The sequence below is a fragment of the Tauraco erythrolophus genome, chromosome 19 (genome assembly GCF_009769465.1).
Source record: "Tauraco erythrolophus isolate bTauEry1 chromosome 19, bTauEry1.pri, whole genome shotgun sequence".
Classification (NCBI taxonomy): domain Eukaryota; kingdom Metazoa; phylum Chordata; class Aves; order Musophagiformes; family Musophagidae; genus Tauraco; species Tauraco erythrolophus.
In genome coordinates this window covers 16349633-16467211 of record NC_141483.1, presented here as the reverse complement: position 1 = coordinate 16467211, position 117579 = coordinate 16349633, and the positions used below count along the sequence as shown (strand labels likewise).

Genomic DNA, 117579 nt, shown 5'->3' with positions numbered 1-117579 from the left:
GTGTAGAAACCTGTAAAATCCAGAATGTCCTGTACACCTGCCAAAAGTAATTGAATCTGCAGGTCGAGGACTTCTTGTGTCCTACTTTCCTGTACCACTGTATTATATCAAGCTACTTTAGTGCCTTTATTCTCAAGGCTGAAGGCAGAGGTAGATACCGATAACTTGTTCAGCTGCCACAGCAACCAGAGCTTATTTGCCTTAATGTAAACATGTCTAAATGGGACTTGCAGTAAAATGGGAGTCAGAGACTTTGAGAAACTATCAGCCTGGTTGCCCAGTGCTCTGCTGTTTCTACATTTTCTGTTTCTACAAGCAGAGATGTACAAATAAAAATCAAATCAAATTCAGGAGGCAAACACTATGGAGTTTCAGCTGCAAATGTGAGTTTCGATGGAGCACTGCTCACCAGGTCAACATCTGCACAAGCAACAAAGACTTTTCAATGACTATGTTGGACCCATCATTCACTGATGATTATGATAATTTTGTTCATATTCACAGTAATCCTTAAAAAACTATTGTACTCCAGTCTGAAGTCCTGCATTCATTCTGGATGTAAGCTTAGGGCTTCTCAAAGGATTGTCCAAAGAAATTGTAAATCCACTGAATTTTTAAACAGTGAGGCTGACTAACACAAATTCTTACTCTGAAGTTAAAGATACTGATGTCAACAGCCTAACCTATTTAGAAAGTTGTAGCCTGCTATCAACAACTCACCTATGCCAGGCTGTGCATCTGAACACATCTACATTAGTTGTCTCAATACTTATCTTTGAGAAGAAAAAAGTGTCTCCTTACTGCAAAATCTAAATTGAATTGCATTTTTAAGATTAATGCCCTTAATTGTCAAAGAACTAAAACATCAGTGAGGATCTGATCTGTGAAGTAATTTCTCTTTGATTGCAACAGACAGCATTAACTATTCTTTCTCTTTGGTAGAATATCTGTCCACCACAATGCTCAGACTTTGCATCCCGCCACTGGGGATCAACAGGGAGACTTTCAGCCTCAGTACGTCCAGACCAGCAGGATATTTAGGAAAAACTGACAATACAGAAGTCAGATAAATTGACTCAAAAAATTTGCTGAGTGAGCAGCTCCTCAGTTAGAGGAAATTTCATGAGAGCCATTAAAGTACAGTAATTCTTGTTAAGACAAAAGGAATAAATATCAGTTTAAACATAAACCAATGGTCTATGTATACCAGACCTGCAGTCAGAGAAACAACTATTAAATCTGCATCTGCAAAAGATGAGTAAGAAAATTGTCACTGAGTTTAAATTCATTATAGTATCTGCCCTTCTGTTTTTAATGTATAACTCTCTCCCCTTCATTAGGTCTATAGATTTCCTTGAAAAAATAGGGTATTCTAGGAATTAAACAATGAAATACTGTGCCTTACTTGCCATTGTAGATCTAGTCTTTCACCGGAACTGAATACATTCCAGCTCCATTATGTATCACAGATGAGTTCCAGAGACAGCCTGAACAATACCACAATAAATGCTTAATAGAAACAAGACTTACTAAGCCAGTATTATGGAATTGTTTATATCAAAAATGGAATATCATGGGAACATCTAGTACTTTCTTGCTTGAGCTGCTGGAAAGAATACAGGAAAAGATAATTACAGTATTGCCTAAAATCAAGACAGGACGAGTTGTAAATAGCTAGTTCTCTCTTACATGTCATCAGGTTGGGCCAAAAAAAAATTATCCATTTTCGAACCAAACAAAAATTTTTAAATTGCCGTTTTAACAATCAGTTTTGCATCATGCTGTGTAGGGAAAGAGTCTACTGCCACGATTTGTAGCAAAACAAATTAGTTTGCATCCTAAGTGTGCTTAATATGGGTCCCTAATAGAAAACCAGGAGGAGAGAGTCAGTGTGTCAGAGCTAGATCCTTAAGAGTGAAGTTATTAGCACATTGTGATGAAGCTTTGTTTGCTTGCCCTCATCAAATGTTCTTTAGCAGTTAACGTATACAGTCAAAGGGACATTTATAAAGCAGTTAGCTAATGCTGATAAACTGAAAAGCATCAGGAGCACCCCATGACTGATTGCTACTGCAGAAGGAAAAAATACGGAACCGCTAAGCTTCTCTTCTTCATTAAGCATTTAATTTCACTTTAAATTAGAGAAGCCCATTACAACAAACAACAAAATAGACTGATGCTACTAATGCAAAATCTAGAGAATTTAGAAACCCGAGATTTTGCATCAATCCCATCCTCAACTATTTTTTAAATAATAAAATCGTATTTCATAGGCCTTTCTTAGGGAATGTTTATCCAATTTCTGTACGAAAGACACATAAAACCAGCAGTTATAGCAGATTAACTGACCATGGCAACAGTGAACATGACTGAGCATAAGGTATTGGACAGTGCACAGGTAAACACACTAAGAAAAGCATAGAGGAAATTGTTATGTTCCCCCCAGACCTTTCAGATTGTCTGATTCTAGACACCTGTAATACTAGGAAACACAGCAGTAGATAGAAATGCATCGTCGGGATCCATTAAATAGCACTTCTCCACTATACAGTCTTAGACCATAAAGAGCAGGTAGATCTCTGCTGTGGATTTTTCCAAATGTAGTATGATCACTCTCACTCCTAGTGCAAACACTTCAGTGGTATGGTGGTATATGGTCAACATATATGGTATCCATTAGCACTTTATGATCTTTGCTATAAGGGTTTGGGGAGAGAAAGAAAGAAAAGTCTGACATGCACAACTGTTGTAATCCCACATGATTCAGCATACAGAAACGCCCGTATGACACTAGCAGCTGAGTGCTGACAGCTGGAGGGCACAGACCACCTCAGGATGTTAGTGTTTACAGCATTTTCTTCACAAATTGAAAATAACTGCAGAAGAATTTGCTTGGAATTGTAGCTCAATGGCCTTCTGACCTTCTACCTAGCAGTTCCCTCAACAGGCGGGACAGGCTGTAAATGTGACAATTCAAAAGCACTGTTTTGACAACAAAAACCATCATGAGGAGCTGCCTCCTCAGTAGTACACGCATTCCACCCCTGCTCTGGCCCCCACCATCGCTCTGTTTGTGTTGGTATGACTGGCTATGTGTGGTGCAATAACTGAACAGGTTAAAAATTACCAATCGCTTTTTCTTCCCGGAGTTACTTTTAAAGCGAGATGAGTTCTCTGATCTTGTTTATTGGGTGGTGCACGGAGAGGTAGCTAACACAGCCAGTGGAACAATAAGCCATAGGAAAAAGACAGTTGTCTGCCCCAGAAGCAGGGGCAGTAAGTACTTATGCTGCCGCTGCCACTGTAGCAATTTCTGAGACTGCCCCTTACTTTATGGACCGTGTTAGCCACAATAGCCTACAGTGTATTGGACCTCAGCAGAAGGGGGCCAGCTGGACAGAGGGGCTCTCATAATTCAAAATCTACATTTAAAACTAGTTTAGTTTGTTGACTAAATGATTTTATATGTACTTTTGTCTTAATATTGTTATGTTGGGGGGAAATAGAGACTGTGTTATTTAAAAATGTGTGATATGTTATCATAGTAATATATATATTTATATATATATAGGAAATGCATTATTTAATAGAGCGTATTATGCTTGTATCTTGCTAACATTTTATAGGAAGAAAAGATGTTAGTTTACACTCTGGGAAAAATAAATTTTCTGTACACTGTAACCGTAGGAAAAAATCAAAGATAATTCATTGGTATATATGATAAAAGAACACCGAGAAGAGGGTAACGCAGACTCAGTTTTGTGGCAGAATAGATGCTGATGAAACAATTGCTTTAAGACACGCTTTCCTCCTTTGAATCTCTTGCAATTGTATTAGGCTGTTCATGAGATTCTACAAATTCATGTGCCTATACTCTAAGGACCATTTTAACATCAAACATGTCATCTGCTTTTTCAATCAAGCATTAACATCATCTTTTTTAGGGCTTGTTTCTCCCAGATTTTCTACAGACAGTACAATGTTGAGGAGGTCTATCACATTGCTCACGCAGACAAGCCAGTGGTACTGCAGAACTATAGCCTCTGTATTCCAGGCTCCCCTGGCAACAGTATAAATGGGAGATGGCCCTGGAAACTGTACTGAATCTGAAGCCTGTATGACTACAGGCCAAACACATCAGCAGACACTTGGCTGCCACTGAATGAGCATGACTAGCTATTCTAGTTTCATCTTCTGCTTAATAAGCCCTTTCAGGCAGCGGGAAGGACTGCCAGCAGATTGTTCTAGTGCACCACATTGCCTAAAGGAAGGGTGAACTACAAAAACAACTTCTGACAAATACTTGTTCAACTGGTTCTTGATACCTTGCAGCAATGGTATTTCACAATCTTCTAATGAAATACAGTCCAGTGATAGTTTCACCTGAATATTATTCTAGACATTTATGAACAACTTTAGCATTCTGCTACCTTGAGATCTTGAGAGTGAAAAATATAATTGTCTTCAGACCAAACCACTTTTTCTGTAACAACTCATCCCCAACACAGATACATTTCGTGCAACTTTCTCAACTGTACTGAGCAGCTGCACTTTGGGATGAAGTTTGGCATTCTGAATTTCAGTCTGAAGACAACTTACTGTAAATCCAAAGGCTATCACATGAACCAATAAGACTGACAAGAAATCAGAATAAATCAAACTTCAAATAACTCACTACTGAAATATGTGCTGTGTTTATATGTGGTCATCCTGCATTCAGCAATAGCTGTAAGTAGTAATTATAAAAAAAACCCCAACAGTAAATTTCTGCAGGAAGAATTCAGTTAGTATCGCTAAAGTGCAGACAAGCATTGAATAAGAGAGGCAGAAACTGCTGCAGTTCACCAGCCAGATTACAGCAGGATTGTCTGCCGTGGAGGTTAGGAGATAATATTTGAGCTGGAAATGCTGAAAATGATTACATACGGAAAAAAATGTTACCGCTACTGAGAAGCCATTTCTGGCGGTAACAGCAAATGAAGTTTTCAGTTTTCATGTTTCAAACTGTTATAAGTAACTATAACAATTCTTTTTGTGTTTTTCCCCACAAATTGCAAGTAACATGTAATGCTGTTTCCACTTTCTTTGTGACATCCATTTTTTTCTTTAATTAATTCCTCCTTCTCACACCAAATAATGCTACACTCTCTCAAAGAAATTTACAGCTGTACTTATATGAATGTCTGAATACCAGTGTCAGATATCAAAATTGTCTCTAGCTTTTCATGTCAGGACTCAAACTCTCCTTTTCTTTAGAAACACTGCTGTCACAGGGGATTTGCCTCCCCTTACACAGGGGAAGTAATTCTGCTCTCCTTTCTTGCCGTTCAGGTTACACTTCTGTTTCTTCTGGGAACTGTTGCCTTTTTTTGGTTGGTGTTTTTTTTTTTTCCTAAGCAACAGTTTCATTCCCCATGAAGGAAACCTATTCTTTATTCTGAAATAGACACTTTTCTATGAAGCCTTTAAGTTACAGGAGCACAGTGCTTCCATTGCAAGATAAAATACCTGGTTTCAGGTATGCTGTTTTCTCCCTGGCCAAAGACTACAGCCGTGATGGCTCCACACAGAATGAATATGGCCATCCTTCTAAGGACATTTTTCTCTCCACACTACACAAGTAACAAACAATGCTAACTAACTAACAGCTGTCATAGGATTTGACAGATGCACCCAATATTGCTACAGTAAAATGAGATAGTGTTACAGAAGCACCAAGTGTTACCATAATGTACAATCTCATTAAGAATAATCTGCTCCTGCTTTTCTTGTTTTACCATATGGACGTTCCACGCAGGGTTACGGTGCCCATGGGAGCCTCATTTTGCCACAAATTTCTTCCTTAAATATTGTACCTCAACAGTGAAAAGAACCTTCCCCTGCCAAATATCAGAATAGTGATTTTTGATAGAAAATGTTTACATTTAGTCATTAAAAAAAATATAAACTGACAACAAAGAAGAGACAGAACACCACGTGTGTGCACACACACACAAAACTAAGTACCACATTCAGTTTCTCACTGATTATTTTGTGGGCCAGCAAGGGTAAAGGCATGGCCTGTTCTCAGAAGCACAATTGCCTCACAGTTTTCTTTAGAACAAGAAATGAGAAAAACCAAACAGTAGTCAGCAATAGTAAACTGGGGGGGTGGAGGGAAGGAAGAGGAAGGAGCCTCAGATGTGACCCATTAGCACAGGCATATCAGCCAAACACATATGGCAAGTTTTATGCTATTTTTTAAGAACAATTGTTTAATGAACTGATTTGCAAATAAAATGCATCTCTTTTATCACTGGCAATTGCCAAAATTCTGTTCACCAAGCAAAAAAAAAAGGCATGTGCTTTGATTGAGAAAGCGCTCGGTGCTGCGTACTCCCCCCTACCTGTTGCTCTTCCGCTATTCTGTCTGTCTTCTCACACAGACCAGACTTTCCCACAGTACCTGAGATGAGGGTTATAACTGATCTTCATGCCAGAAGGAGTTCCATGCAAAATTATACCCTTCAGTTCAACAGTCTGTTATCCCAAACACAGAGTTTCCACATACAAAACAGCGGGCTGGAGATAAGTAAGGCTCATTTCTTGGCTGAATGAGGTGACTGAATTACACTGCACTTGAACATGGATGGGAGAGGAGGGGGAGAAGTCCGGGGGATTACCTTTGGGAGAAAGAAGAAACTGGAGGTGGTAACTGGAAAGGATTTTGTGTGTCTGTCACTGGATGGGAAATAACATATGGAGGCAAACTGTACAACAACATGTAAAATATTACATAAATATGTGTCTATACACACACACACACACAGAGCTTGTTAGCCACATACCTCCAAATTCCTCTTTCGTTGTCTGCACAAACATCTTTGTGCCCTCTGCCGACAACAAGAGAGCTGCACAGCACTGAGTTTCACTTCGGTGGGACCAGCATTTCAGGATCCAGGGTAAGGAATGGGATCTAGCTTGACTACTCAAGCTATGATTTATCCAGTTGCGCCTACCTGCATCATGCTGGCTCAGGTTTTGAAACAGTTTTATTTCAGGACAATAAATTATTTTTACCTTAAAGTAAACCAGAATTAAGTTCCTCTGCTACAGGGAACAGGCAGGTTCGAAACATCAATAAGGATGCCTTCCAGCACATGAGTCACTCCTCACTCACGTGCCTGGAGGATTCAGGGGCTTGTAAGACACCTCCCCTACCCCCTACAATAACCTGCACACTATACAAAGGCCCAAGTGCTGTCCTGTTAGTTATGGATGGTCACTCCGCAGTCTCAGCTTCACTGCATTTCCTCCCATTTCCCCTGGCAGAGCTGTTACCCCATCTCTTCCACAACGTACTCTGGTGCACTACTTTCCTAACCCTTCCTTTCCCTTCTGCGCCCTTCATCTTCTTCACCTTCCTAGGTAATCTTTGTTTTCTTGCAATGAATATATCTAGTTTCCCCTCCTCCTCCACAGTATTGACCACATGTGACCAGGGATGCTGAAGCAACAGGCAGCACTCATACCACACAGATACTGCGTGAGACTAGCTGGGGACAGTATTGGGAAGGCAGCTAAAACTGTCAAGTACTAGACTTACACTGCACACAGTACTAGGTAAAAAAAGCTTATTTCTGGTTGATCTTCAACTGTGGCACTTGTTGAAAGCTGAATGGTCCTGAGACAGATCATTATGGGTCGCCTGCAGAAGAAAACTCTTCTGAAGTTTCTATCATGATCATCTTTGTTAGGATCTGTACGTGTGTGTATGAATATACATGTCCACCTATCTATTATTTTTAGAAAGGAAAAAATATTGTTGTTTATTACAGTTCATCTCAGTATATCTAGGACTATACTTCGAGGAACACAGCTATCCATGTCCTTTCCCCCAAAGCAAGAAGGACAACTTCCACATGTATATGCAATAAAACTGTATTTTGTGTGGTTTTGCCTTTTTTTTTTTTTAATACAGATATTTGTACACTTTCTTACAAAACTGCAGGTAACTACAACTTTTCTTAAATCATTTTTGGTCGGCAAGTACTGTAAAATCTTTGTGTGCAATTATCATGTATTTACAGGGCCTCATGTTAGTGATTTTCAATGATTATTACAATAATGTCACACACTCTCAAATAAGACATGGCTTAAGATAAATATATTAGTAAATAAATATTCTGAGAACATATTTCCATAAATGAAATGTGCTGTTATACATATACAGAATATATACAAGATGTTTTCTAGCTTTTAAAACATTTTAAAAAATGGTAATGAAGGAGAAAGAGCCCTTTGACCATATTACAAATCTTTACAGCAAATTTTATACAAAACAATTTTAAGTGCTATAAGATAAGTTTAATCAAAACATTTTAAATAGTGCCTCATGAGCCAAACACAATGACAACTGTTCTGTAAGTAGTAGAAAGGCATTTTGTTATAAAAACCGTCAATCACGGACAGCTAGCCTGTAAGTCTGTATGGACGTACAGGCAGCAGGGAATTAACTAAATGTTGAATATAAAACCAAATGCAGAAACCAAGCGTAGAGCACCTTTGTGGTAAGGCCTGCAGAGACTGTTGCACTGGCGGCGATTTCCACAACATGTGAATGAGACCAGTACATCCAGGAACACCATGAGCCAGAACATTCAAATTTCTTCTTTATAACGACATTTTACCACAACACGCTGTGTAGTTTTAGAGTACGATACATCTTAGGTGGCCTTAGATAGTGCCTCACAAAATGCCAAGCAGAATAACCATGGTAGTATACCATAGCTTCTACAATGTATTTCTTTTGAGTGGAGGAGGGAGAAAGGTAAGACTTAAAAAAAACAAACAAAAACCCCAACCTTTAGAGTTTCTTCTCCCAACACATACCACTTCCTTCAGTCTTTCACAGAATGAGTAAGTTTTCAGTAAGCTTTAAACACAGGAAATGCGTTTATTGGAATTTTTCTGTTAATCTTATACCCAGATATTGTCTTGTATTAATTCTCTGAACAGCTGGCTTTTGGTGTTGGTTCATTTAAAAAGATGTAATGTGAATCCCTTGAAATAGAAATACTTTTTCCTAACTTACTGAGTATAGAAAGTAAAAGTAAACAGATTAATGTATTCGTTATTTCTTACATGTTTTCTTCTTTTAAAATATTTCATTTGGGACTATAAAGCAAACAAGTTAACTTTGCTGGTTCTCACACTTAGTCCAGTGCTGTCAAGGATATTACTTTGGCAGAAAATGTAACATAAAGTGTACATCTCTTTTTCATGTCTTTTAAGTATCTCCAAAGTGTAGTGAACTTCGGACAAATCTTTTCAGAAGAATGGCACAGTGGGCATTAAATAGTTTCCCTTTAGGAGAATTCCTGCTGTGAATACACCAGACAGGATGACACTGTGTCCTCAGGCACATGCAGCATGACAGGCAATTTAAACCATGCTATGGTAGCCTCTTACTCAGAAGCTGCTGTTTCCACAGGAAACAATTGCTATCAGAAGTGACGACGAATATTATCTCATGATAACAAACATCCCCACTTGTACAAGAACAAGAACAAAAGTATGTGCCCAGGCTAATGGGGTACAGAGAGCACACTCTGCACACAAGACAAAAATGAAGCACAACTGGCTGGGTCCAAGAAACATTTAAAACAGATCGATCTATGGAAGCTTACATCAATCGCAGCAAAGAAGACAACAATGATTAAACCAAGTCCCTCACTTTCCCGCATGCACAAAAGGTGACAAGCACTGCTTCCCTTACGCATGCTTGCAGTCTACAAGGAAACAAGACACCCTCTGACCTGCTTCCAAAATGAGCCAGCCAAGCTGCAAGCACCCTGCAAACTCTGTTTTCCTGCATATGCCAGCAGTCCTCACAGCTGTAATAGGGGCTACAGGTGCCTGAAAATCTTCCTATGGAAGGCAAGGTTCACTACCTACAAAGGTATTACCCTTTCTAAGCACTTTCTTCTATAATCTGTTTGAGGGAGGGGTCCCCAGCATTCTTCACCAGTCAGAAGATCCAATGAGGTTCAAGGTTTGGCAGAAAGTGAGGAGGAGAACATTGTGAGCTACCAGTTTCCCTCCCCCCACTCTGTTAAAACTAATTATAATGGCAGGAGACCCTTCCTAGCCAAATCATCAGAGCAGCACAAAAGGAAGAGGAGGGGAGAGGAGAAAGGAGACACTACAATGCTTCACCTCCCTCAAAATCAATCATATAGCTTCCTGGCTACTACGATTTGCTACTAGGATTAGTCGGTATCTCAGCATCCGTTCAGCAGCTGCATCCCTCTGGACTACTACATTTCAAGGTGCTATCTGGCTTCTAAGGCAGGCGTAGCCCTGAGCTTATTGAAGGCTGGACTCCTTTAAGTAGGAGATAACAGCATCTACACATAGCCTGGCTGATTCAACACACCGTGTTACCTCTCAGCAAGAGCTGACACGGTCACTTCTAAAAAGAAAATATAAATAACACTTTGTCATTAATATAGAAAGGGCACTAGAGCTCAGAAATGCTCCACACCATGTCCCACAGGGGCTTTGCACACAAATGGAGACCTGAAGACTTCAGGCAAGAGGGAGAAAGAGAACAAGCTGATGTGGACACAGAGGAAGAGGAAGTGGGGGAGGGACTTCTCCACATTACCACTTTTGTGTGTTTGTCAAAGCTTAAAAAAAATTAAGTTCATGAGAATTTGGAGTCTCTGATAAGCTCCGCTTCTCCATCCGGGATCATCTGGACAGGTCTAGTCACCAATTTGGCTTCTCTCCAAGGGATGAGATCCAGCACCTGAAGGATAAAGAAAACTAAGGAACATGGCATCTAAAATATTGCATCCAGTTTTGGGGTCCCCAGAACAAGACAATGACTGACTGAAGCGAGTTCAGCAGAGAGCCAAGACGTTCAGACAGCTGGAGCACTCGCCACGTGAGAAGAGGCTGAGGGACTGGGGCTTGTTCAGCCCGTGGAAGAGACGGCTTTGGGGGCACCCCTAAGCAGCTTTCCAACACCTACATGGAGGTTATCACAACGACAGAGCCAGGGTCTTCACAGCGATGCATTCTGGACAAGCGGAAAGGAGCTTAAGTTGAAACAGGAGATGTTCAGACTGGATGTAAGGAAAATCTTTTCACCATGCTGGCAGTCAAGCACGGGAACAAGGGCCCAGAGAAGGAAGTACACTCTGCGTCCCTGGAGGGTGTCATGGCCTGACTGGATAAACTTGTTCTCATCTGACAAACCAAGTAACTTGGTCTGATCTCAGAGCTGGCCCTGCTTTGAGCAGGAGGTTGGACTAGGTGACGGCCCAGGGTCCCTTCCAACCGAGGGTATCCTATGATTCTACAAACACCCTTAAAACAGCCCTGGCAAGGCAGGTAAGGAACTCCATTCTGCGAGTGGTTCTTTTGCCCCCTTGTTTATGTCCACTGTAGAGACTTTCCCAAATATTTTTCTACAGCAGTTCCAAGTTTTTCCCTAATTTTTTTAATCCTTCAGCTTGTCTGTCCCCTCCCAGCACTCTAGCATTGCCTACTTAGGCAGCTCACCACTGCTGCCGTGACTGGCCCAGTGCCTCTGGCTGCAGGAGCTCTAATGGGGGCCTGGTACTAGCGGTCACTTTTTCCCCTGCCCACAAAGGATGAGTATGAAAGCTCTTACAGCGTTAGATAGTAAACATCATCTTCTATTCCTCTAGCTGTGACCAAATGAGCGTAGGTAACAAGAGACTAACACGTTTGGGTGAAGGATTAGTCAATAACCTGCTCTTACGCAAAGGATGGCAGTAACCTTTGTGGCTGCAGGTACCTAGGGAGCTTGCAGCATTTCATATGCTAGGACAGAAAGGTAGTGAGTCATCAAAAAAGCACACGTATTACCTGTGGCCTTTGTGGTCGTCATCAGCTTCTGGGAGTTCAGAGTGGGACTGGGAAAGAGCATTCTGGCTTCCTCCTCCCGAGAGTAGTTCTGCCGCAGGAATGATGTTGCCTCGTAGCACAATTCCCTCTTGTCCTGTACCTCTCCTATACCTTGGCAGTGCAGATAAGTATCTAGCTCAGGTGTTCCATCCCAGGAACTACAGCCTCCCATGTGCATTCCTTGGCACTCTTTAGGTAGGATCAGCTCACAGTCTCTGTCTTCGGGAATTATGGGAATGCGTTGACCCAGGTCACATACACCCTTACAGCAGCTTGGCAAGGTGTCATCAGGAAGCGTGTACTGCACATTCACTGCATAGTCTTCTGTATAGCAGCCACCACCTCCACTGCCACTGTTGCTACTACAGGCTACCTGCTTCTCTTCATAGAAGCAACAGGGCAACCCCTCATATTTTATCCCATCTGTCCTATGCAAGTGGTCTGAGTTAATACTGTATAAGCCCGGGGTGTTCCCTGACTGTGGTTCTATTCCTGGGCCACGCGTCCCCCACAGCGGAGAGCTAAGGAAGAGTGCACTACAGTCAGCTGTCCCACTGGTAGGCTCCAGGGCAGAGTGCTGGAGTTCAAAGCAGCATGCACATGCTTGCTCCATAAGCGGCCCTGCTATCTCTGGATTCTTCCAGTTCCTTTTGACATCCAAGGCAGCACCAGGAGTGGCCTCATGTCCTCCCTCTGAGGTAGTGCCATTTGGATCCCTGTGCTCCAGTGAGGAATTACTGCTATAGTTCATATCCATGCTGCAATTAGACAGTTGGTCCCCTGAGGAAGAAGCTGGCACAGGCCGGCAGTCAGCACCCACCAGACTGTGACCATAAGATGGAAGCTCGTCCTGGTGGGGGCCCTCCAAGAGAACAATTGCACCTCTGTTTGCACCACCAACCTCACCCACTCGGCAAGGGCTCTTACTGCGGTAAACATACGGGTCATAGTCACTGCTCAAAGAGCTGCGGAAGGTGGAGCAGCTCCCATAAACCCCTTGGTTGCTGACCTCTGTGCAGTCAACCATGGAATCACTAGAGGAGCAGTGGCACTGACCAGAACTGCTGCTGCTGCTGTCACTCCCAGGGCAGTCAGCCAAATATCCACTGCACACTGAACGATGACCATGATAGCAGCTAAAGCTGGAGGTACTGCCACTCTCCAAGCGGGATGAGGGCACTACATGTACCACAGGAGGGAAAAGTATGCTGCTACCAGGCTGAAAGGCACGGGAAGGACCCTTTGAGGAAATGCCAGCTGGAGGCTGTCCATCTTGCTCAGGGTAACTAAGGCCTTGGAAGTAGTAGTGCTGATACATGGTCTCATATTGGGAGAAGCACGCTGCTTTGGAAAAGTTGCGTCCACCAAACTTGGGTCTTCGGAAGCTATGAGCAGGAGAGTAAGCCCTATGTTCCAAGCTACAGTGATGTGTGTTTAAAGCATGGTCCAAATGAATAGGCTGATAATTTCGGATATAGGCTGGGGACTGGCCTTGGTAGAGGCTCTGTTCACCATGTCGCTCAACTGTAAGTACTGTGATAGGGTTTCCGTGAGGGTCCATGCTTGTCCGAGTGGGGTATGCTGTTATCTGGTTTGCTCTGTGCACTCGGCCTGGGTAATGGACTGGAAGAATCACCCTCTGCTGCCGGCTGCGTGCTGGGGTGATGGATTCCAGACAGACTGGACCTGCATTTCCCTTCTTCTGTTCTGAATGAGAGAAACAAGAGTAGAGAAGTAGCAGGGAATAAATAGGAATATACTTTATGCAAGAAAGAAGGATATTTTGTTCTGAATTGAGTTACATTACGCACACAATGGAGTTTAAAAAAAAACACCAACTTTTTACACAGAAGGTAAAATAACAAAACAAAGTAAGTCAAGAGCATCTGCCTGAAACGCTCAATTGTATTTGCTTAAAAAGAAAAAGAAGTGAAATTATTTCAGATAATGTTCTCATACATGCAAAACCTTCTGCTTACACAGTACTCCTGGTTTTGCAGGTTAACAGCAAGGTTGGCAGTCATTGCTCTAGTTTTCACTTTATACATTATTTTACATAAATGTCTATTAATAGAAAACTTTTTCAAGACAGAGGAAATGGAAGGGGGCAAGTGAGGGAAACCACATTCCAACTTACGCCACAATGGAAAAATAAAACCAGTACATTGTCTTTTCTAATTACCAAGAGAAAGCATACCCATCTACTATACCTACGTGTCCTCCTTGCATTCAGAGGCTGACCAACGCTGCCCTCTCCAGGGTACTGCACCCAGAACGTGGGTAAGCGAGAAATGTGACCTGTTATTCCAGGGCACGCAGTCATTTTCAAAGAAGTTAGTCCTAGCTGTATTTCTAGGGTTGTGCTACAGTAAAGACTATGCGCTCCATGGACATTTACAAACAGGTACAATTTGTGTTTCACCTTGTAAGTTGTTAAGTCTGAAACAGATGACACAGCAGAGCATCCATACTGCAACGCTTACCTATGATGTTGTGGCGGCAGTGAGGGCAGGTATGATGCTGCAGTAGCCAAGGATCCACACATTTCTTGTGAAATCGGTGAGTGCAGGGAATGACACGCAGTTCCTACAGGACCAGATGAAGGAACATTAAAAAGTACTCCTTCCTAATGAGTGCATTTTTCATAGCTTATTCCTAGTTTTTCAACCTAGCTACTAAACAGATCAATTCCTAGTCTTGATAAGAGGGAAAAACATGCTATCAGTTCCAACACAGTCAAAAGCACAAGAGCTAGGGATCAGCTGTCACTAAAAGAATAGTCTGCAGGAACGTTAGAACCGCATGCAGATATACTACATTTCTTCAGGACACTTTTTGCTGTGTGTCCCTATGACCTAACACCCTGAAGGAGCCTATCATTAATGTTTTCCTTAATATATTAAATGAACTTTAACCAATAGAGTCCATTTAGTGATGCATCTTGCCTAAAACTACTAGCAACAGAAAACACTCTGGGAAAAGCAAAAACAACACAGCGTGTATGGTATTTTTTCCCTTGCCCAGTATCTCATCCTTCAGCTATTATCTGTTTACAGGATTTCCTGAGCCTGCTGGATATCTACCAGTTTAGAAATACGCAATAAATCTTTCTTCCAAGTACTGCTCAAGTCTCCACATGAGCTCAGATTTTGAATTCGTATCATGCTTTGGCAAGAAGCTCCACAGGGCTACTACCTGCTGGTAGAGAAACATCACATTTTGATTCAGACTGGGTTCTAGCAGTTTTGTTTAATTGCACCCAACCTTGTATTGGAAAAAAATGGACGTCCGATTCCTGTTCATGATCTCCATTCATGATTTTGTACTTCCTCTGTGCCCAGGTAACCTAGGACTAAACAGTCCTAGCCCACTCAGTCATTTTTTGTACAGAAACCATTTCAAATCTTTGATCCCTTTTTGACTGTCCTTTTCTGAAGCACCTTCATTTCCAACATCTCTTTTGTGAAATGAGGTCAGAAGTGTGCACAGTATTCAATAAGAGAGCATGACAGAACTTACACAGTGGTTCTGTTCAGTTCTCTAGACTTCCCCTTCTCATTTCTAGTATCTGATTTGCCTTTTTGACTGCCACAAAGCACTGATCTGTTTTCACAAAGCTATCTAAAACAGCTTCAAGATCTTGCTCCTGAACAGCAATGCTCACCTCACAACTCATCACTAACACATGCGAAGCTTTTCCCTATGCATATCACTTTGTGCTGAAGTTCATGCATGAATTTCCTGTCCAATCAGTTTTGTACAGCCCTTCTGAAGTTCTTGTCTGCCTGCATCCTTGCTACTCTGAATAATTTCCCATCACCTAACTTCACTAACTTTCTGTTTGTAGCTTCTAGCACTCAAATACTGCAGCTGGTATTTTCTATTGCCTTAAAAATCATTAATCTTTTATGAATAATTTCAAAATAAAATGTCCTCAAATATTTTTTTTATATGGAAGTTTAAAGCTGTGATTATTAACTGCCTCTATTCTAAGGAGCCTATTTTTTATTTCATCTTTTCATTGCTTCCTCTGCATAGAACTCTGTCACAGAAATTGAGCACTGACATCAATGCAGTGATGGTAACTGAGGAGTCAAAAACTGATTCCTTAACCTTTTGGCATCTCCTCTTTCTCCTCCTCTGGCTTTCCAGCAGTGCTGTGTACCTGACATTTTAAAGACATGGTGCCATCAAAGCTTGAGAAGCAAAACAGGAAATATATCCCTTATGTCCAACAGAGCTTGCATGCATCACTGCTGGAGCATGCAATTTGTAAAAACCACCCAGAGAACTAAATGCTGAGGTAACCTTGACTCCTTTATGAGTTCTTCCTCAGAAAAGCAACTTAATGGAGGTAGCAACTTGCAGAATGAGATTCCTTGCCTCTCACTTTGCAGTATGGGGAAAAGTCCTCGAGATTTCTTGGGGAGATGCAGAATGCAGTCGAGGCTGAGTTGCTTACACAATGCAACCAGTCTGGCAAGCTGCACAACCTCAGTACACAATGTACCCAACAGCCAGCCGTCTACCACAGTACCAACTAAACCAGCTACATTCTCAATCCATGCTGAGGACGCCATTTATCCTTTACCTCCCCATCAATGTACTTCTCCAAGCAGATGGCACAATCAGAGGTGGAGCTGCTACTGAGTGTGTCCAGTGCTCCACAGCTGCCTTCCCGGTGTCCCTTACTTTTAGACTTAAACTTCCTGGTCTCCATTTTTTCCAGTGCTTGCACCGCAAGCCTGTTCATGGAATTCTGGTAGAAGAAAGAAAAGGAAAAAAAAAAAAAAGAAAAAAGAAAAAAAAGGTAATGTTGCTGCATAAAGGACTACAGCATAGTAGCAGAGAAACATCACATCAACCTATATGTATCTTACGAAATCACGTCAGGTCCAGTCTAATGTACAATTTCATAAATTAAGCAGAGAGGCAGCTAATTAGAATTTAGATGAGAAGCCTCATGAAAAGAATGCATGCCACATGTGATGTGCGGAAACAGACTCCACAACTTGGAAAGTTGTAAAGTAGGTATGTTTATTGCAGCGCTGGGTGCACAGGGGATCGCTCCACCACGAACGTGCACACCCGCCGTAGCAGTTTTCTTGTATTTATACAGACACACTCATCACCCCCCCCGCAAAAGGGCAGTCTCTCCCAGGAGATCATTTCCATAGCCCTCGCCCTATCACATGCAGTAGTGACAATGATAAGCTACTTTGAATTTAAACAGGGTGAAGGTGCTGACAATCTGGATACACTGCAACTGCTCAATTAATAGGCAGCAACTCTTCAAGGCAACATACAAGACTTGGTCAGGGACTTTTTTTGAACTGTCAATATTGACTGTAATGCCCCATTATGCTGTTGCAACCTTATTACCAGAAGCAATACTTGAGAGAGGGATTAAAATGAAATGTTACTAAATTATCTGTATCATTTTCCCCTCCCCCCGAATTTAATCTATAGTACAAGTTTAGGAAGGCAGTGGCTTGTTTTCATTTTACTGTAGAATTCATCATCCCCACTTTTAACACTGTTTTTTAACCCAGCCCATAACATTTTTGGATTCGTACTCAGTATGCCCAAAGCTAGAATCCTAAGCATCTACAGTGCTTTGCGTTTCTACTATGTGTATATACTGGACAGTTCACAACTACAAACTTCAGAGTCCATTAGCTTCCATTTGCTTTCCCTTTCAGTTTGAAAGGACAAACTCAAACTATCTCAACTAGAATTTCTCCTAACTAAACTTTTTACCTTGCAAATCTCTCCCACTAAGAATCAAAAGATGCTACTCTATTGAAAAGAGTTGCAATTTATTTTCAATCCTGACATTTTCTCCATAACAGAGCAACAAGAGCTTGGACTTCTTTAGAAGCAAACCAGTGCTACTGATAGTCAATCTCTGAAAAAACAGAAAAGTTCTTCCTTCCAAATGGCTAAATGGACTGCTTCCATACTCTCTTCATTTCAGGATTTAAGTGAATGAACATCACAGGTCAATGTAGATCTCCTTCAATGACACTTCCAAATTTTTGCAAAGGGATATATCCAAGGATTAACCCTTTCCACAAAGACGGCTATTCTAAGTCAGAGTTCCCACCTCCAAAAGCAGCAAGCAATTTCTAGAACGAAGTAAGGGAGGCTAACTTTTAGCATTCAGTGAATATCCCGTTACTGCTCTTACCTGACTACGTCGCTGTTTCAGTTTGATCTTGACAAGAAGAATGAGGCAGACAAGAGACACAACCACAAAGAAGGCCAGGAAAATTCCCATATCAAAGTACTCGGTGGGTTGCTTAAAAATTAAAACAAAAGTATTATTTTTCCTTTCTTTAGATCAAACTCAAATATATTGTTCCTTTCCCTTCTCTGCTTTCTCAGAGGTCATTGTCAAATGTACACAGTCAGAACAGCAAAAGTCAAAGTACACACTGTTCTGCTCACTAACCAGGATTCTATGAGACAAAACCTGGGTTTCATATCTCACTGCAAGAGAATGAAATACACAGATTGGCAGTCACGAGATGTCAGATTTACGGTGTCTCTGAACCGATCCCGCAGAACCTAGGTTTTTTAACTGAGTGAAACACACTAATGCAAATTTTCATGATTTATTGGTTTGCTTGTATACTTAAGTGAGTGAAAATCAACATTTGAATTTTCAATGAATGGTACACTTCTCAAATACATTTCTTAAGAGAAGAATTTAATAAAAAATAAAACAAAACCAAAGTGGTAACTGGGACATGGATGACCTTTAGCTTTGTTCTTCTGTAAACTACGTGTAGAGACTGTTCAAAAAAACCTCTAGAAAAACTATTTTATATTACAAATACAAATATCAGATATTGAATAATTAACCCGTTTAAAATAACACACGCAATTAATAGTGAACACTAGGCAGACTACCTTACAAGTCTGAACTACCAGGAGTGTGCAATAGTTATTTAATTAAGAAAATATAAAATTTTTAGCTATTTACATATTCAAAAGAATCCTTATGAAAGACAGCAGATGCCACATTGTGGATTCTATACTTACATCAAGTGTAGCTGCTTGTCCACAGTGCAGTTGCTCAATTTATTTAGGTCAACAGAATTTCACATGTATTAGTGCTCATGGAGAGCATCAAAACATCTTCACACTCAGTGCAGTTAGTAAGCACGGCATGAAGTAACAGCAGTGTAATACCTAGACAAAGTTTCTTAAAGTCTCACCCGTGGGGGGCGATGCTGAATCCTTGCTCGTGCCACTTTCTGCTTGTTAACTATGTTCATTAGCTTGACAGCATCAGCACCCTTCACATACACCACTGGTCTCTTCAGAGGGTCCTCTGAGCCCTGGTTCAGCTAGAACAACAAAAAAAAATCTACTCGAAAGGCACATTTTAGGAAAAATACCTCTCTTTTGGACAACAGAGAGAAGAGTGAAGGAATATAAATGTGAAAGTGATTCAAGCACCAATTGTTCTCTTCTAGCATAGACCTTCACTTAAGTATTCCACAGAGTTAAACCTGAATCAAACTTTTGACTTAAGCTGCTTTTTTTTTACTAGGATTAAAGATAAGCAAATGTTACTTCTCAACAGCAGCATCAACTTAACCACATTGCGTGCCAGTGCATATATTAATACTGTTATAAGTTAAACCTCATAATGAGGAATAAAAATCTGCACATTCAAAAAAAAAAAATTGCCCTTGCTACATTTTCTGAACCTTTTGTTATCTCAACTTTGTAGTTACATTATTGTCTTCTGAACAATCTCATGTCAGAGTCCTGTATTTCAGGCTCTTTGTACCTAGTCAATTTATTAAAATTTGTAATTTCTGCTGTTTAACTCAGCGAACTCATTCAAACAGTTATTTGGGTTCTAGCAACCACTAGCAATTCTGCTACCAAGTTGGTCAAGGACAATTCTTCTCCTGGTCAGGCCTGCTTCCTACTTCAGTTCATTGACTGGCAGGAAGAATCACCTTTCATGATACTCCAACCCTCACTTTCAAAGCACTCTCCCTTAGTTGTTCTATTGCTTGGTAACAAGCATTCCTGGCAAAGTTTCCTGAACAGCTCCCCTCAGTGTCTTAAGATACTTCCATTTGAATCAAAGATACGCCAGATTAACTCGCATCATTTTTCCTCCATTGTTATCCATGTCATTGTTTTCTGTATTTTCATTGCGAGTGTCAAAATGGTATTTGTTTTAAAGACAAATTAATTAGTATTCCCTGATGTCAAGGGTTCTGAAGACTTTGGCTGAGAATCAAAATACATGAAACAGCATGAGCATGGAGCCAACCAAGTAACTCTTAGGCTTAAGAGTACAAAAACTACGTCTAGTCATTCCTCTTCTGTTCGTGTTTGCACAGGCTGCTGCTCTGTCCTCTAACAGAGCCTACTTTGTCAGCTATTGCACTAAGCCACCAACCTCCTTCCATCTTATTGGTACACCCAAAATATTCAATCATCCACTAGACTAGTTTCCCAGTTATGGGGGCAGTTGCACCCAGTTTATTATTGAGAATCAAGGAAGGACAGCTGTTGCTGGTAGAGGGAAGAGAGCAAGAGGCAGCAACTCAGCTTCACAAGTTCAGAGCAGGGTGGCTGAAAGTAACTGGAAGCTGTAATACAGTGAAAAAAATTGGAAAAGGACAGATTACATCTTTGTGCAGATGATTTTTCTGCATATAAAAGGGGAGAAAATATCCCTGAGAATGTTTGCAAGGTCAAGGCTGTAGCCTTGATGCACATGCATAGCACAGTTTTCAAACCATCCACTGCAGAGTCTGCATTCCTTTGTCCAACAGATGCTCGCTTCGGAATTAAAGCCAGCTTTTTAAATGTAAACATTGATGGTTTACAAAACCAGCAGTTTTGTTTCAAGACAAAATGAAACTAAAACAAATACAGACTATTTTTGTGCTTGTTATGTTTCTTCTCTCTACTCAAGTAACTCAGAATTGGCTGGAAGGATCTTCTCAAAGCATTTCACAGAGCTATTACCTCACTCACTTCAAACAAAAAGATGGAAGTTGTACTGAGGTCCCAAAAAAAGAAAAACCCTGCTTGTCCACGAAATATGTAGGCTTAGAGAAATGTAGGCTGCAAACAAGAAAGAAATGTTTGTAAGTTTTGTAAGAATCTTGTTTAGAACCAGGTTTGAAAGCCATTTTGAAACCTCAAAACCAGCTGCTGCTCAACGATAGTATCAATCACAAGCTGGTCAGGGTCAAACGCCCATGTTTTATACACAGAGCTGGGCAAAAAAAGATTCCTTAGATAACAGGCCACAAAAAATTTGTCTCCATCCTTTCTGAAAACCTTAATCCCAGACATGGATTTTGGATTGTCAAAGCCAAGAAGAAAAATGTAACTCCCGAAACTTTTCCATTTCTACCACGTTCTCAGCACCTCCACTGCTTCTTGCCTGCCGGATGATAAGCAGGAAAACCCCAGCACCATGTTACCCAGGGTCAGTAGCTGCCTCTCTTAAGGTAGGTGTGCTCCGAAAGCTGTATGCTCTAAAGTCTTGCCTCAACAACCCTAAAAGAATCCAGCAAAGGCTGTAATAAAACTAGGCTCCCTTCTTCATACCTGATCAATGGCATCTGGGTTTTCAGAAACATCAAAGATGACCGCTGTGGCTCCTCGCTGTACTGCTCGTTTTGCCTGCAATAAGAAAGACAGCATTCTCAGTCTCACCCCAAAAGATTACTTCTTACCTCAAAAATTACTCCCTCTCTTCACCTCCAGACAGTAAACTTAACATTTTGTGTTTCTGTGTAGTTAAAACAAATGACAGAGTAATTACAAACACAGGAGTTCCTGAACCAACGTGGAATGTAATTACGCTTTGCTATAGCTTCTACAATCTCTGTTCCTTCCTTGTCAAGCTCCTCCTTCATCAAGTTTTTAAAGGAATTCACAGGTGATCTACACTCTCTAAAGACTTTAAATATAAGAATGTTTAAAAATTACATTATGTTCTTTTTCTCTATGTAACTTAGAAGCACCATTAAAAACAATCTTCCCTGCGATTTGAGGTGGAGAGACAAACTCACTAGTGTAGAAAATAAAGGTGGACCAGGTTTGTTACACCTTTTCAGTATCATTCTCACAGCCGTGACAAACTCTAGCATATCACAATCTTTGCAAAAAAATGCCTCAGAGAATACCGCTCTTTCTGACCATTAGAGGTCAGAACTGTTGCATACAACGCTTCTCACACAGATAAGATTAGACCCATTTAAGTGCACCACTTTTCATCAAATACGCAGTCCAAATCTAAGGTTACCAACACCGAGGAGATGTTAGAAGATATCAAAAACCTCTGTGATAGAGAAAACAGTATTTTAACCACTGAGGCTCAGACAGGGTATTTTTGCCAGTTTCTGCCACTGTGCCTCTGTACGTTCTGTTCAAATGTTGCTCAATGGCTCCACAAAGTGAACATTCTCAGTAACTTTTCAAAGCTGTTATTGCCTTTGTTGGATGCAGAATGCAAGAACTATTTCTCCAAGCAATGACAGTACCAAACAAGAGGACACTGGCTTTTCGTAGGGACTAGCAGAACCTGAACTTAAATTGAGACATAAAAGAACATATGAAAATGATAAATTATGAAATATCAGAGTTTTTCAAGAAGGCTGGCCAGTACAGAGGTCTTGAACACCTACAGGTCACTTTTTTTGCTCTATGCTTTTATTTTTATTTTAAATCAGCCGTGCCTATCAGACAGTGCATGAGGGAAATCAACTCCCATATGGGGTCTCTTTCTCAACCCGGCAGGTATTTGTCTTCTTTGAAGTCAGCACACGTAGTTAATCACCAATAACCTTTGGAAGGAAAAGTTAAAAGGAATCTTCTACATGTTCTCCATTTGGTGGCCCTGAGGTGAAAGCTCACCCAGGTTTCCCTGGAAGGCACCTTTTACAGACATGCAGTGCTTGTAGATCTGTTTGGGTCATTTAGATGGTTCATTTCTGGATTCCGAGTCAACAAGAAGGGCACTTTGATCACTGAAGATATTTTTTAAGAGATTTTGCAGGCTGGTTCAGAAAAAAACACTCCTTAATTTTGTGAACACGCTGATTGATCAGTATACCGTGCAATTCATTAAGTTTCCACAACCAAGATGTAATCTGTATTCCTCACTTTGTATTGCAGAATCAGATATTAAGAGTAAAAAAAGCATCGAGTTCAAAAATCGTGCTGGAGAAAATTAGAGCGAGTGAGGCAAACCGCCTGCCGCTTTATGCTGCAGTTTAACCCGGGCCAGCTGCAGCCAGCTGTTTAACCCGGGCCAGCTGCAGCCGGCTGTTTAACCCGGGCCAGCTGCAGCCAGCTGTTTAAGCCGGGCCAGCTGCAGCCGGCAGTTTAACCCGGGCCAGCTGCGGCCGGCAGTTTAACCCGGGCCAGCTGCAGCCGGCAGTTTAACCCGGGCCAGCTGCAGCCGGCAGTTTAACCCGGGCCAGCTGCGGCCGGCAGTTTAACCCGGGCCAGCTGCAGCCGGCAGTTTAACCCGGGCCAGCTGCAGCCGGCTGCTTAACCCGGGTCAGCTGCAGCCGGCTGTTTAACCCGGGCCAGCTGCAGCCGGCAGTTTAACCCGGGCCAGCTGCAGCCGGCTGTTTAACCCGGGCCAGCTGCAGCCGGCAGTTTAACCCGGGCCAGCTGCAGCCGGCAGTTTAACCCGGGCCAGCTGCAGCCGGCTGTTTAACCCGGGCCAGCTGCAGCCGGCTGTTTAACCCGGGCCAGCTGCAGCCGGCTGTTTAACCCGGGCCAGCTGCAGCCGGCTGTTTAACCCGGGCCAGCTGCAGCCGGCTGTTTACCGGCTTTAACCCGGGCCAGCTGCAGCCGGCAGTTTAACCCGGGCCAGCTGCAGCCGGCTGTTTAACCCGGGCCAGCTGCAGCCGGCTGTTTAACCCGGGCCAGCTGCAGCCGGCAGTTTAACCCGGGCCAGCTGCAGCCGGCAGTTTAACCCGGGCCAGCTGCAGCCGGCTGTTTAACCCGGGCCAGCTGCAGCCAGCGCCGCGCCGCGCGCAGAGGCGGCTCGAGCCGCCCTTCCCCACGAGCCGCCGCTCCTCGCTCCGCACCGGGGCCGTCCCGCACCCCCGCCGCTCCCCTCCGCGCCTCCGCCCGCCCCAGCGCGCGCGCTCCACTCCGCGATCCCCGCCAGCGCGCGCCGCGTCGCCGCCGCCCCCAAACCGCCCCCGCGGCGCGCGCAAGCCCCGCCCGAGCACAGCCCCCGCCCCTGCCCCGTCCCCGGAAGTGACGCCCTGCCCAGGGGCGCCAGGGGTGCTCGGCCGCTGTTGGGAACTCCGGGAAACACGGAGTGTTGCTGCCCTGCTCGGGCTCAGGCGCTGATCGCGGGGGCAGCCGTGGCGCGCTCGCTCTTGGAAAACAGAGCTGCGTCGCAGCGGAGTCACAGGCTCCCGGTGCGCACCACAGCGGGTCGCGCAGTGGGACCTCAGCAGCGGAGGCGGTTACGGGGCGGCCCGCAGCTCCCGAGCGCCCTGAGCGGGAACCGCCGGGCAGCGAGGGACGGTGGGGAAGGTGGGTGCCGCGGCGGCGGGCTGCGCGGAGCCCGCTCCAGCGCTGCCGGACTCCGGCTTGGCGGCAGCCCGCCCGACCGCCCCGGTTCCGCTGGCGAGAGATCAAAGAGCCGCCGCCGCCGCCCCCCGAGCTCGTTATAACCCGCTGCCCCGCGCCCAGGCGCAGGCGAGTGGAGCGGCCGCGGCCGGAGCGGCGGTCGGGCCGGCGCTCGCCCCCTCCCGCGGTTCACGATGGCGCCGGTGGCCCCGCGCAGAGCCGGCCGGCTCCGGGGACACCCTGGGCAGCCCGGCTGCCGCTGCGCCCCGCCCCGCCTCCCGCGCCCCCAAAAACCATACGATAATTAAAGCCAAAACGTCTTTGAAAATACGCGGTCCACTGCTCAGCAATCAGGACAGCTCACAATAACACAGCAATGTAAGGCCCCGTGAAATAACGCCGGTCTAGAACAGACGTGTGACTTTCTCAGTTCGGCATTCAAGACTGCCTCTGCATCATTTTTGTAAGCAAAGTGGCCAAAGCCGAGATCAAAAATAAAGACACATGTTGGATGGGGAGGGGGGGAAGATCGTACGTGCTTTACCTTTACAGTATCCATGGCAAACAAACAGGCATTTCCTCACTTCAATTCCCATGCAACTGGGAATTGACAGCAATAGAGGTGCCAGGCATATCCCTTTCTGAGATTATTTGTCTTCTGTGGTTTAAACCAAATGACTATCACTACATAGCAGTATTTTTTCTCTTTGTAAAGAGTAATAAAAAACAAAATAAAACAATTGGTAACTGCGTTTTTGTAATTCAAATGATCACTCTTTGTTCACAGTGACAACAACCTCCCAGTCTTCCTTTGCATTCAGAGCCTGAAAGTCTACACTGCTACCAAGCAATGGACTCTGTTCACTCTACATGGCTGCTATATGCAAGCACCACCATCGTAACTTTTACTTTTTCTGTAAAGTGCTCCCACGTCCCAGTTGGAGCTCCAGGGAAGTTATACGTGTTCTGTGTAAATCATCAGCTAACTAAATGCCTGACATGCAGAAACACAGGGCTCAATTGTGCAAAAACTGATGTAGAGAGTACTAAGCATGTCTTGGTCCTAGAAGCAGGGCTCAAACTGAAAATTTTCAGCAAGCCCTGTATTGGCAGTTCAAAAATTCTTTTGTCCTTAAGTACAAACACAATAAGACACAAAATATAGGTTACATGTAAGTAGATCTTTATAGGATAGAGACAAGTCACCTGGTATGCTATTTGACAAGCACAATCTTAAGTCACCGTCTGAAATTATTGTAATTTTTGTGGTAGGCAGATACTTTTTTTTACAGGGGGCAACTGACTGTTACTGGATTTCCCCCTTGTGTTATATGTAATGATGGTGTAGAAATAACAATGGTTTGCACTTGCAATCTGTGCTACTCTGCCTAAGTGCTGTGGTTGGGAACTGCCTTACTGAAAAAAACAAAACCTCTCAGACTATTTCTGGTAGAACACAACTGGTCAGCAAGGGAGACCTAACAAAAATCTGGGAGTATACAGCTGAAAAAAGAAAGAGAAATCTTCTCAGTTTCTTCTTTCGTTTTTAGGAATGAAGGTCCAAATGTGGAAATACGCTACAAAACCACGGAGTCCTCCTGTATTCATCTCTTGTCATGACCATACGTGGCAACGCCTGCAATATGAAGATGGTTCATGCTGTTCACATGGCAGCTCTCTTCTCCTATATGAGCTCTAACCAGCTCCCTTGACTGTGTGCTCCGCAGATGAGGAAACTAAGACAATCACAGCCTGAATCGCCTATTGGTCATTGCATGAACTCAGAGATAGGGCAGATTAAGTTAAGTTCCTTTTCCATGTATTAGCCCCACCTTTAAGCACTGTCAATACTGATTACAATGGAGTGGAAAGGTGCTCACAAGGCTGGACACTTACAGAAGGAGGGAAATCATCTCTAGTTGTGTTTTTCAGATCTTCTAAGCAGTGGTGGCTTTTGCAAATTCCTTTCACAGGCTGGTTTCAGAGTGCCCCAATAAATGCAGTTACAGTATTGACAGAAGCACAGGGGCCAAAGAAAAGATACAGCAACAACGAGCATTTTCAGTGGAGGCAGCTAACAGACTGGCCATGCAGAAGTAGCCTATACTGCACAAGTAGAGGGGAAGAATAAATCTTTAGAATTGCTGAAAAGACAGAAGAAACAGGAAGAGGTCCTTTTACAGCACGACATCATCATGGAGTGGTGATACAGGTAGAGCAAACCACATGATATGGAATAATATTTGTATTTAAAATTTATCCTAGTAGTCTGGAGTAACAAAAGCAGTAAATGAAGTGCAGATAATTTCAGTCCATAACTGCACTGAACATTTTGCAGCAATATATTGCAACCATCACAGCAGCAAATGCTAGAAGCTGTATTCCAGTATCCATTGTAACCTTTTCTTGTGTACTGATTTTACGTGCATACAGGTTTCTGCTCCATTTGAACAAGCATTTTTGTGTATTGGTTTCAAGTTCTGTGATTTTTTTATCCCCTGAAAGTACATGCAGAATCAGCTTAGCTCAGAACTGCATATAAATCTCTATTCTTGTGGGTATCAGAATTAAGAGTAAGTATGAGATTATTTTTTTTTAATATTAGTGCCATTTAAAATTATTATTTTCAAGTCTTCACAGCAGTTTCTATTGGATTTTTTCTTCTTTGTCTCTGACGCATTATACAACAGCTTAAAAGTGGTTCAAAGACATTTCAGTTAATCATAAGCCAGGCATGGAACAATCAAGCAAGTTAGTAGTGTTTCCCCTTAGAAAGCCAAAAAAGCTTCAAAAATCTACTGTCTTGTGCGTTAATGATACAACAGAACTAAACATAATAGCTAGTGTGAATAGGCTGAAAATAAAAAGGACAAGACAGACAAGTGTCTAGGGGTTCTTTTCAAACCTATTAGACCTCATATTGCAGCATGTCCAGAAGAATAAAAATCATTGCCATGTCAATCTCACAGTTTACAGATTTGATCAAAACAAGTAGACCAGATAAAATGCAAGAAAGCAAGGAATGATTCTGCCCTAAATGCACCAAGTCCAGGGCTGCATAATGGAACTGAATCACTTAGGATGAAACAGTACCATCAAAGGATGGACAAAAGGTATCCCTGGTGTAGAGAGAAAGGAATATATACCCTGAAAAATATCCCCAGCTTCCTAGGTACGTGCAAATTGGGCCTGGGGGGAGTCTAGTAGTGCTTACTGACACTAGTCATGACTAAGGGACTGCAGAGCAAACACAAAAAGGTCTGTTTCTTCTGGATTGTTTATTCTGCTAAGCTTTTACAGTAAACTTTATTATTTAAGATTATCACTTGGATTAAGTCATCTGTTTAGTAGGGGAGAAGATGACAACAGGAGATGAAGGCAAGCAAGCCCATCAAGAATGCTGTTAAAATAACCAGCAAACATTTGTACATGTCTGTATCATAAAATTTAGAGAGCACACACCTTGACTGTAACTATTGCTAAGAGTTTCAGCCACTTTAGGAATCTTTTAAAATGACACCTGAAGTTTTTCTTTGTAAATGAGCATTAAAAAGAGATCTGCCATTTACTAGACTTCATTCAAACACCTGGTAGACATTTGACTATCTTCTCTAGTTGAACGTTGGATGTAGGCACCTCTGAACTAACTAAAATGATCAAGGATACAAAACCCACCTTTGAATTTGCCCTTCCTCAGTTTCTTAAACATCACCAGCCTAGGATTTTATCATAAGCCCGCTGCTGAAGAATACATTTTACTACTTTCTACTCAAAGTAAAATGTAACCAGAAGGATACAGTGTGTTTATTACACATTTCAAAAGGATTTTTATTGCAAATACATAATATGGGCTTCGTCTATGTTTCCATAGTGTTTATATTTGTACAGATATTGTCATAGCTGATGGAGAGGCTAAAAGTTATTTTAGACTGTATTTTAGACACATTATGAACTAACTGTTGATAACCATTACCAATAAGATGCACATTAAATACCATCTCAGATTAAAATGTGGAAGAATTTATTAGACCCTGTAATCTAGAGAGGATGAGAGGAAATGGGTGTGACAGAAGTGTGAGGAAAGTGTCTCTTCATGTCTCCAGGCCTGAGGAAGTTTTAGTTATTACCTCAAGAAACACCAGAAAGATTTCTTGAAGAGCTCTGCACCCCCTTCCTGTGGGCCAACAATAAGGAAGCATCAATTTCCTTGATGAGATAAACTTTCAACCCAAGGGACCAGATGATTATTAAACAGGTGCACTGCTTTCCCTCATTCATTCAAATCAGGTAGGACAGCAACAATCAAAACTGTAAGAAGGTCAGCCACTTGCTGACATCTAGAAGGACTTTCCATGCTTGCAGATATGAACATTGCAACCATCTTTGCCTCTGCTTTCTAATATGGCCTTATTCCAATTAATACATCAGTTATTATGCAACAGTGGAGAAACCAGATAAGCTGCTTAACAAGGTCCCTGTTAAAGAGAAAAATCATACCAACAACATTAGCCTTTATTCATTACATTTACTTCTTTGCCAGAGCTAGAATTCCCTCACAATATACATCTGTATTTACATATGAGGATATGACACTAATCTAATGGGTTGCAGAGAGTGAATAAATAGCAGATGAGAGAAGGACTGAGGCTTGCAACCATAGGTGGGTAAATCAAAGTTCATTAATCACTCTTAGCTCTGCCATTTACATCAACGTAATAATGCACTGCACATTTATTAAGATAGTAACTCAATACCTTCTGTTGAAAATGGCTATTGGTAGAGCCAGATTATTTTTTTAAATTAACATCCTAGATAAAACTGATGGACTAAAGGGACAAAAAGATGCTTTAAAAGTATTGGCTGCCTGCGTAAACCCACAGATACATCCTGCTCTTCTAACACTGTGTTGTCACAAATGCTCTTACGTCAAGAACTATGTATGTCTTCCTGAATTAGTTGCATTGTTCATCCAACTCTAGGAATTCTCTTCTTGGAACTTAGTGCACTGTAAATATCAAATATTAATTATAACTATGGTATGTGGTACATGGAGTTGATTTAAAGGTTAAGAAAATCATAAAGACGGGGAGGGGGAGATTGGGCAATGGGTTAGGTGGTAACTAGTACAGATGCCAGTAAACTGCTTTTAGCCAACTATCCCAACTGTATTCCATCAGATGTCAGCATGTACTATTAGCTGGTCCTCCAAAATGAACAAGACAAGAAGCAGAAGAGTAAGGATATGGTATGCAGAAGATAGTCCTATGGATCCCAAAAGCCAAACATTGCTTTCAGTCAGAACTGAGGGAAACAGCACAGCTCCAACAGGTAAAACTGTGGATTTTTCTTCTCCCTTTCCTTCTCCTTTTCCTGTTTCTTTTTTTCCAATACATCTCATGCTTTTGGGGGAAAATATATCATTTGGTTTCTCTAACTCTGTGCGGAGATTATCGAACAGAGTAGTGAAGAAAATGTGTACGTATCCTATCAAGAAAGGTCTATGTATCCTTTTTAGTTGAGAACTGAGCTAGCCTGACCAAACTTACATTCCCTCTGTCAGTTTCTGAGGTTTTCCCCCTCAATTTCTCTATGAACTAAAAATCATTGAACTTGAGGCATATTTTCTGTTTAACACAGCCCATCAGATCCTATATTACATGTCAGAACTCTCCACATTGTGGAGTTAGTGGTCATTAATCTGCCAAAAGAGTGGGATTATGCAAGTGGTGTGAAGTGGAATCTTTTTTATAGCTAATTCTTTCATCAGCTGTCTTTGATACTCTGAAATAAGCCATCAGCCTCTCACATAGTGTATCGGTAACATGTCAGTAACACTCAGCAGCAAGCAACTTGCACACTCTGTGACTCCAAGGAAGATGATTTTCAGTGAAAACGTCCAGTGTCTTGCTTTATTGCTCTGGAAAGGCAGGTCAAGGATTTCAATAATCTTGACTGCTAGGGAATACAGCTGAAGGGATGAGGCTTCCATCTGCAATATTTAACTAAAATGAATATAGCAATTCAGTGGTCATGGTCTTCTCTTGAGCAGACTCAAAAGTAGCAAAATCTGTTCCAATAATTTTTAGCACTCACAAACCAACTGATTTGCACCCGTTTTCTCCATATCAAGATCAAATGAGACAACAAAGATGTAGAAAATATTACCAGAGCCATGATATAGAAAACGCAGGACCAGGTTCTAGAATACCAGCTTTTCTAGTTGCCTTCTGCAGACTGGTCCTCATTTGATTTTGTTCTATTAGCAGAGGACAACTTTGGTGCTGAAATAAGCATCAGGAGCCTACGTTATCAGGGCTTAACTTCTGCAGAGACTCTTGAGTTTTCACAAGTCTTCAGTTAAGTATTGACAAACCCAGGAAGTTCTATACATGAGAAAGAGATCACCAGTTCTTACATAAAATGCATGATGAATCTGCAGGTCTGGACAAGCATATGTTGCCTGGGCCAGTTTGCCATTTCAGTCAGCTGAATGGCGTTCCGACCCTGATGCTCTGAAAGCCCTTAACTTCTTTGGAAGAGAATCCTATTAAACTAAGTAGGGGGTATAAACTGCACCCTCATTCTATGGATAGCAGCATTAGATTTTCAGTATGACAGAAATGGTATCACAGGAAGCTAGGCAATAAAAGCCAAATCTTCTGATTGAGAGAAAAGTTCTCTCTTCAAGCCAAGTATAATCTCCTATCGGGACCAAGGCACGCATGGATTTCAGAAGGTTCTTTCCACTTTGATTCTGTATCACAGCACAGCAGGCTTTAAAGCACTATACTTACTACTGCAAAAAGGAAAGTAGTCTTCACTGGAATACTTTAGATGCTCCTCCCCATAATTGGGCACAAAAGAGACATTTCATGAAGGGGGGGGAACCCACAACAAAAAACAGCTCAGCAAAATTTGTCAGTATGTTTAAGAACACCACTATATTGGCTGCTAAAACATCAAATACAGTGGATATTACTGTTCAGATGATTTTGAAAATACATCTGGAGCACTATCTGCTAAAGTAAGCAAGGATGTGTATTTCCTATTGACATTTGACTATCTGTAATATATTCAGTTAGCAGCAGCTACTGTTGAAGAAAAGAAAATATGTTACTTCATTAGCAGAATAAAACCCATTTCTAGTGCAGACTCACAGTTGTACTTGCAAAAGCATGTAACTTCAGCCACAGGCAAAGGCATTTCAGCGAAACTGTCCGCTGCACTCTGCCTACCAATGAGAATCTTTCACAAATCCCACAGCATTATGTCAAATGCACTTTTTCATTTCAATTGTCAAACCACAAAACCTTTTTTTCTCTCAGAGATACAGAGAATACAGAGAATACAGACAATGACATCCGAACAATACAGGCATCCCCTGTCTCTCTCCTACACTGCTATCAGGCTCAGTCAATCACCAAAAATGCCTTGCCCCTCCATCACCACTGGAGCTAGAAAGCCAGGCCACAGGCCAATTCTGCAGGGCAGAGGAGGAAGGAGAAAAGGACATTATCTACTTTGCAAACAGCACAAGTTACAAATTAACCAACTAATCCCTCATCCCTGTTAATGTACAATTCCATAGTAATTCCAGAAACTAACTTGAACCAAGCATAAGCAGGATGCCATTTCAAACCTTTTCTGAAATAACGAAAAAGCAACTTTCAGATTTCTGTCCAAAAGTAAAGGCAGAATACCACAAGAAGATAGTCAAATCTCAGAGTATCGCACCAGCATAAAACTCCTGCCTGACTGGAATACTCAACTTCTCTGGCACTTCAGGATATGTTTTGTGCATGTGTCCTATAGATACTGCATTATATGGCATTACGACAGTTGTTTTATCCATTAAGAAGTATAGAAAGTGCAAAGCAACATTTTTAAATTTGAAAAAATAATCACAATTAAAAACCAATGTACTTCTCTGTAACAAATTTAAAAACAACTATGTACTTCTAGTTTAAGAAAAATATCACTTCATGCAGTACGTAATCACATCAACAATATATATCAGTGTGATCTATACCACTCAGTACTGAAAGGCTCTCATTTAAAATGAGGAAGAAAAAACCAAGAGTATGACTCTTTTCTGGGGTTAAGGAGAAACATTGTGATCAGTTCTGAGTCTAGACCAAGTAAAGACAACATGAAAAAGACATTTATTTAATCCTGAACACAGCGAAGCCTGCTGGCTGCAAATCTCTTGTGCCATTTCAGAGCCATGGGACTCCATTCCTAACAATGAGCCCTCTGCTATGACAGACCACTCTGCAGGCAGCAGCCTTGCTGCCACGAGAAGGCACAGTCACACAGAAGGGTGAGCACTGGAAGAAAGCCCAAGAGGGGACGGAGGTCTTGAACCACAGACACTCACAGAGAACCTCGCACACTCAGCAAGAAATGGGTGGATGCATTCAGGACAATTGATGGTGTTACACAGAAATGCTGCTACACTTTATAACCCTTCAAGCTTTTTCAGGGCAACAATTCCTATATACAGTTACTTCCAAAATGTAAAGGTCACAAGATGAGTTTGTTTTGGAAATTATGTACTAAAGAATCACATACTATAAAATACTGCTACAGCCAACTCAGATAATTCTTAATTTTATCTTTGCATTAAAGGTGTACTGAAGGTAGATGAACTAGAAACAGCAAACTAGATGCAAGATAATTATGTAAACATACATACGAGCACACTGTGGTGCTGAAAGAAGCCATTAAAAAATTGAGATATGGGAAGGTGTTGGAGGAGTTGTAAATTAAAGGAACTATTAACCTAGACCACTGTCAAAAGCCATCTCTATAGTACCTAAGCTGTATAAATAGTTAGAATGTACTGAAGTTCCTCCAATCTCAGATACACAAGGCATGTGCTCTAATAGAAACCTACCTTAACATTATGAATTAGTGTATATATATATCATATACATCAAAAGGGGAAACAAAGAATGATGAGAATTAGGTCTTGCATTTACAACAGGAGATGGCAAAACCTTCAAAAATTTTAAGTCCTGCAGGAATTCCATCCAATCTCAGTCAATTCAATGGGGAAGTGCAATCCTCCTAAGAAACAAGCTTCACCTTATTGCAGAAAGTTCCTTTCAACAAAACAACAGCTTTGGGCCATGGTACCCAACCCACAGCTTTAGGTAAATATTTAAATATTTTAGGAAAGAGGAGAAATTTCAAACAGATTCAGCCTGTGTGAAATTATGTAAAAAGTATAGAAAAGGTCTGAAGCATTTACAAGATACACCGATGCATCTAAATTAACCAAAAATCGCTTGAAAGGCTGAAAAGCTTTGTGCTCATTAATATCATACTGCTATCCTCTATCTGGAAGGTAAGATAAGATATGTCTATGACCACAGCCCACCAAAAGTGCTGAGAAGAAATTAAAGCAAGCATAACTAAGCATGAAGAATTAGGAGTGATTTGAGCCAATGTTGGGTATGTAACTATTTTCAAATGTAAGAAATTGATAGGAATGAAAATTCAGTGTCTTCTGCTTAGTATCACGTGTCTTGCTTAGCCTCATCCTCAAGTAGCTGGTCTTCATCCATAGGATGATATCTATTGTAAACAAGGACATTTTAGATATGACACAATCATCATCTGAGGTGATGAAACAGTAGATCCAAGTCTCAGTAGTGACAGAAAATGCAGCACTCTTTGCAGGGTTATTAAGTGCTTGCATGCAGTCTGTGAGTGTGTTCAGACAGAGACCATGTATACCAAGGCAAGTCGTCAAGCAGCAAACCTACTTTCACTTCTACACACATTAGAGGTTAAAATGCTGCAGTGCATTTCCCTGGAGCTTCTGTCCTCTCTGTTGAGGATGAACATCTGCATCTAAGACTACAGAATACCCATGTAACGCCCAGTCAGGGACTTAAGTCTTTCTGAATGGACAAAGGCATGTAAAGTTCCCTTGGTATCCAGCAGAATACTACTGATCCAGTGAGATCCTCCCTCTCCCCCATCCCACTAGAAGAATCAGCTTGGGCAGTAAGTTCAGTAGTACAAAGGTGCACGGTGGGCCAGTATTCCAGTTTATCTAACAATCTTCCATGGTCTGGCTAACATAAGATGACATGGACTTTCTTTCAAACAGTGAAGCTTGGTTTAGGATTAATTAGTTTCAAGGTCCCAAACTGTGGTGGGCCCTTGTTGTTAGTTTGTTGATTCTTTTAAAAAAAAAAAAAAAAAGAGGTGGGGAGAATAATAAAAAAGGTGGAGGATTTTTGTTACAAAGGGAAACTGGAAACTTCTCTGCACACAAGCAGAGACATGGCTGCATTGCAGAGGCCTCAGGGTAAGGATTAAAGAAAAACAAAATAGAAACCCTTCCATCTCTAATTAGGGTCTTCATTTGCCAAAGAGCCATTCCACAGCAGGAGGAATTACATTCAGGCCGTTGCTTGGATAACGTCTCCCAGCAGGTTGGCTCCTTAAAGCAGGCTACTCTGAGCCAACAATTTCTGGTTACTTAGAGGCAAGCACTCTGCATATTGTTTTAACTGGCCTGGCTTTTGCAGCCAGTTTTGCTGAAGAACAATCTTCTATTCAGAATGCAGAGATAAAAGCTTCACTTGGTTTGAATTTGTCCCCAGTTTCTTTCTCCCTTTCTTTTTTTAAACATGGGAATTATAGGTTCTGGAGTTTGCATTATTCCTCTTGTAGACCTCAATGTTTTTTCCCCTCTAGCCACTTGATTCTTTGCCAGTGAAGGCTGCTGTCTGGAGTCCAGCCATTCATCAGCCCCTACCTCATCATTAACACTGTGGTGCTGGCGGTCACAGCTCATTGCTAGCGACAGGAAATCCTAACTTGCAAGAGGTTAACCACAGCCCATAAACAGCCAGGCTGTCTCATTAGTGCCTTACAGCCAGCTGAAGGGACCCTCTGTGAGTTTCAAACTGTTCATGGACTCAAGAGTCTATGCATTCTGTGCTCTTCACAAATGCCTTCTCCCTCCCCCCCCTAAAGCTCACTATTTGGATCCTTGAGGCTAAGGTCCATCTTTTTTCCTATCCAAAGTTGAGCAAGTTCTTTCAGCATTTTGAAAAATCAAATGTCTGATGTATTCTCTTGGCTTACCAATTGAACAAAACATGACTGGGCCAACAACTGAGATATTAATGCACTAGAATACGTACATGCTTTTGATATTTTTATAGGTTTTGGTGAGAGTTTCATATTCATATTGAGCAACTAAGGCAATAGCTATGCAAATGTTGATAATATATACCTAATCTGTCTAGAGAATTCATACCACAAATATGTCCAGCCCTAATCTCAAAGAAATAACCTGCTAGAATTGCACATGGCTTGGTCAGTGCTCCCTACATTGACCAAAAAGCCCATTTCATACTCATTTTGAGTTCACAGTATGATCACTTTACTGGTCTGGAGTTGATTCCTTGAACTTAGTACAAACATTAAATCATCATGTCATCTGAACAGGCAACTCTAGATAATATCCACGTGGCTATTATGAAGACAATATGTTTAGAGCAGAAAAACACCTTCTGGCAAATTACCTCAAAGGAGTAGGATATGAAGTACAGTTTGTGTTACATTTTCCCTTTCCTCCCTTTCAATCCCATGAAAATCAGTAAAACATTCCCACTTTTTGTCTGTAATTTCTTATGATCCGCTATTTTCTACCACTCATTTTATCTGCCCATCTTTTACTCTGAATACTGGAGTCCCTCTGATGCAGCTCTGGTTACATTGCCCAGTTCTCCAAATTATTTCAAAGCCTTCAATCTCTTAGTGCACCAAAATCAGGCGTGTCACTCATCCATGAAGCCCTAAATAATTCTATTCCCTGCGCCTCCATATCTGCTCCTTATTTTCTCCACTTTCTGATCCATTTAGCTGACTTTGCTGGCCAGCCTTCTTTTGTGCTCATTTCTGTACTCCAACATAGCTGCACTTACTTGCCTACTCACTTTTCTGCTTCAAACTCCATTTCTGCAGTTCTTCTAACACATCTGCCATTGTGCATTTCTCCTGTTAGAGAAACAGGTAGATTCTGCACGTAAAATACAAATATTTCTCCATGTTTGAGAGGCTCATAAGGCACATAGAATCATGAGGGTCCAAAAACATAGAGACATAAAACATTTACATACTATTATTATTTGTATGTGGGGCGTATCTTAAAAAAATTGTTCCTTAGTCTTTACTCAGTCTGAACTTCCATTAATTTCAGTGGGAGTTCTGACTGAGCAAAGGCTCCAGTAACACACGTTGTGCAAGAACAGCTGCTTCTTTAGCTTAAGGGAGAAGCAGCTGTGTTCCATAGTTGGTCGGAAAGGAGTGAAGATGGTGGTGGGGACTGCTAAGGACTCAACTCTAAAAGTGGACGTTTATTTAAAGTAATCAGTCTAACAATAATAAATCTAAGGAGTGCCCAGAGGGAGGAACATAAGAGACAGCCTTCCCTCATGAATAGCTGTTGCTTTTCATAACTGCGCAGGAAACACAAAAAGGAAGTTAGTAAAATAACACAATAACAGATTGCTGGCACTACTTGCCAATGGAAAGGGCCCATCAGCACCCATGATTTAAAACCTGATAGATCTACTTCTGAACTGCACAGCCTGATTCAGCCCTTGTCTGTCCATTCTTTTGAGCACTCCCCTCTTTGGCTTTGATCCAGCTCTTTTCTTTCCTTTTACATCTTTCACCGTATGATCCATACATAACACAAACCTCTCCTCTATCTCCAGAATTTAATTGGCTTGCTTGTCCATTCTCTTACTTGTGCCCAACCTTTCCCTTCTCTCTTCAGTTCAGCAGTTCCTCTGAGGGACTAACTGAAGTGGAAAGTAGTCACGGAATGAGAGGATTCAAAGAGACCTGAGAAAGGTACATATGAACTCAAGACTTCAACCATAGCGATAAGACTGCTGCTTCATGCTGCGTCCTCATGTTCTCTGCAGCCAAACACTTACATGCAACATTTCTTCCTTTTTCTTTCCCATTCAAATCCCTTTGAAATATGTTTGTTGTTAAGAGTATGGTCTGTGGGGGACGGAAGAAGAGGCAAGGGGATGGGAAGTGGAAAAACACTGAGCTTTTGACAAAAGCATTTCGCTTTGTGTAATTTGTGGGTTTTTTTGTTCAAACTACATACTTGTCCCTATCAGAAAGATTATGAGGACTATTTCTGTCTGTCATTACAAAAATCCAGCTTCTTCCTGAAAAAGCATATATTATCCCCTCTTCTGAACTCATCTATGCAATTTGGTCAGAACTCCAGAAACCGTTATGTCTATATGCTGTAGAGGTCTGATAACACTGGTAGCACTGGGGAAGTAAGAAACAAAAACGTAAAAAGATAAATGACACCAAAAATATTTGCACAAGTAAGAGTATCCCTTCAAATATAAATTTTTTTAAAGATGTTTTATGGTTGTTTAAAATGGATGTTAACATTGCAGGTGTCCTGGACGTTATAAATGATAATGAAGCGGGGAATAACAAGAAAAAATCAGTACAATATTAGAGCAGTATGTTGTTCTTTGGTGCTTCAGGAAAATGGTAATTCTCTCTGTTTCTCAATATATTCTTTATAACACACATAGTAAGAAAAAGACATGCATGGCAGGGATTGCAATTATATATACTACTTTTCACAGTTAACTCTAATTTTAGGCAATGCTAAGACAAAAGACCATTAAAATGAAAAATTTAAATGCAAAGTTAATGGAGACTCTTAAAGAACATGACTGATTCAGAAGCTCAGTCTTTAACACTAGCCAGGATGCTATTTTTCCCCCCCTCAAAATGCATATGCTTTTTTCATTGCAAAACAATGGGATTAATAAACAATGTAGTTTGTGTTTTGATAGAAGTTTTGGCATGTTCGGCACGTGTACTGTAGATCTATCAACTAGCCCATTGCCAAAGGAGTAGTGTAGTCTCATTCAAGAAACTTCAGCTTCATAACAACTTCCTTCTTAATGCAGAATGTTTGAGAGTTCAAAACAATCGCTATTTAAGTTTCTGCTGCTGAACAACTTTTCTCAGTCTGCAGTTTGACGTGTTTAGACCAGCACTGCCATTAGAAAGTGCAGTCCCTTTACCCTCCTCCTCTTACTGGGTCCTATCTCCACAGGACACTACCCTGCCAACACAAACCTTCATGTAGCCACACAGTGAAACAAACGAACCAGCTTAAAAGATACCCATAGGATTACTTTTCAGCCAGACCAATCAAATTTTGCTGTAAATTTTGACACTACTGCCTCAAAGTGAATTCCAAATGCTTTTTAAATGCTGTTTACAAAGAAGAAACATGGGCTGACAAACAGAAGGCAAGCAAAGGTCCCCAAATTGTAGAACAGATACCACAAGTGGAATGTCAACTATTTCAATGGATTTAAGAACTTCTCCCAAAATGACAGTATCTTTTACTGCATATGGCACAGGACCCATCACAGAATGGGTTACTACAGCTGTCACTACCAGTCAAAGATATCTGAACAAGCAAAGTTTTGGAAACATTGACCAATGGTTTTAGACATGTCTCATTAATTTTAGATCTTAAGTCTACTGCATAGTTCAGTCCTAATTTCTGAAAAAAATTAGCATGAAAGAGCATTTGCCTAAATCCCATACACATTTCTACAATTGAACTGAATCGATTTCTACAGGAAATTATCCAAACTGTATATAGAACTATTAATGTTATACAGAAACAAAAGGTATGCTTTTATAGTCACTGCAGTTCTAATTTGTACATATAACTGTATGCTTAATTTAGGCTATTAATAGAAAGGTCTAAGTTGATTGTGTTTAATTTGCCTTTCTTTTTTTATTACTTTCCATAACTTCAAAAGAAAAGGATTAAGATTGACTCCTCACAGGCCCTCTTGTTCCTCAAGTCTTAGAACAGATCAGTCTTTATTCAGGAACTAAACTACCAACATGGCCCCATGATTTCTCATTTGACTACCTTAAGAGAATGTTTACATTTAAACTATATGGGTAGACAAAAGGTTAGGAATCCCAGTTAGACTCTTTAATGTAGACTAAAGTTAGGGTGATTTTGGCCCCAGCCTAAGTAGTATAATCATATTAAAGATGAGGCAAAGCAAGAGATTCCTCTAGTTATTATCTGCGTAAATGTTTTGTAAATAAACTCTTAAAAGGAGAGAAAAGAAGTGAATGGATATTGGAAGAACTGATAGGATCCTATTTCCTCATATTGCAGATTCCTTTGATCTGAGGAAAACAGGAAGCTGTAGTGGCAGGGACATCCTCTCTTTGTTAGGTTCTACTCAGATGCACATGCATACATCCTGTTAATACAGAAGAGACTCTTAGGCAGTCCCTGGAAGAGAAACAAGAACAAAATCCTTCCCTGTGGACTTTCAAGCCTGCAGAAAGGGAAGAAGTGCTACTTTTAAGGAAATCTTCAGCATTTTCTCACTATCTATCCTGTACTGAAATAAACAAAACCAATGGCATTGCTGGGTTGTATTTCACTGTCTTGACAGACGTCATCTGCTTCAAAACCGGCCGGGCGGGGGAAGAGGAGGAGAGCTGCGCACTGGAAGGTGCAGACACACGCCAGCACGGCCAGCACAGCGCAGCGGACGCAGGCGTTCGGCAGGTACCGTGGGCGACACCACGTCTCCCTTCCTCCGGAGCAAAGTTACGCTGCTGGAGCACGTGCGCGGGCAGGCGGAGGAGAAGGAGTCTCATTGTGCTGTATGCAGAGAAGGCAGGAATTCCAGGAGGGGAAAGGTTCCCTTTGAAGCACATGGCACGAAGGGCTTCCCAGTGACCATGGCAACAGCCCAGTGGGTTCCCAGCCTGAGAAACGAGTTACTACAGCCATGCTTCAAAAACAAAAAAAGTCTGAAAGAAGGAAAGAGAGAGGGGGAGGTGGGGTCGGGGGTGTGGGGTAGAGAAGTTGGAGCAGAATTAGCCTGGCAGAAACTGAGCGGCTCCCTGGTAGGCAAATCCAGCCAATAATGCTGGTCGGGTTCACGGGGTTTCCTTTTCATTTCCAAAGCTTTCTTCTTCCTCTGTCATTCCCCTTCTAGCCCTATTCAGGGGCTCATGAGATCAGTAAAACCCAGGCCTTTGCTTTGCCTGCATGCAGCATTGCCTCAAACAGGGCTGCACTGTGATCAAAGGCAATGTTAAATCACAGCTGCCACACACACCCCTTTCCCAATCAGGATCCAGTTTTCACAGGCACTCTAACAGGAGACACATTTTTTTTAAACTCTTTCATTTCCATTACACCATCTAAATCTGACTAAGAAGGATGCACAATTAAAAAATCTATAAAATAGATACATTAAATTCTGTACAGCTACCAATCCCATTTAGCACATGGATAAACAAGTGAAGCTTCTGAAAACACAGACCAGGGCTTTACTAAAAACAAAACAAAAAACCTCGAAACAAAACAAAAACCCCCAAACCACCCCAAATCAAAAAAGACTACAACAACTAAAACCAAAATAAAACCATATATCTTTATACCAGGTTTGTGTGTCGTGGAATTTAGCTCTGCAAACAGCTTTTAAGTAGTCTCTACGTTCTACTTCACAATATTCCAAGCTTCCCACAATATAATCTGTTTTCTTTCTTTTCCTTTACTATTAAACTAAACAAAACCTCATAACGTATTCCTTCATATATGCATGCATTCCACCAGACAAAGGCAATAATCTTTTTGCTTCTACTACTATATTAGTCAACGCAAATGTCCACCAGTTTTAGTGAAACGAGTTTAAATTGGCTTCCTTAAAACAGGATTTACAGATTATTTTATGGTTTGAGTTAATCTGAGTTTTGAAACACATTCATTTATGATAGGCTTAAGCTGACAAGGTTATCCATTCCTTATGTACGTAAAAAAGACGGACCAAGTAATTGTCAGCTGAGCCAGGATACACTCTCCATGCGTATCCTCTTAGTTCATAGCAAAGATGAGGATATCCAAATTAGCTTTCTCAGTGAAAAGCGTCCAGATGAAACAGAATTGACCACACGTGCCATAAGCTGGAAAGGGAAGTGCATACACAGACAACTGCCCTGGCACCATCTTTTTATTTTGCCCTAAATTGTTGAGGCAGACTTAAATTATGCTCATGACAGTTTTAAAAGAAAGCAAGTCCTTCATTCTCTCACCTTCCTGGCACCAGCTTTATTCCTACTATCAATTCAATAGGTCAAATTGATCAAACCACATCGCATTCCCAACATACGAGATTTGGCTTACATTTCACAAAATGGCTTCTAATGGAATTATGATCGAAGAATAGATCCTAGAAGCTCCCTATGTCAACTCCAGCATTAGGAACCGAAAAGGGGAACTACATCTGCTTCCAGCAGGAGGTATAATTGATCGCACAGTCAGACTTCACGAAACAAAGCAGAACTCCTGTGGTCTAGAAGTTCAAATGCCCTATATACTCAGCTTTATGCACTTTATTACATCTTTTCAGGAGGCAAGAATATTTGCATTCAGTGAAGTCTTACTGTTACCCACTTGAGTCATTCATGCAGATGTGTGTGTAACAAGGGGTTGCTTTGCCATTTATCTCACTTGCATAATATCTGGATATCAGCAACATCAGCAAAGCTGAAATACAATGCTTCATCTATCCAAGAAGCCGGTATGTTTCAGAAATGCTGCATCAGGCCTGCATCTTGTAACATCCACATTATCTCCGCAATAGGTGTTGCAGTTGGGCAGGCCTACTTTACATAATTTTGGAAAAGCAAGAGCTTACCACAACTCCATTGAAAGGCAAACACAGTATTTGTCTGGAAGATCAAATAGTGCAGGACAAACCAAACTAAATGAGAAACAAACAGTTGGCTTGCACTCGTCGATTTCTTCCTCCTTCTCTAAATGGAAGAAGTTCCATTTCCTTCCCCTGTTCAAGGCCGTCCCTCATTTTATCCTTTTATTTTCCTTTCCTTTTCGCTTTCCCCTCTCCTTTCCTTTCCCATTTTCTTACCTTTCTCCTTTCCTTGCCTTTTCTTTTCCTTTTTCATTCCATTTTTCCTCTCCTCACCTCTTCCCTCCTCTCCTTCCTCCTCTCCCCTTCCTTGTCCTCTCTTCTCCCTTTCCCTTTCATGTTTTCTTTTAAGTCAAACAGCTGCCAAATCCTAAAAACAACCAGAAGATGACACATATACACATGCAGCAGGTTTGATAACTTATCCAGGAAGACCAGTTTACAGGCCAAACTGAATACTTATGTAGCCATTTGAACCAAACTGCGTGGAAACTGAACTTTTCAGAGACCCAGACAATGGCAATGCAGCTTGTTCCCACTGATAAGATAACCAGGCTGACTTAACTGACAGACCTGTAAGAAGCTCATAGCTGATGCTCCTGCTTGCTATCTGCACTCAACAATATTTCGAGAATTCCAATGAGTCCTTCTAAATCAGGACATAACTTGAGCATAGGGAGGACTGAGCAGAAGGGCTGCAAAGAAAAGATGGAGAGAAGAAACTTCAGCACCAAGCATGAAATAGGCAACAAGCATTTCAGGAAGAGAAGGATAAATGGTAACATGAAAATACAGAATGAGGAGCGGCATTACAGTTACTGAGAAGCAAGTATTGCCTAGAACCATGGCCAAACTTTTTTCACCTGTTAAAATTACTGCACATAAACTGACACACAAGAGGCATTGTGCCCAAACTCTCTGGACACAATGGATGCAGGAGTCACATCACTGTCATTACACATCAAAGAAGGCGCTTACAGAGCTCCTGAAGCAAATCCAGGGTCTGCTGTTCAGCAGGCTAAGCTTCAGAAAGCCAGGATCAGCAGATACTGAGGGGTACTCATTCTAGAGATTGATGTGGCTTAAGAGACATGGGCAGTATATAGAGGACATGGCACAATTCGGGTACATAGCAATGGGTCAGGCAAGCAATGTCCATTTTGCACACCTACTTCCTCACTTGCTTTTCAAGAGACTGACAGATGGGACTGAACAGATTCTTTCCTTATACAGTTTTCCCCAAGACTCAACTTAGTCCTGGAGCTTACTTATGGATTACTATGCGTCTTTCAGTACCCAGTCTTCTCTAATTCCCATTCTCACGAGACCTCAGAGTTTATCCTCCTAAAAGCAAAGAAGCATCACCTGGAATTTCTGTGAAACAAAAACAGTATCCCGAGTTAGAAAAAAACACTTGTATTATGCTGAAATTCAATAGAAAGGGTGGTCACTTCTTAGAGAGATGCTTCTCACCATGTACCATAAGATAAACTTGTAGCAAATTTTAGACAAGCAGATGGTTTCCCATTTCATTTGAAATGTGGAGGTTTTAGAAGTCTTGTTTATAAATATACAGAGACACGTTTTACCTACAAAACGTCAACCTAGGATTTTATTCTCTCCTTGATATACTACATTTTCACTGCCTCCCTGAAGTCACCAACACCATGCTACCAAAGTCTCAGCAACTTGAGCCAGCTGAATTTTAGGATGAACCCCAGAGATTTCCTGGATTTTCAACTACTCAGTTACTGGTAGAACTTGTGGCCTATGCTTTTTCACACACTTCCAACTACTCTAGACTTCAAATGTCAACATATAATAACCTCAATCCTCAAAAATTCTAAGATGAGAACAAAAGAACAGCAGCTTTCTGCTTTCCTTTTTAACATATCTGGCAGCAGTAATGGTATCTTACGGACTTCACCTCATGAAACAAAAGGAAATGTTTAAAGGAATTTAGATTCCAGAGGCCCTATTCTACAGGGAGATTCCAGCAAGATGAAAGTTTTTATTTCATTGACCAATACAGTAAGATTCACTTGTTATTAGAGATATCTATTCTGCAATTAAAGAAATCTCTTCTAGGGTTGAAGACTGTTCTTCCCAAAAAACAAAATTAATAAATATCTTCTGAAAAAATTGTACCTAATGAAAACCAATAAAATGCTTTCTTTTTGATGGCTTTTGATAAGAAGTTTCCTTTGATTGAGTTAGCATCACACTTGCAGTTCACCCTATTTCTACTCCAATATTGCTTTTGCTAAACAGTTGTTTTTGCAGAAGTCTTTGTTAGGTTCCTACAGAGCTCAAAAAGAGAATGTGAGCACTCAGCTCCCCATCACCATCTCTATCAACTGAGTTAGGACATTATCTTTCCCTGAAGCATCTAGTGTAAAAACAGGCAAAATAGGAATATTTTGTGGAGTAAAGGGAGTTTTCTCTTTTTTTATTTCTTGCTGATTTTTCTCAGAAAGGAACTAACCCTTCCAAGAAACACATGCAGCATTTACCCCAAACTACCACCTTACCTTTCCTAAGACAGTGAGGCATGGCTTAGGCTCCAACTCTGGCTGTTCCAGTTTCACCACTCCTACCCAGCCATACTCATATAGGTCTTCCTCATCATTGCTATTACACAGTCCAAGTGGATGCATCTGAAACAGAATCAGAAAGAAAGCTTTAGCCAATCAGTAGAACTGAAAAAACATACAGATTGCTTTTGAATACCTTACTTCATAACAAACATACTTTTACTTACAAAGGTACACCAGAAAAATTGAAACATAAGGCTGCATATATAAAGAACTCCGTTTCTGAAGCATGCTATGAGTATAAAATCTTAGAACATTATATGAGCTCACCGTCATCTTGCTTATGAAAAATCATTTAAGGCTCACAATTAAATGTGACTTTAAGTCCTTTTCTCAGAAAGGAGAGAATCCGCTTTGTATTGCAAACTGACAGAAATAATACAAACTGTTTTGCAGAGTCACTCATGAAAGCTTTACATGTCGTAAGACCCAGAGCCAATGTTTGAGAGGCATTATCACTCTTTTTAAAAATATTGGCACAATATTAACTGTATGTCATCCTTTGGAACATGCCTATCACATGTAGTTCAAAGTAAGGTACAAGAAACCTCCAAACTCTTGTGGAAAAGTCTCCATTTTTTTCTGAATCCAGATTAGGGGGAGCTAATGAGTTTCCTACCACTCATTATTTTTCAAGATTCATCACCAATCCACCTGTATTTTGAAAAAGAAAAAACCAGGCCACCACAATACTAGGCAGACAGAGTAGAATCCTCTACCCAACTCTTAATTCATCTTTCCTTTTTTTTTTGTTATGAGTTACTGTTACACACTACTGAGTCATTTACAGTCTCACATGGATGAGCAGTTCAACTTACTCTGTTTGAAAGCGTGGGACAGGTACTGTCACCGAAGATTAACCACTCCTTAAACTCAGCATCTGATGGATAAACTATTCAGCACAGACATAAAACCAGGGAACGAGTCAGGCAGCGAGTGCTCTCTCCAAAATTGCCAGGCATATATTCCAACATAGTTAAAACCAAAAGGAGTCCATGGGATCCTTTAAGTAAACACAGAGCTTTAATCTATGTTAAATATCTAAAGAAACAGAAAACTATTCCCTTGATGTAATTCCCTTGACATATGCTGTATCAATTGAGCTTTGAAAGCATAACCCATATATAACAAGTTTCTAGTTCAAAATCCTTCAAATGTGCTGGGGCACTTTCCACATGCCTGAAAGGGTCAAACTGAAACCACGACTCAGGTGCTTTTACCCAAGGTTTCAAAATCGGTATGCATCGCTGCGGGTTTGAAGTAACTTCGAAAAGAGCCACACAAAGTTTAAGTGGGTTAGTGTTACACAGCAGACAAACAGTAAACCAACAGAGAAGGAATATTTTACTCTCTATCAGCTCAAAAAAGTCCTGATGATTAGAAAGAAAACTTCCACTTTTTTGTCCTTTTTTTGGTGTCTGCCAGAATACGGCATTATAGTGTCACAAACCACCATATGAACAGCTCGGGATCTTTCTATACACTGTCATGAGATGAAAAGTCTTGTTTTTTTTTTTCCCAACTATACAAAAAATACTGTCTCTACCCACTTTAGTCCAGAAAAGATCTTGGAAGAAGGCCAAGAGGAACAGAAAATTCCTTCTGCAGTCACTTTCTTCCAGAATACTGTTATTCCATAACAGCTTCCAAGTGTGGCTAGCCCTTCAGATCAGTCACCTAGCACATTCTGCACTTAAGTCCCTAGAAATCTAGGTAGCCCAAAGTTGAAAGAGCCTCTTCTCTTCCTTTTACAAAGCTTGTGCTTCCTTACCTTTAAAAAGAAATTAGTGATTTTTTCACCTTCTCAATGACAATACTGGCTGACACCTTGTCTCCAATAACAATGTCCCAAACACCTGAGAAGACAGCCTTCCTATTTAGAGGCAAGAGAGCTGCAAATTACACACAATTCTAAAGACAGTTAAATATTTGCAGTGTAGAATATTGAAGACTTCTGAATAGGGTTTTCAAGACCGTTGGGAATTTGCAACAGCCGAGGACTCGGTATACCCTAGCTCAAGCATCTCACCTTCATGCCCCGGGCATATATTCTATGTGGCACAGAGCTCCCAGGCATTTAGCAAAATCAAAGTCACATTTCTGAACACCCCTGTCTTCTTCAAAAATCTAGATGGTCTGGAAAAGGACTTACGTATAGTTTAGCAGACAAAAATCACAGGCCTGGAAGCAGCAGAGCCCTCAAAACTCAAGTTACCTCCATACTTCCATCAAGAACCATCAAATCACTTAAAAAGCTTTGCTGGACCTTTAAGGTGCCACAGCTAACAATTCCTTATGATTTTAGCCTTTACTAAACAGAAACAAAAATAAACTTTTCAATCATGATACCAATATTAACTTGATGCCTTTTGGGAGGTGAAGAGCAAGGCACAGGATTTAGCACCCCAAAAGAATCATCAGCAAACTACTGTTAATAGGGCTCAGGTAAGCTTCATGGTTAGAGCCCTATGGAAAGGGTGTAACTGTTCAGAATAAATTCTCTTTCCTGTAGTAAGAAGCATGCCCAGAAGAAACAAACATGAGAACTAGTCAGAGAGGAAGGCAGGGAAACATATGCCCCATTTTTAAAAAGGGAAAAAAAGAAGATCTGAAGAATATAGATCAATTAATCTCACTTCTGTGCCTGGTAAGGTCATGGAGCAGATCCTCCTGGAAACTGTAGGGCACATGGAAAACAGGGAGGTGACTGGTGACAGCCAACATGACTTCACTAAGGGCAAATCATGCCTGACAAATTTAGTGGCCTTCTACGACAGGGTTATAGCACTGGTGGATGATGGAAGAGTGACTGACATCATCTACCTGGACTTGTGCAAAGCATTCGATACTGTCCTGCACAACATCTTTGTCTCTAAAATGGAGACACAAGGATTTGACGGGTCAACCCCTCGGTGGATAACAAATTGGCTAGATGGTTGCACTCAAAGAGTTGCGGTCATCCTGGGCTGCACCCAAAGCAGTGCAGCCAGCAGGTCAGGGAGGGGATTCTCCCCCTCCACTCTGCTCTCCTGAGACCACACTGGCAGCACTGTGCTCAGCTCTGGGGCCCCCAACGTAAAAAGGACACGGACCCATTGGAGCAGGTCCAGAGGTGGGCCACGAAGATGAGGAGGCGGCTAGAGCCCCTCTGGCATGAAGACAGGCTGAAGAGTTGGAGCTGAAGCCTGGAGAAGTGAAGGCTCCGGGGAGACCTTCTACCAGCCTTCCAGTACCTGAAGGGGGCCCAGAGGACAGATGGGGAGGGACTCTTTGTCAGGGAGCGTAGTGACAGGACAAGGGGTAACAGTTTTAAACTGAAAGAGGGTAGATTTAGATCAGAAATTCTATACTGTGAAGGTGGTGAGACACTGGAACAGGTTGTGGCTGCCCCATCCCTGAGAGTGTTCAAGGCCAGGCTCGATGAGGCTCTGAGCAACCTGATCCAGTGGAAGGTGTCCCTGCCCATGGCGAGGGGGTTGGAACAAGATGATTTTTAAGGCCCCTTCCAACTCAAACCATTCTATGATTCTACGAATGGCATCCAAAATACAGAGCAACCAGGGACACAATAAGGTACCAACCACACTATGGCCCCTGTAAGTCTCATTCCAGGTTCATATCATGCATCAACAGCCAAGTTTTGCTGAAATGGAGACTGCCACATCACTCGATTCCTGCCTCCAGCAGACCATAAGCCAGCAGAAGCTGCTGAGGCTGAAACTTCCAAATCATTTTGACTCTAGCTTCAACTCAATAGAATAATGAGACCCCTAAAAAGGCACTCATCTCTTTCTGACAAACTGCTAACCACATTAATTGTCTCTCTGGTTCTCCATGATAGAACTGCAGGACTCTGTCTCCTGTTGTATGAAAAAATTGATATGCAGCTTCCAAGATCATGAAGGATGGCTGCTCCTGTAGTGTAGCTTTGCTGAGCTCCCACCTTCCAATTAGAAGAAGGAAGGGACAGACAGCATATCCAGTACATTCTCACTGCCAGCAGCAGTGTATGTTGTCCAAAGACTAGAGGAAAATCTTAGAGGAAAACCCTCTCATCTCACTTTACTAGATCAGCCAAGAATTAAGACTCTGAGAAACTGCATGCATTAAGAATGATTCAGAGAGCATCATGTGCTTACAGCTGCCTTGGGCAAAATACGCATGACAATATCAGCTACTATCATTTAAGGCATGTGTACCATGCAGTAGGTACCAGGCACTAAGTCTGAAATCCAGAGTCTGAATTTTGGAACGTGCACTAAAACCAAGACCAATATGTGTAACTTAATGAGCTGTCTCTTTGAAAAGCTGCGCAAGACTATTCAAATGTTCACATCGAACAGAGAGTATGATGCTAGACTGCAGAACACCTAAGAATGAAGAACTGTATAAGATCTCATAAATATCAGTTATCTTTCTGGCAAGAGGTGACTTCCACTCAGCCCTTACTGACCACTCCACCGAGTTTTGAAACATCCTTTTCCAAATACCAACCTCCCCTCCTTCTTGAACCTAGTTCGAAGAATTACATTTCCTAGGAAGTTTCTGAACTCTATCTGATGCAAGAACCTAAAAAAGGAATCCCTGGCAAGTTTGTCAATAAAGGCAAAAACAATAAGCAGGAACTCGTCTCCTCAGTACAGGACTCACGCTATTCACACAGTTGTATTCACCCTGAAAGAAAATTTCAAATTCTGGGAAAGAATTTTCAAATTCTGGTCCAAACTCATGAATTGAACCGACTTAGAACACACGCTTTTACTCACAAACTATAGCAAGGCTGAATTATGAACTAGTTACTAGAAGAAAGCTGTGCTCCGGCTAGCAAACAAAAACAAACAGTTGTCACAGAAGAATTCTCCAACATGGCCATGCTGGCTACTATCATTGCTGTGCAAGGACAAACATGACCACAGCAAGCAGATTACATTTTGCAGTCCAACGACCCAGGCACAGAACGTCTATCTTACATTTTCTACCAATGCATAGAAGACTGAAGCAGGGAGAAGACAGAAATATATTAAATCACCACACAATGGCAAAATGATCTTGCACATGAGAAACCTCAAACCCAAATGCAAAACCAAGTGTAAGCAGTAAGCAAAACTAACAGGGTGCCGCAGGCTCTGCACTGGCAAATGCAGAGAACTTACTAGGTACATCTGCAGGCTACGAACTCCCAAGGACTTTGTTGCATCACACTGGAATCTCACCAGAGTAATTAACAAAAATTATACTATGCCAGCAATACTCCCTCAAAGTCTGTAGGTTTCAGGAGGGAACAACTGACCAAAACATTGCACTGTTCAATTAAAAACATGTGCACTGCAAAGCCGAACTGTTCCTAGACTATTCGTTAGAGTCAATCTGAAGATCTACAGGACCTACACATATACTCAGCTAAGGGATAAGTCAGACACATTAGTCATCAGCTCTGTGTAACCATTAACACATCTAGGGAATTCATATTCAAGTACTCAGTGTCAGTTCTTTCAAAAAAATGGCATTATGAAATCAATGACCAGGCTGTACGATCTACCAATTTACTAATCTTATCATGACCGGAACCTGGGAGCATGACCTCTGTCCCCACGCTCTAGCACGTCCTCCTCTGGGTTCCTCAGGAATTCCTGTGACAGTACTCATCTTCTCTCTGGGTGCCCTCATCTGTTCATATTGTTCAGATTTCAGATTTTTAATGCACATCATTTAACCTCCACTCAAACCAGCTTCTCCATCAACCTCATCCTGATCTCACGCCTCATGGATAAATTACCAATGGCAATCTGATCACCTTCCTCAAAATTCTGTCCCTACCCCACCTGCCAATATAAGATATTAAATTCCCCGTCTCAAAAAAAAAGCATTGGGTTTTTGCATAGCATTTCTACACCACTTCCAAAAATCCCTTACTGTGTTTGTTTCCCCAGAGAAGAACTTCTTTATACATCAGCTCATCAATTTCCATCTTAACTACTGCAACTTTCTTCTCCCTGAACACACCAAACCCTAGTCAGTATCCTTTCTGACTAGCACTGTTCAAATCACATTCATGGTACATCACTCTGAGCATGCAATTTCCACTCACGAATCTCTTCTCTGCATAAATTTCTCTGTCACATCCCAACCAACAGTGTTTCATTCACACTTCGTATTGAGATTCCAATGGCTAAGAGGAAAAAGCCAGCTTTAGTGGTCCATTTATAGCGTTGTGGGTTTTTTTTTCAATTCACACTACGATTAAGGATCCCAAAAGGCCTAAACAAAAAAAAGACAAAGGGTACGTTCACACTATGTGAAGATCACAAGTGAGCTTCAACCTTCAAGCCATTAAATCCACATGCCACCAAATGTTTATTGGCTTGGGTCTGGAAGCAGGACAGTCTTGTCCACACAGATCAGGGTGATCTCATCAGATTGCTTTGAGGCCTGTGCTAGCTTGGATAAAACCAGGCTGGCATTTCTGTGTCTTACATAGTTCCAGCTGTTTGCAGAAAGACAGAGTATGTCAACACTATAAACAGATTCCCTAATTTCAGCTGCACTGAAAACAAAACAATACAACCCTAACAGATCCCAACTCTTCCCCTTTCCTTCCAAGACATCAGTTAAAACAATACAAGCCGGGTCTGGATAACGAGACCTGGACAGTCTTAAAAACTTCAATAACATGCCTTTGAGATTCAGCATTACCTTCGCAAACTTTCTGCTGGTTGAATTCTTTATTATAAATTCAATTCTTTACACCCCGCAAGCCACAAAAGATCGTTCTTTCTCCTCCACCCTTTGGGAAAAAGTAGCTAAAAGGATTGCCCATGTTATACGCACGCCTTCACCGAGTAGGATGTAGCTGTAGTGGCATGACCTCTGCTCCCCTCCTGAAAGGCTTCCTGCAATACGGCAGCATGGAAACGTAGCAAGGCACGTACAACGCTCAGATCGTGTGCTCTGGTCACAGCAACACGAGATCAGTAACAATCAAATTAAACAAGAACCTCTTCACTAAAACTACCTATTTATTCTTCCCATTCTTAGTTAAATTTTAGTCTTCCTCCCAACTGAGATGCCAATGTCTCCCTCTGTGCTTAATCCTCTATAACTCATCAAGTGTTCTATCTCCTGATAAATAATAAGAGAAGAGATACAAAGCGCAGATATTTTTCATTCATATTGGGGGTTTGATGCCATATTTGAGGATGACTTGATTTTTATTTTTTAAAAAAAACAAAGCATCTCTCAGATTTAGTAAGTCTCCTAAATACCTATTCACCTTTTGCTTATTCTCATTGTTGCATTGAGCGTTTCACAAAAGGCAGTTGCACCTACTCAGACGCAATGTGCACCACTAGAATCTGTGGCTGATTTTTATTGGTAAACAATGAATAAGTGTACCTCTAGGAAGCCAGGTAAAGATTTACGTATATGTCAGAGGGCCCCAAGTAACTCTTTGCATCCAATTATTGCATGAAACACTGCAATAGAGACTTTCCTACTTTCTGGAGCAGAGGGTTGATGTGCATAGAAGCATTACGTATTGTTCCCAGTTCATGAAATAAAGGCCAGGGTACCAAGGCATCCTTTTCCAAAAAACTAAAGTCTGACTTCCTCATGGCCATGAAGGAGTATGTGCTATAAAATTCTGAAGTATACGCTAGCAGAACCAGACTCAGTATTGCCTGTCCATAGTAACGTTACATCCCATCATGGTAAGCATCGCTATCCTTTTAAGGATCCCACTTGCCTCTGATGTACCTTTGGAAGACAAAGAAAGTGAAGGTATACTGACTTGTGAGTGAGTATTGCTCACTTGTAGTGAGTATTGCTACAATATTTGTATCTCGTCATTCCTTAAAAAATTAGTTTAGATTAAAAAAAAAATTAGTTTAGATTGAGTGCACCCTCAGCAAGTTTGCAGATGACACCAAGTTGTGTGGTGTTGTGGACACGCTGGAGGGAAGGGATGCCATCCAGAGGGACCTTAACAGACTGGAGAGGTGGGCCTGTGACAACCTAATGAAGTTTAACAAGGCCAAGCGCAAGGTCCTGCACGTGGGTTGGGGCAATCCCAAGAACAAGTACAGGCTGGGTGGAGAATGGATTGAGAGCAGCCCTGAGGAAAAAGACTTGAGAGTGCTGGTGGATGAGAAGCTCAACATGAGCCAGCAGTGTGCGCTGGCAGCCCAGAAAGCCAACCACGTCCTGGGCTGCATCCAAAGCAGCGTGGCCAGCAGGTCGAGGGAGGCGATTCTGCCCCTCTGCTCTGCTCTCTCGTGAGACCCCACCTGGAATACTGCGTTCAGCTCTGGAGTCCCCAACACAAGTAGGACATGGAGCTGCTGGAGCAGGTCCAGAGGAGGGCCATGAAGATGATTCGAGGGCTGGAGCACCTCTGCTATGAAGACAGGCTGAGAGAGTTGGGGCTGTTCAGCCTAGAGAAGAGAAGGCTCCAGGGTATCTTATTGCAGCCTTCCAGTACTTAAAGGGGTCTACAGAAAAGCTGGAGAGGGACTTTTCCCAAGGGTGTGTAGTGAAAGGACAAGGGGCAATGGCTTTAAACTGAAAGAGGGAAGATTTAGATTAGATATAAGGAAGAAATTTTTCACTCAGAGGGTGGTGAGGCACTGGAACAGGTTGCCCAGAGAAGGTGTAGATGCCCCATCCCTGGAAGTGTTCAAGGCCAGGTTGGATGGGGCTTTGGGCAGCCTGGTGTAGTGGAGGGAGTCCCTGCCCGTGGCCGGGGAGTTGGAACTAGATGATCTTTGAGGTCCCTTCCAACCCAAACCATTCTATGATTCTACTTTTTCAAAACAGCTGAGTAAGCACCTCTCCATTCTACATTCATGTCCGGCCCCGGACACATCTTTGCTGAAGCACCTTGGCTGCAGACTCTTGCTTTGCCCTTCAGAAGAGAAAGCCAAAGGTGTGGGGCGTGGGGGCAGGATGTGACACAGTTTAAGGCCTCTTTCCACTTTCTCCTCGAGGCTGAGTAGATCACAGGACATGAAAGCGTTAAGACAAATTTGAACTCCTACACATGAGAAAGCAATACTGCACAGCAGCACAGGCTGCCTACGGTCTGACTGACTGCAGCGTAGCTCTGCTGAAAAAGACATGTCGCTTCTGATGGACAGCAAACCAAATGTGAGTCAACAGCTGAGGCTGCACCTGGAGCACGTGTATAGCCAGCAAATCAAGGAACATGATTATTCCACTGTACTTGGCACTTGTTAGACCTCACTTGGAATACTATGTCCAGTTTTGGTTGGAGAAGGTCCAGAAGGCCACCAAGATGATAAAAAGGTTGGAGAACTTGACATATGAAAAAGGTTGAAAGAATTTGATTTGTTCAGCCTACAGAAGAGAAGGCTCGGGAAGATCTCACCAGCCTCACAGGTAGCTGCAGAGAAGACGGAGGTAGTCTTTTCATGAGGGTGCACAATGACCAGACGGGAGGCAACAGGCACAAGGATCCTTCCGTGAGAATTCTGTTTGGATATACAGAAACAATTCTTCACCGTAAGAACAATTAAACAGTGGAACAGGTTGCCCTGAGAACCGGTAGAACATCCCCCACTGGAAATATTCAATATTTGGCTTGACAAGGCCCTAGATAACAAGGATGCTAAGGATGTACTTTCAATGGAAAGCTGGATCAGATTACCTCCAGAAATCCCTTTGAGCCTAGAGTTTCCTATCGTTCTTTGATTCCAAGTTCCATCCTCCAAATCAAGGTAAAAATAATTTTCAAAAGCTACAGACTTGCCATGTTGCAATTTCAGCAAGCTATTGTCAGGTACCTAAACCGGTTCGATATACATATCCCATTAGACATGCCACTGTTTTATGAATAAGCATCCCAGTAAATAAAATTTTACTTGTATTGAAGTTGGACTTGTTGGACTACCAGATTAAACAGCACACAGAAGGAAAACTCGGAAGGGTAAAAATTTCCAATTCTCTGCAGAGCTTCAATCCTCATTCACTGTCAACAGAAAGAAGTAAAGAAAGAATCATAAAAGTGACGGGGGTATGAGTGAGACCAAACAAGAAAGTTTTAAATATTAAATTCAGCTTCAACAATAAACAAATTGTAAAGGCAGGGAAAAGAAAATCTCAGAGAACTCAATTGCTACTACCTGGTGTCTGCACCTTCCTCCAAGATGGCTGCTGCTAGCCAATTCCAGATCACATACTGGACTGCAAACCAATTGTCCAATTCTGTACAGCTATTAGCATGCATTGCAGGTGGTGGGGTGGGAGAACAATAGGGTTGGTTCATCCACACTGTTGATACAGCTGTCACAATGAACTGAAATAACATACACTCAGATTTGGAAAGTTATCTGCAAAGCTCTACTTCCACAGGACATGTACAAGAACTCTGGAATGAAGGTGATGGATTTCAAGTTTCCTTGGAAGATTCTGCTCTAGATTTTACCTTACACTGGAGTGATAATCTTTTCTTAGCATCAACAGTAAATTACTGTATTGGCTATAATGCTGCTAAGACAGCTTCTTTCTACAACTAACAGAACAGCTAATCTCTGCTCTAATTTTCTTCACCTATAGTCTCGCATGTATAAAATGTGTGTTTAAGATGGCCACCGATTATTCATCAGCATCAAAAATGTTTCTGATATCCCAAAAGCAAGGTCTAACCCTAACAGAATCAGACTCATCAGTAAAGGCAAATATACACAATCTGGAATACTGGCTTGCCAAAAACACAGACTTTATGAAAATGTATGAAAAACAATTGCCTGAGCAAATGAAGTTATGAAAACGCATTCACTTTGTCCTTGTTCCGACAGAACTAGATCTTTTCTGAAGAAGACCTTTCTTCCAAATCAGGTTGCCTTAAATTACTTGGTTTTACATAACATTTTTTGTTTAGTACTTGCTCTAATCTGAATCTTTCAGTGTCCTCAGATAAGGAATCTGTGGGACATCATGCATGTAGCGATGCTTGAAGTAAGAACTTGCGGCAAGTTACCGGTTTCCTACTCAAAAAAACATTAGAAAACAAGTGAAGGATGTTAAGCAAGATGTATTTTCACTATAGCAGTACAGGTCAGAACAAAGCTATTGTGACAACTAACCAAAGGGGAAAAAACAAAAAACCACCACAAAATACAGAGTACTAGCTCATATTCAGCAAGAAATGTGGAAAATTCCTGTCAGAGCAATGATGAGAGCTCAGCTCATGACATACACTACCTTGCACCAAGACAGCCTAGAAACTGGCCCAGTCCTGTGCAATAAAGTCTGTGCTTTGTCCCATCAGGAACTACAGATTTGATAGCTCTATGACATGGAATAACTACCTATGCATTCGTTAACTCCACTGAAAAACACCTAACTTGTCTGTCGTCTCTCAGGCATGCTTTCCACCAGCTTTAACACACAGAAAGAATGCCGGAATTTGGAATTTACCCAACAGAGCCCAAATCACGTAAGATGAGCACCTAAAGGAGGACAATCCAGAGCTCACTAGCAGAATTGCTTCTGTCTTCAACCTACTTCAGTGACAAGACCAAAACTAACTGATCCTGTGCTACATATTGCCATCACTTAAAAAAAAGTCTCCACTTTATTCATGTAAGAAGAAATTCAACTGGGACAAGGGACAGAGCACAGGGCCAAAGACTGGCACTGGGTAGAGAGGAAAAAGGTAGTAATGTAGAAAGGTTTCCATCAGGGCACAAACTATACCTTTTTAGAGCAAAGGCAGGACATCTGGCTAACACTCCCTAATGAGAACAGTGACTGGACTAAGTAGAGCTTATATTAAAATAAACAATACGAGACCCAGAAGGCTGTAAAGCAGTCAAGTCAGTGTAAGCAACACATTTTTTGCATATCCTCTGAAATTTTACCTTCTTTCCTATTAAAAGAGAAACTGCTTCTTAAGGACTATAAAAACTACTTTGCACTCATACTCCAGGATAGACCTGAGTCATCTCAGCTGACAGAGATTTCCCACTGATTGTTGCCACTGCTGTGATTTTAATCTTCAACATAATACAGCTACTAATAAAACTGCAACACCACAAGACTGTATTTGTTCCTACTACAAATACAGTGGAATGAAGAACTTAACTTTTCTACTCCCATTTACTCTTCTGTATTGGCAGAGCAACCTGTTGCCAAAAAAGTGATTTAAGGTTCCTGACTGCAAGATTCCAGCTCAGCATTACTAAGACCCTATCAAAAAGAAAAGCCTCCAGCTATAGCTTCTCTGTATCAGTGCTTTTTGAAAAAGGCATCAGTAGAATGTGCCATTACAGATGAGCAACCAAGACTGCATAAATGGGGGGCAGGAGGGAATCTTTCACGAATGAAAGAGTAAGTTTTTGTGGGTTTTGTTTTTTTTTTTAAAAAAAAGTTAGGAGCTGTTATTGTCTCTGTAGCCTGATAAAACACAGGGTTTTTATGCTGGCTGCAGCTGGAATACAGCAGCCTTTTTAAAAAAGCTGAAAGCCAGAAGCTTATCACCCTATGCTCCTCTAGACCATGCAGCTTTGCTGTGCAAAGAGGAACATCCAGGCTCTGCTGCAAATACAAAATTCCATTAAAATACAGTTTCTTTTCACTTTGAAGAAGAATATCCTGCCAAAAACCAAATCACCACAAAATGTAACATTATAGGACCTGAGCATTTCAGCAGTGTGCTTTTCTTGGCTATCAGTTGTGAATGTGCGGTTCGACCCAGCGGTTAGCATTGAACCCGCAAGTGGCTTCCACCAAACTTTCTATAAAGCAAGAGCATCAAGCATTCCTGAAATCCTCTCACAGTCCACTTTACTCCAGGAAGTACGCCAAAAGGAATGATGAGAAATCCAGTCTATGCTGTAATTAAATGTAAAAACAGAGACATGCCATTAAACACATCCACCATGCAGAAAGGCCAGTAAAATCCTACAACGCGGAAAGGCCAGTACTACACACAGTCCATCAGATCCTGTGAAAAGGAGCAGAAAACTCTGAAGAGCAGCCAGAGTAGGCTTTGTTAACTAGGGAACCAGACCTTGGCACTGATCTAGCTGAGCAGCACACTCACCACCTGAAGCAAGAATCAGCATCACCCCCCTGCCCGTATTGACACGGGGATATCCTATCCGTGACTCAGAGAGTATGTGAAGTGCTGGTAAGCAGCTCTCCTGTGCCAAGGCCCTGCTTCAAATCCCTCAGGAGAGGAAGGAAATTGCCAGCTGAAAGACATGCCTGGCAGTAGCAGTGTGGTCTCAGACATCCTCCTGCTAGGATTGCCCCAAATCAGAGAGACACTACAGATACAGCACATGCACAGTAACAGATGTGTACAAAACTGTAAATTCAGCACATCTGCATCAGATTTACTGCACAGGCAGAGATCAAGTGTACTGCCCACGCCACACAGCCAGAGATCTACTGCAACAAAGCAGCTGGACTCTCATTATTCCGAACACTTTGCAACGGAAGCTCTCAGCCCATGCAAACAGAAAGCTGGCCTCTCCTTCCTTCAAAGGGTCTCAAATGCAGAACTCCATAAAAAGATGTGCATACCCAAGATAATTTGAGGGCAGATTTCTTCTCTCAAGAATTTAAGTGCTTTGAATTCTCCTACCACAGTACAGAGCAAAGGGGAACAAAGTCATGTTTATAGTTGGGTTTTTTTCCTCTTTCAGTGGGTGGGAAGATGCTGGCAAAAGATGCAGGCACAATACCACTAAGGATGAGGGAAACTGGAGAGAAAATTAGGAGTAAAATGATACCTTCAAAGATTACTTTGGCAAAAGAAGGCTGCCAGTAGCTATACAGTAAAACAAAAGAGTTCTGGCCCTATATAGAGTAGGATAGGCCCCAAAAATGCACTTACGGCCAGAACTTTAGACATAATCGTAACTGGCTGGGAAAAACAGGATTACCTTACATCTCATGAACAACTCCATTTGTCTCATAACACTCAAGTGGGGACTTAAAACTGGAAGTATCAGGTCAGTGCCATATAATCTCCTTGGCTTAAGTTAAAGGCCTCATATGGAGTTACAAATGCTTTGCAAGTAAGTTTTCTAGCAGAAAATGGAGTAGGAAGTATGAAGAGACCCTGACAAACACTGTACAACACAATGGGGTCTATTTGTTCAACCCCAGGGAGTGTTTGGGACCCAGAAAGAATGAATGTAACTATTCAACAGCCAAAAAGACCCCAGTTGATTAAACTGTTCATATAAGGAACCCTAAAAGAAATTCCCATTTGCATTTCCTTGCCAAAAGCATACATGATGCACACTTACAAAAGGAATGAATCTGGCAGGGTTGAAAATGCCAAGATTGTTAGGAGGGAATTAGAAGACAACACACGCATGCACCAGAGAAGGTAGTATTTTATGTTACAAAAGCACACAGCTCTATGAAAAATATCTGAGCTGCTCATTTGCAGATTGTATCTTATCAAGAAAGTTTAGTGAGCAGATTGACAGATTCTACGCTGACCCAAAATTTCATAGTACCGTAAGTCTCCAGACGAACAGTCACTGTTCCTCATATGTGTAGACTCATTTGCAAACTCAGTACAGTTCATTTTTCTGACATGTAATCTGGTTTAGACCCTGGCTTTCCAGGAAATTCTTGTTCTTACATGGAGTTTAAGCACTGACTTGCTTCTCCAGAGTCCTCTAGGACCCCTAGCAAGAGAAGATATTCTGTGTATTTTGCAGTAAGCTAGTAACAAGCACAACTGGTTTGCTATGAGTTGTGGGGAACTGCACGGTATGAATGGAGAAGCGTAGGAAAGAAGAGGAAGATGAGTTAAAAATAACACAAATTATTTCTGAGGCATCCTTTAAGTTTTAAAGAAAGAGACAAAGCAACCTCAATAGATGCCATGCATCAAAACAACAAGCATACAACAGGACTTGAAATATTACATGCAACTAACGTCATCTACCTGGACTTGTGCAAAGCATTTGATACTGTCCTGCACAACATCCTTGCCTCTAAAATGGAGACACATGGATTTGATGAGTGGACCACTCGGTGGATAATGAACTGGCTGGCTGGTCACACTCAAAGAGTTGCAGTCAAAGGCTCGATGTCCAAGTGGAGACTAGTGACGAGTGGTGTTCCTCAGGGGTCCATATTGGGACCACTGTTATTTAACATCTTTGTCAGGGACATGAACAGTGGCATTGACTGCATCCTCAGCAAGTTCCCAGATGTCACCAAGTCAAGTGGGCTGGTAAATACTCTATAGAGAAGGGATGCCACCCAGAGAGACCTTGACAGGCTGGAGAGATGGGCCTGGGCGAACCTCCTGAAGTCCAACAAGGCCAAGAGCAAGATCCTGCACATGGGTCAGGGCAATCCCAAAGATGGATACAGGCCAGCTGATGAGTGGATTGAGCGCAGCCCTGCAGAGAAGGACCGAGGGGTACTGGTGGATGAAAAACTGAACATGAGCCAGCAACGTGCGCCTACAGCCCGGAAAGCCAATCGCATTCTGGGCTGCATCCAAAGCAGCATGGTCAGCAGGTCAAGGGAGGGGATTCTCCCCCTCCACTCCACTCTCGTGAGACCACACTGGCAGCACTGTGCTCAGCTCTGGGGCCCCCAACATAAAAAGGGCACGGACCCATTGGAGCAGGTCCAGAGGTGGGCCACGAAGATGAGGAGGAGGCTAGAGCCCCTCCAGCAAGAGGACAGGCTGAAGAGTTGGGGCTGTTCAGCCTGGAGAAGTGAAGGCTCCAGGGAGACCTTCTACCAGCCTTCCTACTCATGAAGGACTTTGTCAGTATTTAGCAAAGCGTTGTTGTTTGGATTTCCAAAAGCAGTCAGTATCCACATGAAACACGACTCAGCCACGGGGCTCCAGCACGTCCCCTCCACCTCCCACTGCGGCACCCATGAACAAGGTGATGCATTCGGTGTCTCTGGGAGGGTGTGTTCAGTGGGGCCAGAGGGGGGAAGAGGCACACAGAACATGCACACTAAGAAAGACTGCCCTATAACTAAAAACAATATTGTCCTTAAAAAGAGGGATGGGGGAAGGGAACTGATGCAAGTAGACTGTTACAGGAAGAATGCAGTGTCCCCACCACAAAACTAATCGAACTTCCTTTGTCTATATACAAATGCCAAGCAGAAACCGTGCCTTTCTGCCAGAACCATTTTCCATATGCAAGACAACATTTTACTCATATAGAGAGATAAAAGCCACAGAGGAAAAAAAAAAAGAGTTGAGAATGCAGAAAGAAATGAGGCTTAAAACGCACAACACTCCATCCCATCCCCCTTCCCTCATGCCAACCTCTCATCTATAATCCAACACAAGAGAGACAACGGGCAAACAGCAAGAGGTCATCTTCAAAGGGCTGGTTGCCAAGGGAGGCCAGTGGAAAGAGCGCAGGCATGTCCCCATCAAAGTCCGGCAGCTGTGCGGAGCAGCAGAGGTGCAGCTTCCCGCGGGGCTGCAATGAAATTCAGAGATGGAGGATCCTGCTGGAGCTGCTCCAGCCGGCAATACAAAGTGGACAGCTTTGCACTTTGCAACAGGGAAAGCACAAGAGAGGAGGGTTATGATACTCTAATCCTTTTCTCCACCCATTTTTGCACTTCGGACACTCAAACTGCTGTTTAAACTGGAGATACAGCCTGTAGAATCACTGCAGCAGCAGGCAGAAGGCAGCACCAAGGATCAACTTCTGCTCAGTTCAAAATTAAAAGTTTGGTTGTGACTACATGCAGAACAGAGATGCAAAAGGCACAGCTGATAATGCGCAGCCAGCTGTAGTTTCATTACTTCTCACAGAAAACACAAATACATCTTCACAGTTGGAGCACCTGCAAATATTACCCAACAAAACATGTATCATTTTTCTTGGAAAAAGTATGAGATAATTACACAGACTGCTAGCTACCTGCACATTTGCGTAAAAAAATTAGAAGCCAATGTAGGAACAACCACAGCTTCCGGTTCTCAGAATTCACAGAACTTTAGCTCTTTGTATTAAATGAACACGTTGATCGCATGTAAAAATTAAAACTCCTAGTCTTCAAATACAGGAAAAGAAGCTGCAAATGCAAGCAGTGAAATCTAACAGATTAAGTAAATCAGAAACGAAAGAGGAATCAAAACTGTTCTCTTATGAATAAAAAATTAAAAATTAAAAATTCTGACTTTTGTAGTTCTCAGTAGCCAGGGGCTACTCTGTTTTAGAAAAAGGTTTGTCAACCTCCCCAACAAGTGGCTTTAATTAGCCAACAGAACTCAGAATACAGTTGTTGAATTATCAGGTAATGGTAGGATAGAAATAATTTCAATATATTTACCTCCCACCTCATGCCTAGAATCTTCCCCAACACACACAAAGAAAGGAAGCAGCTGGCACTTGCTAAGAATGAACAGACACACTTCTTTAGTGTGCATTTTGGAGCATGAAGTTTCAGCTGATGTCAGCAGACAACAGTAGCTTGAGTGAAAACTCAATGGCACAGAGTTACACGATCTGAACAAATCCTCTGGGTTGAAATACAAAGGTCGACAGGAAGGAAGGTTTTAATATTTAGAAAGTTCTTGATTACCACCTTGAATGAAAGTCAGTCTGGAAGTACCACCAAGGAAGCAAAGAACACATCAGTGATATAGTATTAGACCTGCATTCCTGTTATTAAGCACAAAAAAAGTTCCTCAAGGCTGAAACATAGTCATTCATACCCTAAAGACATATCTTATTTCTTAGGTCAACATATGAACTAACCTTTGAACATTCACAGACTCCCTCAAGATTCTACAAACCATACAATCTCTGGCTAGCAGAAGTTCCTTCAGCCTAAGCCTCAGGAGATGCTCTTGGAAGTTTTTGAATATGACAAAAATACTGATGCCCTCCACTAAGGCAAGGCACATTAAACCGCTTAGAACAGAATACTGATTTTGTGTCTTCCAAAGTGATGTGTTAAAGTTGATTAAAAAAATAAAGCCTGTTGTCAGCAGACTTAAATTCAGTACAGAAGCGTCTGCATCACCACCAGAGGGTTTTACGAGACTGAAGCCAAGGACATGTTGAAAACCCTACATTTATCAGAGCTGTATATCTCTAAGAGCAGCGAGGACAGTAAAGAGTTCGTGTGTGTGCACACAGCAGAACTGACCTCCACCTGTCCCACACGGCGCGATGACCAAACGTGGAGCTGTGGTGCTTTCCTGGATGGTTTGTCACCACGTCTTCAGCATACCGAGTACCCCAAAGAGTAATTTCCTTGAGAACTGCAGCACTATATACCAGCTTTGTTTCCTTCTATGAGCATTCATAGTATGCCCCACTCTCCAGAAAAAAAAAAAAAATCACCATCTCTGAGACTGTGCTTCAGAGATACGCTCTCGGGCCGGTGGTGGAGTAATGGTTTCTCAGCTTCCAGAGTGAGCAGCACGTCCCTGAAGCACAGGCCCAGTGAGGTCAGATTCTTGTGCCTGCTCCTCTCACCACCCCAGCTAGACTTTCCAGCACACAGTCTTCTCCTGCACATTCTCTCTCAGCTGCTCCCCCTACGTTACACTATTTCTAACGAATGTCTCGATAATGAAACGACCAGCACTGCATGCTCTGTCCAGTTCTTCCTCCCCTCTCTGCCACCCATGGCTCCCTCGCCCCCTGCTCAGACCCAGTCTACTGCAAACCCCTTCACACATCTCTCTTCTGACATAAGAGAAAGACAAGTATGGAAATCAGCTACAGGTGTTACAGGTCTTAATTACACATCTTCCTTCATTATGCTGCTACAGAGTTAGACTATTTTGGACACCTCCCCTTACTTCTCACCTCTGCATACATTTCTCTGAGGCTTAACCTTAAGTTTTCTAGATGTATAAACAAGTCACTCTCAAGTCACCTATGATAACTATCATATTGTTGCATTGAATTTTATCATAAATTACAAAGCACTCTCCCGCGCTCTACAGTTGACTTTTGCTTACATTGCAGCAACCAAAAAATGCTCAAGAAAATACCTGTGACAATTTTTACAACCTGAAGATAAAGAGTTCCATCTTAAATAGTTTTTCAAAGTTTACCTTTTGGTCAGATTTGTGTTTATGTTTCATAAGCCATCCTGGAGCAATACACAAACAGATAAAGTTTATCGCAGTTCTGTTTCAAACTCCAGCTGCCACATGCCTTCTCCTATCCCAGTCTCCCCACTTCGAGGTTCCAAATTTTCCTTAACTTGCTTCTCCAAGACATATCACTTGACCTCTTTTTCAGTTTGACTAACTAGTATACTCTTTCATGGATTTGTTTCCAATTTACGACTTCTGCCCATGTGAAAACATTTTAAGGTGTTAAGGAAATTTTAGAGGTTCTGAAAGCACAGGTCTCCGAACAGGTACAGCCTCCTGTTTGTTTCCAGACTGCCTCCTCTTTCTTCAACATCAAAGTCTCAAGAAATTACCTCCCAGCCTCCTTCATGCTCTGGCCCTGCTTTGCACTCACATTCACTGGGCAAAGTCCAAACATCACAGTGAGTTTTACATACCCTTCTTTTGCCAGGTCCAACATTGTAACGGACACCAGCACAATCTCTCCAACCTATTTAAAATGGAAATACAGGTGAGGCCAAAGCCTGTGCTGCAGCTACACGAGACGAGGCTCTAGAACAGGCTGTATGCAAAGGAACATGATCTCCTTTCTCCAAAGGCAAGGCAGCTTTCTCATCATACTTAAGCTTGTCTCACAGCAGGGATTGAACACATCCCCCCATGTCCTCTGGCATCCCCCTCAGCCCCACAGGTGCAGGATTCTCTCAAAGCCACTCACTCCACTTCTGAGTCCCCGATATAAGCAATGCGGCTCTTAGGGAGACACTGGCCATCCTGTTAACGTCCAGTCTTCTACCTTGATGGCTCCGGAGACCGGGTGCACCCAAGAACACACAGGCAGACTCGTGTCCCATCGCGGCATTACGCTGTGGCAGAAAGAACAGGCAGCCTGCCCACCAGAGGATGGAAGTGACTGGATTTCTGTTCCAGCCAAGTCATTTCCCTTTAAGATTGTAGGGAAATCATTCCTTTCTCCTTCCGCTTAACCTTCTCGTTTACAGCACAGGGAAGAGATGCCCCTGCCCAGAGAGGAATCGAGTGCTTTAAAAAAACGGCATATAAATCAGGTGCAAAGAGTTGTTCCTGAAAACAGATTAAGGCTTAAGGGTTTTTTTTTTAATAGAAGAAAATATCTGGTGCACCGGGTTCTCCATTTCAGATAACGTAATGAGTAACTGCACTGTTTTCAAAGTCTTCTATCACAAGAATTCAGTGAATATTGAGACCTTCTATGTTACGAGACTGGAAGAAACACACAAATGCACGGGGAAAAATGCCCTTCTTAAAAACAGCCACCTGATGGCAGCCTGTGGCTTCAGTCCCATTGTTCCAGTAGCAACTGGCAACCATTTTGAGTGAGATTAGCTCCACACTGAGTCACCGCTGAAGAATGCTCTGTAGTAGGGAGAATGACTTGAAAATAAAAAGCTATTCTTAATTCTAATGCAGCCCATTGCTGAAATAGTCTTTGCAAACATTCCCATTTCACACACTGTGAAATTCTTCTTCCCTCTTTCAGCCTCCATTTGTTTTGTTTTGCACAGCAAATAACCAACTTAGATGTAAACCTGCCTCCACAACTCAGCCCGTGCACCCAAAACCTTTCCCCAGCATCCAAGGCGGACTGGCATTCGGCACCAGTCACTGCTCCCAGTCTATACTTTGACATCTGGAACCAGAACGCCAATCTGCACTCAAGAAATTATCAGTCCTTCGTTCTTTTCCATCTTTCAAAGGTATTTGTAGAAACTTCGCACTTGGTGCCTGAAGGATTCATTTCATATTATTTAACGTCAAACTAACAATAAGGAAAGTTTTTGAAATTCTGGAGACCTGATGCACTCCCCTTTCACTACAAAGAGGTTAATTCCCTGATCTAAGAGCAAAATTCGACTTCACTTTGAATATAGAACTGCAAAACTGAACTGACTGTAAAACAAAACAGGTTTCCTCAGCTTCTTTGCTGACATCATATTAATGTACATGCTTATCATAATACAGCATCCTATTATGGGGGGGGGGGGGGGGGAAACAAGGTACCAGAAGTTTCTAACATTTAAAAGTTACCTAAGCTTTTTTGTTCAAATAATTTTCTGACATTGCTGTTCTACATGTTCATTTTTATCTAAATTGTATAGGAATGCTAAGGCTGGAATAGCAAGTATTTTATACTTTAAGTGCAAGATTTAAAGTAGCCCAGTTCAGCCTTAATTTTGGCTACTTGTGTTGTATTTCAGGATGCAACAACAGTTTTCCTTCCTTCTTCCCCCTTTGCTTTCTGGATTCCTCCTTCCTATGGCCTATTGCCTCATCTCTCTTCTCTTCCAGACTACCCCTTCACTTCTTCTCTTCCACCTCGCACCCTTTTTGTCCTTTTTTATTTTTTAAAACCAACTCCTGTAGCACTGGCATACAGCCCATGCTAATAAGTCCAGCAAAGCTTATTGGCTTGGGTTTAGTGCTGTGTATCTACTGCTGGCACACCTCACCAAGGAGGTATGCCTGACTGATGGGGAAATATTAACGGTGTAAACTGTACTCCAAGAATGCAGCAGTGTGGGGTGAACGAGTACTGTCTGCAGGATGTTTCCCTCACACGTTAGAAAAATTGGACAATGCAGGGAGTGAGGTAAGATACTATGAGAAAAGAAAATATAGCGTTGTGGTTAAAGCAACTGAATGCTTCCCAAGAGACAGGATTGCTTCCTCTACCACAGAGTTCCTATGCAATGTTGGGCAAGTCATAAAAACAGCCATTCAGGGTGTGACCAAAAATATAACCAGTGCAGTATCCTATCTCCAACAGCGGCCAACTGCAGAAATTTGGAAAATAGGAAAAGCAGAACAGATATTGAATGATTGTTTTGATACAGCCTCTTAATTAAGGCTATCAGTGATTAAAAGACTTCCAGAGCTGAGACTTCCCCAAGAACATTGTATTGAATAGTAAGCAATGCATCTATGTTCCATGATTTTGTCTAATCCCTTCTGGATGACATCCATACTTTTGGCTTTTACACCATCCTACAGCAAGTAACACAACTTACTGTTTTAAAAACACACATTCTTTTGCTAACTTTAAAGCTGTGAATGTGAACTTTAAATGTGAATTTCACTGAGTACTCTCTGATACTCCTTGTATTGGAAGGAATAGCCAATAATTGTTTCTTAGTCTCTGTCTCTACATCAGACTTTAAGTCTCTTCTCAACAGCCTCTTTTCCAAGCTGGTAAAATTCAGTCTTTTCAGTGTCACTCCACTACATGATGAGGCTGATCCACAGCTTGTGATCTACCTGTTCCTTTTACTAGTCTCCCTTTCCAGTTTTATGATGCACTGGTGTGAACTGCACACAACATTCAAGCTCTTGGAGCTCAATGGTGCCCATGAGGTCTTCTGCTTTGCTCTCTGGTCCTTTCTTAGTAATTGCAACACTCATGAAATTTTCATTGTTACTTCTAACGGGGTAAGTTTTTCAGAATACACTTTATTCTTAAGAAAGAAAAGAAATCTTAGCCACACCTTTGAGAAGCCTTTTATGATCTCTTTGCTCTGCCTGGTGCATGCCTCCAGCTTGCACTACAATTAACGAGATCTCTCCCCAGATCAGCATTGATACATAACCTGCTGTATATACAGCTATGACTTGGGGAGAATCCCTTTAACCCAGGTCCTTACATGGCATATTCAGCCAGAGATAAACACAGAGCAGGGTCTGCAGAAAATGTGACATTCGCAAAAATAAAACTAAGGTCAATGGAATCTGTGCCCAATCACAAAAATGAACAGAAAAGGCTAGGCATTGTGAAAAGAACAATCACCCTTCTGCTAAGGAACTGCTAATTTTGTCCGTAATATTTAAATAACTGTTGGTGCTCATTTTTAAAAATACATGTAAGAGTCCCTTCATTTCATCAGGCATTTTGAAAACAGATTAGATATATATCTATACAAGGCTAATACATATTGCAAGCATCAAAGGCCACATGAAAAAAACAGCTGTGTTAGAAGAGCGGTGGTTAGGATGCTCCAGTGACTGTCATGTCATGTACAGCCTCTGTGTCAGGTAGCTAACAGTAGGCAAAAGTATTTATCATTAGTCTTCAGACAGGCAATCTGGCTCAAACATACTCTGCCGTATTTCGGCTTCTTTCTAGTAGTATTGCCTATTTTTCAGAGCACCTCAAACCATCATAGCTACTATAGTACTAAAGAGGCCCAGAAGCCTCGAGTGAGTAAAGTTTTCTTGACATTACAGAGTCAGCCCCTTACTCCGCCATTCTTCTTGGAGGGACATCAGCTCACCACTAGCATTCAACTCTGTTTAACACATTCACCCAGATTAACAAAAGTTTTCTGTGCAACATCACATCACCCTTCAGTAACTAACTTTTTTAACCAGTTTGTTATGCTGGAAATCAATACTGTGCACTGTGGACACATGTTTGCTGGCACTTCAGCTCATGAAGCTCCTCTTGCTTTCTTCTCCCAGTCCAGAAGAAAAAGACCCCCTCCACATCATGTTAGGCTTTAAGGATGCCTTTTGTCATCAGCCTAAAGTAGAATGCTTTAAAATGTGTGTGTGGAGGAACAGTTGGGGGAAGGAATTTCTCCCTCTCTTCTTCCCCACTGACCTCTGTCACCTGAGGCACCTAAATTATCTTCCCCAGCATCTTTAGGAGTGTTTGAATCTGGTTTGTCACAAACAGGACAATCAATGAGACATCACCTCTAATCAAACATGACAGGACTCAAGGTCCCAAAAATAAAAATACTGTCATTCAAGTTAACTTCTCTTTGCATGAAGAGGTAACAGACAGAATTCCTGGATTTGTATCTGCAATACTGCTGTTCAATAAAAGTTAGCACATTTTCTCTTAGATTAATATTCTTTTCCAGATTCCTTAAACAGAAGAAAACTTGAATGAACAAATCAGACATTGTAGTTGACAGTGGTACAGCTCAGTTCCTATATAAAGTCCCTCGAGCTGGAGCCTGAGTAAAACCTGTTCAAGATCAGACTCATCTGCTCACTATCATCATCAGCTTCCTGTTCATTCATCAGTATATGAATGGCTACAATAGGGCCATCGAGACAAAAGATGGCTTCAGAGGGAATGTCTGACAGAGAAAGAAGTTACATCAGCCTAACGCTCCTTTGTTCAAAGCCTCTGAACATTAATAGCAGCTAAAGACCAGGCAGCTGCTGCACAGAATTAGAAAGAGACAGAAAGAACAATTACTTCCTGGCAACCTTTTTTCCCCTGCAGCTCAAAAAAAACACATCTATAGAACTTATGCTGAACAGTGAGAGAATGAGAAAAATTCTGGAGATTTAGTCATCTTCTCTCCTTTCCTGTTAGTGGGCAATTTAACCAGGTACCTACCAGACATGCCAATTAAACTGTTGTTCTAGATCTCCTGCACTACATGCACCAACTCTGACTCCTTTGCTACACAAAAATATGGGTAAGTACGATGTCACGGTATGCAGCAAGCTTCACAAGGCCCTCAAAACCGAAACAGATCTTCCCTGTGCTCTCTCAAATTCAAACAAGCAAGATACAGACCAAGTAACAGGCTGGAAAAAAAAAGTGGAAGAAAAAGCCATCAAGAGTTTTCACGTATTAGTTGATGCTAATCAGGATGTCCTAAGCCACAAGCTGGTAGAGCCTGGAAGTGTGTACTGCAGAATTCCCACCGTGTGCTTACTCTAATCGTATATTCCTTCACAAGTATCTGCTACTGGCTTCTGCCAGACAGAATCACTGGGGCAGAGGAATTTTTTGGTTAATTTGGCATGGCAGTTGTGTTAATTCACTTGGTTGCATGAATCAAAAGGCCACGGATACTGCCGACAGAAGTGGCTGCACAAACTCAGTAGAGCATACAGGAAATCAGTTGAAACCTCTTTTTTCATTCTGTTGCTCACTAGAAGCAAAAGTATCAGAATGCCATACTGCTGGCAGAACCCTTCAATTCATCTTCTACGGGCAGAGAAACCTCTGCTTTATTAACTGCTGTTCTCTGCAACAGACTGGAACAGCCTGTCCCGCACATATCTGGGTGGGATTCCCAAAAAGGAAGTATTTTAAAGCAGATGCGTAAGTTCCCAGAAAGTCATGGTAACTGCTAGGATTCCCACCCCACAATTTTTCTCTAGCCTCTCCGTTCATGAGGGGAAAGTGCCTACAGGTGTAACAAAAGTACATGTCAAAACCCATCTCAGAGCTCTGTAAGATGTGCAAATTTCCTGGTGCCTGAAGGTTTGGTAACTAGAAACCAAAATTGGAGTATTTCAAGCATATTGAAGCTCTTTCTGCTAGTGTCGATTATCAAATCAGACACATCTGTGGAAGAAGCATGGCAGAACAGAGATTCAGGGGGGTGGAGGGAAAAAGTTTTGATGCCGACCAGCAAAATGGACAGATTTCCACATGCAACAACAGAGGAATGCCACTATCATCCCACATGCTCCACAATAAAGAGGATGCATCCCTTTTTGAACAGGGACCTCTTATTAAGGTAATACACCGATTTAGCAGATGATAAATGTAGCTTCAACTCTGGAATGAAGCATGAAAGTCAACAATATATGCGGTCATCTTTCCCTCATAATAGACTTTCAGGCTTCAGAGTGCCACAATTTTGGCTACTAATCTGAACTGCACTGCAAATAGTCTCATGGCTATAGGGGAAGGAAAGCTGGAGATTTTGCCAGATAGAAATAACCACTGTGGTTTCTGGCATCCTGGAATACATTTTGGGACTGAGATAATCCCATTAGATCTTTCTTCTAAACAATCAGTAAGTGAAACACTGCAGAACGCTGAAGTAGTTTTTCAGTTTCAGAGTTAACAGCTTCCCAGAGCCTAACGGACACAGCTCTCCCTCCTGCAGGGATCAGTTCAGGCCCTTTGTCACACAGACATATCCTAAGTCTATACCAAGAGCAGATGCCTGCAGACTTTGCTCACCATCCAAGCAGAAGAGCTTGTTCTGCCCGTGCTCCAAACCTGTATCGAATCAATGCAACTACATTAACTAGTATATGTTACCTCTCTGGTAATACTTAATTCATTCAGGCTTTGTGTCATGCCCACAAGGACACACAAGTTCTGGATATCAGCTCAGGTCATTGGCAGCTCAGGTCATCTGCCTTACACAGAACAGATACACCTGTGGGTGGAAAAGCTGCACCACGGTGCTCTAGCTCACCCTTTCAGAAGGTTCCCTTTGAAAAGCTGTTTTCTATCCCTCACCTTTACAATCAAAATGGAGATTCAGAAACACACTTCTGCAGCTGCAGCATATAAAGAGAAAAGAGGTTTGCAAAGCAGAAGGTTGGAAACTCCTTGTCCCTGCACATTTGTTCCAGAAAAGTCACACCTCTCCTTCCTCCTTTCCACACACACAAAGGGGGAGACAACTGTTTCCCACTCACCATTTGTGCCTGACCAAGCCTGTGCTTCTTGACAATGGATAAGGCTTATCACTTCCCCTCTTAACTCCAACTTGCCTGTGCTCAACAACTTTTCATGCAGATCCCAGAAATTTTTAACTGGAGTTCTCAAGCGAAAACAAAATAGTTTCCATTTTAATAAGGAAGGCAGACTGAAAACAAGCATTCCTTCCCTTGCCATTTTCCTACTTCATCCCACATGGACACCACAAGTGAGAGAATACCACATGCGGAAGCTGTACAACGTAAAATAAGGAAAACTGCAAGTTTGCAGTTACTTCGAAATGCTTGAGCTCCATGCTGTCCACAAAAACCTTCCATATACTCAGGTATCCCTGTGCTATCTCTGTGGCACACGCTTCACCTCTCTAAACAAACAAGGACTGTCTTTGTGTCGTTGTTTAAATTAAGAAAAAAAACCACAACCAACCTGTCTCACACAGTTGCTGTGACTACATCAGCAAGAGCATTCTCCTCTTCTCTATCAATCCTGCCTTGCTCAGGCTTTGAAGAGCCTCTGTGTGCCGCTGCCATGTGCTTTGATCTCGTATGCCCGAGGGCCAGCGCTGATAATATCTGCTTTGCCTGCACAGTTTTGGGGCAGGCAGCAGCACCCATTCCTGCCCAGGAGCAGCTTTGCTAACACCCAAAGGCATGTGCAGCCCGGTGACCCCAGAGGGGCTGACATATAAAAACACCCCGTCAGCGCACACATGCCACTGCGACCACATTCGGACAGGCTACGTTCTTCCTCCCATTAAAAAGTAGTTGAGGGTGGTAACTTACTGTTGGTCTTTCAGCTCTGCAAAGCAAAGTCACTGCGTGGCAGCCACACAGCCCACATGCTCAGGGCGCTGCATTCCTGTTTCTTGGGACTCTGTTTTGTTAAGGATATTTAATGATAACACAAAGAGTGAAGATTTTCAGTGACAGCTCTTAGATGAAAGCAGATCATGTTTTCTGAGATTCTTAGGCCTATATTACTGTACATTCTCCCTGGCACCTGAATTGTTAAATAGGAAAGGAAGGTACTTCAGCTATTAATAAGCAAAGCATTTCAAGGACAGAATCCTCTATATAACTCATACAACAGCAGAAACTATAGAAGAAAATTCTGCTTATTTTAGCAAAGAAATTCTTGAGACTTTTCGTGTTCAGAAAAAAGGCAGAGGTAGAAAGCTAAAGAGCGAGTGACAGAGTAGCAGGGAAATAAACCTGGAGATCCGACCAACAGCTAAGTGTCAGATCCTTAAATGAGTAAAGATGAAGGGACAGGATAATAAGGGCAATTAAGATAAATTTAACTTGAAATGTGGAAATCTGACCTATAGCGCTATCATCATCTATTCAAAAGACACAGCCAGGCATTTTAATGTTATCCCTCATTAGGTGGTGGGTAAACTACTTTTGATTGTCCCTTCAGCAGTACCAATTGCTAAAAGGAAATTTCTGTTCCTCATTTTCATATAATGACAACAACAGCATCTATCCCTCAGATTCAGACCTTCCCAAAAAATGCATATGAATATTGCCAAGACGTAAAGTATTACCCTAGAAAACCAGAGAGCAACTTCAGTTAGTCTGGTTCCACTGCTGGCGGTGGCAGCACAGCGCAAGTGCCCTGGAGCCCAGCGTGCATCAGGTCTCGTCTACGAAAAGATTTGCTTTTAAGAAGCCGTATCAAGCCATGTCATTGACAGTTACGCAGCGTGCTGGATGCAACAGAGAAGGTGGCTTCCTGCTGAACAGCACTATACACCGAGTGGCTTTTCTTACAAACACACAATGTCTTCCAATTTGGTTTCAGCCATTCGGGGCAAGTACCAGAATTGCCATCCTGCCATCAGTGGGTTTACTGCTAAACTGGGAGTTTGACATGTCTAAAGTACAGCACCAGGTGTGAAATTTCACAGGTTCAAGTAAATTGGGAAGAAAAGGATTTCTGAAAGCACTTTCCAGAACATACATTGTTCAAAAGAGTTTGACCTCCTTCCCACCACTCAGTGGAGGTGAATCTTTCTCATCCCAGGCAGCAGCAGTGTCTACTTCACTACCAGATGAAATCAGAAGCAGCCAAGGAACTGCCAGTAGGACCCCTATATTTGGCCTGCCTTTATGGGAAAACATATTTTTAATCTTTATTTCTTGCAACCTGTCCCAATCCAAGAGTTTTCCAAGAACTAAATAGCATTTGAAGAATTTCAAAGAGAAAGTCTTCATGCTGAGACAGTGAAGGCAAGAGTGAAAGAAACCCTGACCTTCTCTGCCATCTCAGACTGCAGCTGCAGGCAGCTGCCTGTTCCGAGCTGAGCCCACTACAAACTGTTAGCTGCAACCCCATTCCAGGTTTTACCCTTAGCCGCTCCTCCCAGTACTTCAAAGGAAAAGTATTTTTGTACAGCCCAGCAAGGAGCATAAACTGCCCAGCTGCTTCCAAAGCAAGATGATTTAACCCTTACATACCCAGTGTGCTATGCCTTCAGCAGGGAATGTGTGTGTAAAGAAAAAAGAAAAAACACTAGGAGCCTAAAAATTAAGTTTGTTGTGTTAATGACTTAACTGAAAAGTCACATATCAATAGCCATCTTCCCAGTTCCCCTCCCTCTGTTTTTGGAGGGGAGGAAGAGGGTATAGAACTAGAACTTCTAAACCAAATTTATGATGGTCACACAGACACTTCCGATAACACATCAGAATTTTGCTTAAATGGCTTAAAGACCCCATTTCTCTCAAAAACGTAGTCAGCCACAAATATCAAAATATCTTCCCAAGCTGGACCCTCAAAGGATCCCACAAATTCAGCACTTTGCTGCAAACTTCAGTAAAGTAACTGCCTCCCTTGGCCTCGCACTTGTTCTCACAGCTGGAGGACAGTCCTCCGCACAAAAGAAACCTCAAATAACTCTGTGCAGAAAATATTAAAACAGCCTGGATATCTTTATGCTGGGAGACAACTGGAAAGGTAGAGGAAGACACTAAGTGATGCTATTCTCACTGGAAAATGGGATCAAAAAGACATCTTTTATTCTGAGGTTCCTCCTGAAATTTGAGCTTCTATGCTCTGCCATTATTTCCCCACCACTTGGAGCACACGAGCAGTGGACCACTGCCCACCACTTCTTGTATTCCCTTGGTTCTCAATTTTGTTTCAGGCCACAACGGTTCAGAGCTAATTGCACACAAACACTTAGAACGAGCCTTCCATCCACACCCAGAGACCCAGGGAAGGGCACTCACCTCTACATTAGCTGGTGACGGGTAAACTTTGATCTTGAACAAGCCACTTCATTTTGTCTGACATCAGCATATACACTCAGGTATTTCAATTACAGAAGCTGCAAAACCCACTAGAATTTACTGGATCCAAGTTTCTTTTTGCTTGGTTATTAAACAACAGAGGTTGTCTATTACTCACACACAAAACTCTTGCTTACACAGAGGCTGTCCATGCCATTTTTCTAGTTACGCTTTTATTCTACACTTTATTTTTATGGAGCTTGTTTCACTTTTTTATTTTTACAAAGTTACACTCAAACTAAAGCAGCATCTTCTTTACTAAGGCACATCTGTACTCAAAACATGGGTAGATATGCTGCCAAAGCCTTCATCCAGACTATAACACAGTGTAGAGTATCTCTGCATTTTTAGTTTGGACGTTTTACTTCTGAAATCAGTTTTTTCTCGCACACCTAGCTGATACTTCAAATAACTGCATCTCTGTTAATAATACAGAGAATTAGAGCTCAGATACATTTAACTCCCTCCTTGCTCTGTCAGTTGTTTTCCATATCTGCAACATGGCAAAGGGTTTCATCTGGAGAGAGCTACCTAAGGCAGGTGCGTTCCTTCCTCCACAGGACAAACCGAACGCCGTGTGCCACAGCACCAGCCCGGCCGTGCATGGCAGGGGCGGCACTGCTGCCCGTGCAGGGATGGGTAAGTGGTCAGAGCACAGTGTTCATTTCTTACCATCCTCCAGACCGAATGCTATTTATTCAGAGTGTACTACAAATAGTTTTAATAATAAAGATTCAGAATCTGTCACAGTAAATAACTGCGTGCCAGTTAGCTTTCCTGTATGGTGGCATTAAAATTCCTCTCCTCCCCCTCCTTTTCAGCAGCCTCACCTACTTGGAGTATGGTCCCAAAGCTCTAAGAGCAGGAAAGAGTGATCATTAGGGAAGTCGGAGGTGCACATGTGGAAAGCACAAGGATTAAAACCCCAAGGGGTGTGTGCATGTTAAATGCACATTCTTTGGGTGTGCTGAGGGATGAGGTATAGCCGAGTGCTTTTGCCCCAGACCTGCATTTGCTGAATGGAGGCACAGTCTGGAGTTCTGCTCCTAAAACTACTGGAATCTTTAACATTCAGTCCATGAGCTGCCTCTTCCAATTTCTCTGGGTATGGAGTTAGTCTCCAGTAACGCTTCAGTAGCAGGTTCAGGCAAACACTGTAGGGAGACCGATGTTCTGGCACTATTCTCTGTGGGGGTCCTTGTGTTGTACCAGTTCAGAGGGTGTCTTTAGACTCCCCTCCCTGTGGGTTACCACTCTCCTTCCCACACTCCACAGGTACAAGCAGCAGTACTTGCTGGGGAGCACTGAACTCTGAGCAGCATCCCCATTTTTCCTGCTTCCCAAGCAGAACGTTGAGCACAGACAGCTCTCAAACTCAGTAATTTACAACTGAACACATGAACTAGACAGTGTAAGAAGATTGTTCAGGATCAGTCCTAAAAGGGCAGGTTTTGTTTGTTTGTTTTCTTCTAGTTGACAATAGATTTAGCACACAGTCTACCAAGATGTGAAATACTTCATGACAGGATAGTTGCTAGACCCACACCAAAACTGATTTTACTGTAAGAAAAAAACCCCCATGGTTTCCAAGTTAAGAACAGTCAGAACTGAAGATAACCTGTAAAATTCAGACCCTCTGTGAATATTTACTGTGATAAAGTCATTAATCTCATCATAATACTCCTCTACGAGACTTATCTCAGTACAGAAGATGGATAGACACAAGAAGTAAAATTTAAAATTTACAGAGGTTTCTGCCTATAAGAACTCTTTATCTGACCGCATGTTGGAAAGTTACAGATAGGACAATTCTAGGCAAACTTGAAATTGACTAAAGAGTTCCTAATATTTCTGAATCACACAGCTGTCTAAATAGCTTCCTTCATCAAACTTCTCTACAAAAAGTGGGTAAGCAACTCACACCAGAACATACAGAGATAACAGCCAATTCTACATTATTCAGGTTTTTTAATCCCAACTCAAAATATTCAGTGTTCCAGGTGCTGGATTACTTCACAACTACTGGCTAAAATTTGCAACAGCTGCACCACTCGCTCATCCAGAGTCTGAAGAGCCAGCACAAGCTCGAGAGTCAGGAGAACCTAAAGTTTTACTTCTTTCTTCCAAAGACTCCTGGAACAGCTTTGGGCAAATCACTACAGCAGGCTTCCCATACAGTTAAACCAGACAGCAACCTGTTGAGCCATACTGTGAAAACCTAGCTGTGGCTGTTTGTGAAACTTTGGTGCTAGGACTGAGAGCTACGAGAGAAAGTCAGTCCCAGGGAATTTGAGTGTCATGTAGTAAGGCCTCTGGCTGAATGTCCAACATGGTGCTGAAGATGGATTCTCAAGCTCCAAGCCTTACCAGTGCTGAATTGGCATTCAGGACAGAATCTAAAATATCAGAATATTCGATAAAATAAAAGGAGGCCACCATTACCTGGAAGCACTATTAGTTTACATGGGCAGTCTTTATGAACAGAATAATTGGGGGGGGGGGGGGAGAAGCAATACAGATTAACAATTTTGCATGGGTGACTGAAGCAAGGGGATATCAGTCAGGCCCAAAAAAGTCATTAAGTCATATTTTGAAAATTAAAAGATGAGTTTAATATTTAATTGTGGGAAAATGAAGTTCTGGCTTTGTCAATTTCCTTCTAGAAATGTCTTCAATCCACACATCATCTTAAAATCTCATAATACAATTTCAGCAACTTGGTTTGGGCTAATATGCTGGAAAAAGGGAGGAGGCAAACACTTCATATTACAAAATTTGCAGTAAAATGAAAGTTGATGACAATTTCAGCACAGGATTCTACGATATGGACTACAAAAGCAGTATATTAATCTAACAAGACTAACACACTGATGCAACTATTTATGCATAAGACCTCTCCTTTGTGCAATACTAGAGCAAAAAAAGTAAATCTTGCCGTAGCTTTGAGACATGCATGCCTGAGTAGCTAACTTTTGGCTCTGTTTTATTTGAACTTTAATTCTCTCCACCAAATCCCTAACTTTGACTTTATAAAGAGAACAGAACTTATTTCCAAAGCCCTACTAATTAGCTTTAATCAAGAAAGGCAAGGCCTCTTGATACCAGCAATACCAACCCTAGTTTCTTCATCATGAAATATCAAAACACAACAGAAATAGTCCCACCTACAAAATCATCATGAAGTATAACCATGACTCAGACAGCAGGGATTACTCCAGCAGGCCCTGCAGGGCTGGGCTGAGAATGCCAAGATTCTACAACACCTTGGCATCAATGTCCTTTTAGACCTGGCCCATGTCGAAGGACCAGAGATAAGACATTATACCAAAAACGACACTTAAGGAGCATCACATGTAATAAATTCTCTCTTCTTAATTCTCTTTCACTTCCCATCTGTGCCTAGATATAAAAAGGCAACTAGCTTTTATCAGGTACCTCTGACTGCATAGCATCACATTTCAAAACAAACCAAAGCTTCCTTCTCTACCTTCAAAAACAAAGGGGAAGAGAAATGCAAAGATTAACTCTGAATTAGAGGTTATCATTTTTTCCTATGTTTTTTCTACTCCACTGTTCAAGGGAAACACTTGCAAATATTGTTCTACACAACCATAAATTTAAATGAAGAGTATAATGTATCTGACTCCTTGATATTCTTCCTTGCTCTAGAACTATTGCCTGCTCTAGCACATCTTTGTATCAAGAATTTAAGTGATTTACAGCTTAGATTCTTTCCAGTAAACAGAACCTTCTACATAAAAATATACACATGCATATGGAAGATTGTCAACACTGAAGAATTAAGACTGCCTGTTCACTCTCTCACACAGGTGAAGCACATAAAAACTGACATCTTACATCAGAAACTAATCTTACTCAGACCTTCTACAAAAATTTGATGCACTGCTTCAGTGCTATGGCTCCAACGGAAGACAAAAGACAGACACCCAGTACTTATTTACCCTCTGGAAAGCTGGGCACCAGACCGTTCCTTCAGAATATTCCTCTACATACCATAGCACCTTCTAATCTGGAATCATTTCTGCATGACAGATACTGAAACCTTAGAGCTCACTTTAAATTAGGGCAAAGACTTCCACCACAGACTTATTCAAGAAAGATTTCTGACATGGACTTTCTCTTTTGTATAGTCCATTTTAAAGATTTTACAAACAGATGGCTTGAAAACTGAAGTTTTCATCTTCTCCAGCTTTCCATACCAGTGCAGATGGTAAGACAAATCGTTTGGAAGGGTTTTGTTTTGATTTATTAATATGAGCATTATTTTCACACCATGTCACAATCACAAGTCGTACTCCCACAATCTAAACAAACAATGCACCATGTACACATGAGCAGAAGCTTTATTTAGGAAGTTATGTTCTTAACTTATACAACAAGATTTAGTTCTGCATACTGCTGTCACACCAAGCCTGCTGGTTTTCACTTAGACACACTCTAACAACCCCTTGAAAAGGGGAAAAATTAAAGTAGCTTTGAGGACATACCAACAGCATTTCCTGCCCCGTGGAGAAGCTGCTTCAGAAACAGCACATGCAAATTTAGACAGTTTGTGAAAAGCTGCAACAGTCTCATCTCTTATCTGAGCATGACTCACAGAGGACCAAACATGGCTCAGAACAACCCACAGCACAGTTCTAGCACGGAAAACCACAACACTTTCACTTCTTCACCACATACTAATCGCTATTACAAGCTTCCCATCTCCCTTTTCTCAGCATCCTGCACGATCTTCAGTTTTATCAGTTTTCCTTCCTTTTCAAACCTCTCTCACCTCTTGTCCACTTTGTGTTTCACACTCACTCTCTGCCTTCTTCCATGCTCTGCCACATCCCTTTGGAATCTCACCTATTTCAAGTCCAGCCTGCTAACTTTCACTACAGCCCCATCCCACTACCAGAAGCACAGAAGGCAAGTCTGTATGTGGACCTTTCCCACTCCATGCCCACCCCCTCTCCTAAAAGTCTACCATCATCTCTTGATGGCACCTACAGCAATAGGTGTCCACAGGAGAGAGCGTCATTTGCCTTCTCAACCTTTATCATCTCTTCACAAAACCTTTGTTTTGGTCCAGCAATCCTGGCACTGTACTCCCTGCCAAATACTTCAAAGCACTGCTTACCAGCAGCTTTTCTCTATGCTCCAGTCCTCTCCCAGCAAACATGTCACCATTATAATCTCTTGCTAGTCTCTCTCCGCATGTGTAAAATCTGCAAGATGCAAGATTACTTCCCCAGATGAAAGCTAGAAGAGCTTTAGAACAGCTAGACAAACCTTTCTTCACATGCTACCCAGCTATCAAATCCTGGAGTCCTTCTGCTCATTCTTCATCATCCTTCAGTTTCCCAGTGTTCTGTATTTTTCCCCAGTTCCCTTCAAGCTGCTAATCATGCATGTATAGCTCACAGAACACAGCCCAAGGACCCAGTAAGTAACATCCCCATCTTAAGGCCCATCCTCACCAGGATATCCACCTCATGTATGTAACAAAAACCGTGGCTGAAAGAAGGGAACTCAGGGCACAATTCTTGTACTTACCCCACATCTTGAGCTAAGGTGACATTCTTCCTGATACCCAACGTTCTACTGACATCCAGCAGTTGCCATGTCAGACTCAGTTTTGTGTCCCTTTCCGACATGTAAGCTAAGAGAAAACTTTGTTCTTAATACTTTCACCTCAGATACAGGAACTCATACCTCCTCCTCTGTCCCTCAACCATTCTCCATTGTTCCACATTCAGTATCACCATCCTTTCTGGACAGCAAGGAAGGATCCTCATTTAGCCTAAGAACAACTGTATTTCTCAGCCTGTTTTCACTGCACAGTGGTGCCAGTTTCCACTCCTTAACTTACATGGCTTAAAAGCTTTTGTTATTTGTTCCTAGTTCTTTAGCAATGTGCAAATTAGACATAGGATGAAAAACTCTGGAAGTCACACTACGGCAGAGCTCATCCTATACATTGTTACTCATCCTCCTCTTCCCCTTTACCACCTTCCTGGTAAGGGCAGTCTTGGCTCCTAATATCTTTACTTAGGTAGTTATTCAGCTGAGGCTGAATAGGCAGAATAGCAATCTGTACTATAGTAGTGCGGGGTCGAAATGTTAGGATCATGAACTCTGAATTAATTTTCTACCTTGCAAATCAGTTTCAAAGACAGTAGCATATGTCCATGGTAATGCACTGAGAACTCACGCAGGAACGAGAAGGAATCAGAAAGTGAGAAACCAAAAGCAAGAAAAAGGCACCTGGAAAGAAATCAGAGATCAAGCCTACATTTTTTTTATCCCTTGCTCACTCATCCTCATTTAACATCGTTCACTCCTGATCCATCAGGGCTCTCGCAGCCATGCTGCCAGCCCTGGAGACAACGCATCCCAGCCTATGATCAGCAATGGAGCCCCTCTTCAGAAAGCTGCTCCCCCTCGCCCTCCCCAGGCAGTGCCAGCCGGGAACGTGGGCTTGGAAAAGCAGCCTGGATCTGCGGAGGGCAGCCAGGGAGCACTGCTGCTTCACCAGATCAGCTGCCATGTTTCACACAGCGAGAATGAAGTTTATTCACTCACTACCTGCCTCAGTAACAGAAATATGATCCCAGAGCCTGAACATCAGAGATGCAAGTCCCTCCCAGCTAACAAGAGTCAGGAACAGGCCAAAAATCAGAAGACATGGTACAAGTATTTTCCTAAAACATACATGATTTAAAAGCTATCTTTTCTAGCACTTCAAATCGCCAGCATATGTTCACCTGTAGCAAAGCATAGCATATGTTTTGCTCTAACCCGTTTTGTTCATCCTTCCAATAATTCACCTAGTTCACTGTTAACAGTCATCCCTCCGCATCTTCAAGGACATTTCACTGACAGGTTTCTAAATGGACAGTGAAAAAAACAAATCAAAACCAAAAACACAGGTACCCATAAAGTCCCAGTTAAACGTCACACTCCTAATCACTTTCAAAATGACTATATGCTTATAAAGGGATTCTGTAAGCGTAAGAAGCTGAAAGAAGCACTGAAAATGCCTGCAATTGTTCTGAAAAATCACTATATTTTTAATGCAAATGTAAGTTACTTTATTTCTGAAAAGCTTTTTTTAAAAAAAGAAAAAAACTAATATCTTCTTCCAGCAGCAGTCTCAGTCTGAAAAGATAAATAAACCAAACTCCTCCTCTTGGTGGCATAGTTTGTGGTGTTAACTCCATATAACATGATCAGCAAAAATCTGTAAATTAACTTGCAGATTCTCTTCCAGACTAAGAAATGTCGTTCTGTGCTGACAAACAGAGCACTACAGTTGGGCACGGAAATGCGACATTATTGTACTGATCCAAATATTACATTCCTCTATCACACAGCTCACGAACCATTCCCTAAGGCAGGGCAGCCATAGCCACCACGCCTTTGAAGGCAGAGAAAGCGCTAAAGGGTATTCTCCAGCTGTTCAGTTTTTGCAGTTTGTAAAGCAGCAACTGCTTTAGGATGGCTCTCATCTAAGGCTTGCTCACTTTCTCTCTACACTTCTGAGCATCTTTTATTATATTCCTTCTGGCAAGAATACTATAAAAAAAGTGAAGTTCCCTGCCCCACAACCTTCCCTGGACAGATACTCAAGACTCCTACTACTTTTCTCAGTCTTTCCAAACTGAACTAGTCCCATTCTAGGTCTGAATTCTGCCACCTTATGAGTGTATTTGGCATTAATCTCCAGAACAGATGCATCAGTTTGTGTATTCTGTTTTGAAGACTGCAGTGCCCGTTTATCTAGAATATAGAATCATAGAATGGTTTGGGTTGGAAGGGACCTTAAAGATCATCTAGTTCCAACCCCCCTGCCATGGACAAGGAAACCCTCCACTACGCCAGGTTGCCCAAAGCCTCATCCAACCTGGCCTTGAACACCTCCAGAGATGGGGCATCCACAACTTCTCTGGGCAACCTGTTCCAGTACCTCACCACCCTCAATGTAAAGAATTTCTTTCTTATATCTAACCTAAATCTGCCCTCTTTCAGTTTAAATCCATTGCCCCTTGTCCTATCACTACACACCCTTGTCCAAAGCCTCTCTCCAGCTTTCCTGTAGTTACTGGAAAGGCTGCTATAAGATCACTCCGGAGCCTTCTCTTCTCCAGGCTGAACAGCCCCAACTCTCTCAGCCTGTCTTCACAGCAGAGGTGCTCCAGCCCTTTGACCAGGTTTATAAAATACGTTTATAAAGACAAGATTTCAAAATTCAGGAGCACTTGGATAGCAGAACTGCTAAAAAATACAGTTCAGCCTCCTAGGCAGTGCAATCTAGTCTGACAAAGATCTTTATCTAGGAGGTTATTCGCTAGCAATATCCTTATCAGCAGTGGTATACTGTATCACTTACATAGGGATCAAATAGCTTCACCAATTCCAGTTCCAATTCAAAGACACCAACGGCAAGTTAAGGACTGAAAATAATTTCTATTTGATTTGCAAAAATTCTCTTTGCAAGAGGAATGAATTAGATGTATGCTATTGTCTGCTACTCCGTTCTAACACAAAAGTACAATGAAAGATGGAAATAATGTTTGCAGAGACTACTTAAAAATACTAGAATCTACACCATCAGCCCTGACCCACGTCTCAAAATATTCTAGTTTTGGGTCCTCACAGGGCCACACCACCACACATCAGTGCTGCAGCTTGTGGATTATTTAAAAAGAATATGTAAAAATCAATTAATAAAAGGAGGCCTATTGTAGATAAGCTGAAGACTGACACACTGGAGCCCATACCCTGCCTGGAAAAAACATTAGGGAATCTGTAAATTTAAAAAAAAATAATATAGTTTTAAATCTCTAATCTTAGGTAACAAGTTAGAAAACATCAAGGCAGCAAGTGTCTGATAGCCTTTTGATCTATGCATGACAATGACACAGCAAGGAAAACGGCAGAAGGAGATAAAGAAAATAAAATCACACTAAATATGAAGAGAATAGTCTAAGCACAGCTGACCAAATGCACAGGCGGTCAGAAAACACACAAGTGTATCACATAAGTCAAAAGTCCCATACAATCATACTTTAAAACAGTTTAATAAGTTTAAAGCCCAGGAAAAAAAAACCTCAAAAAACATCCTTTACATACATAAACATTATGCTTTCCAAACTAACTTTTCTCTCATCATAGCAGATACTCCATAGCCTTCATCAGATGGAAGTAATCCCTTCCAAAGTAGAATAATCTTCTAAAGTCCATTCTTTCTCTAAACATAAGGCAGGAAAACATTTGTCAAGCACAGTGCACGCAGTTTCGTTCACTTAAAGGGTACAACCATGTGAGTAAGCTGAGAGGAAGACTACAAAGCTGTAGACTCAACCTCAGTGACTCCAGCTACTGCTTGCATATGTGTTTATCAATTACTTCAGACCACTAAATGTCACAGAAAAATATATTCCCTAGAGAAACAGATTAGGATACTGTAAGAACAATTAAACGGCAAGAACACAAAGTTCTCATTTGTGCCCGTAACTAAGCATGGTTGCTGATGGGACCAAGGTCTCTGCTACCAGAACAAAAGTGATTCTTCCCCAGCGTAACTCTGGACAACAAACGCTGCACCTTGACTCGATACGGGCACAGTCATAGCACTTCTCTACAGAAAATCCTGTTAGTGCATGAGTTGATTTAAGCCTATCCAACCCTTGAACACTCGATACTATTTTAAACCACTTTCGAAAGCAGCAGGAAAGAAGCAAGGAAAAACAGGTTTTCTACAGACAGAAACCCACTCCTTCTCCCCTCCTGTGCATCACGGGTTATCACCTGCCAGAAGCCATAAAGGGCATTTGGGGCCTTTTAGCAACTTTCCCTGTGGTTTTGATGACTTCAGGCAAGATTGCTCAGCAGCAAGGAAGAACCAGCATGCATCTGAGCAAGGAACAGGAGCGCTCCCTCCCAGCTACCAAGCGTTAGCAAGGATGCTACAACACAGGACCACGCGCAGAGAAAGCAACTCAGTGAGAAGGGGCTCACTCATTCGCAAAAGAGGTGTCGGTACAATCAGAGTTACTGCCACAAAACCGTATTTTACACTCCCAAAGCCCTTTCCAGAGATGTGAGCTCAAGTAACCAAGTAAATACGGGGGGAAGAAAAAAATGTGGTGGCTTCAAGATGACATTTTACTTTGCAACTGGAGAAAGCGAAGAGTGCACATGTGACACGGTAAATTCCCAGTTCACAGATGGCAATGTAGTGCGCAGTAGCGCTCATTCTTTCATTTAGGTGGACATAACGCAACGGTTTTATCCATGGGAAAACCTGCAAAGTACAAGCAGCTGTTAAGTGCAGGGACATGTCAACGGCAGCCATCAGGCCTGTAAACCAATCCTAAACCAGCAACAGTAAAGAAATTATAGAAATTTAAAACGTAGCTTTACAAAGCTAAAAAAAAAAATCACTAAGTTGGGCATTTTTTTTTAATTTGATTGCAGTTTCATCTTAATATTGGATATAGATTGTTATTAACTTCAATATTAAGCAGTGATAAGGAGCAGAATTACCTTCTCCTTTCTGTCTATTATGCTTTTAACTGATATTTCAGTAACAGGTCATTTGGAATGGGAAGGGGCATACTTCAAAACTTCTCGAAGACCTTATTTCAAAGGAAGCTCTACTCACAGCCTTGAAGAGGTATACCAGTTTTCAAATTACAACACACTTCCTGTTGACTAAGATATTCAGAAGTTAAACCTCAGATTGCAATGACGTTCCTGTTTAAGCCTCAACTTTGGTACTAGTTACTACTCACTCCTAAGTGACAAGTTTAGAGCTGGTTCTTTAATCTTAATAAGTGGTTTTGCTGATACACTTTCTATCTAGGCTGTGCAAACATCTCAAAATGTTTCCAGACATGACTGAATCTAACCTCAAAGTAAGATGTGAATTCTACATGAACAGTAAAGTCTTGGAAAAAAACAAACACTTGGGGGAATTTTCTTTTTCCTCCCTCCCCCTCAGGAAAAGGTTGCAGAGCTGGTTAAAAATCCCACAGGTGTATCACGCACTGCTTGTATTTTGTTTCTCTCAGATTCTGTAACTCGTTTGGACTAGCAATAGTAACACGTCAGAGGCGAGACAGAGGGAAATGTAGTAAAGCACCACCTTAAGCCATTGCGACCAGTTTCTACTACAGCTCTACCAAAGCCAAGCAAAAACTCATTGTCGGACGAATCCTGCCCAAAGACAGTATTTCTGTAGCAAGAGAAGCCTTGCTCTTTGAGCAAACTATTTGCATCAAATAGACAATCAAGCACTCTCCTTCTGTGGTTGCTTCACGGCATTATTTAGCTATATATACAGTGACATAATTGATTTCACTTGCTGAACTATAAAAGATTGTACCAACAAAGAAGTGCATCTATAGCAGGAATGTCTAAACCCACAAACCTTTTCCACTGCACGCCATGCACTAAAACAAATTACCATCACTGAAAGACAGAATTTTTTTACAAAGTGAAACCATTCAAATCAACACACAAAAAATCTGCTACTTCGATAACGGAGTTCCAGATAAGCCTACGAGAAGAGAATTCTAGTGAAGAGTCCATCATGTAACACAGAGCGTCCAGAACTTCACAACAAAAACTAAGCACATCAGAGCAGGATATAGAAATCTGCCTGGACTATTGGCATCCATATGGAAAAGTTCTAGGGAAAAAACCCACAGCTTTGCTGTCCCAGTTGGCCATGACGAGGTTTCCCTGGGATGGAACATCAGCAACAGGTAGTTCACACAAGATCCACAACAGAGCTGAGAGCATAAAGCAGAAGAGGAACACGGCAGAGAAAGGAGAAAGAGAAGTCTATCGCAAAAGCCGGTCCAAGGAAACACTTTCATACGACACATACGCTTCCTCCTGTGACACAACCAAGGTGAAGATTCAAACCACAACCAGGTCTTTGTAAGACATCAAAACTAGTGAATTTAAAGTGGCAAAACCCCCTCATCTGTTTTTGAAAGAACACATGGTGATAGCACTGCGACAGCCCACCACTGCTGCGGGTGCCCTGGAAGGCCGGGAGCCAGCAACGGCGAGTCCAGCAAGAAGCCGAGACAAGGTTAAAAACTTAGCTGGTAGCTGACCCATCAGGTATCTTTTTTAAGACTTCTGCCTGAGTTGGGTCAGGGTTGCACGCAAGTCAAACCATCTGAGTGGAATAATTCGTTTTAATAAATTGGCAAATTCCAACTAAAGCTTTTTCTTCCGTAATTTCTGATCAGCTCCCACTGAGAGCCTAACCTCAAGTGTTCAGTTTCTCTTTAAACCATAAACCACGACTATAATCTGTTCTTCCTCTAAAGTGTCTGAAAGACCTTCCTGAGGGGCCCACGACAGCTCCGACCTCAGCTCTGACCCACCACGGGCACATCGGAGCTCCCGGAGGCTGCAGGAGAAGGCTCCACGACCACTGCGTTTTGCTCAAACTCTATTTCACTGCGTCTGTCTCTTCTACAACAAAAGTGTCTGTAAAGAGGCTCAAACAAGGAGCTAAGACGCAGTAACTGGACTACCCCCAAGCTGCAGAAACTAGAAAGGAAATCAAGTGGTTCCTCCCGCAAGTAAGCGTTTAGGCAGTATTTCTGTAACCTAAAACCACTCTGATGACTGCAAATCCAAAAAGGACCCACGAGCAAACAAGAGGGAAAGAAATTTTGTTGTGTGAGGAGGAAGTTCTGCTCCAGTTAAAAAGAATACATGCAGGAGTGATCTGAAGCTGCCTATAAATATTCGAGAACATCAAAGCCGGTCCTGTTAAATTAAAAATGCTGTCACACAGATAGGAACTAGCCTCTAGCACTGCCAGCTTCAACATGTGAGCCTCAGATCTGAGAGGCAGAGGCTCAGCTCTTCAAGAAATTTTATTCACTGTAAGAAGGAAAAAAAAAGCAAACCAGCAGTTGAGTTTAATAAGGATATTAAATACCTTATGAGTGAGCTAATTAGAGCTTAACTCTTTCAGGACACTTCAGCCCTTTTACTGACATGGATGGTAGTTTCTTCCCATACTACTTCCACAGCTGGGATGTCTCCAGGATCCAAGAACATTCTTACCCAAGCCTCTGAAACAAATGCTTGCGCAGTCTTCAGAAACAGAGAAGATTTTGTTGGTTTTGTCTTGGTGTAACTTTAATTTAATCACACTGCACACATACACACGTGTACATACATTTTGGCCAACTTCTCCACATCAGGGATCTACATTTAATACTAAAGGTGTCCTGAGAGATTTTAAATCTTCATCTTCTCATAGTTGCCTGAAGACAACAGGAGGGGTAGGCAAAAGGAGACCTTGTCTGACTTCTGTGATTTGAGGAGATTCAGCTCCTGTTGCTCACCAGCCTGGGCTGCAGCTCCAAGGACACTGTTGCATCTTCTGCAGCCAGGAGGAAATGGCCTGTGTCTTATAGGCAGGGTCTATACCTTGGGTTAATTAGTTAGTTATATTCAATTCAGTCCAGCTGGGTAATAATGATTGGATGCCATAATTCCCCCTTTTTGTTTTACAGTTTTTTGTTTTTAGAGGTTTTTCAAGAAGGCTTTAAGGTGAGCAGAGACCCAGTCCATTCATTCCAACTCCAGCACACTTCCCTCCCGTGAATACCACATCAGGGCTTGCAGCAGCTTTACCTTCTTCACCAAAGGACTCTTGCTCCTGCTCTGGCTCTTTCAGCTCAGGCTCTCAGCTCCGACGAGGGAGTCAGGGCTTCTCAGGGTCTCACAGATGTATCACGTCGGGGCTTCCAGTTGTTGCTCACCAGCCTGGGCTGCAGCTCCAAGGACGCTGTTGCATCTTCCACAGCCCAGAGGAAATGGCCTGCCTCTTGTAGGCAGGGTCTGTACCTTGAGTTAATTAGTTAATTAGTTCATTATATTCAACTCAGTCCAGCTGGGTAATAATGATTGGATGCCATAAGCTCCCAGTGGCAACACAATATAAACAAAATAGGCATGGTTGGGAAATTTATCCCAATCTGCAACTGCAACCCTGTTATTTCACTACAGAAAAATCTCTGTAAATTCCCAGTATCAAAGCCTACAAAGATTATCACTGAAAGCTACAAACACAGTGGGAGAGGAGGAACTCTGGCAGCACAGATTTCTCAAGTAAAATAGCGAAAACCCAAATAAGATCACACCTTGGGAGTTCTTTTGCATTAACTACTCTGCAATGTCTTTTCCTCAGACACAGTTTTTGGATGCCAAAGATAATATCTTTTAAACAGGCAAAACACTGCCAGCTAGCAGACTGGGGATACCATGCCTCTGAGCAAAAAGAGGTCTCCAGCCCTTGGCTCCTATTAAACACTGAACTCAGTGGCATGTCCTGGCTCTGTTTCATGGGTTCGTTTCTTGCTCCCAGCCTTGCTACGCATCACTCAGGACATCTGCCAGCTTGGCATCCAGGCCAAAAAGTGTTCATCACCCTTTTATCCTCACAGCATGCAAGACAGTATCTGCTCTAAGGAGCTTCTAAATAAATACAAAACAAGTGTAAGAAAGTATGCTGGACTCTTGAAAAGTACAACAATGCTATGGGAACCAACACATTTTCCTGTTATAGCACACACGCCCTTTAGAGTCTGCCTTAGAAGAAATCCCAATCTGCCTAAGAAAAGGGCAGCAACTGCTCCACTGCATAGCCTAACCTCTATCCTTATCTCCAAAGCCAGCAAGGACAGGTATCTTCAGTGCAGCAAGAACAGACAGCATTAGCGTGCACAAATGGCACGCTATATATATAATATTGACGTTTTATCTATGAGATACAGATACTATTACTGGTTTTGTTGTTGTTATTAAGGTAAAACCTATCGAGGCTTGATTGCAAGTGCCACCATTTAACCAGGCCCAAACAAGAAGTAAAGTCTATAAATCTTCAAGGGCAAGGGAACATAGCCTTTAAAAGAAGTTCTTCTCCATGAACTACAGAGTTTCAGAAGTGACCCATCAGTGTATAAAAACGAACAGAATACCTTCTCCAAGTCCAAGTCAGTCCTCCAAATCCACTTTTCTTAAACTGTCATTGAAGTGGACTGTTTAAGGCTGGAAACTTTCAGTTCCAAAGGTGAACTCAATGGAAAGTTTGGTTAGAGTCTCTTCTGCTTGGGAGGCGGGGAATGGATAAAGAGAGAAATAGAGAAGGATTTTTCCCACCCACACTTACTACAATTTTTATAGTATTTTTTTTAAAGCAGGCAAGCATTAAAAGTCTCAAAGTAGGAAAACAGATCTTGGCACAAACTAGGGTCTTTCCTGAATTAAAAGCAATTTTTCAAACACTACCATCAGAAGTATTTGAAAGTTGCTTACCAAGCACATGCGATAAATTCATAGGAGGAGGCACATACTTGCAACATGCATGCCTGTACAGCTAATTAAAGTCGTCCTCAAACCATGACTGCAGACTCTAAAATATATCCCTTAGTTCTTTGTCAGGCCAGTCACCTTCTCACTGATTCTTCAGTTTGCTTTACTACTGAAAATGACACAAAATAATAAAACAGCTTAAGCTCAAGTAAACCAACAGAAAGCTTAAGCTGGTCAGCAGCTTTAGGAAACATCTAAAATCTTTACATTAATGCACAGAGTAACACGGGTTATGGGAAGTCTAGAGATACTGCATATATTAAGCTACATATTTCAGGGTGTGCTTGGTCTGGAACATAACAGGCACCTAATCAACCTTCGTAAACTGGCTTTTCATCTCAAAGCCAAGTGCAATAACAAGTCTTTTAAAGCAGCATGAAAAGGAAATTTAAAAAAATGAATGAAAGCAATTCGTCAGTGGGAAGAGGACACCTTAAGCCACCAGAACTCTTATTTTCCTGAGTACTGCTACTCAATCTTAACACAAGCATAGCTCCACCAACGGGACAAGTGCAGTAAAGTGCAATTTTTGGCAGTCTCTACTGGATATTGGCAAGATCTCACTCCTCTGGTCACCGCTGGTTCAAGTGCCAAGCAGTTAAGAAAAATGCAGAAAAAAAATATAATTTTTTTTTACATCAATCTTCTATTCCTGTTGTAACAATTTCAAAACATATCTTTGTTTTTAAACAATCTCTTTTTCCTTTGCCCATCTCCTTCAATGTGAAGGGCTCTCCCTTCAAGCCAGGAAACATGAGAAGTAAGGCCAAGCATTCAAATGGCATTCATTCTGTTTTCATATGTAGGCACCACAAACTCTGGTCTGACCACATTTGAAGAGTGAAGTGCAGATGCCCAAAAGAAGAGATAGTATGTACAAGTTAATATTTAACACTTCTTAAACTGAGCACTTCTAACGTACTAAGTGTATTAATGCAAATACATGTACCACTTACATAACTGGGTAGACCATACAGCAGATTACTGCCTCCAGATCTTATCTTTCCTTAACCAGTAAGATGCTGGCCTCTTGAAAGCACTCACACTTTGAAAAACTATGTTTCTGAAAGTTATTTCGGTCCAGAAGGGCCTCACTTTGAAATTCCAAAACAAGGACTGGAAGACTGAAATAAAAAAAGGGAGCATTTTTAAATACATGCTCCACCACAAGATGGTATAAACTGGAAGAAAATTACTACGTATGCTAATCAATGGTTTTACACAACTACTCAAGACTTTCCTATAAGACCTGCTTGCAGTAAAGCTGCCTGCATTTCTTTCTCACTAAGTTATGTCACACCAAATCATGACTTCTATGTGCTCCACCTGAAGTCATTTCAGAAGCCCTTCACTAGGCAAAGCAATCAAAATAAGGTTACTCTGTCCCATAATCGCACCCACCAGTGCAGTGCTCAGGGAGAGCAAATGCCAGTTCTATCTGTGGGGCACGGCTGGCCACAAGTGCTGGTAACACTGCGAAGCAGGCTGTAATTGTATCTAAACCATTACGGTCACGCAGATCCAGTCTCAACATAAATACATATAAATGAGAAAAGGTTCTCCAAATGACCCCATGTTTAACAATTTTTTAGCACCACTCCTCTCTCAGATTTTTTCCTGGTTCCACCTCCCGAACAAGCAATAGGAGTACATTGAAAAGGAAGTGGTCAGCATCCTGCCAGCAAGGGCACAGTTTTCAACAGTACAGACTTTAAACATCTGTGCAGAGGTTTAACTAAACTTATAGACTATGCAGAAAAGTCACTTAACTCCCACATCTACTTGTTCCCTCTTGATTTCCCACCTCTGTTTGAAGTGAACAGGAATTGCACTGGCTGGCCTAAGTACAAGAGCCAGTGCTGTAAGCTTTCTATTTATTTTCTTAACCTACTTTATTCCTATTTCTCTAAAGAGGTCACATTCGCATTTTTTATTCTTTCCATTGTACCTTCTCCTCCATACTTAGACATCTTTTACCTCATTTTCTTATATTATGCCTCCCACCTTCTCCTCAAGGGACTGCCTCAGTCTTGCGAAAGGGGTTACCGAGTCCTTTCACCACCATTCTAAGAGACATCATGGATATTGCAATATTGAAGAATTAATAAAAAATAAGGATGTTATTTACGATACTGCACTCGGAAGCCAATGAGAACAGGCAACTTCTTGTATACTAGAGCAGCAATGGTGAACTTCTTCCCAGTAAGGGTAACGGAACACTGGAACAGGCTGTCCAGAGAGGTTGTGGAGTCTCCTTCTCCGGAGATGTTCAAAACCCGCCTGGACGTGTTCTTGTGTGATCTGATTTAGGTGGTCCTGCTCCGGCAGGGGGATTGGACTAGATGATCCTTTGAGGTCCCTTCCAATCCCTGACATTCTGTGATTCTGTGGGCTGGAGTTCACAGTGCCCAGTGTCAAGACAAAACAGTACAAGAGGATGAACGACCTATGTAAGATGGTCTTTGATGAGCTGTCCTCAACTCTCCTGCTGTACTACCCCACACCACAGTACGCAACAGACTGAAACCTCAAAGAAAGGAGAGAAACAGAGGGAGAGAAAACTGGGAAACAACTAGACTAATCTAATCTGAGATCGAGCCCAGGACCAGTAGCCCAATACCACTGCTGCAAGCAAGCTGCTTGTGCATTACACACTCAACCAAGGCTGTCCAGGTACGATCACTGTGCGAGTCTTTACCTCAATGATGTCTTATTTTAAATGTCAGTTACACTTCCTTTATCATCTTGGCGTTCTCCTGTAGACCCAGACCTGGAGTCACCTGTTGCACTCCCATGAAAAATGCCTTCCTTCCACAGCACGAAAAGCTCAATCAGTAGCAACAGAGTAGGGGACTCCAGCCCTGAAAGCTGCCAGGTGGCTCTGGGAACACGCAGTCTTCGTTCTTTTGTCAGAAACTACTGAAGAATAAGGACTCATCAAGCTCAGATCAGGCACAGCACACCACAGAAACTACAGAAGAGGATCCTGCTGTCCACAGGACTAAACCTGCACTTTCCATCTTTTTTTCACCTATCAACTCTCTCACATAGCAGAGAGGACTGACAAACTCCTTCACTTTCTGCAGGCCTTCAGAATGGTGATGTGACTCAGGGTTCTGTCTGATGCAAGTTCGGATGAGAGGCTCAAGCAGGACAGTGCTTAGATTCAACAGCTGAAGATGGACATCTCAAAGACGACTATTCTCACTTGCCTCACAACATTTGCCAATTGTGAGCATCTGTTCATAACATCAAAGACTAAAGAGCAGGGAGGACAAAACCAATAACCTAGTCCCACCTCTCATACAAGACAGAACACATACATTCCAGGTATCCTGTTTTCGTACCAAAACAGAGAAACATAGTGAATGCTGAACAGCCCTTCTCCTTATCCTACTCTCAGCGTCCACAGGACATCAGCTCTTCGTTTTCCATCAGAATGAAAGCACCACGTTCCAATGACAGCTCGGCCTCACCATACTTCACTCCAAGGACACGATGACAAAGCAAACTTTAAGGCCCAAAAACTGGTACTGGGAATTCAGTTTTACCAGAGAAATGTATTATCCCTGATGTCCTCAGGATCTTTACTGTAAGCCACAGCTTTGCAGCTAAGGTATGAAAACTAACACAAATCAAATCACAGGTGTCTTCATATTCTAAGAGGATAACTAGCAAAAAAAAAAACATCCAACAAGACAGTGACTCAAAGCCACAAATAATTCCACTTCCTCAGTATGAATGGCCTTCAGGCACTCAACTTAAGCAAGAAGAAACTTAACGTGCCTGTTCACAAAACAGTACCAAAAAACCCCAGGAAAATACACATTTTTGTTTTCCATTCTCAAAGGACACAAACATTCCCTAGACTTGGCCCCTCAGACCACTGCCAGACATCTATATACCTGCACAGGTGTTTCAAGTCACTGCTTTCAACGCCGTTAAAAACTCTGCCAATGCTTCAGAGCGCGAAGCCTACCCAACAGAAGTTTACAGTCTTAAGCAACTTTTGCATTTTGAAAAAACAGAGTAAAGGTTCAAAGCTATTCAAGTAAATAGGGGTGAGAGGGAGACATAAGGAAGGAACACACAGGCATGTGGTCTTGCACTAAGTTCTAAGCCTCCCGGTCTTCTGTAAGAGAAAGAAGACAAGGCAATAGCATTGCTACCAGGAACTGCTGTGCAAGAAGTTGGGAAGTGTCCCACTTCTGTTTTCTTCCTGGAGCTTAAAGCACTGAGTTATGCTTATTCTCCCCCAACTATTACCTTCTGAGCATAAAAAATATACGCAACTGGAGGTTATTATGTAATCTACACATCACTGCAGTTCATTGGCTACATAAAGTTTGTTATTCCCCTCCTGAGGCTTCCAAGCAGAAACAAAACTTTCATTGCACAAGAAAAATCAGGCATAGAATCACAGAATCGTTTGGGTTGAAAGGGACCTTAGAAATTATCTAGTCCCAACCCCTCTGCCATGGGCAGGGACACCTTACGCTAGACCAGGTTGCTCAAAGCCCCATCCAAGCTGGCCTTGACACTTCAGGGATGGGGCAGCCACAGCTTCTCTGGGCAACCTGTTCCAGTGCCTCACCACCCGCAGAGGGAAGAATTTCTTCCTTAGATCTCATGGAAATCTCCCCTCTTTCAGTTTAAAGCCATTGCCCCCTGTCCCGTCACCCCACACCCTTGTCCAAAGCCCCTCTCCAGCTTTCTTGTAGCCCCTTTAGGTACTGGAAGGCTGCTAGAAGGTCTCCCCAGAGCCTTCTCTTCTCCAGGCTGAACAGCCCCAACTCTCTCAGCCTGTCTTCATAGGAGAGGTGCCCCAGCCTTTGGGTCATCTTCATGGCCCTCCTCTGGACTCATTCCAACAGGTCCATGTCCTTCTTAAGTTGCAGGCCCCAGAGCTGAACACATAATACTTCTAAATCTCTGCTCCATGCTGCTTCTCTTCAAAATTGTATATACCGGTGACTCAGCTACATTACTGTATTCAGCAGTGGATCTAAGTCAGAAGCAGCAAAAAGAAAGAGTACTCAACAATGATGAATGCGTATCATTTAGTTTTCAACATGTCAGAGTTTTTAATGCAATCTAAACCAAACGTTAAATTTGATCCTCTCTTCCCAGCACCTCACCTAAGCAGTACTATCACCACCACACTTCGTAAGAAACATAGCTTTGATGCTCCCTATCTTAGCTACAAAGCAGAATAAGCAACTGGAACGGAACCTTGCCAAATGCAAGTACAATTAAATGATTGTACTTACATTGATTACTTGATTACATTAAGATATGTAATCCCATTCTGAGCAAAAAAGCCACTGCTATTCAAACCAGTGATGCTTACTGTCTTAGCACTGTAAGTCTGTGGCCATGTAGCATCTAGTTTGACATAGAACTATATATATCTGAGCTTTTGATCTGAATGCTACAAAAAGTTTCAACCATAAGGAGTTCACCAGTCATACTTTGTTTTACAGCAAAATTTAATTTTAGAGGTTTCAACAAAGTCTTGTTTTCACAATCACTCTCTAATCAGATGTTTTCAATTTCCATTCTCAACCATATTAATGGCCAGGATATTGCCCCAAGAAACACATAATACTCCAGCATGCCAGACACCACTGAGAGGGTTAGACTTTCAGGCAGTTTAAGGACCAGCTGACACAGCAACCTAAGGATGAGTTTGCTGAATACAAACTGTGGCCACATGAAAGAAGATATATGAACATTTCATCTCTCTGAAGAGTTATTCTGGTAGGCACTTGACCCTAACAAGACTTGTTCACAAAAACATGAGAAACAATATAATAGCATACCACTACTGGATAGGAATCTGACCAATAACCAGTTTAGGAGTGAATGTATGACCTATCAAGAGCTGAAAGTGCATTGTTTCTTTAGGTGTTTTTTTTTTTCTTCAGACTTTCAAGACCAATGAGTAATTGATGCTATTAGCATAAACAAAAGTAAGTCTTTGTGTAGTCCCAAAACCACAATTCCTTTGATCCATTCTTTAATGTGTGCCTGATTTTCAAGAATTTCTAATATTTGATCTTAAAGAAAAATGCACCTTAATCTTCAAAGAACTGTACACACTGACAAAGAGCTTGGTGCCCAGAAGAGCTTGCTTCACTGACTGATGAACTACTAGCTACTGTTGAACAACTTCTTAGTGGCATTAGCTTCACAACCCTATTCTACATCTCACAGTGAGCTTCAAACGATGATCCAGAACAGGAGATTCATACAGTTCCATAAATATACAGCCTAGCTGAAAAAGGGAGTGAATGCTGTGAAATTTTTTTCTAAATTTTGGTTTTGAAAAACTCATTTGCAGGAAGAGATGAAGGAAGCATGACACTGACAATAGATGCTATATGTAATATAAATTCTCAACAGTGAAAATATGACTGATAGCATTCACTCTAACTGCTCTGGAGCAATGTCTGCCACACTCTCTTCTCCAAAAAAAAAGGCACGGTGGCTCAGGAGAAGAAAAATAGCTTGTTCATGATGTATGTTATCCAGTATGCGTACAGATGAGTAAGCAAAACAGGTTTTGAGTGATAAATGACTGTAAAAGATTTGCCACATAATTTGGCTTTCTCTGTAGTCCTTCCTACTTGGGAGGCTGTCTATTCAGGTATGAAGTGGAAGCAGACAGTTGATGTTGTACATAACAAGGCCTACAAAAGTCCATTTAACACATTTGTTTCAAGTTATGCAGATCTGAGTCTCAACAAAACAGTATGTTTTTTCTCCATTGTCATTTACAATGTCAAGAAAAGTATGACCTGAGTAAGTGGCCTCTATTCTGTTCTTAATACTAACACCTGACACAAAAAGAAACTTTGGAGTCTCCTGTTATCCCCAAAGACACAGTGTTAAGTCTTAGACACATTGTTTGACAATGCATGAAAAGGTGAGAAAACGTCAATGTCTGTTTCAGCCCCTACTAGCACCACCTTTTTTTAAAATGTCGGAAATATAAATTAATTGGGCAATCCCTCTTTTCTCTGAAAGAATAAATAAAAACCCTTATATCAGGAGCTTGTCCTCACAACTTTTCTGCCTGCAAGAGAGCTTTTATAAGAAATCCTCCCAGTTGAAACTGTTTTGAAATAACAAGCACCCAAAAGCAGTATTCTTTAAAAGGAAAAAAGAGGTTTCTGATAGTAATGTATTTGTGCTTCTAGAGCTTTACCAGTTGTTTGTAGAGCTTACTCAACACCAGTTAAATTTTTAAAGTGTTATGTATGTATTTATGTCTATGTGTGTGTATATATATGGTACTCAAGCAAACAAACTCCACAGCTGTTAATGAGAAATAAGGATTGCTATTGGCAATTGCTTAACAGTCAAACTTATTAAAACATCATTTAAGTCATTTTTCTTTACTTAGCCAAAGGGGAAAAAAATAAAGTCAACAATTACAAGCGACTACAAAGGAATTAGATAAGCACGTCAAGAGTTCCAAACACAGCACAGAATAGTTGCATTCAGATAAATACAAAAATTGTTTCTCTGCTGAGAAAGTCAAGAGTGGCTTTGGAAGAAACTTTGCCTTGTGAAAGAATCACTCAAAACGAGCCCCCGGTGCAGCAGCAGCAGGCAGGCGGCACGCAGCACCCACCGCCCCGGGTGTCCGAAAGGACGCACGGGCGAAGCGCAGGGACCGGCGGCAGCCCGAGCGCGCACCGCCGCCAACCGTGTCCCGGTATTTTCACACGGGGCTCCCCCGCGGGCGCGCCGCGGTGCCGGCTGCCCCGGGCGCGGGGCGGCCCCGGACAACCGCGGCAGCGCACCGCACCTCGGCGCGCGGCCCGGCAGCGCCGGGACACCGAGGGGCCGCCCCCGCGCGGCCCCGCACAGCGCTCCGCGGCCCCGCCCCCGCGGAGCGCCCGGCGGGCAGCGTCCCCGCCCCCGCCGCCGCTCCGGCACCGCGCCGCCCCGCGCCCGGCGGCCGCCGGAGGTGTGAGGGCGCGTGCGGAGGAGAGCCCGCCGGGGCCCGCCGCGGCCGCGCCCCGCGGCTCCCGGCGCCCGCCGCGCGCAGCAGGCGGCCCTCGGCTCGGCTCGGCGGCTCGGCCCGCTCCCGCCGCGGAGGGCGGCCGCGCCGCGCGCCCGGCTGTCAAACGGCGCGAGCGCGGCGCCGCCGCCCGCGGGGCTCCGCGCCGGCGCCGGCCCGGCAAGGTGAGGCCGGGGCTCGGCGGCCGCGCCGCCGACGCGGGACGCACCGGGGCCTTTGTGCGCGAGCGCGCATCTGTCACCGCGGCCGCGGCACCCCGCGCCCCCAGGCCGCGCGGCGCACGTGGGGCGGCGGGCCCGGCCCGGCGCGGGCTTTGTGCCGCCAGGTGACGGGCGGCCGGGCCCGCGGAGCCATCTTGGGGCAGGCGGCGCCCCCCGGCCGGCGCTCACCTGCACGATCTCGCCCTCGGCGCTCAGCGTGGCCCCCGCGCGGGAGAAGCGGCCCTGCAGCCCCGTGGTGTAGGTGGTGTAGTCGCCGCTGGGGCTGGACTCGAAGAGCACCACTTCTACGAACGCCGTCTCCTTACTCAGCGCCGCGCCCGGCGCCGCGGCCAGCAACAACCCGAGCAGCAGAGGCGGCGGCACGGCCAGCCCCGCGCCGGCCCCGCAGCCCCTCATCGCGCGGCCCGGGGGAGCGGCGCCCCGCCGCCGCACATCGCTCCCGAGCGGCTCCAGCTCCGGGGCCGGGCTCCTGGGCGGGTCAGCGCCCCATGGCAGCAGCCCTCCCGCCGCGCTGCGCCCAGCTCCTCGCCGCCGCCAGCCCCGCGCTCCCCGTCCCTCGCCCCGGCTCCTCTCCGCCCTGCCAAGCCGCTTCCCTTTCATCTGCTCCACGTGACGGCCACCACGGGGTTATCCCCGCCCTCCGCGCGGCTCTGACCCGCTCCGTCCCTCCCTCGGCGCACACACGGCCCGCAGCTCCGCCGAACGCGGCCGAGCGGAGCGGGGTACGGCGCTGCGGGCGCGAGGGGCCCGCACCGGCGCCGCGCGGGGCCCGAGCGCCGTCCGAGCCCCCGAGAACGGGCGGCGCGCGGGAAGGCCCTGACGGGGAGTCGTCCTCGCACGCGGCCGGGCCTGCAGGGCCGGGCCGGGCCGGGCGCGCACGGCGCGCGAGCAGCGGCCCCGGCGGCCTGTGGCGCACCCCCGCCCCGCGACCGCCGGGGCCCTTTCCGCTGGCGGCGGGGCTGTCGGCGCGCCTGGCCCACGGCCTGGCAGCCATCGCGGAGTGGCGGCGGCGGGCTGCGGGCTGGGGGGCTGGAGCGGGCCGGCCAGGGCCGCTTACCGGCGCTGCCGCCGCTCGTAGCCCCCAGCAGCCTCTCGCCGGCGCCGCGGAACACCCGAGTGCGTTGGGCATGAAGCCGCGGGCGTGATCCCTGCACGGCTGCAGTCCGTGGGACACGGCCCCGGAGGGCTGTGGCTCCATAACCAGCGTTCCAGAGTCACCGATTCTCTGGAGACGCTGCTGCGCCGTGGGGTGTGCGCGGCATTCCGCTAACGCCATTGCCAGCAGACCGCCGGCGTCCGACGGGCGCCCCGTTTGTGCGCCGGGCAGCAATGGCTCATCCAGCTCCTTGAACTCAGCGCTCCGCACTTGTGTCTGTTGGAGGAGACTGGGTGACCTGGGCTTGCCTGTTAATGCCAGTCTGAAGCCTCCATGAATGATGTGGAAAAGATGTATGGGTAATTTTTATTTCAGTCTCACACGACAAGAGCTGGATGGCAGCCAATGACAGGGTTTTCCTTTATGCCCAACTAAGTTGGGGAACTCATTAACACAAGATGTTACAAAGCCTAAAAGTATAAATCAGTTACAAGGGGCTTTAGACAAACTGATACGAAATCCCTTGTTGGTTATGAAGCACAATGTGTGGAAGCAAACTCCAGCTCTGGGGTGTCCCTAACCCACTGGCAGAAGGAATAAAACCACGGTCTACACATTACCAGGGCTTTCCATAAACATACTTTGTTACAACTGAAGACAAGATAGTGGTGTCCTTAGTGTGACACAGTGAGCAACATTAGCTTAACAAATCATTGAAGATTTCTTCAGTGAAGAAGAGCCAAGAAGGCATCACAGGAACATACACTCTGGGCTTCTACCACAAGCCACAAAATACCTGCACAAACCTAAGACTTCAGTACAATGGATGAAAGGCTGCGAAACTAGGGCATGCGTAGAAAGAGAGCTGGAAGGGGTATTGCTGTGGTGCTCTAGCCTGGGCTAGAACAACAGAGAATGCGCTATGCAAACTTAGATGGGGTAAATACGTGTAAATTTTAGATTATAGATTATAGTGTTTCAGTATGACTTCAGAAATGCATAGCATCCAGTGTACTAAACAGAAGCGTTTTAACCCCTGAGTGCAAACTACCTCCGCTTGATTTTCCTTCACCTGTGAAGCAAATAGCTGGTGCTCAGACAATACAGGGTTTCCTATATCACAGTCAATACAGGAACAGGTTAAAAACAGAACTCTAGGAGATTTTCTTCCTGCTGAGTCAGCTAAATCATTTCATAATCTGTAGCAAAAGCAGAAATGTATGCAGAGGTTGCTGTTATGATGATGAGAGGGTCACTGTTAACCTGGATTGTGCGTGTGTCATGAGGAGAAAGTCTCTTGACATTCAGCTAAGCCTCCCTCTCTCTCTTCAGTAACTTCAGTGGCTTAGGCAAATGATATCCAAACTTTTTAACTCGCTGTTGTCTCATCCCTTCCAGAAAAGGCAAGAGCAAGTCATTTCCAATCACTGGCAGGTTTTTAGGCTCTGCATATCAGAGTCAGGATGTCTTTTTTCACCAGCTGTTTTTCTTCTGGCAAAGGTCCTTATGCCACTGTAATCAAGTTTTTTCAATGCTCTATTAGTAAAGGTAAACAGCTTATGTCATAAATTATTGTATGTCAAGGCTTCTCAGCTGTCCTACTCTCAGTGGGTATGTTATCAGGTTATCAGCAGTAACAAGAGTTGGAATTTCAGTGTCGGAGGACAATGGGGTGCGAAGAGGTTGTCACACAAAAGGTAATGAATGAATGCTGCCCCTTACAGAATGTCTTCCAGTCGGACACTGTTGCACAGCTTGGAGGAATCGCCCAGCATCAAAGTATTTGTCCCCTGTCCCACAGTCAGAGCCCGAGGACAGCCATAGCACTGGATGGATGAGTTTTTTGCTGAGTATGTCTTGCTGTATTTGGCAGAAGTCATTTGCCTGTTTCAGGAGAAGTATTTATTTTAAACAGATCTTCCATTGCCACTTGTTTAATTTCCATGATTTCTCCATAATCACGCCAATAATTCCCAATAACTTTTGGGAAGCTGTGTGGCAAACTGAATCAGGGAAGAGACTAGGGCTAAAGGCAGCCCAGGCAGGGTGGAGTGGAGAAGGTTATTTTAAAACTGAATCAGCAAGCTAAAATAGTATTGAGAAGAGTAGCTTTAGGAGTGGAGATGGGAATTGGAAATCTAGGAGTTCTAAGAGACCATGACAAGAGTTCAGTGTGTGTGGAACACAGTTTTAGTCCTACAAAAACTGGAAAGAATCTGAGATTCCTGATTCTTTGCTGTGAGACTGAAAAGCCAAGAATGCTGTGTCCTTCCCTGCTGGTCAACAAAGTAGATGTCAATTTACTTCAGCAGTGTAGAGGCTCAGATGTCAGGCAACTAAGATTCATTGCCTCAAACTTAAATGCCCCTCACGAGGCATCTGTGAACACTACATATTTAATTTTTCCTCTTTTTTTCTATTTAATCTTTTAAAATTACATAAACAGCATACCTTGAGATACTAGGTTTCAAATTTAGAATCAAGAAAATAGGGATTATCCAGATTAGACAATTCAACAGTAATCTTGTCCCCTGTCAATGTGTACTGCGAAATTCTTCTGTAACATGGGTACATTTTTTTCCCACAGGGGCTTGCTTCCCAGGAGAATCCCACTGTAGATAAAAATCAATGAAGTATAATGAAAAAACGGTACAGATAAGACCCTTGCCTCTGTTGTTAATGAAATAGAATCATCAGTACTTTTTGGATATTTCCTAGGAAATGGCCTAGAAGTAAGGCCTCTCCAAGTTAGGTTGAGATTTAGGAATGCAGAAAGGGCAGGTCAAATAAATCTGCAAACTAACTAGTGAAAAATACAGGAATGGGGCTCTATGTAACAAGTGGATAGCATCTTAGCCTTAAAATAAAAGTTGTTGAAGATCTGATCCACCCCATTAACTATCCGTATCATTGAACTACAGACACAGGAAAATTGCCTTTACAGTAGCCTCATAGTTGAATACTGCGGAGTGACATGAGGCACTAGGTCTCCGGTCACCAAGTTCCCTCTACTTGGGAAGAAATCCAAGCAGGAGGTTGCAGGAAGAGAATGGACTGTCTATCATTAAAGCAATCAAATATTTCTCATTGGCTTCCTTCCCAGCTGGCAGCATACAGTTCACAATTCAGTTATGCCATAATACTTCTGATGTTTTCTTTTTTTTTTCCCTGCATAAAAAACTGAGGCCCAGGGTTTGAAATACAGAAGTCTCAAGCATTTATAACTGTAACTGAAGACAGTAAGCGCTGTGATTTGAACATAATGAAATTATGTATAATGCCAAATGGTTTGAGAAAGCATGCCCTAGGCATCTCAGAAGAGGGCAGTCAACACCAGAGGATGCTTTTGACACAAAACTTCCTACATTTCATTTCCCTTGCAAAGAAACTGGTATTATAGAACCCTCCTCCCCCCACACTGCTCTTGAGAGAAAACAATGTTAGTGAAGTGCCCATATATTACTGTGATGATGGTATAGAAAAAGCCTCAAACAAATTTTATTATTTTGTGCTGAGAGCAGAGCTGGAATATTGCATGAGAAGTATAGCTCTGCACGTCAGGCAAGAAGAAAAGTACATTGAGAGCAACTTGCAACATATCCATCAGCGATTCTCTCCATTAAATGAGGCAAGAACTCAGCTTCTCTGGTACTGCCATCTCTGTAACTGAAAATACATTTGGCTGAAGATGTCTGAAAGCTGCTTTCTATCACATGTGCAGTCAACCACAAATACAGCACACTGGGGAATCCCTTCTACAGCCTCTTCTAGTCTCATTTCATAATGAAATTAAACATATGCTATCTGCCTGTCAGCCTTTTTGCTCTTCTGAACCTATTAGCTAATTTTAACCAAGCTTAAGGGCAGAACAAAGGTCTTAAGATAGTACATTCTTGCAAATTTTGTGAAAATCAGAGGCTCTGGACTCTGAGTACTGCAGCAGTATCAAAAAAGGACATGAGGGAAGCTAGGGCAGCTGGAAAACACCTAAGAAACTGAGCTTTTTCAATTCTACTGTCCAAAGAACAGTATATTGTTGATTTTACATTTTTAAAATAAAAGAATCCATTCTAATTGTATCCCATTTAATTAACATGAAGCTTTTGTAACTATATTTGCATTTTAAGGAATTACTGCTAGGAAAGGACAGGAAGTAAATGTGTGTGCATGTAAATGCACAGAATGTAAATGTACAGAATAGTGTCCCCCAGTGGGCAAGGGGCAGAGGTTGGTGGAGTTCAGCTGTTACACATTCTGCATGGCAGTAGCCAGAAGAATGTACATGCATAGCAGCAGATTAGTCACAGCCTATGTTGTCTGTTGCTTGATGAGGATGTTTAATAAATGTGAAAGGAAGGGAAGAAAAACTTAGGTTATTGAAGGGAGGTGACAAGGGCCCGGGCTCAGAGATACCAGGAATAAATATCTTCAAAATATCTGCTCTGCTGTTTCGGCACTAACTTGTTTGTCCTCCAGTACTGAGGGACCCTCCCTAAAACCGAGTATCAGTTATTAGTTTTGCAAAGAGCAGATGACATTTTCAGTTAAGTGTTTTCTTAAGACATACTACCAAAACTCAGCCTCCTGACAATCTACAATGCTGTTAGTCTCTGACGATCCAGTTTGTGGCAAGTATGGCAATATCAAAACTCAAAAGACTTATCGAACTTTCAGCCAGTAATAATGTGAATTTTTAAATAAACTTTTTTCCCTCATATATTGTCTTAGATTCTAGCATAACAAAGGAAAACATGAGCCTTTTTCAAAGAAATAAAGACACTAATCAATAAGCATGGATTAAAAGTATTTCAATTATTGTGAATTTTGAATTTCCGTTTGACTGAGATTGTCTCCAGCATCAGTGTCATGGTTTAACCCCACAGGCAGCTAAATACCACACAGCCACTCACTCACTCCCCTCCCTAGTGGGATGGGGGAGAGAAACAGAAAAAAAAGAGGAAAAACTTGTGGGTTGAGATAAAGACAGTTTAACAGGTAAAGCAAAAGCTGCACGCGCAAGCAGAGCAAACCAAGGAATTCATTCACTACTTCCCATCGGCCGGCAGGTGTTCAGCCACCTCCAGGAGAGCCGGGCTCCATCACGCACAACAGTGAGCTGGGAAGACAAATGCCACTACTCCAAACGTCCCTCCCTTCCTTCTTCTTCCCCCAGCTTTATATGCTGAGCATGATGTCGGATGGCATAGAATATCCCTTGGTCCGCTGGAGTCAGCTGTCCCGCTGTGTCCCCTCCCAGCTTCTCGTGCACCCCCAGCCTCCTCCCTGGTGGGGTGAGAGGCAGAAAAGGCCTTGACTCTGCGTCAGCACTGCTCAGCAGTACCGAAAACATCTCTGCGTTATCAACACTGTTTTCAGCACAAATCCAAACCACGGCGCCGTAGTAGCTACTGGGAAGAAAAGTAACTCTATCCCAGCCAAAACCTGCACAATCAGCCAGACCTTGTTTGGAGCACAGTTCATCTCTCATCCACTTTTAAAGTAAAAAGAAAATCTTTCAAAAGGGGCTGCTCAGATATTTTCAATAGTAAGAAAAGGTGGTTCTTACTCCTATGATTTATCAGAAGAAGTGATCCAATAACACCAGATAACCCAGCATGGCTACATTTCAACAGGAAACCCATTTACAAGCGTGAGAGCAACCTGTTGCTGCAGAGTCCAGTTTCTAACTCCCCCCACTGGTGAACAACGACCTTTTCATATTTAGGCTGTGAGCACTTGCAGGAGGAAAACATCACTGACTAATCAAGAAGAAACATGCCCATACACCTGGATTAAAATGGAAGAATTATGATAAACCATTACACTTTAAACACCACCAAAAGAAGAAAGTCTGGATAGTACCAGTGGATTTGTTGATAACTCCTGTTTAAAAATTAGTCAAAGTATTCTAAGTTTTCTTTAAAATGGTTTTCGAGTGTTACAAATGTTTGGTTTAACTGAGAGTAGTAATTTTCCTTTGAAGCCAATTTGTGTTGAGATATGGTTCTACTTATCTCTCTTCCATCTAAAGGGAGAAGTGTCAACCTTCTGCTTCAATCAAACTAGTAAACTGAAGGGAAGGAACAAGGGTGCCATTGTGTACTTGTAAACTGCTTGACTCAACATCATCCTCCTACATTACAGACATTTATTTAGCATTTACCTTGGAATTCTAGGCTGTTTTGACACTTGAGTTTAAGAAGTAGGTGGTGTGTCAGAGATCCCCTTGTGTACATTAAAGAACATCACAGAGGGATTCAGGATATACCGTCATTGCGCGGTGCAGTGTGGTGACATCTGCGCTAGTTTTAAATGAGTGTCAGAAACAACCTCATGCCAAAGAGTTCTGCAGGACTGTGAACACGGTTTCAATGAACAGAGTTTTTCATTAAAGCATTTCTTAAATCGAACTTGAGATCCTGCCCTTTTTCATCACCAAGAAAAATCGTTATTCTACGCCTCTGGCGACGTGATTGCACAGCACAAACAAAGGCTTAGGACTGACTGAAAGCTCTACTCGAACATAGCTGAGTGCCCGATGAGTTTCCATTCCTGAAGCAGCATCGACAGTCTCATCTTCGGACACGCGGAGGTCCCTCTCCAGCACTGCTCATCGCATCCAGAGGAGCGAGGATGCGCTGAGGCAGAGCGACCAGCAGGTGACCTCCCAGACTCAAAGAGTAGGCGATTCCCTGCCCCTTGGAGAAACACACCGAGTGAGGGTAAAACATGCCAAAATGTCTCCAGAAACATCAGTTTGAATTAAAGATGTCTCCCGTAGCCCTTCACTTTCACGCAGTCGAACTTTGCGATTGGAATTTGGAACAGAAAGCCAACTGTAAGGGACAAAATGTTTTTGTATTTGTGAAAACCATGTTTTCATTGTTATCATCAATTATTCTAAATTAAAGTAAAAAACTGTTGTAACTTGTCAGCTCAATTAAATACCAAAAAAGAAAAATCAGTAGAGATTTATGTTAAGAAAAAGTGTCATGCAGCTGTGGCTTTGCCTCTTGCTATTTCAAGTTTGGAAACACAATTCATCCAAGCAAACCAGCATTGCAGCAAACCGAATTAACCAACAGACTAGCCATGACAACTTTAATTGAAAACTTTAATTATAAACATTATTTGTGAACAAAATTCCCTGTTAATGTTTGAAAAGTTAAGGGCTCCAATGTCTTAAATAATGTGTAGTCTTTTAAATCTGTATGAAGGGGAAACATTCTGATTTGGGAACCCTTCACTTTCTCTGTACACGTAATTGTCTACTGAAAGGAAAAAATAATAATGAATCAGGCCTGTAAAACAGAAATACATTAAATTGCACTAAAAACACCCTTATTTAGATCACTGCAGTCTTTTCTTTTTGCAAACTATTGTCCAATATACAGTACAAGTTTACATGAGAGTTGCAACACTGTACAGATCTGCATGACGCATTCCTTCAGGGTCCTCAGCACACATGCAGGCACAGCAGATCATGTTATCAAAGAAAGAAAAAAGAATACTAAGAAATAAACTCAGGTAATTGTTGCTATATGCTGTTTGATCATCCCCTCTGCAAGGACAGATGGGAACTGAATTAATTTGGAAAAAAAGACCTGGAGCCACATTTTTCCAAGATTCTCAGTATCCTTTCATTCTGCAGGAACTACCCTCAAATGCATCCAAACAAATGTCTTCCACTGTGCTCTTGCCACCCTGAGATTGCTCTTATCATCTCTGCTTACTCCCAGTTATAACCCCACTAAATCCTAGATTACCATTAATTTTATGTGTTTATTATGTCAGCGCTTAGCAGTTTCTTTGCTCATAATATTGAAGAAGCATCCAATGTAAATAACATGTAAATAACATACCAAAGGTCAGGTTGAATGAGGCTTTGAGCAACCTGGTGTAGTGAAGGGTGTCCCTGCCCATGGCAGGGGGGTTGGAACTAGATGATCTTTGAGGTCCCTTCCAACCCAAACCATTCTATGATTCTATATATTTCTGGAAATAATATTTACATACAATCTAAATATTGACACTTCTGTATTTAATTCAACATTGTTATAGTGTTTCTGGAGTAAATATATGGTATAAGTTGCTGTTCATGCAGCCCTACTTCAAGCAATACACTATTTAAAGTGAACCATATGTAAACAACACAAATTTGAAGCACATGATTAAAGTGTATAATGTATCAGCTACTAATACTAATCGCAATCAATAAACCCTGCAATATGAAGTACTCCTATGATTAAAGTCAACAAAGAGTTTTCACCACTTCTGACTACCAAAAGCAAAAAACATTCTTGAAATGTGACTGGCTAAAACGACGGCGTTACTACATTAACAACTGATTCATTCACATGAAGGTGAGCTAAGCAACTATTTACTCTATTTCATTTTAGGTTATCTGTTATATTAAAGACTCATCTAAGTTAGAAGATCTGACTGCCACTTTTAATTAATCACCTTAAAGCACTGCATTTTCCACATTCGAGTACTACCATATATTTAATTAGTACATAAAGGGCTTCAACTGTCCCTGACCATTGTCATTGAAGTCAGGTGCTAACAGAGCAAAGAAACGAGGCTACCAGAAAGGAAACATCACAGACTCGTCCCTCTGTGAACAGCAGCTCTTACCCTGCACCCTCAGAGCACTCAGCAAATCAAAAATGTACGAGGCAGGAGACCGATGACTCTGACAATACCCCTTATGCTTTGGGTCATGCTGAACGTATGCTGAGATAGAACTGATGCCTAACTTGACATTTCCTGGCAACTGTCCTCTGCCTCTTTCCACACCGGGTGTCTTAGGACAGCTGGAAGCAGGCTTCTGTGTACAAAATGCAGAACTAGGTGAAGGCACCCAACAGAAGAATGTAAGGAAATAATTTCAAAACTACAACACAATAAAGTTGCCAGGACTCTCAGGGGCTCTGAACTTCTAAAGGGATTTCCACACCCAGGGAATGACTAAGAAATAAGAGAAGGTACTTCCTTTCAAAAGCTGGCACTGCTCCAAATAAGAGCTGGCTTCTGCCAACAGGAAGCAGTCATCAAGTTTTCCTAAGCACAGCTGTTTACCTTTCAGCGTATTTTCCAAGAAGAGGTTCCAGTTCTGACCCAGGATGTGCAAACAGAAAAACTTCCTGGAACAGGAGTTTTTAGGCATGTGAGATTTCAACAGTTGGCTGATTTCCTCAGAGCTTGCTCAACACGTTAAATACTTACACAGAATCCAGAAGGCAGGCTGTCAGTTCCCTGGGACAGCTCAACAGCAAGCTCAGTCTCTCTCGTATTGCTGTTGCGGTTTCACCTGACCAGCAACTAAACTCCACACAGCCGCTCACTCACCCTCTCCCACCCCTGGGGAATGGGAAAAAGAATTAAGGGGGAAATGGGAAGGAGACTTGTGGGTTGAGATAAGAACAATTTAATAGTAATAGTAATAATAAAAAAATAATAGTGATAATAATAAATGATAATATAATAATATATACAAACAAATGATGCACAGTGTAACTGCTCACCACCCAGTGACCACTGCCTGTCCATCCCGGCAAGCAATTAAGTCCCAACATCACAATCCTGGATGAGTGAGAGGCCTGAAAAGAGAGAGAGAAAGAAAGAACTCCGAGAGACAGAGAGTCTGAGAGATCCCTCTTCTAGAAGAGAATTCCCCAACTTCCTGGTCAACCCTTATCTATATACTGGGCATGATGTTGCATGATATGGAATACTCCACTGGCCAATTCAGCCCTCAATCCTAAGTCTAAGTACAAATCCCAAGGGGAGCTGTGGACCCTTTGTCCTGGCCATGCCCCCCCAGCCCGTTGTGCTCCCGCACACTGGCAGAAACACGGGAAGCCGAAAGGTCCCTGATGTCTCAGTGCCAACTATAAACACCAGTGTGCTATCAGCATTCTTCTCACAACAAATTCCATACTAAATCCAAAACACAGAGCTTTTCTAGCTGCTAAAAAGAAAACTCTCAGTCGAAACCAGGACAATTGCTCAAGCACATTCTGCAACATCACCCCTAATGATGCACCCACTGCATTACCTCAACTAAGTGTAGTACCTTTACCTTTTTTCTTTCACTTGTGACTACCACCACCAGCGTGTCACCACAAGTCACTGCACACAGGTGGACACAATACCTCTCAAGTAACATCACATCTAAAGGCAGAACTCACAATGCACAACTCTATCTCTAGTTTAGCCAAGACCTTAATCGCACTTGGAAATTATGTTAAAACGTGGCATCTTCCAGAACCTCCAGATCCCACATGATCTGCACAACTCTCTGGTCCACGTTTTCCCGCCAGCACTATAAAGAGAACTTTGCAGGGGAACACTGCACTTGGGACCACGCTAGAAAGAAAATAGCCAAAGAGCTAAAGTAGGACTACAGCATGGAAATTGGTATTACAGTCAGACAAGCAACAGCCAAGCACCAGAGATGCCAACAGCTAGACCTTTTAAAGGGAAAGGGAATCCATGCAATGAAGCAGAATCAAGGATAGAGGAATGGTGTGGGAAGGGGATAGGCTCAACATTAACCAAGTCGGTTGGAAACAGAAGCCGGGACAAGCAGCAAAGCCCCAAAGTAAGGTACTGAACAACCACAACCTCCCCTTGACCTGTGGGATTCCTTCACGTATCAGCTGGCTTGGGGCACTCACCAAACAGATTCCCTGACCTGAGCCTGCTTCCCTGGCCAGCTGATCCAATGCTGTTTGATTCCCAGGTGGAGCCTCTCAGGGACTGGCAGATGACATAAATCCTCCCAAGGGCATCCAGTCACTATGCATAGAGATCTGTTTACATGACCAATGTTTGCAAAGCTTTCCAGTAATGTTTCGTTTTTACAGAACTAGTAGCACAGTTGCTGGGAAGCAAACCTTTCCATTTACTGTGGTGTGGATATCTCGTCTTCTTTTAATTCCCATGAGTGGTGTGCTCCAGGCTCTGAATGTGCAAGAGAAATTCGTTTCTCAGTCGGACAGAACAAATCAAATTAAGAGATCTTTATCTCAAAATACTGGAATGCCCTTGCAAACCGGTAGGCTTTCCCTGTACAATCAGCATTCTGTGACAGTGAAAGGGAGGTCAACTTTCAGATGAGAGAGGGGGTTAACACACTGCCTCTACACTGAGACCTCTGCTGTTTAATAAGCATGTCAGTTTTCTGGAAAAAAAAAAAAAGTAAATTGGGAAAAAAATTGCCACTGCTACAAAATTATTTAGGTCAGTTAATTTCTGGTCTTGCCTGAGACCAGAGAATTCTTGAGTTTCAGAGGAGCCTATCAAAATGAAGCAAATGGGAATTACAATGCAAGTGAAATTCAGGGAAAAGAAGATGCTTAGTAGATGCAAGGAACATTCTGAGCTTGTTATATAGGTTGCTCGATCTTAAATTTACTATTATCACTCCAAAAGAGATGATAAATCATTAGACCTTGTTAAGAAAAATCTGCCATCTTGTATTCTGTAACATGAAAAAAAGGAATCACACACACAAAACCTTAGAAGCCATGAAGCATGAAATGATTTTGCTGCCAAAAAATCTGTGATGCAGAAAGGTTACTACAGGAGAGGGCAACAATGGAGGTTCATATTTTTAAAAAATTAAGTTAATCGGTTGCTATACATGCATCTACAACTGGTCTTTTGACAGTGTGCTTCCCACCTACCTTTTTAATGAGGTCAGACCTGCTCACTGTTCCTTGTAATTCTGGGTAGTAGCAGTACCAGTAACGTATGTGGGTGGAACATGAAGACAAGGAACTGGAATGCAAGGTACATGTTTGTAAGATGCTTGCAGGAGAGTCAGGGTTTAAAGTTGGACTCACTGGGGTTTTTTCACGCTTTTCTGGTGGTACGCTGGAAACAGTCATAGAGGCCAATAAGGCAGAGTCTCTAATAAGTATCAAGAAGGAAGAAGGGATGATAGCTGAGCAAAAAATCCCCTTTCTGCAAGACTTGCTTGTGTCAGTGTTAAGAGAAGCCAACATCACTTCCTACCGCATGTGGATAGGTTAGCAGCTCCACGCTGTAGGCAAAGGATACAGATCCCACATAATTCCTTATACTACAGCAGTATCACCTTTTTTCTGAAAAAAGGTATGTCACTGTTCCTACTAGGCTTGCTACACTGCTGAAAGGTGCTATATCCTTTATTATCACGTTCCCTTTCTCATTTAATCAGCTTTTGATACTGATCTGGGAATACTCCAGCTGCTGACACAAGCTTGGGGCCCTGGGCCACTTTCCAAGTGTTTTCATAAGCATATGGGGCAAACAAGCTCTTTCTCAGAGCATGCTTGTTAGTGAAACTATCTTTTCTCTACACTCTCTTCTTCCATTTTCTTTCCCTTCTCTATTCCCCCTTTTTTCATCTGTAGATAACATTCAACTCATATTTCTTTCTCTGTATCTGAAATTACACAAGGGCAAAGCGTCTCCACCTTTGTTAAACAAAACTATTTCCTTTGGTGGGTTGGCCACCGGGAACACACAACATAAAGCTACGTTAGCCGGAACTAATGTTGTTTCTGGCAGGACAGCCAAAAGTATCCTTATTGACACATCCTTTAGACGGATGGTGGTGCTGAACTAAAGGCAGGGCGAGAAGCTTTCTTGAGTAACGAGAGCACTGTCATGTGGATCACAGGCTTGAATCCAATGACTGAAGAAAGGAAAATACAAAAAACAGAATGTGTAAACAGTGAGTTTGAAAAATTAAAAAAAAAAAGATGGAAATCAGAATTGAAGTCTTTTAATTATAGCTTTCTCAAAGGGTGTGTCAGTGCATGACCAGCTTTATTGAACTTTATAAAATTAAACAGGAAAATTAAACCACATACAGATGGAAAGTAAGGATTTTTCTTCAGCCATAATGCTAAGAAATCTGGATATGTATATGATAAATTACATCACGGCTAGTCTCAGCAGTATAGCTATAAATATCACAAAGCAGCATAGGCAGGGGCAGCCTGTTCAACGGGGTTTTATTGTGTTGTAAAAAAGGGCAACTTACTTGAAATTAATGTCTGAAATCAGAAAAAGATAGTAATACTGGACCTGCATTTTGTTAGAAAAGAGTAAAGTTTTTAATTGGGAATTATAGAGGAAACACGAGTCCAAACCTAGAAGAGACATGCAAAGGAGAGGCAGATAATTTTCGATGACAGGTGTCCGAGGACCAAACAAACAATTTTTTGCACTCAGACTAAAAGGGTTATCAAAAAGCCGCCATATTTTTCACAAAGGTGTCAAAGTAGAAAGGTGAACTCTCAGCCTTAACTAAATGTCATGCTGCAATGAGTAAGGAAAGAACAAACACGAACTAACAAATGCAGAGTTTGTTCTTTGTATCATGAGAGCCTGGCAGAACTCCAATGCTAGAGTAATGTCAAACCAGCACACCGGTGCCTTTGAACTTTCAAAGCTCATGTTTTCCTTTACTGTTTAACATCTTCACTAATTTAAAGTCAGTGTATGAATGGATTTCAGAAATAAACATAAGTAGCTGAAGTTTCAACATTTTGTAACTACTCAGGTCGTGGGCAACTGCCATGAGCAAAGCTTTGGGCACCGAGATAAGGTCAGTGTTTCAAAACAAGCCCCGGTGGTTGTGCATCGCTGCGCGCAGCTGCCAACAGCTGCACTCACACATGCGCGGCATTTCGAGGCTTTCTGCCTACGAAACTTTTACTTGCCTGGGCCCGAGCTCCCTCCGGCCCGACCGTGACCCATCACGGCACGTCCCTGGTCAGACCACCCCAAGAGCACTCGTCCCGCTATCGCCCAGCACTGCTGCCCCCGGACCGGGCTGGGCCCAACAGACAGTCCCAGGGGCCCGTGCATGCTCCTGCAGCTTCTGCTCATCGCTCACTAACCTGCTCTCTGCTTTTTTGGTTTTAGCCCATTTTCAGCCCATTCTCATGGCATATTATAGCTCCACTCTTGGCACTCGTGCTCCCACGAAAGCGTCCCTTTGCCTCGGGTTCCGCTCGGACTGCTCTGGGACACATGGCCACCCCTGACCGCGCCTGGGCCCTCCTCGACGCACCCCGCAACTGGAGCGCCCTCCGCCTCGTCCCAGCGCCGCCATCGCGCCCCACGGCACGGCCGCGCCCGGGAGGGCCCGACGCGGGCGCCGGGCCGGGCGGCGCGAGCCCCGCGGCCCCCACAGGCCGGGCCGGGCCGCGCGCGCTCCCGGGGTGACCCCGCCCCCCTGCCACGTGACACCTCGCCAGCCCAACCCCCTCGTCTGATGAAATTCATTCCCCCCCTTGCGCTCAGCCGCAGGCCAATCACGGACTAGTCTGGGCGCATCGTCATGCTGCTCCAGCCAATGAGAAAGAGCCACGATAGTAGAAATGCGGGCGGGGCCGGAGGGAGCGCAGCGGCCCGTGAGTCGCGGTCCGGGCAGCGCGGCGGCTCCAGCGATGGCGGCGCTGCCCGGCGCTGCAGCCGCTCGGCTGCTCCTCATCCCCGGCGAAGCGGCTGAGCCCGCCGGCGCCTCAGCCGGCCGGCGTGTCTCTGTCGTCCTGCCGGCGGGAGCCGCCCACAGCCTCTCGGGCCTGGAGGCACCGCAGCCGGCGCGCAAGCGGCAGCGGCTCACCCACCTGAGCCCGGAGGAGAAGGCGCTGCGCAGGTGAGGGGGGGGCTACCGGGGCCGGGGGGTGCTGCTGGGGGCCGCCGCGCTGACGGCCACGCTGCCCTGCAGGAAGCTGAAGAACCGCGTGGCGGCCCAGAGCGCCCGGGACAGGAAGAAGGCGCGGATGGCGGAGCTGGAGCAGCAGGTGGTGGAGCTGGAGGAGGAGGTAAGGGGCCGGGCGGGCCCGGGGCCGGCTGTGGCCGGCGCTGCGGCCGCGCTGCCTCACGGCCTCGCGGCTCTCCGCAGAACCGGAAGCTGCTGCTGGAAAACCAGCTTCTGCGGGAGAAGACGTGTAGCCTCGCGCTGGAGAACCGGGAGCTTCGCAGCCGCCTGGGTTTAGATGCTCTGAAGGCGGAGGAGGAGAGCGAGTCCGAGGTGAGCCGTCCGCCGCGCTGGCGGCTCGAACCGCCCTTCCTCGGCAGAACCTGCCACGAGGGACCTGCGTGGCGGTGGGAGCAGCCCCGGCCCGGAGAGCTCTCGGGCTCCAGCTGCCGCGCTGGGAGGAGGGGTGCTTCATGTGCCAGGAGCACCTGTGTCGGCCAAATGGAGGCGTTCCCCCAGACTGAGCAGAGTGGGTCTAAAGTGGGTGCCACTGGTAGCGTGGGAGATGGCGAGGTGACTAGTTCCAGCCCAGCCATTTCATCTGCTCTTCTATGTCATGCTCTAGAATGGAGTAGTAACTGTTACAGTTATGTATGCCTGGCTCAGAAGAGCGGGGGTATAGTGGAGGGGGTCAGGCTCTCATTTAAAAGGGTAGACTAATCTGCAGATGTGTGGACATCTGAGCCAACTTTGGTAGTGGCCCTAGCTTCAGGTTCCTGCTGCACAAGCAAGTGGAGAATCTGATGTTGGAAGCCTTTGCAGGAAGAACATGATCTTCAGGATTGCGTACTGTACTGTCTGCCAGAACAGTTGTGGTGACTGACTGGATTTTTTTTTTTTCCCTTGGCACAGGTTGTGAAGGAATCGCAGGTGGATGAGATTCGATTGGTGACCGGGTCCGCTGAGTCCGCAGCACTCAGACTACGTGTTCCTCTGCAGCAGGTGCAGGCCCAGCAGTCACCATTTCTGATAACTTCCACATGGATTCTGATGGCAGTGACTCTTCAGACTCTGAGGTGAGCATCCACTCTTATCCAAAATGCCTATGAAATTCAGGACTACTGTGGATTTAAGATTAGTGCCATAACTTTTGATATAAAGTCACTACATGACTTTGCATAGTTGGCTTGTTTTCCAAGTCTTGGAATGCCATCCCCATGGCTTCAAACAGTTGTGTTAAGCTGTATCCAGTGAGTACAGAAGTTCATACAACTTGAACAAGTCCAGTCTCTGTAGAATCTTAGAGGATATGGCTTGAAACAGTCTCTTAGCTCTTACAGCAGAAGTGTGCAAATACAAAAGGCATACTGTGCTCTTCCTGTTTTTGAAAACAAACATGGCTGTTTTGTTCATGTGCTGGCACTTATCAAAGCTGTTCGAACTTAAAGCCTGTCCCTTACAAATGACTTCTAGAAATGTAAGGAGAGGCATCTTTCACCTTTTTAAAAACAAAAAACCCCAAACAAAACAAAACAAACCCCCAGCATTGGTCATGGATGGGTCTGCTTAAGCCAGGTTCTGGAACTTGGTCTGTGAAGACAGGAGGTAGTATGGTGTTTGCACCTGATGGGTCCAGGATCTTGAGTTTCTAATAGAGGCTGTCAGTATGAAATGCATGTAGAATTCTGTGAGGATTGCCAGTACCATTGGAAAAAAAATTAATGGACAAGGAATTTCTGAAAGATAAGTAATTGCCTTAACTGACTGTTCTGATAGTGGTGTTCTTGGTAAAACTCCTAGTTCTGTGATGACGTTGGCATATTTTAACTTCCAGATAAGGGTTAATAGGTGCCACAACTCATGTTTTCCTGTGACAGTAGTAGGCTGTCTTTCTAAAACAATATTTCATTCTGCAGTCTGATCTCCTGTTGGGCTTTCTGGACAGTCTGGACCCAGAGATGTTTCTCAAATGTGCTGACTCAGAGTCAACGTGCCTGGAAAAGCTGGAGGAAGAGATCTGTGGAGAAACAAATTCCATACCAACCTCCCCCTCTCCCTCTTTGGGGTCCCCATCAGCTAAGCTGGAGGCCATTAATGAACTGATAAGGTTTGATCATGTATACACAAAGCCCCTAATATTGGAGATTCCTGTTAAAACAGGCAGCCAAACCAATATGCTAGTGAAAATAGAGGAAGTATCTATCTCTCCATCTGAAGACAAAGCTATCCCTGAGGTCCCAGTATCTGTGAAAGAGGAACCTGTAGACAGCTTCATGCCTCAACTGGGCATCTCTCATCTGCTTCCCTCTCATCATAGCCTTGCAGCCTCAAGCTATCTGTTGGATGCCTGTAGTGACTCTGGATATGATGGATCCTTGTCACCCTTCAGTGACATGTCCTCTCCACTTGACACTGACCATGCTTGGGAGGATAGCTTTGCCAATGAACTCTTTCCCCAACTGATCAGTGTCTAACTCAGTAGTGTTAACTCCCCTTGGATAACTACCCTGGCAGGGTAACAGGATATGCCCCTTAGGGGTGTGTCGGGGGAAATCAAGTGTATTCAGAAAAGCGTTGCTCATTTCTACCCATGCTAGTAGATGGAGTGATGGCCAATGCGTTTCTCCTGGTATGAAAAAGCCTAGGGTGTCCTGACCTGCCCTCCCCCTGGCTCCCATCAGTGTTGGCCTATAAGGGAGGAAAGTGTTTTGTGTTTTTTTTTTTTCCAGTAACTTGCCAGTTCTGCGTGAACCTGAAAATGTTCATTTTGTTTTCTATTTACAGTAATTTCAACATGGAAAACTGCAGTGGGATATTCATGTATAGACAACTGGGTTAAAACTAAATAAGTCTGTACATCTTACAGATTTACTATGTAAATGGTTGTTTTCCATTTGCTATGTAGAATTGCTTTTTCCATTTAATATTTAACTGTATTGGTGCAATTAAAGTGCAATGCAGCTCACTGGCCCTCTTTTTCCTTGTCTTAGTGGGGAGGGGAATGTATCTTGGCCTTGCAGAATTTGAAACTAGAAATTTTAAGAGATTAGGTCTTGTGGTGTCTTGTCCTTTCAACACCTTAACGCACCAATCCAGCAGCACTTCCATGGTGTATGTAGGTGGATGCTTTAGTAGTTTCTTTCCGGGAGCACTTGATGTTGCAGACTGTTCAAGGTAGATGGTTTGTGTGATGGCCAGAGCTGCTAGAGTGACATCTGCAGCTTGAATAGGGAACGCAGGTGGCAGTAGCTTGATGTATGAATAAAACTACAGTAATATCTTCCTGTTGGCAAGTTTGCTATTCAAAATGCTTATACTGAGTGAAGGTGGGTGCATTTCAAGTGGTGTGTCTAGTGTTCATGAAGCAGTGAGAC

At 42.9% G+C, this 117579-nt stretch overlaps 2 protein-coding genes and 1 long non-coding RNA gene across 3 annotated transcripts; 1 reads left to right on the top strand and 2 right to left on the bottom strand.

Moving 5' to 3' along the window:
• Positions 1-8358: 8358 nt before the first annotated feature.
• ZNRF3 (zinc and ring finger 3) lies at positions 8359-99002 on the bottom strand. The gene is made up of 9 exons (XM_086623348.1): positions 98571-99002; positions 44831-44956; positions 21517-21591; positions 19143-19274; positions 18110-18220; positions 16511-16678; positions 14403-14505; positions 11881-13626; positions 8359-10792 (listed from the first exon to the last, which is right to left on the bottom strand). Exons 1-9 carry the CDS (start codon positions 99000-99002, stop codon positions 10749-10751), a joined length of 2937 nt encoding a protein of 978 aa, XP_086479474.1. The 3' UTR covers positions 8359-10748.
• A 6990-nt stretch (positions 99003-105992) lies between these two features.
• On the bottom strand, positions 105993-109143 carry LOC147527443 (uncharacterized). The gene is made up of 3 exons (XR_015222717.1): positions 108727-109143; positions 108580-108644; positions 105993-106334 (listed from the first exon to the last, which is right to left on the bottom strand). It is a non-coding gene; the product is annotated as an uncharacterized LOC147527443 (long non-coding RNA).
• A 4808-nt stretch (positions 109144-113951) lies between these two features.
• On the top strand, positions 113952-117170 carry XBP1 (X-box binding protein 1). Its single transcript, XM_086623319.1, is given in 6 exon segments — positions 113952-114160; positions 114233-114329; positions 114410-114538; positions 115136-115195; positions 115198-115281; positions 116122-117170. Coding segments are annotated over 6 exon segments (1137 nt in total). The 3' UTR covers positions 116680-117170.
• Positions 117171-117579: the final 409 nt, after the last annotated feature.

Excerpts from the sequence above, each read along its gene's own strand:
- ZNRF3 (XM_086623348.1), bottom strand. The coding sequence starts at position 99,002 with ATGAAAGGGAAGCGGCTTGGCAGGGCGGAGAGGAGCCGGGGCGAGGGA. Across the intron at positions 16,679-18,109 it reads TGAAACAGCGACGTAGTCAG|AATTCCATGAACAGGCTTGC; the intron begins GTAAGAGCAGTA and ends TTCTTCTACCAG. Across the intron at positions 14,506-16,510 it reads AGAAGTACATTGATGGGGAG|GAACTGCGTGTCATTCCCTG; the intron begins GTAAAGGATAAA and ends CTGGTCCTGTAG.